This window comes from Camelus ferus, chromosome 15 (assembly GCF_009834535.1).
Source record: "Camelus ferus isolate YT-003-E chromosome 15, BCGSAC_Cfer_1.0, whole genome shotgun sequence".
NCBI lineage: Eukaryota > Metazoa > Chordata > Mammalia > Artiodactyla > Camelidae > Camelus > Camelus ferus.
This window is the reverse complement of record NC_045710.1, coordinates 13,205,340-13,349,518: the sequence shown is the minus strand read 5'-3', so window position 1 is coordinate 13,349,518 and position 144,179 is coordinate 13,205,340. Positions and strand designations below refer to the sequence as shown.

The 144,179-nt window shown below is 39.6% G+C and overlaps 4 protein-coding genes across 10 annotated transcripts; all 4 read left to right on the top strand.

Moving 5' to 3' along the window:
• The first annotated feature begins 17,154 nt into the window (after positions 1–17,154).
• On the top strand, positions 17,155–32,632 carry LAPTM4A (lysosomal protein transmembrane 4 alpha). The gene is made up of 7 exons (XM_032497087.1): positions 17,155–17,439; positions 25,620–25,740; positions 28,804–28,880; positions 28,975–29,097; positions 30,044–30,139; positions 30,667–30,765; positions 32,009–32,632. The coding sequence occupies exons 1-7, from the start codon at positions 17,329–17,331 to the stop codon at positions 32,081–32,083; spliced, it is 702 nt and encodes a 233-aa protein (XP_032352978.1). The 5' UTR covers positions 17,155–17,328; the 3' UTR covers positions 32,084–32,632.
• Positions 32,633–43,343: 10,711 nt separating this feature from the next.
• Positions 43,344–61,552, top strand: MATN3 (matrilin 3). Of its 2 annotated transcripts, XM_032497085.1 has the most exons (9): positions 43,344–43,564; positions 43,888–44,167; positions 48,276–48,842; positions 51,542–51,667; positions 52,447–52,572; positions 53,970–54,095; positions 55,990–56,115; positions 58,797–58,907; positions 60,554–61,552. In XM_032497085.1, exons 2-9 carry the CDS (start codon positions 43,960–43,962, stop codon positions 60,607–60,609), a joined length of 1,446 nt encoding a protein of 481 aa, XP_032352976.1. In that variant the 5' UTR covers positions 43,344–43,564; positions 43,888–43,959; the 3' UTR covers positions 60,610–61,552. The 2 variants fall into 2 exon arrangements, with proteins under 2 accessions (XP_032352976.1, XP_032352975.1); XM_032497084.1 differs by having other exon boundaries at positions 43,344–44,167.
• Positions 61,553–63,889: 2,337 nt separating this feature from the next.
• WDR35 (WD repeat domain 35) lies at positions 63,890–113,071 on the top strand. 2 transcript variants are annotated; one of them, XM_032497082.1, is made up of 27 exons: positions 63,890–63,913; positions 64,587–64,704; positions 70,051–70,122; positions 71,183–71,275; positions 73,006–73,133; positions 74,566–74,700; positions 75,685–75,850; positions 75,977–76,122; positions 79,568–79,693; positions 82,034–82,219; positions 85,231–85,291; positions 90,954–91,098; positions 93,037–93,106; positions 94,089–94,142; positions 96,038–96,147; positions 96,624–96,834; positions 99,267–99,347; positions 102,293–102,429; positions 102,753–102,956; positions 103,793–103,939; positions 104,600–104,732; positions 106,781–106,891; positions 107,784–107,948; positions 108,937–109,077; positions 109,740–109,896; positions 111,537–111,777; positions 112,077–113,071. In XM_032497082.1, the coding sequence occupies exons 1-27, from the start codon at positions 63,890–63,892 to the stop codon at positions 112,225–112,227; spliced, it is 3,513 nt and encodes a 1,170-aa protein (XP_032352973.1). In that variant the 3' UTR covers positions 112,228–113,071. The 2 variants fall into 2 exon arrangements, with proteins under 2 accessions (XP_032352973.1, XP_032352974.1); XM_032497083.1 differs by lacking the exons at positions 63,890–63,913; positions 64,587–64,704; positions 70,051–70,122; positions 71,183–71,275 and having other exon boundaries at positions 73,007–73,135; positions 74,567–74,700; positions 112,077–112,227.
• Positions 113,072–117,126: 4,055 nt separating this feature from the next.
• TTC32 (tetratricopeptide repeat domain 32) lies at positions 117,127–137,794 on the top strand. Of its 5 annotated transcripts, none has more exons than XR_004326165.1 (5): positions 118,294–118,430; positions 132,199–132,306; positions 132,393–132,542; positions 136,773–136,960; positions 137,678–137,794. XR_004326165.1 is itself a non-coding variant. In XM_006191388.3 (3 exons), exons 1-3 carry the CDS (start codon positions 118,279–118,281, stop codon positions 123,509–123,511), a joined length of 447 nt encoding a protein of 148 aa, XP_006191450.1. In that variant the 5' UTR covers positions 117,127–118,278; the 3' UTR covers positions 123,512–125,678. The 5 variants fall into 5 exon arrangements, 1 of the variants encoding a protein (XP_006191450.1); XR_004326164.1 differs by having other exon boundaries at positions 137,119–137,794; XR_004326163.1 differs by adding an exon at positions 126,773–126,899 and having other exon boundaries at positions 118,308–118,430; positions 136,773–137,794.
• The last annotated feature ends 6,385 nt before the right edge of the window (positions 137,795–144,179 follow it).

Genomic DNA, 144,179 nt, shown 5'->3' with positions numbered 1-144,179 from the left:
GCCACTTGTAAAACATATTTTGGTGATAGGACCAACAGTACCTGCTAATGGAGGTGGATGAGGGGCTTGAGTAATCATTTTGCTTAAGCATTTGGTATAAATAACTTCTGGTTTAGAGACTGGGGGCATTGACCATACACCAGGCAAGAATGTATAGCAGACATGTATTTTTGCCTCAAGTGGGATGGTTCTGGCCAGGGCGTGGAATCAGGCTGTCCATCCGAAGAACAACGCTGTCATGTGAGGGTGGTAGTTACATCAAAGCAAAGAAGCTGCCACCAGCACTGTTGTATCTTGGAAGCTCTCAGAAGCCTTGGTTATATTTGGCTTTTGGAATAGGGTGCCGAAAACATGATGCAAGATACTGAAGATACAGGCTGTACTTTTCTCAAAAATCCACCAAATGCACTTAAACCTCTTCAAAGAGTCCAGGAAATAAACAAGCTTTTAATTACACATTACAATGAAAAAAGAAACTTACATTTTTAAGGACAACTAGACCAGTGGGACAAATGCCTTTTTAAGCTTTTTCCTTCTAATTTAGTAGGACATTGCAGTCGGTTCTTCACTGGGTCCTGAGCCATGAAATGTTGGCTTTCTGGGAAAAAGGGAAAGGAAAAAACATCTATTAAAGAATTCCCTTCCCCCTCCCTCCCCAGAGAAATGCCAATAAAACAGTGGAAATACCAAAATTTTGCTTTACAATGTGTCCATGGGTTGGTTAAGTGAGTGGCAGCAGGGCTGGGGTTCTGTTCACTGTTTTGAAAACATCTGACAAAGGATGGGGTGGGGTGGTCAGGGTGAGATAGGGAAGCAGGGAATCAACTCAGCCTAGAGTCCAGGGAAGTCACGGGTTGTGGGAGAAGGGACTAGGGAGAGAGGGACATGGGAAAGAGGGAAGAGAGCTGGAGAAATTTGGAACTTCACAGCATATGACAGCATTGCTGGTAACCACTACCATATGTTGATCATGAAGTTGCAACACATGCTGGTTTTTCTTTTCTTTCTTTCTTTCCTTCTTTCCTTCTTTTCTTTCTTTTCTTTTCTTTTCTTTTCTTTTCTTTTCTTTCTTTCTTTCTTTCTTTCTTTCTTTCTTTCTTTCTTTCTTTCTTTCTTTCTTTCTTTCTTTCTTTCTTTCTTTTCTTTTCCTTTCTTTTCCTTTCCTTTTTTTTTTTAACATTTTTTATTGATTTATAATCATTTTACAATGTTGTGTCAAATTCCAGTGTTCAGTACAATTTTTCAGTCATACATGGACATATACACACTCATTGTCACATTTTTTCTTTCTTTTCTTTCTTTCTTTTTTCCCTCTTTTTCTTTATTTTTCTTTCTTTTTTCTTTTCTATTTTGAGCAAAACCTTATTGTGGAGTCCAAACCTTAAAGAGTTGACAAACAGAGGATTCACCTGTTCACCTCATGCAGGGATTTCCTCTTCGGGCCCCCTGTCCAGACAGGGGTCTCATCACATAGATTTGCAAGGCCAAAATGTCAGGGCAGAGTCTAGTTTAGAAAAAGATTTCTCTGGGTGAGTTTAAAGGCCTATGGGATTTATGTCATCTTTCCCATCTTTGGATGGAGAAGTAAGCAGGCCTGACTTCACTGCAAAGAAAAGGCTTGGCTTAGTGGAGCCATGGTGCTTCTTAATCGACTCAACCTCATCCTGGTTCTCACAGTGCCCTGTGCCACCCCCATTTTCCCAAACTCCAGCCCTGTCTTCCTCAGTCCCTGGCCTGGACTGTCCATCCCACAGCAAACAGGTGAGGCCACGCCACTCTCGAGCATCCTCTGGTTTTCATCCCGGCCCATCCCCCCTTATCATCATTTTTGCTCTAAAGTAGTCACCCCTGTGCCTGCAGCCCTCAAGAAGGAAAGGCTGGGACACATCGCTAATCTATGGAGCTGGCATTTAAAGCAAAGGCTTCGGTACATGCCAAAAAATAGGAAAGATGTAGACCGAAATAAAAAGTTCATCTATTTCTTTTCAATCCCCTAATCACTCAGTTCCTCTTTGTGGAGGCAACCTCCTCCTCCCCCATAATAATGTCTTGTATGTCCGTTGAGATATATACTATGTATCTGCAATCATAACCATGTATATTATTAAAAGTTTTTATAATAGTAGCATATTTTACATAGTGTCTGCAGCTGTTTTTTTTTTTTCCACTTAATAATTTGTCTTGGAGAGATATTATTTTAGTACATATAGAACTGCCTTTCCTTTTTAATGGCTACTTAGCATTCCATTCATACCTTGGTGGTTAATTTTATGTGTCAATTTGGCTGGGCCATGGGGTGTCCAGATATTTGGTCAAACAGTATTCTGGATGTTTCTGTGAGGGTGTTTTTGGATAGGATTTACACTTAAATTGGTGGACTTTAAGTAAGCAGATTGCCTTCCATAATGTGGGTGGGCCTCATCTAATCAGTTGAAGGCCCGAATGGAACAAAAATCTGAGTGCAAGCAGAGTGTTTTTGAACTTGAGCTGCAACATGGGCTTCTTCCATGCTCTCTAACCTGGATGCCTCTGGACTTGAACTGGAACTTTCCTGAGTCTCCAGCCTGCTGGCCTCCTTCAGCAGATTTTAGAGTCACCAAACCTCAACAATCGTATGAGCCAATTTCTTAAAATAAATCTCTTTTTATATATATCCACATCCTATGGTTTCTCTGGAGAACCTGACTGATATAATATATAATCTACTTGACCTGGTCTCTATTAATGGGCACTTAACTTTTTCATTGTCCCGCTATTACAAAGAACACTGCAATGAATATCTTTGTATGTAGGTTATTATGCACATGCCACACCTATGTTTTAAGCACTGTGGTATTTTGCTTCAGTATAAAGGAATGTAGAAAATCCTCTCCCCAAGCAATAGCCAGGCTAGCTGGGGTAATGTCTTCCTACATATCTTATTTTGAATGTCATTAGTCATTAGGGAAGCGCAAATTGCAAGCATAATGAAATACCCCTTTACGCCCACTAGAATGGCTAAAATGATGAAGACTGGCTAGATTAAGTGTTGGTGAGAAGGCAAAGTGCTGGAACTCTCAAACCTTGCTGGTGGGAGTGAAAATATTACAACTGTGTGGTAACAGTATGGCAGTTTCTAAAAAAGGTAAAAATATACTGATGATATGACTCAGACATTTAATTCCTATAAACTTTCTGGAAAGAAATGCAAGCATATATCCACACAAAGACTTATGCACAAATGCTCACAGGAACTTTCTTCATAATAGCCAAACACTGGAAACAATCAAATATGCATCATTGAGTAAATAAATGTATTGTGGGAGATCCATACAATGAAATATTACTCGGCAATACAAAATGGCCTACTGATCTACACAAGGGCAAGGATGAGTCCCAAAATAATTACGCAGAGTGAAAGAGAACAGACAAAACACAAGTAAATATTGTCTGACTCCATGTATGTAAATTTCTAGAAAATGCAAATTAATCTATAGTGACAGAAAGCAAATCGATGCTTACCTGGGAACTGGTAGGGGAGCAAGGAAATTTCAGGGGGGTAATGAATGTATTCGGTATCTTGATTGTGACGACTGTTCCACAGATGTCTACATAGGTAAAAAACTCATCAAATTGTACACTTTGAATATGTAGTTATTGTAATTCAATTATATATTGTTAAAGCTATAAAAATCTTGAGTGTCAAAAGGTAAGTGTTAATGCTTTCTTCCTTTCTGTATTCCTTCTAGCACAATCTTAATCTTTCCTATGTAAATGAATGCTTCAGGAAAATTAGAGAATGTTACATACTCAAAAAGGCAAAAGGGCAAACAAAGCACATTAATATTTTCCCAAAATATCACCCCCAGTTAGCTATAAGTTTATATTGTGAGTAAACCCCCTACCCCATACCCTGCTCATCTCTTATCACATTCAAAAGGCCAGAAGCAACACTATCCTGAACTGTCAGTTCCCCAGACACACCAGCTGTGGTCACTGTGACCTGCAGAGTGGGCAGAGCTGAGACCAGCTACAGCCTCCAGAGCAGGAGCTCACTGCTGGCCTTGAGGGCAGAAGCCTGAGAATGTCCATGGGGCTGATGCCTTTTGTTGCTCCAAGCTGAGCTCTCCCTCCCTGGCTGCAAGCTGTGGGAGGAGAAAGATGAGTCAGAGCCACATTGCAGCCTGCAAGAGACCAGCTGAGAGGCTGGGGCACTCCTCACTGCTGGCAGCCTGTGCAGATGTCCTCCCACCAGGCCCAGACAGGCCTTCAGCAGCTGCCCCAGATATAGGGCTGGATGCTGGATGAGCAATCAGAAGGTCCTGTTCCAAAGCAGCCAATCCCTCTTGGCACAAGACAGAAGCAAGAAGAAAATGGATGCACGGAGTGAAGGAGGAAGGGCAGTCCACTCCAGGTTAGGGCTGAAAGGGTTCGACACTAGTATTCCAGCCTCACTTCATTCTAGAGAGGGGCAGGGGCTTTTTCAAAGTCTCATGCTCACTGCAGATCAACAAACTCTGAACCCTGTGGCTGGGATGGTCTGAGAGTAGAAGATTCTGGGAAACTTTGTCTTCTATGTAATTTTCACTGACATCAGCTGCTGTTGCAGGGGACCCCCTCCCTCCCATCCCAGCCTACTCCCAGCCCCTCAAAACCTCTGACAGAAGGATCTACTGGGCTCATTCTGTTTCCCTTGGACTTCAGAGGACAATATTCTGCATTGTATAAACTGCACAAAAAAGGTCAACCAGTCTTGCCCATCCCCTGCTCACCCAACAGGGACAAACATTAATAGAATCTACATTATTTATTACTTTTAAAAATTATAGTCCAGGTATTTGGCAAGTTTATATTTGCAGAATAAAGAGAGGGATGTTTAAATGCTCAGATCTTGAAAACAAAAAGGCAGAGGACTCTGGGTTCTTTAGTTTCACTTGCCCAAGCCCCCTTTTCAGCCCCCAATTCCAAAGAGGGCTGGTAATTCTCCCAATTTGCAGGATTGTTTAAGCTCACAGACCCTGGATCCTTGTATTTCCTGGAGACTTATGTGCTTGGTTATGCTTGACTATTTGTCTTCATTTCAGATGTTTAAGTGTAGCTGTTAATTGAGTAGTAAGGGTGGTAGAATGTTCCATTCTCAGTAAGATGTATTTGTTTGTTGGTTGGTTGGCTGGTTTTTTGCGGGGGTTTAGTAATTAGGTTTATTTATTCATTTTTTTTTTAACACTTTTTGTATTGAGTTATAGTCAGTTTACAATGTTGTGTCTATTTCCAGTGTAGAGCACAATTTTTCAGTTATACATGAACATACATATATTCACTGTCATATTGTTTTTCACTGTGAGCTACCACAAGATCTTGTATATATTTCCCTGTGCTATACAGTATAATCTTCGTTATCTATTCTACATATGCCTGTCAGTATCTACAAATTTTGATCTCCCAGTCTGTCCCTTCCCACCCTCTTCCCCCTTGGCAACCACAAGTTTGTAGTCTATGTCTATGAGTCTGTTTCTGTTTTGTATTTATGTTTCCCTACTTCAAAAAGACACCTGCACCCCAGTGTTCATAGCAGCACTATTTACAATAGCAAGACATGGAAACAGCCTAAATGTCCATTGACAGATGATTGGATAAAGAAGATGTGGTACATTTATACAATGGAATACTATTCAACCATAAAAATGACAACATAACACCATATGCAGCAACATGGATGTCCCTGGAGAATGTCATTCTGAGTGAAATAAGTCAGAAAGAGAAAGAAAAATACCGTATGAGATTGCTCATATGTAGAATCTATTTATTCATTTTTAATGGAGGTACTGGGGATTGAACCCAGGACCTCATGCATGCTAAGCTTGTACTCTAACCACTTCCCCCTTTCTCAGTAAGATGTATTTAGAAGATCTTGCCATTAAAAGTAACATCAGGTGAACAAAATGTGCAAAGAATCCCAAGATCAAGTAAAAATCAAGTAAATCAAGTAAAAGTACAAGTGAGGGATTGAAAAACCAGCAAAGGCAAAGCATTCAGGAGCCTCATTTTACCTTGGCCAGAATGTGACTGAGAGTCAGGGTAAATTAATTCTGCCTAGGTAGGAAATGCTTGATACACATTATCAAGGTCATGAAGGTCTGGACTAAAAAATTAGGGAGCCCCATTTCATATTTTTCAGAAATAGCCTAGAGGCAACTGGTCAGACCAGAGGTGGCATAGAACAAGCTATTGGTCAGGGTTCAACCAGAGAAACAGAATGGGTAGGAAGTATTTATCAAGAGAATTATTGCACAGAATTGGCTTAGTGACTGTGGGTACCGGCTGGGTAAAGCTGAAATCTGTAAGGAAAGCCATCAAGGAAGGCAGGTGGAATTCAGGGACATGGCTGGAAGCTACTGTCTACAGGTAGAATTCTTCTTCACAGAAGCCTCAGCTCTGCACTTGAAGCTTTCAGCTGATTGAAATAGGCCCACCCAGATTATCTAGGATGATCTATTTTACTTAAAGTCCACTGATTATGGACTTTAATCACATCTATAAAATACTTGCACTGCAACACCTAGATTTATGTTTGATTGAATAAGTGGAGGCTGTTAAGATGACACATAAAAAAAGCCATTGCAACAGATTCTGCCTGTTGACCTCAGCCTAAGACATTTTCACAAAGTCCTCCTGAGAAATCTGGACCAGTCAATGAGGTGGCAGCTGGGACACCTAAGGGATAAGTCCCCCTGTGATGGGTGAATGGAAAGGCCCAGCCCAGATTATCTAGCACTTCCCAGCTGTGTACCAGGTGGGACTTTACCCCATGGCATCCCAGGACAACCAGAGTATCAGAGCTGGGTAAGCCTTTAGACACTCTGAATCAAACTTTCACTGTCTATGGAGAAAAGTGGGGCCCAGATCAGTAGAACAGCCAAGACCAGCCAGAAAAAGAACCAAGATCTCCTGCAAGAATGGGGAAAAGAACTAGAAGACTGAGAGGTTGAGGAAAGAAGGAGGAAAAAGGCCTGATGGAGAAGGAAAGGCAAACAGCCTCAAACCTCAGAGTCAAGAGGGACCCTGGGACTCTTTCAGTCTACCCCTAATTGCACAGTTGGGGAAACTGAGGCCCTAGAGGGGAAAGAAGTTCCTCAATGTCGTTCTGTGAGTTGAGGGTAGAACTGGAACTGAAGCCAGGCCCAGGTCTCCTGAGATGGTGCTGGTCCCCCCACTGCCCTCCCAGGGAGCTGGAGACACTAAAGGCCGCCCCCTCATCCTTGGGCATTTGGAGACTGGCGTTCTTGGAAAAGAAGAATCAATTCATTGATCTCAATAATTAGTTTGGGAATCAGAGATCTGGGGCACTATGCCATGAGAACAATTCCAAACTCAGTCTCTGACCTGAAAAAATGTAACCACCTCTGTCCTGTGACCAAGGTGTCATCCCCACCCCAGTCATCCATGCAAACGGCGCCAGGGAAGGGCTGGGGGGCTCGATGCTGGCCTGTCCCATCCCACCCTCCCAGTTCTCATCTGCAGAGGGGCACAGGGCTCGGGACAGGAGTCCTGTGGGTGGCAGGGCAGGGGCATACTCCTCTTGTTCCATCTTAGAAATAGCAACATGGAGAACAGAGAAATCACCAGCTCAGAGCCATCCAGCGAGCTCCTGACTAAAACTCTAGTCCTCCAATTCTCAATTCAGCATCTTTGTTGTTTTTTTCTTCCCCCTCATTGTTTTCCAATCACTTACAATTGATTCCAGCAGGGCAGCCCAGCGTCCAGGCAGTGCTGTGACAGTGCCTGAAAGTGTTCGTACTGTGCACTCGTTGCCAGATGGAAGGTAGGCAGGCTTGAGAGGGCCCAACAAGGCATCATTTAGCTGCTCAGACTCTTACATTAGAGGAGAAGTATTCAAGTATGGGGCTGAGATCTCATGCTTAAAAAAAAAAATAACAGAGAGAAATACCGCGGGCCTCTGGGAGAAACGTGAGCCTGGGCCTGCTCGGAGGCTGCATAAACATTGGTTATGAGCATGGCTAATCCACAGCCCACTCGGGGCTCTGCAGGGCACGTCAGCTCTGCCTGTGGCTCGTGAAATCCCTGTTCAAAACCGAGCCCCTTTAGGGAGGACACTAGCCAGGCCAGAAAGCCACCATGGGGCAGGTCACACTGCTGCTCGGAGACACCCTGTGTCACGAAAGGTCACATTTCTGAATGACTAATGTTCATACCAGATACCAAAGCTGGGCAGCAGCGGGTTTGCAGAACTCTAAAATAGATGCTCTTCCAAGACTAAACAGTTCTTTTATCTGTGATTCAGGATTGATGACCCCATTTCGGGATGGCCTATTCATCAGCAAATATTTACCAAGCTGGACTCAGCTCTAGGTGCTTTGGTATTTAAAGAGATTTAGAAACTTGCCCTGGCCTGCCAGGAGCTTTCTAGCCGAGGTAGTTAAGACAAGCTCATACACTGATACTGAACAGAACCAGTCTGGGTGTGCACGGGAATGGCGCCCTCTGGAGTTGTGTGTCATGACAGCCCTGGCCACTGTGGTCAAGGCTGGAGAGCTCAGGGGAGGAGAAGATCCCGGTGGGCTGAGCCGGTTGGGGAAGATGGCTGTTCACTGCCTGCACCCCTCCTCTTCCTTTCTCCTGCTGGCAGTCACTGGCTGGGCCTTTTGCCAATGACAGAGGGCAGGACGCTTGGTGACGGGCCTGCTTCTGAAGGAGGAGGGCATCCATGTGGCAGGCAAGCCAGGTTGCATGTTCATGCCAATTTCCTTGGGGTCTTCTGCTGCATCACCACACCACGGCCAGCTGGCCCCTTGGCAACTGTCCATGGCAGGTTTACTGGGGCCAGCTCTCTACCATGCTTACTGAGGCCCCTTGCTACTTCCCATTTCTCTAACCAATTTTGTGATGTCAGGGGCAAAAGTAACCAGCTAGCTTTTCCAAGCATCTCCCCTGATGCTTTTCCAGAGGGGGAGGATTTACCTAAAAAGGCTACTAAAATTTTACCATGATAGATAGCTTAATTTCAATGGAGTTAAGTGGTACCCTCCCCAGTCTCCTTTTCTGAAACACCAATCAGGAGGTGGGAGGACTTAAGTCATTATTACCTTGATGTAGATTGTTTATTCAGCTTTGCTGCATCAACAGAAACCGAGTCTCCAGGAAAGGGCATGTCCTCAGGTCTGCCTGCTCTGGATCCTGCTGGAAAGTGTACCTTCTAAGAGGCCCACTGCCCTACGTCCAGAAGATTGCCAGCAAGTCACCAGCAACTAGGTGAGAGGCATGGAACAGATTCTCCCTCGCAGCCCTCACAAGGAACCAAGCCCTGGCAGGACTTTGGACTTCTGGCCACCAGAGCCATGGGACAAAAAATTTCTGTTGTTTAAGCCATTCAGTTTGTGTTATTTTGTTATGGCAGCTCTAGCGGACTAATGCCTATGGCTTCTCAGTTTAATTATTTGTGTCGACATCTTTCTCCGCTATCCTGAAATAAGTCAGATTCCAGGACTGTGACCTCCAGTCCTGCTCACTCGAGTCCATTGACAAGGGGAGACAAGTACCTTCTCTTCAAGGTGACTCCCTCATCTTAGGAAGCCTATGTTTGCTGATCCTTTCTGGACTCTGCTGCTGCTTGGGCCTCCCGTTGCTTCACCACCTCCTCCATTATGGCTTCTGTCTGATTTCAGCCGCTCTTAGCTGCGCTGATTCATATGTTGAAGGCTGTGGATTTCATCTGCTCCCAGTTTTGCTGAGCATCAGTTTCACTGATTTGGTCATAATTCTTGAAGCTCTTATATAACTTAAAGAAGTAAAAACAGAAAGATGCTAAACCTATGTCACCGTGTTCATCCCAGAAGTCCTGAAGGTTAAAATTTAACCACACAAGCCCAATTAGTGATTATAGCCAAGTGCGTGGAAAAGTCATTTTCCCACGGTGATAATTACGTAGCACTTTTCATGTTCACAGTACTTAGGCAACACTTAACAATTACCCCTCCCAATGCCCTGAAGCAATTAAAAATAAAAATCACACATTTAATTTGGCTAAAGGAGATAATTACCAATATTAGGAGACAAGAAATACTTTGAGGGATTGGAGGTGGATAATTAAATTGTGGTAGAAATATTTCAAGGCCTGATTGCCTTTTGTTTTCATGAGAGTTAAGAAATTAAAGCTTCATTAGGAAGCAAATCTTACTTCCGTTTTACAAGTGAAGAAGCAGATTCAGACAAGAAGTTTCTTCTTTGGGCAAACACTCATTAGCCAATAATCTAAACTGAAATTAATGTGAGAACTGTATAAACCCACAGTATTAAGAATTTTGAAAATCTTAAATCTGCTTTCCTTCCCTGTTAAAAAACTCGGCTGATATCAGCTCTTAGTTCCTCAAAGTCCCCATTTCAAATATCAGTAATCATTGTCCACTGTGCTGGTTAGAAGGCTTAGATTAATGGTTCTCAAACTTTTTGGTCTTAGAACCCTTTGCACCCTTAAAAATTATAGGGGACACCAAAGAGCTTTTGTTTACCTGGGTTATAGGTATTGATAGTTACCATATTAGAAGTTAAAATTGAGAAAAATTTAAAGTATTTATAAATTCATTTAAAAATAACAATAATATGACTGGATAAAGAAGCTATAGTATATATATATGTCTATAAACACACACAATGGAATACTACTCAGCCATAAAAAAGAATGAATGCCATTTTCAGCAACATAGGTGGATCTAGAGATTGTCTTATTAAGTGAAGTAAATCAGACAGAGAAAAACAAATATCATATGATATCACTTATATGTGGAATCTAAAAAAATGATATAAATGAAATTATTTACAAAACAGAGACAATCTCACAGACATAGAAAATAAACTTATGGTTACCAAAGGGGAAGTGGGGGAAGGATGAATTGAGAGTTTGGGATTAGCAGATACAAACTACTATATACAGAATTGATAAACAAAAAGGTCCTACTGTATAGCACAGGGAATTATATTTTAAAAATTTGTAATAACCTATATAGAAAAAGAATATATATAGGTAGAACTGAATCACTATGCTATACACCAGAAACTAACACAACATTGTAAATCAACTATACTTCAATTAAAAAGTGCTAAGTCTATTAGATGTTAACATAGACAAGATAATTTTATGAAAAATAATTACATTTTCCAAAATTTAAAAAATAGCACCAATTTGGGGAGTATTGCCATTTTAGCAATATTGTTTTCCAAGCCACTAACAGGGATGTCTTACCATTTTTGTAGGTTTTCTTTAAACTCTTTCAACAATATTCTCTCTCTCTTTTCTGTCTGTAATTTCTTGCTTTCTACTGGTACCTTCTTGTCAGCATATAATGTAGTTTCTACTGCATTAAAGGAAAATAAGAAAGAAAACAAACCTTCTGGACTCGAATTCCCTCCAACTCTCATCCTTTCTCTTTTATCTCCTTCCTTGACAAACGTCTTGAGAATGCGATCTCTCCTCATCGTCTCCACTTCCTTCCTAATTTCTTCCTCTTCAGTCAGCTGCAGCTTGGCTTTAGTCTTTACCTCAACAGATTGCTCTGGACTAGATACCTAAGTTCTTCTGGTTAATTTCAGCAAGCACTTTTTCAGTCTTCATCTCCCCTGTTACAGCATCTTATATGTTAATTGTTCTTAATGCTAGAAATTCTTTCCTGGTTTCTAATTAACGACATACTCTTGTTTTCTGTGTATTCCCTAGCAGCTCCTCCTCTTTCTGCTCTGCAGTTCTCTCTCCCATTGTCCATCCTGTAAATGTTGCTGTTTCTCAGGGTTCTGTGTCAGGCTCTTTTTTTTTTTCTCATTTAACCTTCTCCCAATTGTCGTTTATTTGCAAGATGCCTCCCCTATAAATATCACCAACTCAGATCTCACTCTTGAGCTTCAAGCCCTCTTATTCTGTTGCTAAGTAGACAAGTCTCTTGAAGAGTCTTTAACTATAACAAATTTAACATGTTCATTCTCTACTTACTCCTCTTCCACTCCCAGACCTAAGATAATATCCATCTAGTCAGTTGCTTAAGCCAGAACTCCATTCTTTTTTTAAAATATATTTTTATTGACATATAGTCAGTTTACAATGATATGTCAATTTCTGGTGTACAGCACAATACTTCAGTCATATAGGAACATACATATATTTGTTTTCATATTCTTTTTCACAATAAATTACTTACTACAAGATATTGAATATGGTTCCCTGTGCTATACAGTATAAACTTGTTGTTTATTTTATATGTATTAGTATCTAAAATCTCGAACTCCCAATTTATCCCTTCCCATGCCCTTCCCCCAACCCCGTAACTATAAATTTGTTTTCTATGTCTGTGAGTTTATTTCTGTTGTGTAAGTTCGTTTTTTTTTTAAGGTTTCACATATAAGTGATATCATGTGGTATTTTTCTTTCTCTTTCTGGCTTACTTCACTTAGAATGACATTATCCAGTTTTATCCATGTTGTTGCAAATGGCATTATTTTATTTTTTATGGCCAAGTAGTATTCCATTGTATAAATATACCACAACTTCTTTATCTAGTCATCTGTAAATGGACATTTAGGTTGTTTCCATGTCTTGGCTATTGTAAATAGTGCAGAAGCCATTCTTGACTTCTTTCTCTGTTCCCCACTCTCATCCCGTCTGTCACCAACTCTGTCAATTACACCTCCTGAATAAAAATATCTCATATCTATACCTCTCCATTCTACTGCCACCATCTTACTTAGTTTATGCCACTATCAATCACACATATATTTCTTTGACAGACTCCTCTCTCCAATATGCCCACTTTAATCCATTCCCCATACTACATCCAGAATAATCTTTCCAAAGTGCAAATCTGATAATGCAACTCCCTTGCTTAAAACCCTTCAATGGTCTCTCATATTTCACATGAAGTCCAAAACAGTTTATGTTAAAGAATATTACTTTAGAAAAATAAAATCATGACTCTCATACAAATATACACTTAACATGTGTCAAAGATTTTATTTATCCCTTTATTTAATGAGAGAACCAGTAGTACGTTACAACCAGTTCAAAATAGAATTCAAAGTACCGCACCTACATAGGTCAATCAGAAATGTTGAAATAATTTACAAATAGATGCAAAACTGGCTTTTCCCATGGGTGCTAGGAAAATGTATGTGCCTCTGTGGATCAGAATTCATCTGCAGGTTTATAGACAAAAGATATCTTGCTATCAGTTATCTATAATTTATAAGCTTTAAATGACTTCAAAGGCAAAGAAAGACACAAAGACCCTAGAATCAGATCATCCAGAAGGGTGACTTAGACAGCATACCCAGTTGGCTTTTTGGTCCATGCCAAAGCCTTTCTCAACTTTCTCCTGCACTTATCAGGTCTTCTTGATCTGGCACAGGCTCTCCTATTTCATCTCAGCTCTTACTCTTCTCTTCCCATTCCTCTCCCCAACCCTCCCCCGACCCCCATTTCTCTAACTGTACTAAATTTCTTTCAGATTGGGATTATGCTAGCTGCTATAATAAATGAACCCCAAAACAGTATTGGTTTAAGCCATTAAAGTTTATTTCTGGGTAGGGAGGGTAAGCTCAGTGGCAGAGCAAGTGCTTAGCACTCACAAGGTCCTGGGTTCAACCCTCAGTACCTCCATTAAAAATAAATAAATAAATAAACCGAATCCTCCCTGCCCCAAGCAAAAAACAAAACAAAACAAAAACCTGTTTGTGTTACCATCCAGTGTCACCCTGTGGCTTTCCACTGTTTGGCGGTCCCATCTTGGGACTCTGCCATGCCTCAGGGCCTCAGAGTTCTCTGCACTCAGCCATCGGAGAATGAAGGAAAAGGAGAGCAAAGACGTTGTGGGGGGAACCACCCCACTCTTATTAAAACCCCTGGCCCAGTTTGACTCAGGTTGTTCCTGCTCACATTCAGTTGGTAATAACTATTCACACAGCCACCTGGACATAAGAGGTGCTGGAGAAGGGATGCTAGGAAATGTAGTCCCTGGCAGGGCCATGACCATTTCTGCTACACAAACATCCCCTACTCTGTCCTCCCTCTCCATTACACTTGTTCCACACTATTGCCTCTGACTTGGCTCAGCCTTTCTCGTTCCCAGCCTAGTTTCCATCTACTATCAGCTTAGATGTCCCCTCCCCTGGGAAACCTATGCTGTAGATTAGATGCTCTTGTTCCATGCTTCCATAACACCCTTGTGACCCTGTGATAGCAGATATTATCTCTCCCATAATGACCATGATGCCTTCCTATCTTTTCCCCTCCAGACTGTAAAAAACTACAGAGGAGACACAGTATCTTGTTCATTCTTATATCCCCATCCCGTGGCATATCCTCAATAAAAATACGCTAAAGTCAGGTGAATAAGATGAAGCCATTATTTAAAAGAGAAAAGTAGGTTAAACTTTGCTATTTGAAGAGCTTCAAACTTGCCCTAATTTCTTTTATTGTGGTTGTTTCTGCATGACTTTCCCCTAGAAATAACACCACCAAAAAGGATAGGCTGTTTGCTAATAGTATCTTAAAATTATTTTCTCCCCCAAGATGGTGTGCATGTTAGATAAAAATTATCCAGACAAAACTTCCATAATCATATTGTTCTCCCTTAATACACAGTTAGTATGCTCTCTAGTGATTGACATTCAGCCACCATCTCATGGTCCATTTCACAGAGTCCTAGCACAGGGAAAGCAGACCTTAAGAGCTGATCTGATGCTATGTTAAATATAATTTATTTGGAATATGGATTGATTTTGGCTTACATAGATGAACCAGATAGCTTTCCCCCGTCTTATCTTTCTATTCTATCTTACTGTTTTTATTTGATTATATGGTATTTATTTTTGTCTGCCACATTTTATATCAAGACAGAATAACATAGTGCTGCACATGAGAATCACCTGGAGAGCTTTTTCTATTTCCAATGCCCAGGTCTGACCCATAACAATTAAATCAGGATGCCTGGGGGTAGTAGCCAGGTAGCAGTGGTTTCTAAAGATCCTCAGGTGATTCTAATGTGCTGCAGAGTTTGGAAACTGGTGTGATAGGTTTTAATCTCAGTTCTGACACATACTGGCTTTGTAACTTTGGACATGGAATTTATCTTCTTTGTGGAGTTAAATAATATAAAAGTATCTTCCTTATAGTGCTGCTGTAAGGATGAAATGATTCAAAATAAACAAGGCCATTGGCTCCGTGCATAGAACACAGGAAGGGCTATGGAACTTTATGTGTGTGGCAGGGGGATGGTATTATTAGTCTACTTCTGGTAAGTGGAGAAATGTCATAATTCATTCTGAGCTAAATTGCTACCATCCCATTCCACCGTTTAGTGTAGCTTGGCTTAACTATAGCCTCTCAGATAGTTTGGAAGTATTATTCAAACTAGGATAATTGTCCGTGAACAACTCCTTCAATGTTGTAGAAGTAAACAAAGTCTCCGCTCTTCTAGAATTTACATTTTTGTGGAGGAGATAAATGATCAACAAATCAACATATAATTTCAGGCAGTGTTCATTGAGGCCATGCCAATGCAATAAACTTTACACTGAATTCAGTGTGGTCTTCAGCTAAGAATGGCAGAGGGGAAGACCTCTCTGTTCCCTGAAAGGAAATGTACTTTCCAAAGAGTAAAACCATTATATTTTCTTAAAAATGTAAAAGTTGTAAGTCTCATACAAATACAGAATGAAGACATGTCAAACATTTTATTGACACATTAATTAATGAGGGGGACACAGAGGTGTCAGAACCTGTTTAAAGGGCAATGTTAAGTGCCCACTTACATTGCTGAAATCAGGAATAGGAAATGAACTTACAAATAGTTGCAAAATGGCTTTTTCCAAGGAGGGGTATTCAATACAAAGTTCAATGGACAAGAATATTTCCTCTTTCTATTAGTTATCTACAATTTAGAGCTGGATAGATGTCAACTGAAAAAATATATATATACAACTTGAAAGTTGAGAATTGTGTTTTATTCAGCAGTTTTACTTAGAACTTAAGCCTGGGAGGAGGAGCCAGGATGTGTAGGAGTTTTGCGCGCGCGCACACACACGTCATAATATCAAGAGTACTGTTAATGAAACAAAACCAGAATCTCATTAATGAAATTAGCACTTTTCTATGTATGGGAAGATGCAAGAATCTGGGCTTATTTAAGTTATTTGTTTGCTATACACTTTAACTATCTAAAGCCAGTAACCTGTTTTCTCCAACTTGACTCCCCTAAGGGTGCCCTTTTGGGAATAGCTGCAGAGGCTGATCCCACAACATCCTTTGCTTACTGAGATGGCAGGTTGACATTCTTTATCCACAGAGAACCCCACAAAGAAAGATGGAGAGCTCTCGTAGATTAAGAATACCCAGAAAGGTGTACCAGACTATGCTTGTTTTTCATTGCAGACACCCAGGAATCGTTTGGCCCATTTCCATGTGTTTCTTAATTTTTCCCTATTAAAAAATCGCTCTATCCGTAAACACTCAGAAGCTATGCAGTTCTGCCACTTTATTTCGCTTTTACTCTCTTCAGTCCTCTTGCTTCTACAGCTGCTTTTGGCAGGGTTGGGTGGTAGTTCTTAGCTTCCACCAAGGAGACGTCAGAGTAAAGGAGATTAGAAACCGAACTCTTTACCCTTTAGGGAGCCCCTAGTTTCCGCCACAGCAGCAGTTGGGAATGCCCGAGAGCGGGACTAGCCCCGCCCCCTCCCCACAGGCACCGCCCCTACCAGCCCATAATCGAGCTACGCGCAAAGATCACGCGAGCAGCTGCGGTTGCCTGACGTCTCTGAAGCAGTACGTGGCAGACGTCACTCAGAATAGTCTTTTGTGCCCGCTTTCTGGCACCACCATCTCGTCTCTCCCTTTTCCCATTAAATGCCTCTCTTCTTGCCGCTCTTGTCTCGGGGATGGTGAGCTATCCGGCTACCTCCCACCCAAACTATCCTAGGCCTACTAGCCGGTCCTCGCCCTCACGTAAGAGGCGGGGATTCCTTAGCGCTAAGGCGAGTTGCCGTTCTGATTGGGCGTGAGGTCTTGTCAGTTTTCAAGCTTTTCCAATCAAGGGCCGCCTCCACCCAGCTTTCCGCTCTTCCATTGGCCTGTGTGTGGGGAAGGTGGAGGAAGGGGTAAACCGAGGTCGCGCGAGAACGGCGCTCGTCACTCAGTGCGCAGGTGCGAAGGATCTGGCTGGGCCCTGGGCCGGGGGCGGGCTTGAAGAAGCGTCGTTTGGTTTTGGAGACAGTGACAGAGCTATCTGGGTTCAGCCGCTGGGCAGAAAGCGTTTGTCGGCGGCCTGGCCAGGAACGAGGCCCGCGAAATTCTCGATGGTGTCCATGACTTTCAAACGGAGCCGCAGCGACCGGTTCTACAGCACTCGGTGCTGCGGCTGTTGCCATGTCCGCACCGGGACGATCATCCTGGGGACCTGGTACATGGTAAGGGCGGGCGAGGCGGGAGGGTAGGGGCCCTGAGGGGAATGCGCCGGAGCGGGAAGTCGGGGAGCCTGGTCGGAAAGGAAGGAAGTGTCCACCAGGAGGGGGTGGGGCGAGAAGGCGTAGGGGAGCTTCTTTTTAGGGGGCTTTAACTTTGAGGGAGGAGACTGTCCCGGAACCGGAGTGGGGGTGAGTGGGAACGGGGAGATGGTTCCTTGGCAAGAATAAGAGAGAAACGGGGTTGGGAAAGGCAGAGGCCTTGCGGGCTGGGAGAAGGGGGCGGGATGAAGGTGCTTGGTTTTGGTGTCTAGGGGTTCTGGAAATTACCAGGTTTCGGGATTTTGTGTGTTTCCGTAATCTGAAAGAACCGACACCCCCCACCCCCGGTCCCCTAGTGGTTCGGGGAATTTTTTTACCCCTAACGAAACTATTAGGAGGGGATCTTTGTAGATGCAGCCTAGTTTTAATATTGTATTTTGCGTAAAGGGAAAGCGGCAGATCCAGTTTTAACGCAGTCGTATGTGGTTCCTGGACATTGTTACGGTGTGTTTGTGATGTAGGCAGAAACGCCTCCGTTGTGAGTCTGGCAATTCGCTTGGAAGTAATACCATTTGCCAGAATTTACACTAGATCTGCCTTTTCCTGATTCATTTCTCTCCCTGCTCATGAGACATTTTTCATATCAGACCCATTCCTTTTTTTTAATGAACTTTATTGAGAGCCTACTCTGTTTTGGCCACATATGCATTCCCTAGGTTCCAGGATTTATGTAATTATATGTCATAACCAAATTGACAGTGTTCTTGATTGGTGGTTCACTAGTAATGCTTTTTGTGATGTCTTACCACTGTCTCCGGTATCCATATACATTGAAGCTAATTTGTGACTTGTAAATATCTGACTCTGTTCAGGTAGTTTTAGATTTTGATGACTTTACAGAAGTTTTGACAAACATATTGTTTCGGCCACTTTCGCTAATTACTTTGTAATTAAAATTTTTTTGATTTAGTTCTGATTAGGGAGGTTGTGGCATTAGTGATACTTCAGTTTCTGTTAACTCCTGCAAACTGCAAAAAAGGAAGAGCTTTATCAAAGACATTCTTTTTGTCGTTCTCTGTTTTCATTACTTCCCAACCCACAGCCTCGAAATTATTACCATTTGACAAGCACCAGACAAGAATCATCTTCAGTTAGGCAGATAGTTTTCATGGCCCACCCTCAGGGGACCTGAACTCCATTATTCCTGGGTACCATGTTGTTGTTGTTTTTACAGTCTTCTTCATTAATGTACATTAAAAATAACAAAACTTGAATGTGTAGGCTTATTTGCTTGTTTCTTTTAATATTTTCTGTACTTTTATATTTAGAAACATCGTTTTATTGCTGTATCACATTTCCCCACAAAGACCCCCCTCCCTTGTGCATTTTAACTGATTTGTAATACTGGACATTGATCAGTTCATGGCAACAGCAGCATTGTATTTCCAACTTTTACTTCTTCTGCATTTTACTAAAGGCCTGGGTTTTCAATTTCTTTTGTTTGTGCTTAGGTCTGCCTTCCACTCCCCTGAATGAATAATTCAAATCTTTAGGGTCCTCAAGCCTGTCACTCAACCCTGCCTCCTTCAACCCTAGAAGATGACCTTCTCTCCTACTTAACTGAGAAATAGAGTCCAGCAGCCTCGGACTCTTGCCTGCCCACTAAATCTTCCTGTTTTCAGATCCTTCCCTCCATTCACAGAACAAAGGATTTCTAACTCCTCCTCTCGAAGAAAATAAGCACCATCTAAATTTCAACCATCTGAATGTAATTGGCTGTATTTCTTTCCAAGGCAGATTTTTTTGATGCTGTGGGCTTGGCTCATAAAAATGAAAGGAATAATAAGGAAAAGTGGGAGTTATAAACAGTGAAACTCAAAATGCAGAGACAACAACTTTCGTAACGGTATTTATTCTCCCAATATGGGAATCAGGGAGTTTTAAATCTGTTCCCCACTGGAAGCACTTGATGTGAAAACATTTCACATTATCTCCCTTTTTCCATGCTTTAGTTTCACAGTTTTAAAAAAGATGGCAAAGCTCTTGTTTCTTTGCATGGATTTTTTCTGATTATTAGAACATTATAAGGTGCTTAAATCAGTGTATCTATTTTAAGAGATTTATTGATCATCTACAGTGTAAATAGCTATGATGCACATACAAAAAGAATAAATCACAGGGACACGTGTTATTCGTCTTTTATGTTCTTATTAATCTGCCACACAGAGGCTCTCAGATGTTTCTTGTCTTGAACATAGTATTTGCCCTTAAGATGTTGATGGTATTACAAAGAACTTTGGGGCACAGATACGAGAATGAAACTTTATGGTACAGTGTCGGGGAAGAGAAGATGATCAGTAATATCAGATTCAAATTGGATTAAGAACTGGAAAAGGCTATTGGTTTTGTTGATTACAATATTGCTAGTGACTTTCGAAGTTGTGGCTTCAGTGTCATAGCAATATAAAGACACAGTTTCTGCCTAGTTGGGGACACATGTAACATTTAGAAAAAACAAGATCACCAAGACATAAAGAGGACTTATCTAAGCAGTGCATTTTTGTTGCCAGAAGCTTCTTTACTAAGGCAAAGAAATAATACGGGAGTGGGTGAAGTAGAATGTCACTTCCCTCTCCAAGTACCTTGTCAGAATAGTCTTCCTCCTCTATTCCAGGTGGGAGACTATTTATGGTTCTTTTTAGATTGCCTCTGTGGGGTTTGGAACCTGAGAGGTGTAGTTCTCACTCCTGGGTGCAGACACTGTATCAATGACTTTGTATCTGACAGTGTCATTGCTTTCTAGCAACTGCTTCTTCTGAGCTAGTGTTAAGGTGATTGCACACTGTATATCAAAGTATTAATTGTATGGTATTAAATAGAGCAGTAGGACACAGAGAAGCCAAAGCCAACTATTATATGCACCAGCCCTGAAGTGTTAGCCTTTGGCATTTAGATTTGAAAGAAACCTTCCTGGCTGAATATGGTTTAAGGCATATGAAATTTCAGTATAAGCTCCAGTTTAAGCTGATAGTTGTAAATTGTTTTCTTTATTGATTATTGAAAAATCTGAAGTCAGATGATTTAGAACAGCAGTTTCTTATGTGGTATAAGTTCAAATGTTTATTGTACAATTGAATGAGCTTAAAAGTCTGCTGCAGGGTTGTCCTCCTTCATGGTAATGCTGTACCAACAAGAAGACATTTCGAGAATTTGTCATAATTTTAGGTCTTGGAAAGATTTCATATGTGGCTGAATTTTTCATGAGTGTCTCAACCATAAACAATCTAAAAGCTAGGTAGCTAGGAAGGAAGCAAAGACAGGCTTCCTCAAGCTGTATGCCTTTCCAGCACTCATCGTGGACTCCTTTAAATAAGTGTACCTTGTTTATATTTCAGAGTTAAGTATCTTTCCTCAAACATGTTTTCTGCCTCAGTGCCTTTGCATTTACTGTTCCTGCTCCCCCAAATTCTCTTCTCTAAGGTCACTTTTTAAAAACTTAATTGAGAAAAATCTCAAATATGCAAAAATAATGAAATGGTATAAAAATCTCTTACTTACTCATTACACAGCTTCAACTAGTAGCAACCATTTTGCCAGTTCCACTTAGTTTTTTTTTTCCACAATTGTTTTCTTGGTGAAGCTTCCTTGCTTCCCAGCCAGAGGGATCTGGTTTCCTCCCTGTGTACCTCGAAAAGTTACTGTGCATACCATTTGTATGTACTTATTCAGTAGCACTAATTACACATTAGTGTGATTATCTTTTTAAACTTTTTCTTCCCCACAAGATACACCTTCCTGTATGAAATGTGTATAGTAGTAACTTATTAGAGCATTTGAAGTATTCAATTAAATACTTGAATTAAATGAATTCTCCAAAAATAGTAGGAATAACTCATTTGTAACTGTACATAATGGTAAACAATATAGATACATATATAGTGTACATTTAGCAAAATTTTAAAGATAGTCAATTTTGGCCTTTATCTGATGAGAGTCTTTGTCTCCTGAGGACTTTATCAGTATGTTCTAAAACATTGCTCTAATTATATAGTCTTAGGAGATACTGAGTTGTGGGAAAATATGCTGTGGGAAAACTAAAGAGTAATGATTAAAAAAAAAAAAAAAAAGCATCCAAAAACAGAAACAAAGACGGATCCTCAATGGATCTTCTGGGAGGGGTGTGGTAATGAAATGAGAAAGCAAAGAGAAATTACTCTCCCAAGACTAAGTGCTTTCAAAGATTTGATACTGTTCCTTTGAAACAAGTGAAATTGAACAGATATGCTTTTTTTGTTGTTTTTTTAGCTTATATAAGGTATGCAAAAGGCTTACAAAAATAACACAAACCATGCTGTTTAATCCACTAAATATAGTACCTTTCCTACACTGGTGTGTCCATTCCCTATGTTGTTAATTTATATGAGTATTTGCTGCATTCTCTACCTTTCCATATTACTGGGTTTAGAAGTGATCATTATTTTAATTATATTCTTACTAATTTTCTTTCCTGAGTGCAGTAAAAGGGAAAAATGAATCAGGAATAAGTGTTCTGGAGTTGTGTGTACCTAGTTGCTCTCTTTAGAGAAATTTTACATTATAAGACCAAAAAGTTAATTTTATGTATGTTTTGGAAAATGCTACATGGAACTTAGAAATATCAACTGTAATCAAAAGTAAATAGGATAGGTGCTCAGTGATGAATCTTTTAAGATCTCAAGGATAGATTTTCCAGATTAGTACTTTAAAATGTAAGTTGGGGTTCTAATGAAATACAATTAATTCAATGAAGATTTGAAAAATTGAGCTTTTAATGAAATAGCACTGAACTTATTTTACCATTTCTTGGTCCTTTTGATTAGACCTATGATTTCTTTAATATTCAGGGGTATGACTCTGAAATGAAATTTGGAGTGTCACTAATACTAGAAGATGTAATAGTGGATGAGTCTGTGACTTACCCATGGAAGAGAAAAGAGATTTTTATAAATTCTACGTATGATAAAAATAAGGGAAAATTAAACTCCTAAACTTTCATTTAGTAATTGAGTTTGCATGTTTTTTTTGTTTTGACATGAGTGTTTTCTGTACAGTGCAGAGCTTTTAAACTGTGACTGTATCATGCTTAGCAGAGAAGAGTTTGCTGAATTGATTTCAAACTGATTTCCATACACAGTATTTTAGTAGATATATCTGATTGTTCAATAATTCACCTAATCATATTAACTCATAAACCACATACACTGTCCAAAATCCATTGCAGTAAAGATGGGCCATTAAAAAAAAAAATCAGCCTTTAACTGTGGAGCCACCTTGCAAATATGATTATCTCTTGTAAGACCTTTCAAGTGTTGAAGGATAAAAGACCTTGCCTTTGAGCAGTGCAGGGAAGAAGGCATGTTACTGAACATGTTTATTTAGAGAGTAAAGTATAAACATTTTATAGCCTTAGAGAATGGTTTCTTTTGGAAAGCTCTCAAAACAAGAATTACTTATGAATGGTTATAAGTAATTATGTAGTGCTAAGAAGCAGGATGTCTTAAAAAGAACCAGATTTGTATGCTAGCTCTGTCCTCTTACAGCTCAGTGAGTGAACTTAACACATGCTATTTCACTTTGCTGAATTATAGTTTCCCCATGTGCAAATGGGCTTAAGTAATATTTAATTTCACAAGGTTATTGTGAGGAATAAGTGAAGTATATATGTAAATATACTTGATTTATAGTAGATCCTCAGAAATATCAGACGATTCTGAATTAGATATCGTGACATTGTTTATCTTATTGAAAGATAAAACTTGGGCTGCTTGTCTAAGAGAATGTGAAATGCCTTCAACTGGTAAATTGTTTTTAATCATTCAGAGTGGACCAGAGAGAGCTGTATAATAGAGATTGTTTAAAATAGTGTTGATAAACCTTAGATATCCCTTGAAAAAATCCTATATTCAGATTTTCACAAAGAGGAGGAAGACAGATTCTGTGAACTTTAGATGGGGGAGCCTCCATCCTAGGCGAGATTTCTGTATCACATCATTAGCAGGGTTGTTTTGAGCACTTAAAGGAAATGGTGCCTCCTGGGTTAACTGGGATTCACTAACTAGAGGCATAAATAATTTCCTTTTTGACTGGATTACACCCTGGTAGACTAGGAAAATTCAGATAGCATGATGGGATTTCAGCAAGGTGTTTGGCAAAATCTCAAGATGTTCTTCTGGACCAGAGAAAGACTTTTGTTCAAAGGTTGTTGACTAATGGGAGGAGAACAGCCTCTGGCAGCTTCGTCCTCAGCGCTGTTCTCTTGCTAGTGACTTAGATGGAGACTCTGATTACATGCTCATCATGTTTTCAAATGCAGGAAGCTGAGAGTCAATTTGAATGGTGTCAGAATCTAGATGGAGAATTTTTTTTTTTTAATTGAAGTTTAGTCAGTTTGCAATGTGTCAATTTCTGTTGTACAGCATATTTCAGTCATACGTATACATACATATATTCTTTTCTATATTCTTTTTCATTATAGGTTACTATAAGATATTGAATATAGTTCCCCATGCTATACAGAAGAAACTTGTTTACCTATTTTATATATAATTGTTAGTATCTGCAAATCTAGAACTCCTAATTTATCCCTTTCCACACCCTCCCTCCCCCTGTAACCATAAGATTGTTTACTATGTCTGTGAGTCTGTTTCTGTTTCATAGATAAGTTCATTAGAGTCTTCCTTTTACTTTTCTTAGATTCCATATATAAGTGATACCATATGGTATTTTTCTTTCTGGCTTTACTTCACTTAGAATGATGATCTCGAGGTCCATCCATGGTGCTGCAAATGGCATTATTTTATTCTTTTTTATGGCTGAGTAGTATTCCATTGTATAAATATACCACAGGCTTCTTAACCCAGTCATCTGTTGATGGACATTTAAGTTCTTTCCATGTCTTGGCTATTGTATATAGTGCTGCTGTGAACATTGGGGTGCATGTATCTTTTCAAATTAGAATTCTCTCCTGATATATGCCCAGGAGTGGGATTGCTGGATCTTATGGTAAGTCTACTTTTAGTTTTTTGAGGAATCTCCTAGATGGAGAAAATCTTGATAGGCAAGAATGTTAGTAAGATGAAATTTGATTGCAGATATATATAAGGGCTCATGCTTGCGCCTCTGAATCCAACTATAGGTACAGGTGGTAGCCTAACAGGATCAAGTATGAAAAAGAATTAAGGGTTTTACGGAGTCACTCATAGGTGACATTCAGAAAACTTAAGTAGCCAGTACAGTTTCAGACTGTATTACTTGAAATTTGTTAAACTAGCATATGGGAACTGAGGTCTGGTGTGTTGTGACTGGACTGATCTTCACTCATTTAAATAGTATGTTGAACAAATTGGAGCATGTGTATAGAGGAGAGCAAGGAGAAACTAGTGAGGTAGCTGGAAACATGTAGTTAGAAAAATGGTTTAAGTACCTGAGTGTTTATTCTAGAAAAGACAGTATTTGGAGGCATGTGTTGGCTGCCCTTAGGTGTTAGGGGAGCACTTACTTGGAAGGGCTAGCAAACTAGCTCAAACGGTAGAATTAAGACCAATAGGTGAAAGTTAAGTGACATGATCAAAATCTTGGAAAGTCTTTTAAGCATTTGAAGGTAGCTTTATAGGAAATAGTTCCCCATCACTAGATAGAAGATAGTGTGGAGGGGCTTTTGGCTGATCTGCTGGATCATTACATACTTAGCCGATGGATATTATGTTTATCTGATAGATAAGTATATTGGACTAACTGTAGCTTCTTTAAACCTGGAAGTTCTGATATTGGGTTATGAATAAATATGTGACTCTGACATGAACAATTTGTGGTGATCTCTCAAATTAAATTGGTATGCCTTTTTATTCTGTGGTAGTAACACAGGATCAAACATCTTTTCTCTGAGACAGTATCAAGTTTATACTTTAATTTTATGAAATACTTATTTTAAATCATTCTTAAAGTGATAGTTGTGTATTACTTTATCTCATAGGTAGTCTCCTTTTTATGTCTTTGTTACTTCAAGTAAAACAATGTTCAGTAGGGGAAGATGTCTAAGGATTATGATTATTCTGAAGATGCTTTCCTGGTTAATAATGTAATTAATAAAATGTTATCTTTCACAGGTGGTCAACCTGTTGATGGCAATTTTGCTGACTGTGGAGGTAACACATCCAAACTCAATGCCAGCTGTCAACATTCAGTATGAAGTCATTGGCAATTACTATTCATCTGAGAGAATGGCTGGTATGTCTTTAGTTGAAACCATCTCCTGCTAATTATGCACACACTTGTGACTTAGGGGAGGATTGATTAAATTATGTTTGTTATTATACTTGCTGAGGCATAAAATGTTTTCCTAGGTTTTTCGAAGATACTCTGAGAATTATAATTGAGTATTTATAGCCAGAAAATGTAATGGACTGCTAGAAGATTTTTGAGAAATATGTATTGTACATTGGTCATTGATTTCTGTGGGGTACTATGGAGAGAGGAAGGAGAGAAGGAATTAACAAAAAGACTAAGCCTTTGGGGGTCAGCTGACTAGTTGAGGATGGGAGATTTGCTTGTGAAGCAAAATTTTACAGTAAAGTATAAAATATGAATTACTTGAATATTTGGTGATAATCTTTTGCTCAGGGTACCAATTCTAAATATATTTTTATTATTTAGATGAACACTTGACATTTGGAGTTAAAAATAGAGTACTCCTAGAACATTCATGGGAATTACCTTTTTAAACCTATTTAATTCCCTGAGAGCAGTATTTTCATTATTTATCTTTCTTTAAAACACAAGTTTAATTTTATATTAAAAATTATGTTAGCAATTTAATATTTGAAGAGAAAATTATCCTTCAGACTTTTAAGTGTGAACAATTTCTTACTCAGAAAAATTTCACTTCAGATAAGTGTTCCCAGTTCACATGTGTTATATTTGTAATATTACAGGATCTTAATTGTAATATTTTTAGATTATCTTTTATCATAAAGTTCTGCAGTTCATTGCATTTTGATCTCTGATCTATTAATGAAGTGTTTTGTTTTGTTTTTTTAATTTGGTTGTTAATTCAAATGATTCATTGTCCACAGGGCTAACCTATTTCTAGGAGCCAGGTAGAGTTTTGTGGCCATCAGTTACATATACTGTAGTGTGATAGCACTAATAGTTGTTCATACTGTGTTTTTAAAGTGTTGTTTTTTTTTTTTTAATGAGTCTCCTAGTTTTCTTTTCAAATACAGTATGATCCTTTGATTTTGTCAAATTGAGAGCAGAAATACCAAGAACATATAGAAACTATTCCTTCTGGTATTTGATTTTTTTTCCTGAGTAATCTATTTTTTTTAACCAAAATAGAACAATAAATAAAATTTTGCTGAAGCTGCTAATGTCAGCATTTTCCCTTGTCGTGTTGGCTTCTCCTCAAGTTGAGGCACAGAAGAAGACTTATGGTCACTGAGATTCTTGGAGGTCTGTACACTGGTTCTTTTGGAGCCACAGGGAAGAGGTCACAGGTTTATTGCCTGTTGCATGAGTGTTATCGCTGCTGCAGAGGAAATCAGATGTATTCATTATCATGTTTTTGTTGATTATAATTCTGTCAAAGCCATGTTACTGAGAGACTATAAAAATACATAGTTCCTGGCCGTACGGTAGTTGGTATTTCCTTGGAAACTGAGTTTCCCACAGACCCAGTGTTACAGAGGTAAGTTAATTTCTGGTCATTGGCCTGACTACTGATTTTTTAAAATGAGGTTCATGATTAGTTATTTTGAATCAGCCAAACAGGAAATGACACTTAGTGTATATGAACTACTTCTGCAGCATATGCAAGCTATTTCTCAAATATGAATGTGTCCTTATTTATAGTCACATTGGAGATAGATGAAGACTTAGGGGCGTCCCAGAGAAGATGCTGAATGTGGTGGTGGGTGGAAACCTGAGGCTCATATCCGGGCATCTAGCCCCTCATATTCTGTTTGCTTTATTGGTTCACAAGTACTGGAGTGTCTCTGGCGCCAGGCATTATATGTATTTCCCACCCACCACCCCATCTCTCCTCTGTTTTGCTATTTGTTGCTCCGATGGAAGACCTTGAACTTCACTTTAACTATTATTTCAGTACTTTAAGAAATGGAAATACATACGTAGTCTTCTGGTAGCAGATTCTAGAAAGCTGATTGTTTGAATTATAAATTTTGCTCTCAAGTTTGATAGTACCTATCCTGTTCAATTTCATATTTTGTTTATATTTGATTTCTTCCCTTTGAGTGCCATTTTGCATGCTGCAGCAGGGAAGTCCTTTAAATCCTTACCATTTAGCTATCCTCTATCCTCTAGGAAAATTTAAAGAGGGCTGTTCTTAGTTTAGTGCCAAACAATGATGCTGTTTGAATTGCCAAGTGACAAGATGATACATGACATTTAACGAGTAGTGTGAACATTAAGCATTGAGTCTACTCATTCGTCATTGTTAGTGCTTGAAAGGTTCTCAATATCCATCCAGAGTCAGTCCATTTTAGATTTGTGCTAAGAAACTCATCAAGAGTGGTTTAGTACTGATTAAGTTACATGGGTGCTTTTTGAGAAAATTAGTGAACATGGATTAATGTAGAGAAAGGGAACAGCCTGAGGAAGAGTTGAGCAAATAGAACATAGACTGTGTGTAGCAGAGAAGCCAGAGTGAAAGGATGCGGAGCCGGGAATCTGGATGTCGGCATGGAGTGGGGTAGGAGGAGGGATTAATGGAGAGCCTGGAATTTCAGATTATTTATTTTATCTAAAGCAAGAGGAGACATCTGTAGCATTCTGTGTTTAATATATCTGTCTTTTAAGCAAATACCAGCCTTTCCCTCTGGCTGAACCCTTCTTATGTCACAAAACCCAACTTGTGTCGTTTCTTTCATATTTTTTCCCAGATTTTACAGGCAAAACTAGTTGTTTCTGCTTCTGTTGTAGCCCTTGCCACATTGGATTATAATTGTCTATTTGCACATCTTCAGACTCTCAGACTGGGCAGAGACCTTCTCCCTAGCAGAGTATCTGGCTCATGTGCCATCCTAAATAAGTGTCAGTGAGTTGTGGCAATTTAACAAGAAAAACAAAGGCGTGAGTTTCTCAAGCTTTATTAGTTAATGCTGAGGCAGATTTTTTTTTTTTTTTATTCTCTTGGCCTTAGATTTTTTTCCATAGCCAATCTTGAAAATACTCAGTTTTTTAAGCTAGCTTTAAAACATTATTTTGTCATAAAGAGTTTACTTTTTTGGTTACATGAGTAGCTTATTTACATTTTTGTTTTTGTTTTCTTAGATAATGCCTGTGTTCTTTTTGCTGTCTCTGTTCTTATGTTTATAATCAGTTCAATGCTGGTACATGGAGCAATTTCTGTAAGTATTCTATGTTTTTAACTTTCAGTATTTGACCTTTTACTGAGTGATATTTAGTAATTTCATGTATGTGGTTGCTGTTTTTTCTCTTCAGTATCAAGTGGGTTGGCTGATTCCGTTCTTCTGTTACCGGCTTTTTGACTTTGTTCTCAGTTGCCTGGTTGCTATCAGTTCTCTCACTTACTTGCCAAGAATCAAGGAATATCTGGATCAATTAGTAAGTGTGTATGCTAATTAAACTCTTTATTTTAAGTAAAATATTTACATAGAAATTTGGAGTCATCTTAGGTACTATTCTTATTAATCTGTCCTCTCTATTTTTTAAAATTATTATTATTATTACTACTCTTACCGACCATGTTGAAACCAGTAAGATGAAAATAGAGTATCTTCTTACCATACGTTTGGATAATCCAGTATAAAAAGTCCCTAAAGATAGATATCGTAGAACTTCAGAAGTAGTTCAGCTTTTGTTTTGAGCATATGAAAAGTATTATAATTCAGCTGCATTTGGCACTCATTGGAGTTTTAGCTTTCTGTCTTTGCAAGCATCTGTAGCAAATATTTGAGTGCTTACCATATCCTTCACTCTATTCTAGGCAAATTGTTGATGAGTGGTTTAGATATAAACAGAAGTTCCTTCTCTTCAAGGAGCAAATCATGTATTTGGGGAGCTAAGACATGAAGATCTTACCTGTGATAATGAATCAGGACTGTCCCATGACAGTAAATGAGGCACATGGATTAATTTGGTATTCTTAAGATGTGTTCTAGGTTATCACAAAGTGCAAAATGGAGGTGCCATGGCTGAATATAAGTGTGTGTATATGTTTAATTAATAAACTAGTTTTTTAGAGCAGTTTTAGGTTCATAGCAAAATTGAACAGAAAGTATAGAGAGTTCCCATATACTCCTTCCCCCACCCTACTAGCCACATCCTAAACCACAGTGGTACGTTTGTTGTAATTGATGAACCTGCATTGATACATCATTATCACCCAAAATCCGTAGTTTACATTCGGGGTCATTTTTGGTATTGTACAGTCTTTAGATTTGGACAGGTGTCAGATGACATTTACTCATCATTGTAGTATCATACAGAATTGTTTCCCTGCTCTAAAAATCCTTTCTGCTTCACCTACTCATTCCCCCCTTTTTTATAGCCTGATTTTCCCTATAAAGATGACCTCCTGGCATTGGACTCCAGCTGTCTCCTGTTCATTGTTCTTGTGTTCTTTGCCTTGTTCATCATTTTTAAGGTGAGTTGCTTACTGAATATTTGGGGATCCATTTGGACTGTGACACTTTCCATCTCAACCTTCTTGTTGGTTATCTCCTTCCAGTTCACAGTGAGTGAGTGTTTATTCTGACATAGTACAAGAGATAGATTTTAGGCAGTGTCCTCCCTCTTACTTCCAGGCAGTGGTTGGAAATGCCAGGATTCTTCCTAAGTGTAACACCATTATGTTTTTGGATGTGGCTCATGATTTGGACTGAAAATCTGTTAAAATTCCCAAGGTCCAGAAACAGAATTTCTTCTGTAGCACAATGATTGTCACACCTGAATTGAAACCCCAACTCTGGTTTCTCTGTAAAACGGTGATAATAAAACTTGTGACATTTAAGTGACAGCAAGTAGGGAAAGCACCTGTGTTAGGTCCAGATGGATGTCACTTCCCTTCTCCATAGAGAAAACATGAGGGAGAGCATTAAAAGTCACCTTAATTTTAGAGCAGGTAATCTGTTGAGTTTCAAGCATATGTAAATTTTGTTTGTATTCTTTTAGGCTTATCTAATCAACTGTGTTTGGAACTGTTACAAATACATCAACAACAGAAACATGCCAGAGATAGCTGTGTACCCTGCCTTTGAAGCACCTCCACAGGTGAATGACCTTTTAATATAGTTAAACTTCACTGACCATTATTGATCATTCCCAGAAGAAGAATCTGGATCTTGACTTTGTCTTTGAAGCCATAACTGTGGTTTTGGGCATGGGTAGCTTAAGTCCACCAGTTTCAGCATCTCCTAGTTGGAATCCTGGGTACGTGGGCTAGAGACACTATGCACTGCTCATCTCATCCTGTTCAGCCGTTAGGTTTGGTTTCTAAGTGGTCTCCAAGAGTTACATTTTTGCGGGGAGATCAGACAGGGAACAGCAGTGTGAGCAATGCGAGGCTCTTGGCTTCTGGCTAAAGTTAGGGTACCATCGGCTGTAGTATATGTTGCTATCAGAAACATTCACATGATGTAGAGGGGAGACTGAATTTCCTGTGGGGAGACGAATGCAGTGGGTACCTCTCGGGGCCCTCTAGTTGCTGCTGGCTGTCTTCCCAGGTTTCCAGCATGTAGATTATACGTGACCCATGTAGGGCCAGCCTGTCACATGGGAGTCACTTAGGTTAAAGTTCCACCCTCCACGTAGATGTGCCTTTTACCCTAGAGCAAATGATACAAGTACCTGATGCTTGGACTACAGATTGTGATGAAATTCAGGATCCAGCCACTTATTGGGGCCTTCATTTAGCATGGTACAGAGGGGCCCTTATCCGAGATCCTCAGTTCCTAACATGTACTTGACATTGCTGCTTTATCAGTCGCACTGGAGCAAGGGGAGGGCGGTGGCACGTACCACCTGTCAGGGTGTCCTGGTGGCATCAGGGTCAGTTCAGAAGCAAAGATTTGTCTGCCCTCACCCCATCCTTCCATCCATGCATCTCTAGTAGTCTTGAATCAGACATGTCACCTGCATGTAAATAAAGTTACAGGTTTTTAGCTTTACTCTCAGGAACTGCAGTTGACCCTTAGGCAACGCGGGTTTGAACTGTGAGTGTCCACTGATATGCATATGCTTATATATGTGATCTACAGTTGGTTGGATCCACAGAGGTGGTACTTCAGACATGGGGGGCTGACTGTAAGTTATATGTGGATTTTTAACTCTGCGGAGGGTCGGCGCCCTCTAACCCCCGCATTGCTCAAGGGTCAACTGTACTTAGCTAACAGTTTCTTCAGCTCTTCTCCATGAGTTTGTATACCCCTGTTTGAGATGTGAAATCTGAAAGCTGAATTATTTCAGATAGGATCTAAAAGGAGAACTAAGTTCAATATAATTTTTTTCTCTCCAGTATGTTTTGCCAACCTACGAAATGGCAGTGAAGATGCCTGAGAAAGAACCACCACCACCCTACATACCTGCCTGAAGAAATTCTGCCTTTGTCAATAAACCCTATACCAGCTTTTTGTCTTGTTTATTTTCAGAATGCTGCAATACAGGGCTCTTCAAACTTGTTTGATATAAAGTACATTTTCCTTTGTTTAAGCATTTATTTTTAAACACTAACAAGCTTTTTGGACATCTATTAGAATTCAGAGTTCGTTGTTGTTGTTGAGTATATTACATTTAAATAGTTTTTGAAGACAATCTAGGTTAAGCAAGAGCAAAGTGCCATTGTTTGCCTTTGATTGGGGGGTGGGGAGGGGATACTCTCTACACGTTTTCTTTTTTAACTCTGCACTTTCTTTATATAATAGTTTGCATTTTGGTTATTTGCTGCCCTAGATACTTTCAGGAAGGATGAATTAAATATTCAGGGTGAGTGAGTTGAGTATAAGATCTGGAGTTTTCAGCTATGAAAACAGGAAAAAATATATAACATTTTAACTTGACTGTGGAAGATGATGGTTGCATGTTTCTAATTTGTATGTTTCCATCTTTGTGATAAGATGCTTTAATAAATCTCTTAAATATTTGTTGGTTTTTTTAATCTATTACCATTTTTTGGTATATGAAACAACATTTTCTATTACAATAAACTCAGACTGCCAGGCTTTTAATTTGAAAATATTTCTTTAATCCAGTAACTGAAATATTATTGAAAGTTATGGCAAAAATGGTACTTGAATCCCTGGATAGAAATTACACTAGCATTGATGGTTTGATAGAAAAATTATATGATTAGTATAGTGAGCTATGTTTTTATGTTGAGATAATTTAGTCAGGGAATGAATTCATCAAGAATAATTCAAGGTAAAATGTATCAGTTGACCTTCAGAGTGTGTTTTACTGAAACCTTTATGGTTTTAGAATATTTTTCAGAATTATGGATGACTTCTCTGGGGTAGGTCTCACTTTGTATAAAACTGTAATGGAAATCTCAAGATCAGGTTTTCTTGATTGTTGCTGTTGGCTTAAATCTATTGTTCTCTGTTGAAGATCATGCTAAGCAGTATTTAGATACTAACCCAGCTGGTACTAGCCTTTTGATACTGGTGCAGTTACATCACAGTGTGAACACATCAGGACCCTGAGCTGGTGGGGCACCTTTTAGTGCTGGGAGTTTGGCCCACAGTCTACACAGCCAGGCTCAGCACATTTTTTTCTCTGTTAGTTACCATAACGTTTTGTGTAAATTTCCATGTGCTATACAGTATAATCTTGTTTATCTATTCTACAATTTTGAAATCCCAGTCTATCCCTTCCCACCCTCCGCCCCCCTGGCAACCACAAGTCTGTATTCTCTGTCTATGAGTCTATTTCTGTCCTGTATTTACGCTTTATTTTTGTTTGTTTGTTTGTTTTTTAGATTCCACATATGAGTGATCTCATATGGTATTTTTCTTTCTCTTTCTGGCTTACTTCGCTTAGAATGACATTCTCCAGGAGCATCCATGTTGCTGCAAATGGCATTATGTTGTCAGTTTTTATGGCTGAGTAGTATTCCATTGTATAAATATACCACATCTTCTTTATCCAGTCACCTGTTGATGGACATTTAGGCTGTTTCCATGTTTTGGCTATTGTAAATAGTGCTGCTATGAACATTGGGGTGCAGGTGTCATCCTGAAGTAGGGTTCCTTCTGGATACAAGCCCAGGAGTGGGATTCCTGGGTCATATGGTAAGTCTATTCCTAGTCTTTTGAGGAGTCTCCACAGTTTTCCATAGTGGCTGCACCAAACTGCATTCCCACCAGCAGTGTAGGAGGGTTCCCCTTTCTCCACAGCCTCTCCAGCATTTGTCATTTGTGGATTTTTGAATGACGGCCATTCTGACTGGTGTGAGGTGATACCTCATTGTAGTTTTGATTTGCATTTCTCTGATAATTAGTGATACTGAGCATTTTTTCATGTGCCTTTTGATCATTTGTATGTCTTTCTTGGAGAACTGCTTGTTTAGGTCTTCTGCCCATTTTTGGATTGGATTGTTTATTTTTTTCTTACTGAGTCATATGAGCTGCTTATATATTCTGGAGATCCAGCCTTTGTCGGTTTCATTTGCAAAAATTTTCTCCCATTCCGTAGGTTGTCTTCTTGGTTTACTTCTGGTTTCCTTTGCTGTGCAGAAGCTTGTAAGTTTAATTAGGTCCCATTTGTTTATTCTTGCTTTTATTTCTACTAGGAGAAAATTTTTGAAATGTATGTCAGATAATGTTTTGCCTATGTTTTCCTTTAGGAGGTTTATTGTATCTTGTCTTATGTTTAAGTCTTTGATCCACTTTGAGTTGATTTTTGTATATGGTGTAAGGGAGTGTTCTAGCTTCATTGTTTTACATGCTGCTGTTCAGTTTTCCCAACACCATTTGCTGAAGAGACTGTCTTTATTCCATTGTATATTCTTGCCTCCTTTGTCGAAGATTAGTTGACCAAAAGTTTGTGGGTTCATTTCTGGGCTCTCTATTCAAGAGACAGAAGATTTAAAGTTAACTGTAAGCTGTATAGTAAGTGATAGAGCTATGGAGGAGAAAAGGAAACAAAGAAAGAGGATGAAGGGTGCAATTTTAAACAGCAGGAAAGGCCACACTTAGAAAGTGACACGTGAGCAAGACCCAAAGCATGAAGGAGGAAGAACATCCCAGGCAGAGGGACTTGGAATATTCAAAGACAGTGAGCTTGGTAAGTGGAGAGGGAGGCGAGTGGGCAGTTGTGGGTGACAAGCTCAGAGAGGTGTTACATTGGCCATTATAGATCATTATGATGACTCTTAGTGGCAGGAAACTACAGGGGGTTTCCAAACAGATGAGAGTCCTGAAATGACTTGTACAATTTCTCTGAGTCTGTTTTCTCACCTGGAAAGGGACTTATAACTCACAGAGTTGTAAATAAATGCTGTAATTCATATGCCTACCCTGGTACAGAGCGTAGTACGTGACCAAAAAAAAAAAAACAGCTGCTATAAAATGGACTGTAGAGAGGAGTTGCTGAGAAATCACATAATGGATTCAGACAAACTTGGTTTTAAACCCCAGTTCTGCCGCTGATTGACCACGTGAGCATGGCCAAGTTACTTAACCTCTGAGCTTTTATTTGCACAGTATCTTCCTAAGATGAAGACAGGGTACAGTGCTTCTTAGCACAAGAGCACACTTATAAGTACTCAAAAGAATATAACATGAAATATTTAAAAATACTTCAGTAAATGGTCAATTCTGTAAATTGGCCATTTCCTCCTTTGATTCCTCCCCTCCTCCACCCCCATCTACAGCACTTAGCACAATGACCTACTCAAATTGGGGTTGTTAGGGGTGTAGTCAATGTTTACTGAATGAAACAATTTGTCTCTACAAAATTTTCACTGCTAATAGATTCTTTTCGGTTAAATTGGATATCATTCAAATGTGAGGCTCACCACATCTACATTTAAAGGGTCTTAAAACATGAAGAGAAGAGACTGTGTTGATAAATTGTACATTTTATTCCTTCTGTTTGGTGGTGTCCTGATCACTCTGTTTCCCCATCTGTGACTAATTTGTTTAGTCATCGTGGAACTTTGTTCTAAGTCTAGTTGTTCCGATGTTCCTTGTAGGCAAATGTTGATGTGCCATTTTCAGGTCTCCTTTTGCTTTCAGAGAAGGAAGGCGTTGTAAATAAGCCCAGGATTTGACTGAATGAAAAAGTTACACCTTTGCTTTTCTGAGGTTGCTTTGTTTTTCTATAAAAGTCATGACTTCAAGTATGAGAAAATAATTTAGAAGCAAGATGAATGTTGCCAAAGAACGTGAAATTCAAACATAGGAGTGAGGCAGAATGGGGCTGTTGGAATGAGCAGTGGATCTGGATAGTTGGAGTTAAATTCCCCATTTCACCAGGCTATTACTCTCTCATCTTGGGAAATTTAACTGGGATGTGAATTTCAGTTCCTGCATCTAAAATCAAGAAGATGCAAATTCCTGACTACGGACTTTACTGGAGGTGTTCTTAGGATCAAGTGAGGTAACAGACATGGGAGGGTTGGCAGCTATAAAGCCCTGTGCAAATATTATGGGTAGGGGTGGGGGGCGGTGAGCAAGGAGTAGCTGGAGGACGTCCTGAAGAGGGAGAAGAAAAGTATTTGACCTAAAAACCAGAAAAAGGGTAACTTTTCTGCCTGTTAGAAAGGAGCTTTGTATCTCTCATCATTCAATTAGGGAGCTCAAAATCTGGATGGGGTATCAGGAAACCTGATTTATATTCCTGGCCCTCCCATCAGTTGAATGACATTAGTAAATAACTCTTTGCAAACAAGTGGCTGACCAGATTCCCTCTTCCTCTGCCCTTCCTTGACTCTTACTTTTGATTAAACAGTTAATTATCTTTTAAAGAGAAAAACTGAAAAACCTACATATACATCCATTTAGATTCTATTTCTGGTACTCTTTTTTTTCTTTTTGTGGCTCCACATTTCCATCTATCATTCTTTGGCTCCCAGAGGACATGTTTTAACATTTTTTTCCAGTGTGGTTGTGCTGCTGCTGAATTCTTTTGGTTTTTGTGTGTCTGAAAATGTCTTTTATTTACTTTTGTTTTCAAAAGATATTTTCCCAGGGTATGGAATCCTAGGTTGTCAGGGTTTTTTTTTTTCATTTGTACTTTAAAGATGTTGCTGCACTGTCTTTTTGCACACACTGTTTCCATTGAGAATTTGTTGCCTTCTTTAACTTTGTTCTTCTGTATGGAAATTCTTTTTTTAAATTATAGTATAGTTAATTTACTATATATATTTTTCATTACAGTTTATTACAAGATATTGAATATAGTCAGACTTTTAGACTTTCCAATTCTAACTCTTCTAGGGGGAAAAATAATAATTCACAACAATTCACAAAAGGAGATTCATTGAAGCACTGTTTATAATTTAAAAACAAGTATAAACCAAATGTCCCACAATAAGAATTGGTTAAGTAAGTGGAATATACAATGGAATACAGTATAACCCTTAAAAGTGATGTATTAGGAAAAGAATTATAACAAAAAATTGTTGACAATTCATTAAGTACAGAATGCAAGGTATAAGACCACAATATACAGTGTGATCTCATTATAAATAAAAAATATGAACATATAAGCAGAGAAAAAGAGGTAACACCACAGCATATCTTTGGGGTGGGTCATATTATGGATGGTTTATTTTCTTATTTTTGCTTACTTAACATTTTCCAAATTCATAGTGACATTACTTTTACAACAAGGAAAAAAATCTTAATTTTAAAAATTAAGGTTATATATAATTTTAAAAAAATATATTTTTTAAAGATGACCTAGAAAAAAGCCTGTGGGTTTCCAGACTGTATAGAGTGTGGAAGGCAGAAAAGGAAAGGGCAAAGGAAACAGACACTGGGTGCAGAATCAGGCTTATACAGCAGCTGTGCGGTGGGCCCCCATCCAGGCCTGCAGCCAAGACCTCTAGAACCAAGACATTGCAGATTCCTTCAGCACAGCAGTTTCCTCCAGCGATTGTTAAATGCAGATTCCTGGGCCCAGTCCCAAAGCATCTGAATCAGAATATCTGGGGTGGGGCCCAGGTCTCTACATTTAAGACCCTCCTGGCAGATTCTTGTGCAAGCACTAGGGCATGTGTACAATTAGGCCTGCTTCTCTAGGTTTCTGGCCCAGAGTTGGAGAGGACTGAACCTGGGAGTTTCTGCAAGTTTCACAGCTGGACATTTTTGTCATAAATCAGTAAAACTAGGATGTGAAGAAAATACCTCTTGGAGTCCAACTAACACCACAGCCTTGCATGTGTCCTGAGGGCTTGGCTCCTGGGAGTGACCTGTTGGATGACGCAGTCACTTTCCAGCAGGCCTGAGCAGAGAGCTGGTGCAGGTCCCCTACTCCTGGGATGTCAGGTGGCAAGAACACAGAGACCAATCCACTGAGGCTCTGTCCTTCAGAAGCTGAAAAGAAAGTGGTTAGATCAGCTAAAGCCAGGGGCCTCTTAACGAGAGACTGATCTGGACTCAGAGATGAAAAAGTTCTTACTGAATCAAGAGAGGAAACCTCAGGAGGGTGCCCATCCATCATATTATGAAAAAGATGAATAAAGAAATTGTGCTAGATCACAGTATGGTTTTTAGCTATCTGCTATACCTCCTGTAAAAGGTTTATATGCCCCCATTAACATCAGGCTTGCCCATGTGACTTGCTTGGGCTTGAAGTTCATTGACTTGGGGGTAACACGTGAGTGAAATGAATGGAAGCAACTTCCTTGCAAAAATGTTAAGATCTGTCATCTGGTTCCACCATCTCTCATTTCTTTCCTTTGCCGCAAGACCAGCATATTCCAGGTTGAGGCAGCCCCTTAAGTCTGGGTATCAGAACGAAGAAGATGTAGATACAGGAAAGACATAACAGAGCAAGAAGTAAATCTTTGTTGCTGAAGGACCTTGAGACTTGGAGTCATTATCAGAGCATAATCTAGCTAGACCTGAATGATAAGGAACCAGTCATTTAGAACTGTAAAAACAAACTAGCAGTGTGAAAGTGAATTTTTACAGAAAGCTACCCATAATATGTGTTCCCTAGCCTAGCCAAATAGTTTTAATTTTTACACATGCCAATGTGCAAATGTGCTGAAACAGACCATGACGCTTCATGTCGCTTCTTCCCCTGAATTTCTTCAGAGAAGGAGCCTGGGGTAGAGGAGGACCAACTCTCCCGCTAGAGGAGGCCAGAGGAAGGGCTGTCTGCGGGCCCATGCCCAGCACAGAGCCGTCTCTTGTCAGTGGAGTGAAACCGAGTGAAGCCATTTCCTCAGCATCATTCAACCCTCGGAAAAAATAATGCCAGGTTATTTCTTTTCCTACAATCTTTCATGCCTGTTGACTATCCTGCCAAGGGAGGGCTAAATATCAGCCCTGTTCTATGATCTTTCATTTCCTGAAGTCCTAGTCCCACGATAAATATTTAACCAGCACACGGTGAGGGAGAATTTATAGGAATTCAGCAGTGAACAACGCAGTCATCAATTCTGCCCTGCCAGAGCCTGCAATCCAGTGGGGTATAGAAATAAATCAATTCAGTATCTGTCAAATAATTACAAACGGAGTAAGTCCCACAAAAGAAACGGTATGCTGTCACGGGTTGGAAAGACAGAGACAGTAGGAAAGAATTTACTTGAAACAGTTTTTCAAACTGCTGACTAGGAAACAGTGAATCATGAACTCTAGATGTTCACAATCAGATCTTTTCAAAAAAATAACATAGAACAGAATGGAGGCGAATAAAACAGAAGGCATTAGAGTGGGTTACATGTGGTAAGGGTAAATGCTCTTTCAGGAAAGCACCGTTTCTGTTGTATTTATGTAGCTCCTGGTTCACAATAAAGAACGTGGTTGCTACAGTGGATAGTGGTAAAAATAAAGTTTGAAAAAACTAAGATATGGCTTCAGGGAAGAGTGCTCTGAAGAAGGAAGACATTCATTGATGGCTAATGAATTGATTGACTTTTTTTTTTATTAAGTAGTGAAATTTAATATTCATGCTTATATATGTACCGTGAAACAATAAAAATTAATGCCAATTTTTACTAAAGGAAGCAAAATTGCTGTGAGTTGCTCTTTTCAAATATTTATTCTATTGTTTTGAATAGAAATAGATCTTGAGTTCTCATCGTTAATTAATAGCAGTAGGTCATTTACAGAGCTCTGCAGAATTACTGGCAATGATACAAACATGCAGCCTATGTTTCAAAAATAGTCCTCTTTTCCAGAGCAGCCAACATTGCCTGCAGCCTCGTCCTATTCCCAAACAACTCTCATGTAGTTAGGAAACTGGTATCCAAAATTACACAGACATAAAAAATTATACAGACATTAGAACATGAAGTTTAGACTTAATTACCACAATTTCTGTTTATTTTCAAAGATTTAATAAAATCATGACTACTCCATTAGTACCATCTTAACCCCTCTGGCAATTAAAAAACAAAGGCAGCAACACATCTGTAAGTCACTGCACACGTTCATTTCTGCACATTTTGCACCTGTTACTCAGGTGGATTTTAGTAGCAGAGAAACTAAAGCTTTTACTATACAGCTTTTACTGTACTATCCTATACTCTACAGAAACACTTCCATTTTGGGCTGGAGGTGTTTTGGGGGAAGAAAAAAAAAAGATTATATTTGTTGTCCAAGGACTTTGTCTTGCCTTTTCTTTACCAGATTTAAGAAGCTTTGGGACATTTTTTGGACAATATTTTTTCCAAGGCATCCACAGAATCTAAGACCTTTTCACCTGGTTCAGAAGTAGCTCTTTTGAACTCTCAGCCTCTGGGTCTAAAGTTAGAAACATATATCTCTTCCAATACAACATTCAGATAGTACGTATATGTCAGTATTTTAAAATACTTATACATACAAGTACGTGGATATTCAAGATATTGGTAACAGTGGGGCCACCACAGTGGGGGTCAGGGGGATAGAGATAGTTCATTTTCACTGAGTATCTGTGGCAGATACCATAGGTTAGCTCTTAACACACATTCCAATCCAGTTTTTCCTTTGCCTTCCTCTCTGTAGACCTAAGAAGCTGAAAACTTACCTTCGAAGACTCCCTGCCACCAGGCGGGGCTGTATGATATATTTCTAGCCAATGAGATGCAGGCAGAAAATCTCTACATTTTGCCTTTGCCCTTGTGTCTTCCCTCTTCCTTTGGCCTTGAACGCTGACATAATACTTGGAGGTCAAGCAGCCTTGGGGACAAAATTCACATACCAAGGGTGGAAGGAGAAGGCTGGCTCCTTGAGTAGCTCCCAAGACTTGCACTACTGCTGGAATCCTAATTATATGAGAAAAAATAACCCGACATGTTCACTCCTTTCTAACTCAGTAGCGATGCAAAGCTGAAAGTAATCTCAGCATTTGATAGTTTTTTTGTTTTTGTTTTTGTTTTGTTTTTGTTTTTCACTGTTTGGACCAAGTATATGCATTACCTATTCGAAAAATAATTAAAAAATTAAAAACAATGCAAAGTATACATAAATCTTTGTTACTTTTTTTCTTTTTTTAAAGTTTTTTTTTTGGGGGGAGAGGTAATTATTTACTTACTTATTTTTAGAAGAGGTATTGGGGATTGAACCCAGGACCTCATATATGCACTCTACCACTTGAGCTATACCCTTCCCCCTCATTTTTTGTCCTTAAAGTTGAAGAAATTTGTATGGACTCCTCACTACCTAAATATTTAAGTTATCTAAAAGTTATTCTAGTCTTTTCCTGAACATGGCTACAACCTAGGCCAGTAGCCAGTAAGTTAGTGACACACCAGAAGCCCCTGGGGCCACCTGGATCTCTTTGCCAGAAGAGCTGCCTTTGTGTTTGTTTTTAGAATTACTGGACCACAGATGTAAGACTGTGAACTCATGGAAAGAATTCTGGAGACACCAATTTATCAGACAATTTTCATTTCATCCAAGATGGTATAATACGCATAGATGTGCATCTGAAATCATCTAAGTTACTGGCAACTAATGTGTCCTGTCATTCACCAAGGAGCTAAGAGATTCTTGATTTATTTTGAGCTCTTTGATAAAATAATGCTCCCTTGTGGTACTTAAAGGTGAAAATTGTAAGATAAAGTTAACAGTCGCAAACAGAACTCACTCCAGCTAGAATAAGCAGAAAAAGGATATATGAAGGGTATTATCAGTCCCACTACTAGTCCAAAATGCATATGAAAAGCCATCCATTCCTCAAGATACCTCATGGCCATTTATTGAAAAGGAATGCCCTCTGTTATAATAAATATGTGGTGACTATGTGTATGAATAGTGCACTATATGCAACCCTGGATATCAAGTGACTTACATAATTCCTGAAAGAGGGTGAGAATCAAGCCTGGAAGCCACACAGTCATGAAACACTCCAAGTTACATTGCAGGTCAGCTCTAGGGGACACCTAGAGCCACTACTGATGGGCACAGACAGCCAAGCTCACTCTGCTTTCCCTGGGCACTGTATCCAGCTCTTCCCTCTCCATAGCTGCTTTGAAAGCTAGCTGTCTTCCCATCCTTGTCAGAATGAAGACGACAAAGTGCTTGCTTCTTCTCACCACTAGATGCTGAAACAAAAAGGCGAATTCATCTTATCAATGAAGTCTGGGTCATTTTGCATATATGCTAGCTGCAAGAGATGCTGGGAATCAAGTTGCTGGCTTCTACTCAGGGAGGTGCTGACTCATAAAGTTGGAATTTGCAAATTGAGTAAGGGTGTTCAAAGGCTTTGAGGATCATCCAAAGAGCATGACGATGAACAAATGACATATGTCCATGAGAGCTGGCAGACATTGTATTGGACAAGAACTTCTCACCTTGGCATTGCTTCTTTCAGTCTTCTTAGTGTCCCTTTCCCATTATAACATTCTAGCTTCTAAGATCCTCTGAAATAGGTGAATTCTCACTGGGAGCTGAGAGACATTTCCCCTTCTTACGACTCTCACTTTGCTAACACTGATGGAGTTGTGTCGATTCTGTGAGGTTTAGTGGGATGAGAAATTGTTTGAGAACCGCTGCTCTGCGGTGATGAGTGGAGAGGGTGTAGTGGGGTGGGGAGAGAAGATGAAGGACGGGAGGTGGGACAACCAGGTGCCAAGGCCACAAGTTGGGAACAAGCTTGGTGTCCTGCAGGACCGAGGAAGGCTAGTGTGGTTGATGTATGGAGGGCAGAGTAAGTTCCAGGTGTGGTCAGTGAGGTAGACCAGGTGGCCATGAAAAGCAGTTCGGATTTTACTGGAAGTGAAGTTGCAAGGTTTAATAAGAGAAGTGATTTTAAGGTTACTATGTGGAGTGTAGATTTCAAAAGGCAATCGTCTGAAAGCAAGAAGACCAGACAGGATCTGTTGGAGCTCGTGTTTATTGTCATGTTTTACCATCCAGCTCAGAGATGACCCCTCTTTTAGAAGGCTTCCTGGTTTTCTCAGGCAAAGCAAGTTTCTCCTTGAATTCAGCATGGTCCCTTAGACAAGTACACTATTGATGCTTCTTTTTCTCCCGGTAGACTGAGTTCCTGGAGGGTCCCCTGGTTGGCCTCCAGCCCTGTGCTGCCACAGTCGCTCTTCTGGAGAGGAAGTGGGATAAAGGGAGAGCCTTTGAAGCCTGTCTGTACAGGCTGTCCTTCCAGCTAACGGGGGCTCTCTGGGGAATGTATGTTTGACTTTCTATTCCCGGTAATATAAGTTCAAATGTTTACGGATGTTTGAAGCTGGGATGAAAGCATTTCTAGTCATGCTGCTAGAATCTGTGAGGCTTTTCTTTTCTTTCTTTCTTTTTTTTTTTTTTTTAACTTGGGTTACTTGGCTGGGGAAAGGAATGTAGTGTGAGGATCAGAGTTAATCCTTGAGGCAGGTAAACCTGGATGGAGCTGGATGGCAGAGTCCCAGCCTCCTAAACTGGGAGCCTGGGACGCTGGCCAGAGGCGCCTGGAGGTCAGGCGGGTGAGTGGAAGGTCGGGCAGTCCCCGGGTGTAGAGGCAAGGCAGAAGTTTCGAGAGAGACAGAACCGGGCCAGAAGGCACCGGGCCGAGCCCACCCAGACAGGGACGGGAGGGGCAGCGGGCCGGGGTCAGGTACCGCGCCGCTGGCCAGCTTGTCCCAGACATTCCGCGTCCGCCGCAGCGGGAATGCGCGGACCAGGCTGCACGCAGCCCCTGGGCGGGTTCGCGGGGCGGGGCGTACGCTCGTGGGGCGTGGCCCAAGGCCACGGGGAGGGGCTCAGGGCCGCGGGACCTTTAAATTAGCCGCCCGCGCGCCGGGCACAGGCCTGCGACTGACCCAGCCAGAGAGTGAGCCACGACCCGCCGACAGACACGGGCAAAAGCACCGAGCCAGTCATGCCGCGCCACCTCCCGGGACTGCTCCTGCTGCTCTGGCCTCTGCTGCTGCTGCTGCTGCTGCTGCTGCCGCCCCCCGCCGCCCCCGGCCCCCAGGCCCGACCGGGCTTCCGGAGGTTGGGGACTCGCGGCCCAGGGGGCAGCCCTGGACGCCGTTCCGCTCTGGCCGCCCCCACCGGCGCGCCGTATGCGGGGGTCGGCGGCGCAGGTATGGCCTGGGAGAGGGCGGGAGAGGGGCCAGGCCGAGAGGGACGCCCAGAGGGCCCCAGGGAGGGAGCCCTGGCAGGAGGGCGGAAGGGAGATCCAGGGCCGGTGCCAGCAGGGTGGATGGGTGGGCAGGGGAATCCAGCGTCGAATGAGGAGGAAAAGCCTCCGTCATCCGACAGGTGTGTTTTCCATCCCAGTCTGCGCCAGACCACGGTGCAGGAGAATGATCCCCTCCCCAACGAACTCTGGAAAACTGAGGTCCAGAGAAGGGAAGGGAGATGCCCAAGGGCACTCATAGCCAGGGCTAGACTTTGAATCTCCAGAAGCTCGAACTCTAGCAACTGCCCCCTGAGATTTGGGCAGGGAGGATGGGGCAACTGTGGGAACACAGGGTATCTCCCAGCTCTCTGCCCATTCCCACCTTTGGTTCAGTTCAATAAACCCTTCCTGAGATTCTGCTTTTAGTTCTCTGATTGACTGGGTCCCAGCCCCAACCTGTACTCTCTTACATTCTCAAACACTCAAGACACTTTGGGTCTTTGGCGAACAATTTCATTTCTCTTTTGGATCAGTAGTTGGTTCCTGTGGCAGAGCAAAGCTCCTAGAGCAGCAGAGCTGGAAGATCATCTGACTGAATCCCTAACAGTACATGTAGGGAAACTGAGGATTGTCAAACCAAAGGGACTCAGCAAATCAGTCTCAGAGCCTGGGGTAAAACTCAGAGCTCAGGTATTCCAAGCATGGGTCTTTCTACTGCTCCAAGCTACCAAGCTCTTAATATGGTTTATATGAGATTTTATCTTCATTACCAAAAAGTCCAGCTTCAGACTTGTTAAAGAGAGGCTGCACCAAACCATTTTCTGGATGTTCAGTCTCATCTGGCCAGTTTCATCTGCCTCAGCCTGATTTGTGTTGTTTACCCCTCCTGCACCTTTCTGGATAATGTTGATGAAAAGCACAAGGGATTCTTCACTGCACCAGCTCCACTGGGCTGGATTTGAAATGGTGAGAGCATTGTCATTGAGACAGGCTGTGCCAGGGTTTACAATGGTTAAATTCAGCTGGTAGCTAGTTGGTTGCTCCAGGCCAGGCAGGAATGGGGGTAGGGGAGAAACCTATCTCCCAGAAGTAAATATTACCTCTGGTCCTGATCCACTTCCCTTGGGGATGGAACTGGGAGAGAGAGGAAGGATTCTGCATTGGGTGGTCATATTTCCCCTAAGCAGCACTTGTCCTTCATTACCTGGGATCCAACTCAATATTGAATGATAATTCTTTAACAAACACCACATTCCACTCTTTTCCAAATTCCCTCCTTTTTGCATCCAGAAATTGCTAAGCTTTGTTATGGGCTTTTATTTCTAGTGGAACTATCAGAAATTGACACTTATTGTGAATAAGGAAACATTTTAGGAAATTCAGATTCTCCATTTTCTTGGTTTCTGAGAATCAAAGTGCTGTTAACTAGTAAAGAGGAATGAGATTCAAAAACAGTGAGGAGAGGGTCCAAATCAGGAAGTAAGCAGATACTCAAAGAATGTCCTGCCATCCGAGTCAGGCCCCCTGTATTTTCTATTCCTGCGGTAATAAATTACCACAAACTTAATGGCTTAATACAACACACATTTATTATCTAGGAATTCTGTAGATCAGAACTCTGACACTAGTCTCACTGGACTAAAATTAAGGTGTCAGCAGGGCTGCGTTCCTTTTGGAAAGATCTTAGGGGAGAATCCGTTTCTTTGCCTTTTCCAGTTTGCAGAGGCTGCTCTCATTCCTTGGTTCATGGCTTTCCCCCTACGTTTTCAAAGCCACCAAAGGCAGTGTGAGTCCTTCTCACATGCCATCTCTCAGATTTCCTCTTCTGCCTCCCTCTGCCGCTTTTATGGGCTTCTGTAATTACATAGGACCCACCAGAATAATCCAGGATAGCCTCCTCATCGCAAGTCTTTAATCACACCTGCAACATCCCCTTTACTACATAAATTAACATACTTACAGATTCTGGGGATTAGGATATGGACATATTCATGAGGTGGGGGGGGATTATTCTGCCCACCTCACCCTCTGTAACCTCCCATAGATGATTCCATCTGAAAAACCAAGTAGAGAAGGAAGGAATCCTACATGTTTACTTATAAGAACATAACCTAGATTTTAGTAAGGGCATCAGTTGGGTGTTAGTGACAGCAGTGTTAGAGACATAGTTTTCCTTTTATTCCAGTTATGCAAAAACATCCAGATCCATCCTCCAGAAAGATTTTCTTCTTCTTTGCTCTTGTTGCATAGCAATCAGGGATGAAATGAAATTCTGGAGTTGTTAAAAAAAATAAAAAAGAATTAATTCTTTTTGACTTAGCTAAATACATGACATACAGCATATTTCAGGCTGGTGGCTCAAAGTCAACATGCAGGATGTTGACTAGGTACATGGGATAATGTTGATTTCTGTGGTGGAAAATGTTGCCTCAGAGAGAGGCAACCATGCAGTGAAAAGTCCCTTTGGGATAGGAGTTAGGAAACCTGGAGTCCAATCCATGTTCTACAGCTTTCAAGCTCTTATACCTCCTTGACACTCAGGTTTCTCACCTGTAAAATGGGTATAAAAACAACCTCTGCATCTCTGACATCATAGGGTTGTGGTGTTGGAATCCTGTGATCGCCAAAATGTTATTGAAAGTAGAATATTATTTATTTTTCTAATTAATACATCTAGGAATCAGGATAAAACCAAGAGGATAGTTTTCAGTTTTTAAAAGAAATCTATATAGATGCATAATTCCTGTTCCAGACAGGGCTTTTTCTGTCATCAACTGCTTAGCCTAGGAATTTATTTTGAACAAATAAATACCTATTTCTTTTCCCCCTACACACGAAGTAAATTGCCTTCTTAGAGTAGCATCAATTTTCAGCCCCCTATTAGGAAAGAAAAGACCCTAATGACACGTCATGCTCAGGTATCTCGTTTCCATTTAGGGCTTGGTGTATATGATGTGTGTGTGCGTGTGTGTGTGGGTATGTGCTGAAACAGAAGGAGGAATGACCTGAAAAAAGCTTCTCTCTTAGCCTGGCCAGACTTTTGGACTTGATTTTGGTGGCTAGGAGAGAGAGGAGAGTAGAATGAGATTGTCAGGGGGGAATGAATAAGACGAGATGAAAACAGAAATGTACTATGTAGCTACAATGTGCCAGGTCCTTTTGGGTGGGAAAGATACAAGTTCCTTGAGGGCAGAGAATCTGGCTGACTTGCTTTAGTAGCCCTTTGGCTTAATACCCAGTAAGCTTTCAAGAAAAAAATTTGGTAAATGAAAAATGAAAGCGGTCACTAAGAGAGTTTGGTGGGGGAAGTAGGATAGAGACCATGTCAAAAATCTCTGCTTCTTAAAACAAGACATGCTCACAAAGATGCAAATGCAATACGCATGGACCAGATTAAGTTCCACTTAATCTGTTTCTTTCCACTTTCAAGCTATAGCTCAGGGCTGGCTGGGCCCCATAGTTCACTAAACAGGAGTGAATGACCAGTTGGAGGGAGAATTTAGGGCCACTCTGGAGTAGTCTTCACCACCTTGGGAGTGGAGGAAAAAAATGAAGCCACCAGGAGAACACGTGTGCCTCAACTCAAGCTGCAGTTGCCTGAGGGGTCTGTGAGGCCTGGGCAGGGGAGTGAGCCATGAGGCTGCCCTGAGTTCACCTGTCACATGGTTCAGGAACACTGTCCCGTTGACTCAGGTGCACAAAGTGCCCAAGAAAGGTCTGGAATCCATTTATTCCTGAGAGTCAAGAGGAAACTTTGAGCAAAACTTTACACAGAGGGATGAGACTCCAAGTGAAATTTCAGGACTCAGCCAGTCTATAGAAGAGATATTTAGGGGAAGTCACACCTTTATGTGAATTCTCACTAGTGAGTTCTGAAAGCCTCAATGCTTTCAACATCCAAACGGAGGGTGGTCTTGGGCAAGTTAGCAGACAGGGGTAATATGGGGTCAGAGGATGCTGTGTTGCCTGGTCTCCAATCCCAGAGCTCTCCAGGTGGGAGAACTGCCGGGTTTCTGACTGTGGTCTGATCATGGCTTGGTCATTTCTGTTCCCCACACCCTTATTTGCAGGTATTTGCAAGAGCAGGCCCTTGGACTTGGTGTTTATCATTGATAGCTCCCGTAGTGTACGGCCCCTGGAGTTCACCAAAGTGAAAACATTTGTCTCGCGGATAATCGACACTCTGGACATCGGGGCTGCGGACACGCGGGTGGCAGTGGTGAACTACGCTAGCACCGTGAAGACTGAGTTTCATCTCAGTACCCACTCAGATAAGCAGTCCCTGAAACGGGCTGTGGCGCGGATCACACCGTTGTCTACAGGCACCATGTCCGGCCTGGCCATCCAGACAGCGATGGACGAAGCCTTTACAGTGGAGGCAGGAGCTCGGGGGCCCACTTCCAACATCCCTAAGGTGGCCATCATCGTGACAGATGGGCGGCCCCAGGACCAGGTGAACGAGGTGGCGGCTCGGGCCCGGGCGACGGGTATTGAGCTCTACGCTGTGGGTGTGGACCGGGCAGACATGGAGTCCCTCAAGCTGATGGCCAGTGAACCCCTGGACGAGCACGTTTTCTACGTGGAGACCTATGGGGTCATTGAGAAACTTTCCTCTAGATTCCAGAAAACCTTCTGTGGTAAGTCTTTGCTTCCAACTAGAAAGGATCTTATAGTCAGACATTGTGCATCCGAAGAAAAAGAGATTTATTCTTTTTTTTTCTTTCTTTTGGTGGAGATTTTAAGGAAAACTTTTATAAATAATGCTTTTTTGTGCTTTTTTTTTTTTTAACGAACTTAAACACACTTTGTTGGTTTAGGAATATAGCTGCCTTATATATATAACTTGGTTTGCTCATAAAATCTTCATGTTTGCATTAGAAATGTGAAGTTCTGGAAATATCCAGGATAAATGATCCTGCTGTTCCCTGACAGGGTCAGGAAAAAAAAATTAAAAACTCAAGACACCTCTTTTCTCCCTTCTGCCCACCACAGTTTTTCCAGATATTTTCTTTAGTTTTACCATCTCTAGGTTTAACAGAACCCTGTTTGTTTTCCTGCAGAAGACGGCGAAGTGTGTCTGTCCACAGAAGAATCAGCTGGCTTATATTTCAGCGTAACTGTCGGAGTGCACACTAGGGAATACGCTAGTGTTCAGATTGGCTCTTTCTCAGATTATTCCTTGTGGATGGGCAGGATTAGGGACCAGGGAGACTGGGATTTAGCTCACTTGTGAGCTAGCAAGAAGCAGGGTATATTTTGTTTTTGTTTTTTTGTTTTTTGATCGTTCTGTTACTGTCTTCCTTTCCTCCTTTAGGATGGAGTTTAAATACGAACGTGCTGATTTAATTAGAATTGTTAGCATGTATCAGCCAAACCCACGAATATGAATCCATTCAAAGCTGATGTTGCTTTTAGTCACTGATCAGGATTGTGAATTTGTGGGACTCAAACTTTTTAATTTTAATTATTTTATTTTTGTTTTTCATCTTAAAATTTCTATTTTTCTCTGTATTCATGCTTTTTTTTTTTTTATCATTTGGAGATAATCTTTCAAAGCCCCCTATGGAATTATCCAGGCAGGTGTGGACAGATTTCCAGTTCAGGTGAATTTTAGCAGTGTTATTATTTTTTTTTTTAGAGGAGGGATATATTTAGTTTATTTATTTTTAGAGAAGGTACTGGGGATTGAACCCAGGACCTCCTGCATACTAAGCACGCACTTTACCACTTGAGCTATACCCCGGCCCTGCCCCGTTCAGGTGAATTTTAAAATGTAGATACCTTTGGCTATATAATCTATTCCACATTTTGTATTATCAATATGCATTTATTGATCACTGATGATACAAAGAGAAAGGTAGTCCCTCTCTACTATCCAGCAACAGTCTGAGGGTGGGAATGAGACAAACAAGTGAATCAATAACTACAATTGTAAATTTCAAGAAGACTTTTTATATAAATGAAGGTGAAACTCAGCAATCAACAATTTGTCAGGAAATGGGAGATGAAGTCTCGGTCAGGACCTAAGCCAGACCTGGCCGGGGCCCCCTTGTCTTTCCTGCCCCAGGACACTGGGCCTTCACAAGCTGTCCTTGGCTTTGGTGGCATCTACTCGGCATTCATTGGTTTCCCAAAAGAAAATGGCTTTCTTTCTCCCAGGAAAACCCCTTGTGCTTGTGGGTGAGAGCTTTTCCAAAAAGATACTAGTCTATGGCAAGACTGGGTCTCAAAGCTAGCACCTGGGGTTGGGGGTTGAAGGACATAAAGTAACAAGTGGTGAGTGGCCATCTTTTCATTCTGGTACAAAAGGCCTGCTTGTTCTGGGGAAAAATGTCCTCTCTGTGGAAAAAAGACTGAGGGGTAGCTTGTTGTAGTCAACGGGCTGGAAAGATTATTCCATGAAAAGGCCCTTCTTGGGAAAATATTAGCCTTGTCCTGTTGCCAAAAAGTGGATGCTGGGTAACCTGCCACAGGGGTGCTGGCCTCCTCCAACAGGCCTCCTTGGTTTCTCAGAAATGACTCCATTCATTGATTCTTCTATCAAAACATGTCACTAGGAAAAAAGTAAAATCCAAAGAGATAGAAATGACTCCAGGAGCAAAAAGATGGAGATGCAGTTTAGCTAACATCATCTTATTTATTGTGTTTTTCCTTTTCTTTTTAATGGTTTGTGTATAGCATATGAGTTTATTCTCCTGGCAGATAGGAGAGCCCCTAAGGTTGCATGCAAATACATTTGAGTTTAGGAACCCATGTTGCATATTCAGAAGACAGTTACCTGCATTACCCTCCACCATTTGCATGTTCAAACACATATTGCTGCCCAAGAGTGAGTGGGTTCCAGGCCAAGAGGAATGTCTGAGTGTGAATTCTGTTTAGACACAAACTATAGAACCCTTGCAAACTGGGTTCTGGCTGCAGTGGGACCACTAGCTCGTAGAACTTCAGGAAGTACTTTATTGTTCTCCCTGTTTCTTGTTGGGAAGCAAAAGTCTTTTTTTCTGGTCAGGTGGATATGCTGAATAAAATATCAAATTGCCTGCCTTCTGTCAATGTTTGGCTAGGGCTCCAAATTCAAAATTCTCTTTCTCCTTTGAGAAGTCAACCTCAAGATCTATGATTTTAAATTAGTAACATTACTAGTTACTAATTTAAACATTACTAAGAGTGGTATTTGTAATAGGCCAGGGACAGAGGAAAAGAGCCAGTTTTTACAGTGAACTAAAGATAGCATTGGAGAGGAACCCAGAGAGCAATGTGTTTTTGACATGGGAGAGAAAGTATCTAAAATGCTTCTTACGTGTCGACGTTGACTGTTATAAATTTCTTTGCACAGCTCCGGACCCGTGCATGCTTGGCACACACCAGTGCCAGCACGTGTGTGTCAGTGACGGGGAAGGCAAGCACCACTGTGAGTGCAGCCAGGGCTATTTGCTGAATGCTGATAAGAAGACGTGTTCAGGTGAGGGCTGCTTAGGGGATGGCGGCTGACTGCGACTGACGCGGGGACTCACTCTCTGGGCTGTAGACTGGCTTTATGCTTTTCTCCTCACTGCCTTTTGGCTGGTTTTCTGTTATCAACTATTTTCCCTGAGAGGGAACAGGAGAAGAAAAGTGAGATAATACATAAAACAGCCTCTGATGGGACTTATTACTAGTTTTAGAGAGAAGGGCCAGTAGGGAAAAGGGCTAGTGTGGAAAGGGGCCCAAACTCTTGGTCCTTTTGAGGATTTGAATTTTTTTCCTGGATTTATTTAATTAAATAATTAATTAAATACAAGCTACTCTGGCCTCTGTGACTGTAGACACTTGTGGAATCTAGAAATGGAAGAAAACTTAGGGAGGTTCTCACACATCAGCCATATGGGTTGTCACATACAGTCAGTGAAGAATGGGAATTAGGTCCATTTTGTAAAAATCCTAGAAAAAAGTTTTTGAGAGGAAGAAAACTTAGAGATTATTTAATTCAACATACTCATTTTATAGGTTGTGAAACTGAGACCTAAGGAAGGGAAAAGAATAATCCTCGTCATGGGGCCTGGTAGTGAAGAAGCCAAGACCAGGGGTCGTCGGTTCCTAACCTCCAGTCCAGTAGTCTCCTTCTTGTGCCAGTCTGTCTTGTTTCATTAGCATTGTGTGTGTGTGTGTGTGTGTGTGTGTGTGTGTGTGTGGTATGGCCCACAATCATTTATTTACCACGCTTCCGGTACGTTGACATTTGTCCTGATCGTCTTTTGATAGCTATTGATAAGTGTGCTCTTAACACTCACGGGTGTGAACACATCTGTGTGAACGACAGAGCGGGCTCCTACCACTGTGAGTGCTACGAGGGTTATACCTTAAATGAAGACAGGAAAACGTGTTCCGGTAAGTGGGGCAGGGGGCTTTACTATTGCTTCCCTGTCTACCTGCCTCCCTAGCCAGCGTTAGGGAGGGGGGTCCATCGATGGGGAACTTGATCTCTTTTCCTCTCTCGCCATCTTGGGCTTTTCCCACCTCTTATTAGAAACGTTAGAAACAGCAGCATGTGTGTATCATGACCCACATGTGTGAGTGTGTTGTTCATTTCCTTCTCTGTACCCAGCCCCCAACAGTCCTTTCCAGATGCTAAAGACACTCCAGTAAATTAAAATCACATAACACTCCACAAGATACTTATTACTTACAAAGGGAAAAACAGTAAGTTCATAGTGGAGAAACCTGGCAGACACCACTTCAGCCAAGTGAGCAAAATTACATCACCAGCAATGACACATAGTGATGTGGATCCCCTGACATGATGTTCTGAGGGCCCAACAGCACATCTGTGGTATTCTTGCTGAAAACTCAGAATCATGAGGAAGCCTCAGACGAACCCAAGTTGAGAGACATTCTACAAAATAATTTTTCAGTAATTTTCAAAAGTGCCACTGTCATGAAAGGCAAAGAAAGGCTGAGGAAATGTCCCAGATTGGAGGAAACTAAGGAGATGTGACAACTTAATGCACTTTGTGATCCTCGACTGGATCCTGGACCAGAAAAAGGACGTTAGTGGTGGAACCATTGGCAAAACTTGAAAAAGGTCTAAAGATTACTTAATAGCATTGTATCAGTGCTAATTTTCTGGTTTGATAATGACACTGTGCTTGTATAGGATGTTAACACTTTGGGGAAATGGGGTGAAGTGCAGGACTTTTTGTACTATTTTTGCAACTTTTTCGTGAGCCTGAAGTGATTTCAAAATGAACAGTTCAAAGATTAAAAAATAGTTTAAAAATATGTCAGTACAGAGAAAAGATCACTGAGTGGCAAGTTGGGTCTTGAGTTCTGATGCTGCTCTGAGTCAGTTGGTCTCCTTTGGACTCAGTTTCCTTATTTTTTACGAGAGAGGGTTGAGCTATGGTTTCTTCAAACTCTAGTTCAATGTCTTTCTGAATCTAGTATAATTAGCCCCACAACTGTTGGAATCCCTCAGATTCAGCATAAATACAACAAACCTACAAGGAATGCTTTACAGAGTATTTATGAGATACTCAGATTTTGAAAACTCAGTAAAAATGATTGTGAACATGAGTTGAGGAAGATAGAAGAATAAGTATTATGTGTGTACGATTTTGTTTTACTCAGCTAATTTCTTGGTAAGAACAAATATGACTGATGACTTTGAATGGTTTCTAATCAGTTTTCTGCTTCTGCATTTCTACCTACAAATAAGATTTCTCTATATGGGTAATAAAAGACTTTTTCACGTTTAATTTCTTTTCTTCTGGACTTTCGTTTGGCAGCTCAAGATCAGTGTGCGCTTGGTACACATGGCTGTCAGCACGTTTGTGTGAATGACAGAGCTGGATCCTACCACTGTGAATGTTATGAGGGCTACACTCTGAATGAAGATAAAAAAACATGTTCAGGTAAAGTCCATTCAATAAACCCTTTCACATGTGGCTCTTTCTACTGTGGTGAAACCAACTTGCAATTTACCAAGAGAAGATTCTTAAAGGTAATGTAAAGAGTCGGGGCCTCAGACATTCTACCATGTTTACAGACCAAGACACAGTGCTCAGAGGGCAATGAGCTCATTAGGTTTTGCAAACACAGCTTACTTCAGAAAATTACTTGGAAATGGGTAGGGAGTAGGGGATATGAGAAAAGCTAATTGAATGCAGGGTCCTTATCCAGGAAAATTTTATAGCTCTGTAAAGCAAATAGGAAACTTTAGAGGAAGTCAGTTGGACAGTAACTATTTGGTGTGATAGGCTGAAGTGATCTTTTTCCAGTTAAAACTTGGCCTGGAACTTTTCTGTAGCGTTAATCTTAAAGCTGGATCGTTTCAGTAAATGAGACTTTGTAAACGACTGAATTAGACCCACACAGATCTTCCAGTAAGTTTGAAGCAAGTCCTTTCCTGACAGTTTCTCTATGATCAATCTTGGGTGAATCTGAGCCTTATGACTTGGTGAGGGAGCCTATGCCAGCACTGCTAATCCTCATTAGTTTGATTTAAACTCACTGGCAGAACAGGGTGGCATTTATAATGTAAAAACACTCCTTAGAGAAGCTCCTAGCTCTCCGAGTGGTGTTTCGTTTTAGCATATTCAATATTTTTTTTAGGTTTTATGTATTTTTTCTTCTCCCTTGAGGAGATATATTATATGACCTTTTCAAGAGAGATTAAAAGAAATGGAATATCACCAAGTCTCCTTTTTTTAAAAAAATGAGATCAGTAAAAGAGTACTGAGCAGCTACTTATTCCCAGGACTGTGCTAAGCACTGTGGGGCTATAAAGTGGAAGCTTCTGCCTCTGGGTGCAAAGAGAACCAGCACCTTAAGGAAGCAGGGACTAAGTAGTCAGGGACTGGTGGTACTAAGAGCGGCAGAGGTAGGATGTCTGGACCAGACACAGAGAGGGTGGGGCTGGAGGTGGGCTTTGGAAGGTAGGGAAGGTTTAGATGGAGAGAGGCAAGGGCAAGGGGCGTGGCTTGTGTTGGTTTGTTCAGGGGCGGACTAAATCACCTGGATGGAGAGGCCTCATGGTCACACATCTCAAACCATCACAAATATTCCCACTTGGTACTTTAAACTGAGGCCTTTAAACAGAAGGCCTGGAAAAAGGAAACAAAAACAAATTTGGATGTAAACTAACAGATATTATGGAATAAAAATGGAACATTTTATTAAAAAAAGAAATCAAAGAAGATTTTCAGTTAATGCAGACAACTCCAGGCAACACTTCCAGGTAACAGGAGCTGTTAGCACCGACTGTGTACCATGTACAGTTCTAGGCATTTTAGATGCTGTCACACATTTACTGCTCACAGAAACTATGAGGAAACTGAGGTACAAACAGATTAAGCAACTTGCCTGTAGTCACTTGATTGCTGAGTAGCAGAGCCAGGATTTGAATCCAGGTACTTGCCCTGGTGGTGACACATTCTCTCAAACACTAAGCCATACCGTCTCATGGTAGAAAGCACAGGAGAGCAAAAGGAGATAGAAGAAAAAGACAAGATGGGGCAAGTTAGTATTTTTCATATTTTAAAGTAATAATGAATGCCATTCTAAAACTGGGGTGCATGACATGGGCCGGATTCCCTGCAATGACCTGCCTTCCCCTTGTTGGGCAGTGGGAAGGCTTGTAAATTAAACGTGGAGCCACAGATCGGGGGCCAGAGGCTGCAGACTTGCATGCTTGTTATTTGCTGTACTTGTTGGGACCAAACCAAAGGTTCTTTTCTCCCAGAAGTCTGGGTTTGGTTTCCTATTGTAATCTGTGAATATTTTATTTCTTGCCCCACTCCCGGTCAGTTCGTAACAAGTGTGCTCTGGGCTCTCACGGTTGCCAGCACATTTGTGTGAATGACGGGGCCACCTCTTACCACTGCGATTGTTACAATGGCTACACCTTGAATGAAGACAAGAAGACATGTTCAGGTAAGATTGTCCCTTTAAGCCTAATTCATACAGCTAGGACAGTCTTCTAGGAGTAAGCTTTCTTGTCTCCAAGTCTGAAGCACAGTTCTGAGTCTTGCTCCTGGTCAGAATCCTCCAGTGGTTCCCAGATATCTTCAGAATGGGATAATTCTACTTTTCCACCCCAGGCATTCTTTCTTCTGTGATCTGACTTCATCATTTCTCTGTTTTTTTTTAAAAATACAAATTTATAAATTAAATAAGCAATGATGGAAAATAACAGAATAGGGGCTGGAGGAAACTATTTCAGGTTGGGGGGCTCTCTCTGAGGAGGTGACATTTGAAATCTGAGAATTGACAGCAGGTAGGTTGAGACTGGAGGCTGGCAGGAGGAGGGGAAGCAATGCTAGGCCCTGTGTGGTGGCTTTAGAGGGGAGAGGAAGTGAAAGGCCACCAGTGTGATGGAAGCATGACCAGCCAGGAGGAATGTGGAGTAAGATAGTTTGGAGAGTTAGGCAGGGGCCAGATTGTGCTGATATTCTGGGGCAAGGGAAATTCTATGAGAAATTCATGGAGAGTTTGAAGCAGAGGAGTGACATAATGCTGTTTATATTACACTCTAGCTGCTGTGTGAAGAGTAGATTGAAGAGGATGGAGAGCAGAGGAAATCCAGTTTGGAGGCTATTGCAGTTGGGCTAGGACAGTGGCATTGATGATAGAAGTAAACTGATTCCAGATATGTTTTGGAGGGAGGATGAATAGGGCTCGGTGATAAACTGGATGTTGGGGATAGAATGAGGGAGGAATAAGGATGGCTTTCGTATTCCACTTGAGCAGCTGGGGGGGGGGATGGGGCATCTTTATTCAGGGAAGACTGAGAGTGAAGCATATTTGGGGAAGAAAACTCAAGGGTTTTGGACTTTTGTTTTTATGCTCCTGTAGATTGTAAGCCCCAGCCCTCAAGGGCAGAATATCTCTGTATTCCTAGCGTCTACCATTATACCTGAGTTACTCAGCAGATATTTCTTCATTTGAAGTCAAGTATGGATCAGTTCTTGGGGATGGTAACAATAAGAAGGAGCAGCTTGCTTCTAGAACTTGAATATGTCTGGGTACTGTCACCTGACCTAAGTGTTTAATCTTCAGAAAAATCGGTCTTGGGCATTTTTTCTTCTCCTGGAAGGTGAGGATTCCAGCATGATTTGTAGTGGTTTAGGCTCTGACCTCACTTGTTTTAGCCATTCACTTATTTATTTGTGCAGCAAGTATTCACGGAACTACTGTCATATATCAAGTACTCTGATAGGTCCTGAGGAAAGACCTGGAGATAGATTAATATTTTGTGGTTCACAGTGTACAAGTATCACACTACTTTTGTTAAATTTATTCCTAAACATTTTATTCTTTTTGATGCTATTGTGAATGGATCCATCTCTCAAATGTCAATTGTGCAACATCCCAATTTTCCATGGGGTGTTTTAGTGAGGATGTTACACTGAGCCCCTTCTCTCACAGAGCTTATAGTTTGTCAGGCAAGATACACTGGAAAAGTGTCATAGGTACCAATTTTATACTTTGTACAGGGATGATGGGCAGGTACTTGATATTCAGTAAATACTTTGGGGTTTACTAATTAACCAATTGAGATGGGGACTTGAGCTGGCTATCCCTGAAAGTTTCAGTAGGATTTGGACTGCTACATAGGTTATATTTAATCAAGTGAATTTGTGGTCCCCCAGCCTGATATCTTCTTTGTAGCATGTGGGAGAAAATGTAGGCGGAAAGGACTACTGCCTGTCCTCAGGCAGTACTACTACTCAGCTGGAAGATTATACGCGTTTTCAGACCTGGGAAGTTACTCTTATTTCTGTTAGGCAACTTTAGGGGCTACAATACTGAGTAGGAATAGCTGCCTCACTGAATTACAGAAAGAAATTGGGGTTAGAATTATCTTTCTCCCAGGTTCTTTGCTTGAGTGTTAATAGAAACCTGAATTTTTAGTTCCAAAGTATTTATGGGTAAGAACTAGAATTCTGAGTTCAAACCATTCAGTGGAATAAGTCTGTACAGGAAATCGGGAATTACCTAGTTTTAATCCTTAAAATATTTTAACCACACAAATAGAGGACTGTTTTCCTCATTTTCGTTTCTTACTGAGGATGCAGGATCACAAGGAGATTGCCTTATCTCTGCATTCTTGGCATCTTCTTTTTTTTTTAAATTAAAAAATGTATTTATTTGGGGAGATAATTAGGTTTAGTTATGATCAGAAGGAGGTACTAGGGATTGAACCCAGGACCTTGTGCATGCTAAGCATGTACTCTACCACTTGAGCTATGCGCTCTACCGCTTGGGCTATACCCTCCCCCTGCACTACATCATCTTCTTAAACACTTACTTTATATCATGGAAAATTTTAGACAATCATAAAAGTATAGAGAACAATATAATGAACTCTCATGTTACCATCCCACAGCTTTGACAGCTGTAAACTTTTCCTCAGTATCTCCTAACTCAATTTCTTCTGTGACACTCAAATTCCACAGTATTTTCTCCTCTTTCTTTGTGCTCTTATATCCTTTTATCTTCTAGAGAAATGTATTTAGGTAAGTCTTAAAAATGGAAGTGCTGAATCATAGATTTCCTGATTTGCTATGATTTCTAATTAGCTGTAACACTTTGTGTACTGTCCTTCCCGTCAGCCATTGAAGAAGCACGAAGACTCATCTCCACAGAAGATGCTTGTGCATGTGAAGCCACACTGGCATTCCAGGATAAAGTCAACTCGTATCTGCAGAGGCTGAACACCAAACATATCCTTTCTGGAAGCTTTTCTGCTTCTGCTTGAAGCAAGCCGAGGTACTAAAATTGGGCCAACATTTTAGGACATTCCACAGGATAAGGAAAAAATTCGTTACATTTTAAGATGAGCAATAGTAGTACATAGCTTTAATTTTTTAAATTTAGAATTGTTTTCAAATGTTTTAATAGATTGTTACGCCCATCTTTACTTATGTGTAAAAGCTGTGTAATTATTTCTTTTCCTAGTGCTTTTCCACAGACGTAGAAACTCCTCACTGAGCTCTGTGTAACAGATGGTGCTATTCTGCTGATTCCTTACTATGGCTTTCGTATTCAGAACGGATCAGCTGATTAACAGGGTGTGACGGCGCAGATGACACAGAGCTGTGCACTCTCTCTGTCCAGCCCAGTGGTGAAAACGCAGACTTCAAAATGGAACATAGTAGCACCTCAGCAACCTTCCAAATCAGCTGTTTAGTCAAAGAAGTCACTCAGGAAAAAGTACTTTTTCTTAGCACAGCTCAAGTGAACTGACAACACCGTTCTAGTGATCCCAGAGGAGTGGTACTTAGACTGAGATGGGGCCAACCTAGGAGTCTGCAGAGACTTTCAAGGGGTGTTGGCGGGGCTGGGGCAGCACAGAAAATGTTAAAGGAATCAGTTTCCAAATCCTTCACTTCCTTACACTGATCTGCCTAAAATGTGACTGGGGGTCATTCTCCTAACTTTATACAAAAAAGGCATACCTCTTACTCAGCCTGCCCTTGACTAAGGTGAATTTCTTGGAAAAGTAAACTCTCCAGAGAACCAAATAAAGGGTAAACTCAACAGATTTTTAATGAAGCCCTTATAGACACGTCCCCCAATGCATTCCCATAAGAGATACATTTCTTAATTAAAACACCTTTTGTTTTAAATGATTTTATGTCAGAATTTGTAATTTGTTTATTGTTTAGATCAACTGCATGCCCATAATAGTTGTAATGATAACTCAACTGAGATAACTTAAAAAATTTAGAGCCGATGGTCAAAGAAAATTAATTTAAAGGTAATTTCAATATAAATGTGTATTTGCTTGTAGTCTGTATAAAGTTTACATCAACGAAGTATAATAGAGTGGTCAAGAACAGATTTCCAAGATTCAAAGTAGAATAAAATTCTGTAGAGAAAGTAGAAAGGAAATACAATTTCAAGGAAATATTTTATTTTAGAATAATAGTAGTATTAATTCAGTATGGTATTAATATTACATGGGATACATTTGAGAGACAGATTTACATTTTATTTTAAAGTCACTATTTATAATATAGCAGAAATTGCATATTTTGTAACTAAACTTAAGAAAATTTTCATGTAAATATGCATATAATTTAAATATGTATATATCCATATAATTTAAATATAAGATATCATTTGTCAAAATTACCTTAGGGGACATCTGAGCAAAAATGTTTGAAGACCACTGCTTTATATCATGCTCTCTATAGAACAGAATATCTGAGTTTTAGATTAAATTAGATTTTTGATGAGAAAACAATTTTACTCTTTTTGTTGAAAATAGAACTGAAATGTTTTTTCTTGTATTGAAGTGTCTGAAAGTGTGGTTGCATTTTCTAAAGTCTAAAAATATGTGGTGTTAGCCTTAACAACTTGCCACTGGATGACATTTTGGAGAAGTTGCAAGCAAATGAATATGGACAAATACATCGTTAACTAGCTCAATTTTGTCACCTGGAAACATGGAGCGCTTGGTGTATTTAATAATTTGGCACACTTCAATGTTCCTGCTAATAATTTGCCATTACAAATGCTTGAATGTTACTGGATAAGTAGTGTGAGGACCTTCTGGAAAGTCAGTTTCATTTTTCTAAGGAAATAAATGTCCATATCCTTATTAAGAGCAAACTTTAGTGTCTCTAAGCTATGACTGTGAAATAGTTGGTAGTAAATAGAATGTAAAGTTTCATATTTCTTTCTTTCTTTACTAATTGAGCCATTTAATTTTTAAATGTTTGTATTAGTAAGATAACCATACATACAATGGGAACTTTTGATCTATTTTTTTTCTTGACAGTATTTATAGTATAAACCAGTCTTATTATTGAGAGTGTAAATTGTACAAAGTATTTACACATAAAAAATTCATATCATTAAATTGAGATGAATATAATTTAGAACTATATCTTCAACACTTTTGGTTTTTGATCATTTTTGCTAAAGTACTGCTGAAACTGTGATCAGGGGATTATAATACACATATCTAAATATAGTTAACACACATCAAATGAACTGTTATATGCCATTTTTAATTCACTGTGATGTGAGAAAGAAACACACAACTAAAGACTTTAGTTGTGAATTAAGAGTATTATAACTTTTTACCAAGGACAAAAAAATCCTAAATTTACTTTATCGTTTTACTTTAGGATCCAATCAATAAAATTATGTATTTATAAATATTACTATAACAAATAACAAAACCTAATGTTTTTAAAATGTTAATGATAAGCCTAACTTTTCTCACTTACATATTTGATACATATAATTTTTTCAGCTTTAAAGCTTATAACTTTTAGAAGAAAACAATTCTTTAAATTGTATACTACTCATTCTTTTTTGACTTATGTTGTCTTTAGTATAATAAAAACATCATTATCTTTATATATTATTGTCATGCTTTTTTTGGGTGACATTATCAACTTTGTCTATTAACACATTTCCTTAAATTAAGCTGAATTAACAACTGTTTCAAATATGAAACAGTTCCTTGTCACAGGACACAATGTTGTGGCTCTTTCTACAATTTAATTTCATGCTCTTAAGATTAAAAATGTAAATTCATGTTAAATAGAAAGGCTTGAATCAAGAATCTCGTGGGAGAGGGAATACAATAAAATTACTTAAATTTAGATAAAACGATGAGGATACATTAATATAGGCACCTGAAAAGCAAATGTAACCTACAAATGTAAACCCAGGAACAGTAAAAGTATCTAAATATAAACTGTAAAGAAATGAAATATGAACACATCACGGCAGTATATATTATATGAAACATATATTGTTATTTCTGAACACTTTTGAAAGGACCTAACACAGAGCAAGTATTATTTTCCAAACTTGTTTGAGCACACAGTTATATTAATATATCACCAAAAAAATGGTGGTATAGGAGGGATAAATGAGAGTGAATGTGCAAGAACTAGGGAAAGGAATTAAAGAGAGATGAATTTTCAAGCATGCAACCATCAGTAGTTTCAACTAATCATGTCTTAAACTTTGACCAGTTGATTGGAATCCCCTGGCTTGGATAACTGCTTTTTCTCTTTGGTCCAGTATAGGGAGTCCATGAGCAGGTGTCAACACATCTTAGGAATGTACTGTTTGGTGCTGAAAAAAGATACTCACACATTTGAAAACAAATAAATAAATTATCTGAATGGGATGGGGGTTAAGTTTGGAAAGAATTACTCAGGGAGACCTGATCTGTGTGTTTGGCTAGGCACAAATGACCAAGAAGGTAGGAACATCAGAGGATATATAAAATGGCTTTGGAAGCAGACAGGCATGGTGGGATGAAAAAAGCAATACTGGCTTATTTAAAGTGGGGCACCAACATAAAGACATTCTAAGATTGAAGGAAGATCTGCTTTTAGCTGGGGTTTAGATTTGATAGGAAAGGAACTAGGACCATTGTCGACTTTTGAGTATTCTAGGTGAGGCAACAGACTCAGGTCAAAGGATTTGAACCTTATTTGCCTGAGATGGGGAAAGCCTCTAGGTGGGGAAATTACCTACTGCTGCATAAAGTACGTCCTAGATTATATACAACAGTGGTAGCTATAAATATGGTAAAAGTGAAAACGAGAGATAAAAAACAGATGAGACCAGAGGGGAGGATATAGCTCAAGTGGTAGAATGCATGCTTAGCACACACACGGTTCTGGGTTCAATTCCCAGTACCTCCTCTAAAAAGAAACAAGTAAGTACACTTATCCCACCCCCCATTAAAACAATACATAAATTAAGAAGAAAAAAACCCAAAAAAACAGGTGAGACTAAATAATTTCATGGGATTTTCTGCCCTGTGTCTAAAACTGTGGTCTGTAACTCTCCAAGCATTCAGAAAGGACAAGGAGAATTGAAGGAAGAAATAAGGCAGAAAAAGAAGAGAAAATAGAACAGTCGATGCCAGGCAAGAAAATACCAAACACCTCAATTACTTAAAAATGGAAGGCTATGCCCAATGTCAATCATACGCTGTAAGAGCCCAAAGCTCACACAGATTCCTGTTTATAAGGACCCTTGGGTTGCAGTAACAGCTTAAACTGTTAAAAATTTCTAAAACAAACAGAACTGACACAATCTCCTACCCTCGGATTGCTCCAGGGAGTTCTCCAACCCCCAAAGGCACAAAGGAAGGTTTGCAACCTGAAAACGCACGTTTGTACCAACATTTGGCCAAAGGTGCCAGCCTGCCAAGCACAGTAAATGACTTTGCCCTTTCGACAACGTTGGGACTTTTCGGCTTACACAATGCCCCACCATCAGGACTTCATCTGAATGGGCGCCTTTACTCCTGAGTTGATACTAACGCCTCGGGCAAGCTCCACCGCGACCGTCCCAGGTGTGGCCGGTCCTCGGAGCCCGCCCGAACGGAGGGCGGCTGAGACGATGAGGCAGAGGGGTGAGGGCCGCTGCTCCGGCCCAGACGCAGGACAGTAAGGCCAAAACGCAAAGCTACCAGGTCCAAGTCCCATTTGGCCCTGCGACAGCGGGTCCAGCAGCCCCGAGACGTCAGCGCAGGCGTACGACGCTCCGCGATGCGAAAGCGACGCCGGAAGTGTCTCTCGGCGCCCCGGATGCTACCGGACGGCGACGGTTGCCAGGGCGACAGGAGCTTCCGAAAGCCGTTGGTACTCTAGATTGGAGACTTAGAAGTTTCTTTGTTGCAGGCTTTAACTGCTGGGCTCGTCCTCTCGGGGTCCCCAGGATGTTCTTTTACCTGAGCAAGAAAGTGAGTTTCCCGGGGTTCGCCCTCGCTCCTCCTCCGATCGCTCGCCCTGCGGGCGATTCCCGCATCCTGCCTTAGAGGCCAGGCGTCGTGATCGCGGCTTCGCCATCCCTCCTCCCACTTTCCTGCCTGGTCCAGCCTCGGACCTCCTGCTGAGCCCGAGATAGTCCCGGTGGAGCCAGCAGCCCTCTCGCACGATTCTTTCCCATTCCCGCCCCGGGTTAGGTCCTTCTGGGGGAGCTGCAGGACCCTGTGTGCTTCCCTATCCTTCCTCCGTCACCTGTTGCTGATGCAGTTGACTTAAATTCTTTGGATTATCACGGGCCGCTGAGCAGGAGAAAAATAATAACAAAAAGGAAGACAAACTGTGTGTGCAAAGAGAATATGGATTGATGGTATAGGTTTATACCTCCATTACCCCCTCTTCCTTTAAAAAAAAATCCATCAGGTCACTCCTCTCTTGGGTTCTTTCCCAGTCACTCACCTTGTCTTGTGTGCAGTTCATTCTCTTTCCCAAATGGCGGGGCCCGGGGCAGTTCAGGGGACTATGCTCATTTTCATAACGGCTCGCACTTCTGCAAGGCTGGCCGTTTTTCGTCTTCAGCCTTCGTCTCGGGTAGACCCATTCCCGACGCCTTCGTGAAGAGTTATGAGAGTGGATCTGGTTGCTTTTCAGATTGCCATTCCCAATAATGTGAAGCTGAAGTGTATATCTTGGAACAAAGACCAAGGATTCATAGCATGCGGTGGTGAAGATGGATTACTGAAAGTTTTGAAATTGGAGACACAGACAGGTAAATGGGAATGCAAATCCAAATGTTTGAACTCCATGGGAAATCATTTGTTCAGTGAGATTTGCTCATGGTATTTGTCAGTATGCAATTCTAATTCTTTCAAAAGGAAAAGAACAAAACCCCAAACATTCTGTGGTGTTTTTCTAGAGTATTTTTGTAATAAAATTCAGAGAATATCACATGTAAATGTTAGATGAATTTGGCTGAAGTTATTGATGGAAAATGAAAAAGAATGAGGAAAGAAAACTGAGTCACTGTGTTGCCCTAGGCAATGTGTGTTATTGTGCTGTGTTATTAGGAGACCAATAAAAATGATGCGAATCAGCATTTCAGTAAGGTTACAAAATCTCACATTTTGGCAGATTATTTACAGGTTTATGTCATCCTTTCTGATTTTCAGATGTGTGAATTAGTATGCACCTAGTTCTCAAGAACAGAAAATTGGATTAATAACATTTTTATTAAGAAGTCTCTTGTGTTTTATTGCTTGATTTCTCTCTTTCTGGTTCTCTGGAATCATAGCAAACTGTTACACATTTTGTTAGGATCTAGTGTTGCTCCAGGTTGGAGAGCTAGACGATCCCTAATCTAAATTGTAGATCTAGATGAGGAGATTGGAGTTGGAACCTCAGCTCTGCCATAAGACTTCTGAATGTCTTTCAGCACATTGCTGAATATCCTTGGGTTTTAGTTCAGTTTTTTGTAAAATAAAGGATTGAGCTGAATTTTTTTGGATTCCTTACAGCATTGCTTCTCAAGCATTATCAGACATTAGGAATCATCTGATGAGGTTGTTAAAATGGATTTCTGGGCTCTAGCCCCAGAGTTGATCTGGAATGGGGTCTGACAATTTGCATTTCTAGTGATACTGACGTTATAGGTTCTCAGACCACACTTTGAGTAGCACTGCTTTACAGCTTTGAAGTGGTATTTAGGAATATTAATTGAGCACTTTCTATGTTTGGGGTGTTTAACCTTCAGTATCTCATTTGACTTCATAATAATCTTGAAAGGTAGGTATTCCAGATGAGAAAACTGAGCAGTTAATAAATGGCCCAAGGTCACATAGAAAATAAGTGACACAGATAAGATTTGAAATAATGGGAATAGAAAAGAGTTTTACTTGAGCCAAACTGAGGACTATAGACGGGAAGCAGCCTCTCAGGTAGTTCTGGGAAACTCTTCCAAAGAAGATGGTTTTATCTCTTGCTGAAACAAACAGCATCAAACATGACAATGGTACATTCCTTCAAGGAATGTATATGCTTCCTACACAACGAGTCAGTCTGGCTTTGTCTTTGGCTCCTGGGAAGAGAGCCTTATCATTGAAGGAGTACCAGCACTGAGCATTTATATTTATCTTTGTGTTCAGAATGGACATTCTTTACTTCTGGACAATGCACACTTTAATGATTAAAACAGATACACAAGATATGTTTGATAGGCTACAAAACAGGCTGTTCTAGTTAGCATAAAGTTTAAGTTAAATAATAAATAAGCCAGAATGACTTCCCCATACTTCAATATGTGAAAATTTCTTCTGTCAGAATTTAGTTTGTCTCACTTTCAAGCCCTCGGCTTTAACCACTACACAGAGGGCTCATGGACAGCCTCAGTAGAGAGAGAATAATTGTTTTGATGTGTTAGATTAATTCTATGAAATAAGAGGCAGATTTGGAAGGTAGATACTTATGTACCAATTAGAGTTTGACCTCTGATGTTTAGCAATTTAATCTCCCAGTGCTTTAGTTTTCTTAACTGTGTTAAGAGAAAATAATTTTTGTCTTTGTTGTTTTTCAAATATATAGGTACATATGTGTATGTATGTATTTTTTGTTTTGCTTAAAACATGTAGGAAGTTTTAGTTACATTAAGAAATGCACTTATGTTGAAGACTTTTCAAGAAAAAAATTACTTCTTTTCCTGTTCTGCACTTTTGATGAAGTATGGTTAGAGTATTCTTTGCAATTAGTGAGCAAGATGGCATATAGATTCTTGAGCGTCTTGAAAGATGGAGTAAATTATTTGTTTTGGAATGTAACGAGTGTAAATCATATTTTAAAGAGATAAATATGAGAACTATTGCTGGAAGATTCTTAAAAGTTCAGTCTATTGTATTTAATAATCATAGTTGTGATACAACAGATCCTCCAGTAACAATTACCAGATATTGCATTCCTAGTACATGTGAAGTACTGTGTTGTACTAAAGATGCAAAGATGTGACTTTGTAAGTACCATTTTGGAGTTTAGCTACAAAATAGCTAAGTTATTATCATTCATCAATATAATGTAACAATCCTCTACATCAGTAAAACACCTTCTATGGCATCATTTTAATGGCTCTTTAGTATTCCATTATGTTGGTATATATGATAGTTTATTTAACCAGTTCTAGTGTTGGACATTTAGATGTCTTCATATAGGTTGTCTCTAACAATATCTTCATATCTAAAGATATTTATTAAAGATATTTCTTTGTGTAAACCTTCAATTACTTGCTAGGATAAATTTCTAGAAGTGGAATCCACTGGATCAAAGGTCATGTACATTTATTTATAAAGCGTCTTCGTATGTTTAGACAACTTATCTCCTAGGAAGTTTGCACTACTTTGCATTCCCTGTGGTGATGTACCCGGTTTTCACTCCCTTGCCTTAGAAGGAAAGGAACTAGAACCAGCATTAGCCTGCAGCTTTTTCCATCAGGTTAAGATAGGCGGGTGACTTTCTTCTCTCACAGGCCAACTTCCATATGTTTTGCTGGAGCCCACCTCCTCCCTCCTTCCATGGACCTCATTACTTTTTTATCCTCTCTCTCCTTTGAGTTTCAGTTTGATTTCTCCCTCTTTTCTCTCCCTCACCAGTGATTTTCATGTTACAAATCCAATGGACAGCTTTTATTTTTGGTTCTTATCAGCATTTGACCTTTCCTTCTGTCTTGAATCATAGTTTTTCAAGACAAAAGGAGGACTGAAGTTTTAAAATTATTGTTGTATTTCTATATATTGCTTTTCCCTCCTTTCTCAATCTCTTTACTAGATTTTCCTCTAACTGTTGGAATTCCTGAGAACTTGGTTCTGGGCTCTCTTCATTTTACATTCTCTTTAGACTTATTCTTTCATTCCCATGGCTTTAAATGCCATCTGTGGGGTGATGATTCCTAAATAAACATCCCCAGCCCAGTCCTGATTTTTCAGACTTAGACATCGCCACAAGAATCTTTCATGGGTTTTAAATGCCTTCTTTTATTGGTGTCTTCTTTCATCATCCAACGGTTATTGGTACATGCTTTTAGAAGAATTCTGTCAGTATTACCCAATTTTTGTTCCCATGCCAGTCTGGTTTGTTTCCTCATTGGTCATGGGGAGTTTAGGAATGTAACTCACTAGAGTCTTGGGATACTGGTGGCTTTGCTCTACCTCTACCTCATTGAAAACTTTTGGCTTTTTTTTTTTTAACATCAGAACTTTCAGATGAATTTTGCAAAATTTTCTGCATGATCAAGTTCTGGAGTTGCTGCCAGCAAAAGACAATGTTTCAATGTGGATTATACTTGTTCAACATGTAAAGTGGAATTCCAAAAAATTATTCTCATCTGTCAGAATATATTTTGTGAAGAGTCCTTTACTTAATAGTTTAACAAAGAGAAAGTATGCCTGCTGTGCAGAATTATGAATTCAGACCATATAAATAAAGGGAAGGATGAAACTATTTCATCACACTTTCAGATATGTTAGGTCCTGTAAACCCTTAGAATCACATATCATTAATTTCACTTGGTTACAGTGACTATCACTATAGGCATTAGAATGGATTTTCAGTGCTATAAGAAACATGTTTCTAGAATACTAGAATAAGGTTTAAGTGTGTAGAACAATTTTTAAGCGATTCAATGAGTGAAAGAACCTTCTGTTAAAAAATAATGATCCACCTAATGTATATCAACAATATTTATTTTGTCTTAATTGTTTGACAGATGATTGTGATGTTATATATGTGCATTCTTGTTAATGTTACCAAGACAGTAACTGGATAATTAGAACTAGTGGTTTTAGAGGAACTTAGGTATTTTTTTTCTGAGATTGTTTTCAGAATAAAGGATATTTTTCATAATATTTTAACATACATGTTATTTGAAAGTAGAATTTTATTCAGCAGCAACTTTTATAATTCCCATTCTCACAAATTCTTAAAAGAGTTTCATAAATTAGTGTTTTTAAGTAGATGTTTTAAATGCTGTATTTTACATGTATTAGTCAGATTTTCTAAGTGAAGATTAATGTACTGAGATGACATATTAATGTATTATTCTCTACAATATGATTAGTAATCAAGGAGAATAAATCACTTTAAATAAAAAAGTCTTTAAAGGCATACATTGCTCTTTGGATAAAATCTAAAAAAAATTTTTTTTATTGTTTCCTGCAAAGACTTCCTAATTTTTCCTGTGCCCATCACTTCTGCCTCCTCTTGGGCCATTCTCCCCCAGTTCAACCACATCGGCCTTTTTTCAGTTTGTCAGAGGCTCTACACTTCTACTCAGGGGCCTTTGCCTCGCTGTTTCCTAGCCCGGAATACTGCCCCCCTTTCCCTGCCTTGCTTGGCTTTTTCCAGTTTCTCCCTCAGTCTCAGCATAAATATCATTTCTTCAGAAATCCTTCCCTGGTTCTCCCTCTGTCCAATCTAAATTAATCCCCTTCTGTTACTGCCTCTTTTTATACCTTTACTTCCCCAGTTTATAATTATATATATATATATATACATAGTTATGTGGGTGTGTGAGGGTGTATTTAATATCTGTCCCCTCAGTAGACTCCAGGCTCTCTGAAGGGAGAGGCCTTAACTATTTTGTTCATCATTTTATATTCAGAACCTTCCACAGTACATAGGGCAGTGTGGCCATTCAATAAATATTTGTTGAATGAATGAATGAATAAATACAAGATTCTGTAAAATCTAGTAAAAACCAGTTTCCAAAATCTTTGCTTTTTGATCAATCTTATGCCTTAGAGTTCTCAATCTGTATCTCATAAATATTTTTATGTGTTATCTTTGGGGAAGGAATAAGTAACAATAATAATGTTATATATTTAGTATACTGAATAAACAACATCCTTTACACATTTTTGCTTTATTTTTCCAGAAAAACATCTTTGCAAGAGGGTACATGTTATTGTTCATGTTTTTGCCATGAGAAAAGCGGATCAGAATGAGGCATACTTAAAAGAAATCTTTCTAATATTATCCGGGAATAGGAACTCCTTTCAAAAAAAGCAAGAAATGTCAAAATTTTATAATCTGCCACTTAGATATTTGCCATAGTATTTTTTTGTTTTTGTTTTTTTAGATGATGGAAAGTTGAGGGGTCTTGCAGCCCCTAGTAACCTTTCTATGAATCAGACTCTTGAAGGGCATAGTGGTGAGTCATGTAAATTTTTAAATCATATTTGAATAGTATTAACTTTAGGAATTTAGAAACTGTCTACTTAATGCAACAATGTCATCCTTTTAAATAATGGTAATATTTTAAGAAATCATTTCTATTTAGCCATAATTAATACAGCCTAGAGTCATTCACCAACTTTCAGATGATTAAATAACATCTTCAACAGATGTGAAAAAAAGTGGCTATTTTATATTTTATATATTAAAAATACTGATATCTGCCTATGGATAGGATATAATCCTTTTTTGGAGTCTATCCTATGGTCCCAGATTAAAGTAGACTAAAGAGGCATCTGAATGCACTACATGAGCCTAGACTGAATCATGAAATGACAAAAACAAGTATCTATAAAGGACATTATTTGGACAGTTGATAAAACTTGAAAGTGGGCTGTGGGTTAGATAATATTGTACCATTACTAAACTTTCTAATTTGTAAAATGGTTTTACAAGAGAAATGCTCCTGTTCTTAGGATAATCACACTAAAATATTTAGGGATTAAAAACTGAAAGAAACCCCATTTGGTCATATAACCCGGAGGTTTAAGATATGCTCAAGAGTTTGTTACTAATAGGATGGAAAACAAGGTTGAGGGGGGGGAGAGAAATAGGGGACACATCAACCACAAACAAATATCCACCCCCTCCCCTGACCAAAAAAAAGTACTTAGTATGGTGTCCTTTGGGCATCATAATCCTTGGGAGTCAGGCAAATTGGGTAGATTTTACTTACATTTGTTTCTGTCGTCAGATATAATGGCAGCTCTTGCAGCTGATCCTACAGGGACTTTAGCTGGCATGGAATAGAAACAAACATGTGAAATAGGGTTATGCGTTCTTGTAGAAATGAGTAATAATAGTAGCTACATCCTGTGAATATCTTTGAGTAATATTAAAGTAATATTAAAAAGTAATATTAGTTGCCCAGGAACAGTATTGATTTTAATCTGCCCTTGGTATTTACTGTAAAAATATAAATTTGAAATTAACTGTGGCTCCCTTTTTGGTTTCTAAACTGTTTTATAATTTTTTAGGTTCTGTTCAAGTTGTCACATGGAATGAACAATACCAGAAGTTGACTACCAGTGATCAAAATGGTCTTATCATTGTTTGGATGTTATATAAAGGTATATTGGGAGAGTTTATTTAATCTTTCACAAAATGGAGTCTGGATTACAGTATCTGAATGGGGAAATAACTTCTTTTAAATAGACCCTTTTTTAACCAGCAACAGGAGGAGTTCACAGGAGTGATATTTCTGAATTTATGGCTGCCTACTCTTCCCTTTAACATTATTTCTTTTGAACTGTGACCTTGCGTTAAGAAGGTGAATTAGATGACTGTTGGTTATCTCCAAACTGAACTTAGGACTCTTAGCATTATAGTTTCTGCTTGAGATAGCCTTTTTTTTCTTTTTCTTTTTTCAGTTTTCCAGTAAAAATTGGTTTCTCTGTGGTTGGTGGCTAGAGTTAGTTCAGTAGATAAGAACATATTTATGAAGAAGTCAAAGGCAATAATTCATTTCCTTTAATGAGTCAGGTAGCTTCCTTTTCTTCCACAGATACAGATTTTATCTCAGCTCTGACTAACTGGCTCACAAGTTGTGCCTTTTGCCCACAAGAGAGAGAGAAGGATTAATTTAGGTGCATCACCGTTACCAGAAAAATAACTTAATAATACACATTCTCTTGAGGCCTGCAGCCATCATCTTTAAATGAAAAGGGCCCCTTAGTTCATATGTGTTGTTTTGAAAACGTTTAGGGTATGCCTTTTAAATATTCTCAATTAAAATATGCTGTAGTACATGAATTCATTTATTTATTTTTAGAGTTTATGTCTGTGTGTATGTGTGTAGGTAGTAGAATGTGAAAGTACAGGAGATTAAACTTTGTCTGTTTCCAAAGTAGGTCTTCTCTGAGCCTCAGTCTTGACTTGATGATACCCTGCTCTGACTAGTTAATCCACATTGCATGATTATTTGCCTGGCTTCAAGCCAGAGTTCCCTGTACCAGAATGTAGCAAAGCCTTTTAAAAACAAAAACAAAACAAAATGGCCTTGTGATTTATCTCACATTTGGTTATACCTTGAGTCAGGTCACATCTCACTCCAGCCCCTTGTACAAGAACGTTTTTGTCACTCAGCATTAGTGATGTGGTATCACCAGTGTGATATGAACAGCTTAAAATTTTTTTCAAGTAGGCTTAGAGTTTTTACATAATATGCTGATATTTAATACGCCTATAGTCAATCATTGGAGAGTTTATGCATACGTATAAAGGTATTGTAGTTATTCTGGTTTTTTCCTTGTTATGTGAGATGCACTCAAGTGGGAAAAGTTGGGCTTTGAGGAAAATCAATTGTTTTGGTTCTTCCAAAGCAAATGAAGTTTTATTTTTCAATTGACAGAAAAAAAGAAAGAGAAAAAGATTATGAAAATGAATATATGTACGTATATGCATGACTGGGACATTGTGCTGTACACCAGAGGCTGATACATTATAATTAACTGTACTTTAATTAAAAAAAATTCATTCTGAACAAAAAAATTGAAATAAATCAGTGGGAAAATGTAAAAACAAAAAAAGAGAGAGAAAGAAAGCAAGAAAGAGGAAAAAAAAAGATGGGCATTTATTGTGTTTTCTGTGATAACCTTTGAAGCAATTATTAGTTAAGACCTAAGTTAATTTTGCATCTTGTTCTGTTGGATTTGAAGATTTTATAGTTTGATGTGTCAAGTTGTAGAAAACTTTGCAGTTATTTATCCCACTGTGTATTTTATGGCATGTTTTCAACTCTGAAGTACCATTTGTTAGATGGGAGTTTTGACTTGTAATTTGTTTTTATTTGTGAAAACAGGCTCATGGTATGAAGAGATGATCAACAATAGGAACAAATCAGTGGTTCGAAGTATGAGCTGGAATGCCGACGGACAGAAGATCTGCATCGTGTACGAAGATGGGGCTGTGATAGTTGGTTCTGTGGACTGGTAATGCATTTTTGCACCTAGAGCTAAGATCAAGATTTAGCTGACATTTTTGATCTTTAGAGGTTTAAATTAATTGTCATATGTTAGCATTCTGACAGGGAAATGAACATGAAAAGGGAAAATAGTTGCCTTACAATTTGATGACATTCAAGAATCATTTATTTTCAAGTATAGTCAGGTAAAAAAAAAACAATTTAAAAGTTTCGTACAGTAGCACTGGAAAAAAATGAATTTTTCAGAATTATTTTAAATATATCTACCTAATTATATGACTTATCTTTACATTTGTTAGACTGTATTATAAATATGTAAATATTTCAAAAAGTATGTAGAGGTCTAACGATCACTTTTTAAACATTGAGATGAAAATGATATATAACAGTTTCAGGAGTATAGCATAATGATTCAGTATTTTTATATATTATGAAATGATCATCTGGTCATTTTTTAATAGAACTGAGCATGTCATTGCTGTGTTTTGTAGGCTAAAAACCTATATCTTTAAAATTCTAGTTCATCCATAACACTAGGGCTTCTAAGAGTTTGGACTTTTGTTTTAGTGTGAAGTTCTGTCCATTAGAGAAATAATTTACTAAAAAAATTTTTTTGTACAGAAAATAGTAAATTTTCTGAGAGCCTTCAAAATGACAGCTGTAGTTCTAGGCACTAGGTACAACAAAAAAAATTTCAGATCTGGATCAGGAGAGATGGGTAAGTAACCAGGCAATTACAATGCCTCGTGATAGGTGCTAAGGGAGGGAAGATACAGCAACACATGGAAGAAGTATGCAACCCAGAATCAGAGGGATCAGGGAAGGCATCCTGGAGGAAGTGATGTCTATGCTGAGGCATTAGCTACAAGGAAGGTTGGTGTGTACAATATCCTAGACCTAAGAAACAGCATTTGAGGAGGTCCAGAGGAGTTGAACTTACCCATGTTTAGGGTATTGAAACAATTTTGAGAATCAGTGTAGTATAAAACGAAAGGGGAGAAGAGTTGTATGTGATGAAATTAGGATATTAGCCTAGATTAGTGTCTGACTGGGGACATACCTCTTTCTGTGTATTAGGGGGCAAAGCAGAAAGGATAAGTGGCTTCAGTTCTGTTCCGAATGTTTGAAAGTGGGAATGGGGGATATCTTTTTTGAAAGCTTTTATTTTCTTCCCAAAGTGGAAGTGAGTAGGAGTGAGGTTCTGAGTCAGAGTTTAGAAGAGAAGGAGGAAAGTTGGAAACAGCTGCTATTTCAGATGCTTAGTAGGGTGTTTGACACATAGTAGGTGCTCAGTATTGACTGAATAAATTGAACAAATGCATGAATGCTGTGAAGAGTGTGAGAGCTTTTTCAGGAAACAAAGATTTTTAGAGAGGTTATTGGAGAATCATGACCTTGAACTTTTAATGAAATGATTATGTTTTATGTTTTGTTTTAGGGAATCGCATTTGGGGAAAAGACCTGAAGGGTATACAGTTATGCCATGTAGCCTGGTCCGCAGATAGCAAAATCTTACTTTTTGGAATGGCAAATGGAGAAATACACATTTATGATAATCAGGGGAATTTTATAGTAAGTATATATATTCTTTACTTTTATTTATAGTTTTATATGATTATTTTCTATATCATTCACATATGTATACACATTTATTTATTATGATAGTTTATGTAATCAAGAAAGTCTTCAATTCAGGTTTTCCTCCAATCATCTAAAATTGTTTAATTAAAAAAACTTCTGCGTTGCTTTAAGGTAAATTAATGCTCTTAATTCTGATTTTCTGGTAGCTGGAAAGGACAAGACCTCAGTGTATTGAAGCTGAGGGATAATGAGTAGGATGATGTGTGGTTTAATCTTTGTGTCTTCTAATACCTGAAGCCAAAGTTTCCATGAGATACCAAAGATATTTTTGTAGCAAGCTACTAAAGATTGTAAAAAGGATGGAAGACTTAAACATCAGGTCCTGAAAAGAAGACAAAATAGAATAGGCTGAGGAAGCATAGTATCAAGAAAAACCTTGTCTTTGTGAGATCTGGCTGTGATGGATCTCTGACCTTACTTCTGGGGCAGTTTTTTTGAGGGGGGAGGGTAGGTAATTAGGTTTTTGTTTATTTATTTATTTTAATGGAGGTACTAGGGATTGAACCCAGGACCTCGTGCCTGCTAAGCATGCACTGTACCTCTGAGCTCCACCCTCCCCCTACTTTTGTTTTTACTGAGGATTAAGATGTTACATAAATCCACTCATTTGTGAAAGTGATAATAACCAACCAACTTTTACATGACACTTTGCTATTTTCAAATCACTTTTGTATACCTCGTGTCATTGAGTCTCATAAAAACTCTAGGCATTTTTTTTTTTTATCTTCATTTTACAAATGGGGAAAACTGAAACTCAGGTAAAGTGATTTGTCCACGATTGGTAAACCAATAAGTGATGGAGCTTGCATCCCAAACCAGATTTTTAAATTTTTTCAGTGTTCTTTATATAACACTCTGATTCATACTGACTCCTGTTTTAAAATATAAAATACTAACCTAACTGATTTTATTTAGATGAAAATGAAACTCAATTGTTTAGTGAATGTCACTGGAGCAATCAGTATTGCTGGAATTCATTGGTACCATGGCACAGAAGGCTATGTGGAGCCAGATTGCCCTTGCCTTGCTATTTGCTTTGACAATGGGAGATGCCAAATAATGAGACATGAAAATGACCAAAGTATGTAATTTTTCTTTTTTTTTAATGTGGAGAATTAAAAAAATATTTTAAAATTGTCTTTAAGATGATAAAATTCTCTAGGCTAAGTTTTTCACTATAATTGCTTCATTTTTTCTTTTTGACTAGATCCTGTTTTAATTGATACTGGCATGTATGTAGTCAGCATCCAGTGGAACCACATTGGCAGCGTGCTAGCTGTGGCAGGCTCCCAGAAGGCCATCACTCAGGATAAAGATGTAAACATTGTACAGTTTTACACTCCATTTGGTGAGGTAAGTGTATTAAAGGTTTTGTCTTCTTTCTATTTAAATATGCACTGAGTAAGGGGGGAAACTGAATGGAGGGAGGGATATGAATTTGTCACATTTTTTAAAAGGGACATTTCAAGTAAAAATGATGAACCATCAGGTGAATGTCTTTGAATGTTATCCCCATATTATAAGTCTTCATGGTTGTATTTTATCATGGAATTTATTTGATAATCTGTACATTTAGAAAACCAGATGTTTCACATCAGAAATCACTAGGGAGTAGCTGAGAATATTTTCTGTGATCTGAATATGCATCTCCTTTTACAGCTGGTTTTTGAGTTATTTTTAGTATAATTTAGTTGTTCGAGGTTAATTTTGGGGGGTTTTAATATGATATATTAAATATGCAAAGATATTAAATATACATATCTGTGTGTCCTTTTCCCAAACTTCTAGTAGTTTTAATTTGTTGTGGAATAAATAATTATTTTAAGAAAATCTATCTTAATAATTAATCTTAGGTGATGCTACATTAAAATATAAGTGTTGTTTTCATAAATACATGTGCTATCTTCCTCAATAGTATTATTAATAAATTTAATTTTTGAAGAGAATTTTATTTAAGCAGCAGTAGAAAAGATCAAGTAAGAGGATTCATATATTGTACATTTTAAAGTATTTAGAAAATGAGAACTTAGTAGTAAGTAAACTTAATACATTTTTGCCTATTTTATTTTCTAACTTTAGACTATATTCAGTCTCTTTTGGACATCCTGTTGATTTTTATAAATTCATCATAGACTTCAATAATACATATTTTTGGCTACACAAAAGCCTATACCAGTTGCTCTACTATTTTAATATTAATATTTTTATGTATTTTCATAATTTTTCTAAGGGTAAGAAATGGTGTCAGCTGATGCTGAAAGTTACCCAGTACAGTGTGCTCTCAAGAGCAGGTACTCTCTGTACGTTGTCAGCTAATAATATTTCTGGTAGATGTAAAAGCTAAGGAAAAACAAAAGCATAGTTCTCAAGGTTCCTAAATAATTAAAAATCTGAGTTCTAGTTATCTCAATGTTGATAGCCTCCTTTTTATTTATTTTTTTATTTTTTTAAAATTTTTTATTGATTTATAATCATTTTACAATATTGTGTCAAATTCCAGTGTTCAGCACAATTTTTCAGTTATTCATGGACATATACACACTCATTGTCACATTTTTTTCTCTGTGAGTTACCATAACATTTTGTGTATATTTCCCTGTGCTATACAGTGTGATAGCCTCCTTTTTAATTCGTGTTCTTTATTGGTTATTTTTGTTTGTTGTCATTGTCTGATTTATCATTATATTATTTTACCAGCTTATTCTTGTTAGTTCGGTCTTCTCTAAGTATAAAAAATTGCATTCAAAGGTCTTCTTGCTTTGTCTTGCAAATCAACGTGTTATGTGTTAAACTGAAAACTGTAAGTAGTTTTCAGTATAGTTATAATTAAAAGTATCTAACATAGTTCCTTGAGGTATTTAGTCACTTAATATTTTTTATTTTGTTGTGTTTTGAATGAGTGAATATATGAGGGATTTGTTTTTGGATCTGTGTTATTAAGATAGAGAAAGTAACTTGGAAGGAGATTACCTAAAGATTTAAACTTAAGGAAAGCCTCAGAGAAGTATTTGCTTTTGATTCTGACGGCTAGGGTCTTCTGGTTTTCACAGTGTGGTCTTAGCCATGGGAGGGGTAACAGAGCATGTGGTTTGTAGTCAGGTTGACCTGGCTTTGGCTTTGAATTCCCTTTCTACAGTGTAGTTTCACTTAGAGAAGTCATTTAACTTCTAAGACTCAGTTTACTTATTTCCTGAAATAAAGGTAACACCTCATGACATTGTTGTAAAAATTAAAGGAGATGACAATGGGAAAATGTCTACCGCGGTGCTCAATGAATGTTTACTAACCGTTGGTTTCTCCCCTGCTGCTGCCACCGCCTGGCGTGTTTGCGGCGTTGGGAGATGGCCTTGCTCTCGCAATGTGGGTTGTCAGTACCAAGAGTGATGTTGTGAGAGCCTGCTTATTCCCTCTGGCTTCATACAGGCAGCAGGACAGATAGAGTGGACCCTCCTAGGTTAAACCTTTTTTCCCCCATTGATTTCCCTGGCAAAATAGAGTTTAATATATTTGATTTTAGAGCATACTTACTTAAGAACAATGGCTACCAGGGTGATCTATTAAAATTCTAGGGATTATACTCTTGTGTCAAATAAGCAAAGATTAAAAATGTTTTCTTTCTATGGCCACATTAAAAAAGTCTTTGTATTTGTTTATTCATTTGTAAATTTAGCCATAAAATAGAATGTGTTAGTATATGAAGAAATTAATTTGACTGCATTAATTTACATAATAGGTATTTTTTGAATACTTGTTTACCAAGGAATCTATTAAGGGATAGGGAAATAAATGTGGATATGATAAAGTTAGTGCTCTCAAGTAGCTCACTGTCTGAATTCTCTGGAACTCTAGAGGGAGGGAAGAAGGCAGGAAGTAATATTTAAGTTGTATCTGTTTAAGATGCCTAGGAGAACTCCAGGAGGATGAGGAACAGGATAGGGGAGGCGTAAGGGAAAGGGAAGGATGATTTCAGGTGGAAGAGATACTATATGGGCCAAAGGCATGGAGGCACGGGCGTTCCCTCCTGTGTGAGAACACAGTCATTATGGCTAACTAGTAGGGTGCTGAACCAAAGAGTTTTGGGCAAAGGGGAAAGGCACTGTATACTATGCTAAAGAATGTGATGGTGAGCTATTGATTTTTTAAAATTATTAAACATTTTTTAAAGCAGAGTAGGATATGATTGGATTTGTGTTCCTGAATGATAACTGTGGCATCGGAGTGGAGACTGAATTTGAAGGGTGGGAATGATAAAGAGGCAAAAGGTAAAAATTGCAGTTAGGAGGCTATTACCATAGTTCAGCCAAGAAAGGAGGCAGCTGTAGTGGAGGACAGAAAGGGGTGAAAGCAATAGGGCTTGCTGACTGCTTGGCTGTTGTGGGTGGGGTGGAGATGAACGGGATGCAAGACTTAAGGATTGAGTTTACTACTCCAATATTTCACTTGATTCTACAAAGCACAGTTTTTTACAACTCTAAAATTGGGATGCATCTTATAATCGAAGTTGTCCTATTTTAATTAGCAGTGTAATTTTCTTTCCTTAGTTGTACATAAAAATAAAGATGCATATTTAAATCTCTGCAATCTTAGGTTTGATGAAATTTGATACTGAATTCTTCGGCTCTGGTTTGTAAACTTCTATCATAATACTTGTTTTTCATTATAAAAATTGAAGGAAAATGATTTGAAGTATGTAGCAATCTTTCACAAAATATTTTTTGTACCACTTTTGATCTCTGTGAAGTGATTTTATTTATTTAATTGTGATAATTTAGGTTAAATATAATAATTTTTTTTTCAGCATCTGGGTACTTTGAAAGTTCCTGGAAAGCAGATGTCTGCACTATCCTGGGAAGGAGGTGGACTGAAAATTGCTCTAGCTGTTGATTCTTTTATATATTTTGCAAATATTCGACCTGATTATAAGGTAAGTATCATGAGCAGTTATAAAAAAAGATATTTTTTACTAAATAATTTTGTAATAGCTGGAAGTATAATGTCTGTTTCTTGCTTATATTCATAGCCATTTTGTTTAGAAGCCAGTTGAAAGGAGGCTTTTTCAGTGTGAAGACCTTAGAACTAGTAAGCTTTTCTAGGATACTGTATATAATTAGTAAAATTATTCCTGCAGTCAGGGTCTCAGCAGGAAACAGAGGAGTAATTGAAGAGAGATTCCTGAAGGGTTTATTACAGCAGTATGGACAGGGCTAAGGGGACCAGTAAGGAATGACAAAGCCAGCACCCAGGGACTAGCAGCAGTGGGCAAGAGAAGGAGTATTGTTCCTGGAACCCACTAGTGTGGTCGCTGTGCAAGAGGGGCTGCCCTGTGGGAGCACAGCCACCGCTAGCCGGCTGGGCAGAGACAGCTTGGGGGAATAAATACTTTCACCCAGTTATCTACCTGCTGGTGCCTTCTGTTGGCCAAACCCAGCTGGAAAGCAGAAGGCAAGGTAGCTCAGGTGATGGAGTTCACAGAAGTCATCCTCCAGGGCAGAGAGCAGGGTAGAGAAGGGCAAAGTGGACCAGGAGAAAATAAGAATAAGCAGTGTAATAACTAACCAGTATTTTACCTTAAAGTTAACATTTGAGTCATAACAAGATCTGAAGTATGGGATTGATCTGGTAAACTACTAAGAATATTTGTTGTGAAAAGACTTACATATTTAATTTTTAAAGATCAAGCACCTTGGAGAAATGGCTGATTCTAGAACTAGGGTGGGGAAAGTGAAAGATGAGCCTGGAGCATCTTATAGTGCCAGGAAGTAAGGAAGTGCTCAAAACAGAAAGGTGGGAGTGTGCCAAAGGGACAGAGGAGCCATCTTGAAAGAGCTCAAGGCTGGAACAATCTCAGCAACGAAATAAATGACGTAACATTGGATTTTCACCCAGATTATAAAATAAATGTCCATGAGTACAAACCAATGTCAATAAATTATTAAATAAATGGGGGAGAAGAAACAAATCTTACAGAAGTATTCTAACTTACTCAGACACCACCCTCCAGGAGGTGGAGTGTAGTCCCTCCCGTTCCCCCAACTTGGACTGCATTTAGTGGCTCACTTCCAAAGAGCAGGGTATGGAAAGGGGGAAAAAGAAAGTGACTTGCAGCGGAGAAACCTGGCAAGCACTACCTTGTCCAGGCGAGCGAGGCCAGCGTCATCGGTGATGTCACATGGAGCTCACATACCCCTGCTGTGACATGATGGGCGGAGCTCTTCACTTGTGGGGTGGTCTCCCCAAAAACCAATGATCCCCTTCTAAGCCTGAGAAAAGCAGCAGACAAACCTGAATTGAGGGACATTCTACATTAATACCTGACTAGTACTCCTCAACACTGTCAAGGTCATCAGAAACCAGGGAAGACTGAGAAACCATTACAGCCCAGAGGAGCCTCAGGAGACATGATGACTAAATGTGGTGTATTCCAATTGGGATTCTGGATTAGAAAAAGGATATTAGGGAAAAACAAATAAAATCTAAATTAAGTTTGGAGTCCAGTAAGTAGTAATGTATCAGTGTTGGTTTCAGTTGAGACAGATGTACTGCGGTAATGTAAGATGTTAACAGTAGGGGAAAATAAGTAAAGAGTATAGGGAACTTTGTAGTATTTTTGCAAATTTTTTTGAGTTGAAATAACTTTAATTGGTTTATTTTTAATCACATTTTTCACCTTAGTACAAGTCCCTTTATTTTTATTTTTTATTAATTTTTTTAATTGAAGTGTTGTCAGTTTACTATGTGTTAATTTCTGATGTATAGCATAGTGATTGTTATACTATTTTTGCAGTTTTTATATAAATCTAAAATTTTTTTAAGGATGGGATAAAAAAGGCAGAGGACCTATCTCTGAATTTTGGTTTGGGGACTCAGAATTGAACTCTGGCAGGGGTCGCTCCTTCTGTTGCCCCCAAGCAGCTGTTGTTGACTGCTGAAAAATCTGAAATTTTCACCACTGAAGCTTAAATCTTACAAATTAAATTAAGGAAAGTTAAACTAAGTTTATTTTGAAGCATATTTTTAAACTGTCTTTATTACTCTTAGATTTTTTTGTTATTTTAGTGAGAAAAGGTCTTAAGCTGAATATTCAGCCCTTAACGCTTCCATTTCTAAAGAATGGATTTTGTCACCACTGATAAACCACATATCTGCAATATTTCTAGAAGGAAATGTAATAATATGACTTTCCCAATGGTAATTTCTTTCTCCCTTTCTCTCTTGTCCCTCCTATCTTCCCTCCTTCTGTTCCCTCCCTTCCCTCCTCCCACAGTGGGGTTATTGCTCAAACACTGTAGTTTATGCGTATACCAGACCTGATCGTCCAGAGTACTGCGTTATCTTTTGGGATACAAAAAACAATGAGAAATATGTTAAATATGTCAAGAGTCTCATTTCTATTACTACCTGTGGGGATTTCTGCATTTTGGCTACAAAAGCTGATGAAAATCATCCTCAGGTAGGTGTTCCTTGATGTCTTAAAACTTAGGTGGGTTAACTGCTTGGCAGAATTGGGCTATGGTTATCCATCTTCTCAAGCATGGCCTCTATACTGGCAGATACAGCAAAGTATTGGGTCTTTTGGCCAGGTCTGTCTAGACCTCTGCTTGGAAAACTATGTGACTCCATTGGTTCTGTGTTCCCTGATTTTTTCTCCAATCAGTTAATCCATTGGCAGTTCATACTGACCAGTACTGAAGCTTTTTGTCTCTGGAATATATTTAAAATACCACAGTTCTTTTCCAATTTAAAATTCCATAAGCAAAAATGAATAACCAGATGTCTAGTACAAATGCTCAAGAAATTATGTAACAGTGACCATTTATAACAATTTGGGTAGCTTTGACATTCAGAAATGTACTTTTATGTGGAGTTATATTACTTTAAAAATCAATGTCTCATAAAATAAATAATATAAATAATGCCCTTTTAAAAATATGCTATAAATGTAAATATTTCCAGAAATATGCAAATTTTTCAAAAAAGGACTCCTTTATCTTTGTCTGTGTTATAAATTATTTTATCACATTAAAAAGTATAGAATTTTTAGTTTAGGGTGGCCATTTGAACAGCCACATTTGGCTCTCTTCTCTCCTGAAACTCATTAAAACAACAGGAAAAGTATTTTTAAAAAAGCCATACGCCCATAGGGACCAGAAAGGGAGAGGAAACGGCATCATAATTTCGGGGGTTAGAAAGTAGGTGGGTTAGTGGTAATTACCTTAGCAGACCCAGGAAAAATGGGATCCTCAGCCATTAGTAGAGAAAGCAAAGAAGCAGCTAGTTTTTATCATAGAATCCCAAAGAGACGCAGGACTTGATGGCACCTCACAGCAGAAAGAAACAAACAGAAAAGCAATTTGAAAGTACCAGAGATTATGCAGGCAGGAGAAAACTTTGGGGAAAAAAGAGGGGCATCTAAAGAAGCAGATTTCTAGATCCCCTTCCCACTACTGAGCTCATAGGGAGCTGCCCTTCTACCTCCAGGGGAGACTGGTTTGCCCCCAGAGAGGGTACATAGTCTGCACTGCAGGGCACCATGCATCAGGAAGGGTCAAGGAATTTGCTGAGAACAGGGCAGTTAAATAATGCTACCCTAGGCTTCTTTTCCCACTTGGTTCCCAGGACAGATTTCACCAGATCAGGTGTCATAATGGCATTCGACTTGTCAACCTCAATACTTTGGAGAATTGCTTTCAAATTTCTGAGGGAAAATGACTTCCCATCTTGAATTCCACACCTTAAGCTAATTATTAATGAAATATGAGGGTGGAATTCAGACATTTTTAGATATACAAGATCACCAAAAATATACCTTCCAAGCTTCCTTATCTTAGGAAGTTACTTCAGGAAATGGTTCACCAAAATGAAGAATAAACAGAAAGACGAAGAAACAGGGTCACCTGACAACAGTGGTAAAGAGTGGTACCCGCTGACAGTTATGCACATGCCGAGGCAGTCGTCAAATGAGAACAGGCCACGTGGCTCCAAAAGAAATTCAAGATGAAATTAATAGAATACTTACTTAAATTAATGTGGTTTAACTCTTGAGGGGAGACATACAAACTGGGGGATAACTGGACTTGAGTTAGTAGTAAATACCAAGAAAACTAAGCACAGAAAAAAAAAAAGAATTACCCACTACAAGGAAAGCAAAATACGCTTGAAAGGAAAATAAATCATGTTATACCTGACTCAGCTGTGGGCCAAAATAGTCAAAATGCTATTCTCAACTGGATTTTTTTTAACATTAAACATTTTTGAAAACTGAAGTATAGTGAAGATTTTAAAAACGAAATCCTGATTTAACAAAATTATAATGGAACGATGGAGGGATGGGTGTGTGCTGCTGTGTGATGGGAGCCTGGGAAAGAGGGGTGAAGGAGGGCTCAACACGTAGCTGTCCTGGTGGGTAGTGGTTATGTAATGCGCCAGACTGAAACACAAGTAGCGTTGTAAGCATGTTACTTAGATTTGTGGAGGTAAATATCAAAAGGATGACATACAGGAGCTGGACGTACTTAATCTAGGGAGCAAGCAACGGGAAGTTGTGGGGATGGGCGGGACTTCCTTTTTTAATAAGAAAGTCTTATTTGATCATGTGAATGATGAATATATAAAACATTTGTATTTTGTGACAGTAAATAAGCTTATTTTAGGTAGTGAAAGAATAAATTATGATATTTTAGTATAATCCTTATTTAGTTTACATGTATGAAATTAAACAAGTTTTATGTGAGGTACTGAGAAAAGAAAAAGTCTACATGCATTGAAAGTTGGCTTATTTGAAGTTATTATTCTAATCAGGAAAATGTCTATGTAAAATAATATTCTTAGTACTGGATATAGAGAAGGTGACTAATGGCAAAAAAAGAGAGAAATTATTATTAGAATGTAAAGTGTGTATTGTGCTTGATTATTTTTCCTAATACTAATTATTGATAATTATTTGTGTGTGTGTGTGTGAATCACTGGGCATTTTAAGTTATTTTCATTAGGTTAGATTTTGTTTTTTCTGAATTAACTGACTTTTTTTTTTGAATTTCTATCATTTATATATTGCTTCAAAGGAGGAGAACGATATGGAAACATTTGGTGCAACGGTAACAAATTAAGTTAGCTCTTATATAGCTGGATATAGGATAAAAATGAGTTTTGAGGTTGTAGCTGATCAGGAATTTTAAAGGTACAAATGGTGAAAAGTAGCCAGTGTACTTGTGTTTCTTAACTGATCTCTTAATAACCAATGTTCCATTAAATCGAGAAATCAGCCTTGGTTTAATTTTAATTCATATTTCTTTATTTTTGATGCTGTAGATTATCTTTGCTATTCTTTGCACTTAATTTTATCAATTACTTCCATGGTAGTGATACTTGAAAAAGAGATAAGCATGTTCTGTTAAACATTATTTCTTTTATTGAAAGTACATAAACAAGAGGTTTGATATTTTCTATTTTATTTGTTCACAGTTTGTGCTAGTTCTTTGTAATTCTATTGGCACACCCCTGGATCCCAAATACATTGATATTGGTAAGGAGATGTTAATATTTATTTCCTCTTTAATCAAATTTTATTTGTGAAACTAATTTAAAAGTGCAACAATGGCATTATTAATTAGAATGGTATTCTCTAAAGCAAGGATGAGCGTACTTCCTGGCTTGCCAGGCTCAGTACCAGTGTATGCCTGTTGTGGTAGAATTATTAATAACTCCCCCATTTCACTCTCAGAAGAATCCTGCTTAATACAGTAAATTATAAGGTTATTAAATTGACAACATTCTCACAACTTCCATACTGTCATCATTTGCTTTAAATGGGAAGTATAACTTAGAGGAATCGGTATCTAACCTAATGATTCGTATGTAATAAACTGAGGATTATAGAAAGAATTTTCCATGGAAGCACTTATTATTAATAAACTGCTTGTAAATACTTCTCTTCCATAAAAAACACTTTAGCTGCTTGTGAAAGTGAGTTTGTCCTTTCCAGATTTTTCTAATGAAATCAGTCTGTTAATAGGGACAGCTTAAAAAAATTCCTGACTTCTTGTTTTCAGAAGGCATTGTTACTGTGGATTTACCATTCCCTCTATCCGATAGCTATGAAAGTAACCATTAAAAAATTACAAATCTTGTTCTAAGGATTTTGTCAAAAATCGTTACCAATATTTTGTTGCCATTTCACTATATTTCCAAAATAATGTTTTTCTTTTACAGTGTATGGTAGTTTATTGGACAAGGAATTAGAAAAAATAGTTGGTTTCAAAAATTGAAAACTCATTGAATTCTCTGAATCTGAGAACTAGTCCTTTTTTTTTTTTTTTTTTTTTTTTAAGATTTCACACTCAGCCTTAACAATCAAATGTTAAAGTCTGCCTTCTAAATGTTTGTATTTTGTTAAGGTCTTTGGGTGATACAAGCAAATGTGAAAAATACTTACTGACCTCAAAGATTTTATACTGTTGTGTGTAGGGTCTTGATAACTCATCTTTATACGTTGAAACTTTTCAACTTCATGTCTTATATTCACTGTTACATATGTATGTTTATATGTTTCTCTCTCTATATTTATATATATATATACACACATAAATGTTAGTGTTCTTTGTTAATGTTAGTGTTCCTTAGCTTAAAATTATTACAGACTCTTATCACATAAATATATTCTATTTATTAGAAATATAACAGTCCTAAATCTTAAGGGATGAATTCTGACAGACTTCAGATTATATGCTTTTTCTTTTAATGTCAAAAATTTTAACATAGAATCATAATGATGACAGGGTTAGCCTCAAAGTAATTTTAATCACAGGCAGTCTATTTTTTTAATAAAGACAGATGTAAATCCTTTACCTTCATAAAATGGCAAATGCTTGAGGGCATGATTATTTGTATTTTTGAGACTTGAAACTTTTTTTTACAGTCTCGCTGGCTGAAATTTTAACAAACAGTCCTTTCATTGGTCTGCAGTAAACTCAGCCAAAGACTCAACATTTTTGTTTCATACGTATCCTGTAAAATTCCTTTTTAAAGTTTCTGTGCCAAATTTTCATGAGGACTGGAGGCTAAAGCAGAAAAAGTATGTAACTGTTATCGTTCTAGGAAGTGTAATTTTTGTCACCTACTCTTCCTGAAAATCTTTATAGAAACTTTAAACAAGAACTTTATGCATTATTACAGAAGTTTAGTTTGTGGGGCTCTGTTATACTGCACATATAGGAGTTAGGTTTTTGGGGGCCTCTTCCTTTGAGCCCTCAGAATATTCGGTGTGCTTCTATCTGAAGTACTTACTCTGCACTGTGATTATTGATTTTCTTGCCTATCCTCCCCACAGGATTTTTAGCTTCTTAAAGATCTATCTACATTTATTCATTTTTGTATCCCCACTGCCTAACACTGTACAAATAACAAGTGTTTATTGACTGTATGAAAGTATTTTAAAATAGAATCCATCTATTTAGCAAGCCATCAATGAGTATATACTGTTTCAGGTACTGTACTGGGTATTCTGACATTTCCTCTAGGATGTCTAAACAAATAAAATGTAGTTAATCTATTGAACAATGACTGTTGCTCCTCTGTTGTGTGCTAGGTACTGTGCTAGGTGCCGGATAAGTGGATGTCAGTGCGTAAGAATGTCAGGGACATTCTTTTCTACTTGGAGAAGGTTTCATTTGAGCTGAGTTTTGAAGGATCAATATTTCTTCAGGTGACATTTTAAGGAGAGGAAACAGCATTTGCAGAGGAATGAAAGCATGAAAAGTGCCTGAAAAGTACCAGGTGCCGGTGCTGCGGCCATTTTGGTGGGAGCTTGTATGACCTTTCTAATGACGGCCTGTAGCACACGCACTAGGTCTTCCATGTGTTCCAGAGAGACGTCATTTGATCTGAACATTTCAGTGCAGTTTCAGTTCACCAGCTCTTTAAACGGCTAAGAAATGAGTAAGTAGGAAAGTGGGGGAACATTACAGATGTAGACATTTATTTCGGGCCTCAGCATTAAAATATTACAAGCAGGTTTTACTTATAAGTGAATTCCTAGATTGCTTTAAATTATTTTACATCCTCGCTTGGCTAGTAACTACTACCTATTAGTGTTACAATTAATGGAAGCATAATTACTTTCTTTAAAAATTTTTCCTAATAATCTTTCTAGATATTTTGAATTTTTTCTTTCCAGGTATTGAATAGTTGAAAAGGACATGGAGTACTTTTATCCTGGTTGTGTTTTTTTTTTTTTCCTAAAATATTCTGTTAAAATTTGGTCTTCTAACTTTAATTCTAGGAAGCTAAGAACTAAATCCACCTGGATGGAATGGTTAATAAATAAAGATTTAGCATAATTTATGTAGGTAGAATTATCTCCATATGAATTTGCTGAAGCTACTCCCATACTGATTGAAAACAAAGAACATATTTTATATATATTTGGATTTGTTTTTTGTATTGACTCGTGAATTTGTATATGGTTTTATTATTAAAAATAAAAAGTAATAGCAACCATGCCTAACAGTTATTAACCCTTAATGAGAAGCAATGGTTAAGAGCACAGAGTCTAGAACCAGAATGTCTGGTTTTGTGTCCCAGCTTTTACCACTGTCTAGCTGTGCAATTTCAGCAAGTTATTAACCATTCCATCCTTCAGTTTCTTCATCTGCTAAATGGAGATAATAATAATGCCTACCTTATAGGGTGGGTGTGAGTTAATATATGTAATGTATTAATTATATATTATAACAATATAATTATATTAAATGCTTGACATATAATTTTTAAAAATTCAATAAATACTAGCTTTTAAAATGATTAAGTATTTCTTCTATGCTAGACACTGTTCTGTGCTTTAGAGTTTTTATCTCTTTTAATCCTTAAAGTATCTCTGTAAGGTTGGTAATATTATTATTATTATCATCTTCAATTTATAGTAAGCAAACTGAGGTTCAGAGAGTAAGTAATTTACTTAAGGCCACAGAGTTAGCAAGTGCCTGTGTTTGAATCCAAGAAATCTGACTTGCTTTGAAGCACTGACATTTTAATTTTGAATTAATTAGGCTAATGATAAACTTGTGCTTATTTGGGATGTATCAAAAAGAAAGGAACATGAGTATAATTTATAACTGTAGTTAAACATCAGTTAGGAAAATGCTCTTCTAACGCTTAGGAAAAACTGTATTTTATTAGAAAGCAGTTACGGTTTGTGAACTAACTTCAAATCACACATAATAGTTACCAACATCATAATATCTGTGGTAGAATTTACTGAATGGTTTAGCAGTTATCTTATGATTTAGAGCAGATGAGGTCAGTAAAAGCTGAGCAAAGCTTGGGCCTGACATCCCCAGGGGCCCTGCTGCCATTCTCAGGAGTGCCTTCCCACCAGCTGTTCCCCAGAGGAAGGCTTGTAGCTCCCTCTAGAGTTTGGTAGTGGTATACATTTTGAATAGAGAAATCTTGGCAATTGTAATAAAAAAATTTTTAAAAATATGATTCAACTATACTGAGTTATTTAGCATATAAAATTGTTGAATTTGAATCTAAACTTATTAATCTATTCAATTAACACCATACCATCAGTCTAGTTTCTAGTTCCTTGTTCAGTTTCTAAGTCTCCTACTGCCTTAAATGTCCTTTATTTGGACTGTGGCAAGAACTGTGTAAATGGTAGCTGCTAACACCATTTCTTTATTCTGACCATATTAATGATTACTTTGTAAGTATTTGTAAATAGAAAAATATGTTTTGTACCATTTAAATTGTGAATTTAGAAACTAGGTACTAAAATGATCTTTTATAAAAGTTTTTGTTTTTCCATATTTTGTGTGAATGTGTGTGTCTAATTTTATATTGTTTAGTTTGTTACCTTGGACAAGTTATTTTACTTCCTTAATCCTCTATTTCTTTATATGTAAGATGGATTTGATGGGACTATTTCATCAAAGGATACACAGTAGGGATTTACTTAAATGTTCTCTAAGAAATGGAACAGATGAAAAAATGTTTAAGAGAATATATTCCTAAACTAGGAAGGAACTTTGGAGAATTTTCTTTTCTAAATTAATGAGGAAATATAAGACATATGAGATCAGAGGGAAGGATAAAGGCCTGAACCAGCCAGTGATGGTAGTGGAGATGGGAGGAAGGAGTGGGAGTTTTTAAATCCACCTGTCAGTTAGTGGACATATGGGCTATTTCCATTTTGTTGGCTGTTATGAATGCTGTTATGCACATTTGTGTATGAGTTTTTGTGTGGGCATATGTTTTCATTTCTCTTGGGTATATACCTAGGAGTGGAATTGCTGGGGCATATGGTAATTCTATACTTAACATTTCAAAGAACAACCAAGCTGTTTTTCAAAGTGAATGTGCCTACCATTTCTCTGTCATATTTTTGCAAATACTTGTTACTGTCTGATTTCTTGATTCTAGCCATCTTGTGGGTGCAAAGTGGTATCTCACTGTAATTTTGACTTGTGTTTGCCTGGTGGCTAATGATGTTGAGCATCTTTTCATTGACCTAGTGGCCATTTGTATATCTTCATTGGAGAAACGTCTATTTAGATCCTATTTGTCTTTTTATTATTGAGTTCTTTACATATTCTAGATACAATTCCTTATCGTGTATATGATTTTCAAATACTACTTCCATTTGGGTGTTGTATTTTCACTTTTTTTGGTTTTCTTTGCGGGGGGGGGGAGTTAGTTGTGTTTATTTATTTATTAATTTATTTATTTTTAATGGAGGTACTGGGGATTGAACCCAGGACTCTGTGCATGCTAAGCACACACACTACCACTGAGCTATACCCTCCCCCCATCTTTTCACTTTTTTGATGGTGTCCTTTGGAGCACAGATATTTTTAATTTTGATAAAGTCCAGTTTATCTACTTTTTCTTTTGCTGCTTGCGCTTTTGGTGTCATGTTTAAGAAACCATTGTCTAACCCAAGGTCACAAAGATTTGTACCTAAGTTACCTTCTCAGTTCTATAGTTAGGTCTTTGACCCATTTTGAGTTGATATTTTTGTATAGTCCTACAAGCTTTTGACTCAGAATTTCTGATGCCCCAGACTGTGTGGAGTATATTGTCTGTAAAATGAGGGATTGGACTCAGTGATCACTGAAGTCTTTTGAAGCACAAACGTTTTGTGATTCTGTCTAACTGTAACCTAATTGTCTTTATGTTCTTTTTAATAGTACCATTATTTGTTACAATGACCAAAACCCATGTGATAGCAGCTTCGAAAGAAGCGTTTTATACCTGGCAATATCGTGTGGCAAAGAAGCTCACAGCGTTGGAAATTAATCAGATCACACGGTCTCGAAAAGAAGGCAGAGAAAGGTATATCTTTTGATGCATATTTTTTAGTAACTCAACCATACCACATTTAAATCAGACATAGCTATTATAAACTGTCATGCGTGAGAACTATAATTAGCAGTCATCTTCCTTCACACATACTTGAGATCTTACTGCAGTCTTCCCTTTCCTTTAAGACTCACTCATGTACTAAGATAAGAGTTATAACCCCAGTTTAAAAAAAAAATTGGATATGTGAATTCATGTGGAAGCAGAAAAAAAAAAGTTGAAAAATACTGTATCTTGTGTTCTCGGTAGTTCTGAACAACTCAATGGGAAGGGCCTTTGGCCTCTTTTGGGGGAGAAAGTGGATCTTGGGAAAAGTTGGGGCAGAAAATTCTAGCGTCTTCACTGAGTGAGCGTCCTCCATTAACCAGCTAAAGAGATTCTGGGTTTTGTTTAAATAAAGAAGGTATCATTTCCTTTTTCCTTATATTTCTGTCTGGGATGTACTTACTAGTTTTAATGACTTTGAGTCCGTTCCCTCTGGACCTCAGTTTCCCTGTCTGTAAAATACAGTTGACGATGGTGATCAGAGCCAACACTGACTGAGTACTTCTTATGTGCCAGACTCTGGTAAGTCTAGTTAGGACTCTTATTATTCCTGTTTCACAGAGAGGAAACTGAGACAAAGAGACTTAAATGACTTGCCAGAGGTTACCAGCTGATAAGGAGGGATGGGACATGGAGCCACTCTGCCCCGATTGGCCTTCCTTGTGGTTTCCTGCTTGTTTTAAGGAAAGGATGTCGGTCACACGATCTTTTGAGAGACCTCCTATTTTAACCTTCGACTTTTATTTTGTGATAACTAAGTAGAAATATTATGTTTGTACTTAATAGATATGTATTAGAAAGCAGAAACTTGGTACTTCTAAAATGATATACCTCTCTGTATTTGATACATTTCTATTACATTTATTTGACATTTGATCTCCCTATTACATTGCTGAAAGTACGAATGTGGCATCAATTTAACAATGACAAAATTTCATATTTTAAAGATAGAAAATGACTTGATTTTTCCTGTGGTTATATTGCAACTATAATTTCTTAAACTCCCTTTAGATATCAAGCTCTGTGCATGTGTGCTTTACAAACATTTTATTTATGCTTCTCAAAAACTCTGCAAAGGGGAAATTGTTAACCTTATTTTACAGATGGAGAAATTGCAGCTCAGAGAAGTTAAATAACTTGCCCAGGGCCTCATAGCATTCCTATGATATTTCTTCTCTATTCACCTCCATTCATTTTAGTATTTTTTTCATCAGACATTATAGAGCCCCTGACACTGTGTGGCAGGGACTGGAGATGCAGTCTTTGCCTCCAGGAAAACCACCATCTAGTGGGAGAGACAAGGACACTAGCAGTGATACTGCGATGTGAGTAAGCAGTACCACACAGGTGCCCGAGAGATGGTGCACAAGGTGGGGCAGCTTCATAACCGGTAAGCACAGGGGAGGATTCTTTACTTCAGAACAAAAATTCCATTCATTAGAGCTTCCCAAGTACACTTCAGTTCTACCTTTAGTGAGCACAGTGACAGGAGGGAAGTTATGGAGAAGCAACAGAGTAACTTAGTGCATTGGAAGTTACTGCTAACTGGTGTTCATTTGGAGACTAAGGGAAGCTATCTCTTGGGGCTTACTGCAGTTCACTGGAAATACGTGATTCAGCATCCAGATATATTTTTAGCACAGCCTTTAGGAACATGGCACTCACATAACTAGTAAACACCTTGTAGATAGTTTCTGCCTTTATAAGACTGAGCTGGGCCAAGAACTCTTTAAAATAATCAAGATATTTATATTAAATAACAATATTCATTGGTGTCATCCAATCCTTTAATTGTCCTAGAGATCATGAAATAGTAAAAATCTTCCTTATACTGTCATTGAAATTTGAATTTTTTTTTTTTTTCAGAATTTATCATGTTGATGATACTCCTTCTGGGTCAGTGGATGGGGTGCTTGATTATAGTAAAGCCATTCAAGTAGGTGATTTTATTATTGCCAGCAAATGTTAATATCCGTAGATTTAGAAATACTGTAGTTTTATTTTGAGACCAGAAAAAAAATTATTTCCAGTGAATAGCATATTATTCTAGTAATTCTTTTAAAAATTTCTATTCTGAAAAACTTTTTCTGAATCTGCTGCTTTTTCTCTTCTTTTGGTTTTAAAGAAAAATTTTTATTTTGACATAATCATAGGCTCACAAGAAGTTGCAAAAATAGCGCATAGAACCCCTTTACCCAGATTCTCAGTGGTGACATGTAATAGTAGGATAACATCAAAGTCAGGAAGTCGACATTGGTAATGATGCTGTTAACTAGACTATGACCCAGTTCCTTACTCAGTTTTCACTAGTTCTTACATGTAGGTTTATGTAACTTTATCACCATAAAGGAACTTGCCTCATGCTACTTCATTTCCACACCCTCTCCACCCCCATCCCTGTCCCCTGGCAGTCACTAATCTGTTTCCGTCTCTATAGTTTTGTCACTCTGAGAATGTTTTATGAATGGAACCATATAGCATGTAACCTTTTGAGATTGGCTTTTTTCCCCAAAAAACCCAAACCCAAAACCAAAAAAATGCTAAAGACCCATCCAGGTTGTACAGTGCCGTGCCGTTTGCCCCTTCCTCATTCTGGCATGTGCTGGTCCTTCTGCCGAATGTTCATCTTCTACAGCTAAGCTCAGGTTTTTGGCTCTCTTCACATTTTGTTGTAAGTTTACGCTCCTCCCTCTGTGCTCTCACAACTCCTGAGTTTACCTCTCCTCTTACCATACTGCGCTGTCATTAGGTGTCAGTCCACTGTCTTCCCCAGTAGACTTTTGAGTAATCCCTGAGGGCAGAGATTTCTATACTTAGATGCTATAGTGAAGTATTCTTCTTCGTGAATTTCATACTACCTTATACCAGATTAGTCATTCAATAAATATTTGTTAAAGAGTAACATTGATTTATTTTAGGGAACAAGGGATCCAATTTGTGCCATAACTGCATCTGACAAGACATTGATTGTGGTAAGTTCTTAAAAAATTTTTTCTATGAATGAGAATTGTTTAAATTGTAAAAATAGAATAAAGCAGTATGTTTTGGATTTGAATTTCATCTTTGGGCCCCTCCAGTTTTACTACGTCCAACGTAAGAAATAAGAACGTTTTAAAGATTGCCTCACAAATTATTAATCATTTGCAGAAATAGCAGTTTATAAAAGCAGTAGAACAGTGGCCAGCTGGGGAGAGTCTGACACGGGGTTGAATGAGCCCTGTAAAGGGTTGGCAGATGTGGAGAGGACTGGATGGTGGTAGTGGGTCTTGGAAAGTTGCCTCCTTTATGTGGCCTGTTATTTTGTACCAGAGAAGGTGCTTTGGCTCAGTCAGTTTCACGAGACTTAGAATGAGGAGGTAGTGTGTTTGCTAGCCAGTGAAGTAAAGTCTGTGGTAAATTTTTGTTGAATTTTTCAAACAAAATCAGTGTATCAATGTTACAGTGTCTTTTCTTGAGCTCTGATATTTGAAAATATTAATTTTAGAAATAAATGTTTAATGTAGTAATGCTGGTGGAGTCACTGAATTTGAATTATGTAAACAGATCCTTGATAGTGTGTATTTCCAGTTCTACTTACATTCTTTAGACATTAGCTAAGTTTATGGGAGGAAAAATCTTAAGAACATAGTGTTCATTATTCCTCATCTAATGATGTTGTTGTATGTTTTAAGCAGTTTATCTTACAGTCAGATCTGAGGAATCTCTTGTTTTCTTTTTAGATTCTTTGATATACAGGTTTTTTTGTTTTTTTTTTTTGGCTGTGTTAGTTGTGTTTCTGACATTTGCAGGAAAAATCAAAAAACATGCAAGTCAAATCAGTCACAAAAATTGACTTGATTCCTAGATGACAGGGTGTACCTATGAGCAACACACTCAAATAGTTTTAATACCAGCCAAAAATTTTAATGGAAAAGATATCTTCTGCATTTAAGTTTCCACTGTAGAAATTCAAATGGTTTTTAGAACCATTACTTTTTCAACGTTTTTAGACCACAGAACCCCCTTTTTCAAAAACAAAATCTTATTGTGTACCTCAGCATATTAACTCTTTTAAAGACTATACCTCCCTTTTATACATTAAAAACATCCCCGCTCCTGACCACCCCGCTCTCCCCAGCCTTTCTGATAGGCCCTCTGCAGGCGCTGCAAGAGCAGTGATGCTCGGATTAGGGGTGGGGGGGATGGCGGGGAGGGATGGCTGAGTGCAGCCTTGCACTTTTTCCCATTGCCGTGGCCTGAGGCACGGCAGGGTTTGGAAATCATAGCTCTCTCCTGTCTGTTGCTCTAACTCTTGGTCTGTCAACCTTGAGGCTTGTACAGAGTTGCACAGAAACTTACACTCTGTTTTATTTTTAAGCACATTTAGACTAATACTCATTGTATCACTGTTTTCTGATTATCTCCCTTTGCCACAAACTAGTATCACATAGATGGCATAGGAGAAAAATGTAGACTTTCAGTAACAACTGTTTCCTGTAATGATCTTATATTGATATTTCATATAAGTACTTTATATTTTAGCTTTTAATGTACCCTGAATATTAACCAAGACAACTGTAAATAATCCTAGATATTTCTTCCTTGTGATAGAAATCTTTGTGTATTATCAAAGAATAGGTTTCTGATTTCTTTCTTGAATGTTACATTTAAAAAATTAGATCACCTTCAGCCACTTTAAAAAGGTTTTAATTAAATTAGGAGGTAAACATGTACTCAGAACATATTTCTGAGTATGGAATTGGGAATTCACTATGACACCATCACTTTGGCTTTGAAACAGTTGTATGAACATATAGGGAGACCTGTAGTTGTAATATATTATTATGATGTTTAAATATGCTTTCATAATCAAACATATTTTCCATAGAGTCGTGAATCTGGCACCATTCAGAGATACAGTCTTCCTAATGTTGGTTTGATTCAAAAATATTCCCTTAATTGTCGAGCCTACCAGTTATCCTTGAATTGCAACTCCAGGTAAGTCTGAAAACTTTCCTCACTTAGATGTTGGACTTAGAAGTTATTCGTTGGGATTGTTGCACTTATGTAATAAATGCAAAGATATGTGTTTGTTTTCTACTTAATAAAGCTCAGTGTGACTACTATACTGTATTTGTATTTAAACACTGTATTTACTATACTGTGTTTAGATATCTTTCTCTAACTGGGCAAAATATAGAAATTCTAGTGTAATATTTTAACTTATTTACACACCAATTGCTTTAGTCCCTTTGGATATTTTTTTCTCACACGGAAGCAAAATGGAAAGCAGCCCACATCGTCTAACAAATTTATAAACATGTGTTTAAAGCCAGTTATTTATTTAAAGCCATTTCTCCCTGATTCTCAGGTTCTGATGAACTAATTTTGAAGAATGGTGGTAGGTAATTATATTCATGATCGCTGGTGGCACTTTCACAATTTTTCCCCTCTTTCAATTTCACCGTTTGTAGTCGTCTTGCAATCATAGACATCGCAGGAGTTCTAACCTTCTTTGACTTGGATGCTCGGGTAACAGACAGCACAGGACAGCAAGTCACCGGCGAGTTGTTAAAATTGGAGCGAAAAGATGTCTGGGATATGAAGTGGGCCAAAGATAATCCTGATCTGTTTGCAATGATGGAGAAGACAAGGATGTATGTTTTCAGAAACTTGGATCCTGAGGTAAAAACAAGAAATGAGCATTAACAGTGCATAAATAATGAGCCAAATATCAAAACCTGGACATTTCCCCTTTGTTTCTTCAAGAGGTTTATTAGTGTTGGCTCCATGAATTTCTGAAAATAAACAGAAACATTTCTGTGGAATTTAAAAATATTTGGTCTTAAGTGGGAATAATATTTACTCCTTTAAAGATTCTCTACTTTCTCTGAAAGACGCTTCTAAGTATTTCTCTCCTTTTTAAAAGATGGAACCATGGTCACCAACTGTATAGCCTTTGTTTTTTCCTTTGTTAAAGTAAAAAAAAAAAAAAAGAAAGAAAATAGTGTTATTTACTGAAATTGCTTAAAACAGCCTAAACAAAAAATGTGGTTTTGAAACTGCCTTATCTTTTCATACTTTTGCCTTTCTGTCCACCTTCTGTGCTTACCTTGTCTTATTTGTGTTTACATGAAGTCCGTCACCCACTAATCCATGTTCTTCCTCACCCTGATGGTCTTACTGTGCCTCGCCTACGTTCTCTGAGCTATCAGGGAGCCCCTTTCTCACTGATTTTCAAGTTACAGTTTTATTTTCTACTTGTGGCTCTCATCAGCTAATTTTTAGCCTCTGAATTTTCCTGTCACTTAGTCTGCTCTGTATCAGCTGTAGATGTGTTTAGGAAATTCAGAATCATTTGAGCAGTAGCCTAATCAAAACATCGTTAAGAAAGTAAATCTTTTAAACAATTTTTGAATTATTAGTGGATTTTCACATTGGAAGTTTCGGTACTCCTGCTATATTCCACTACTGTGCATAATAAGAGATGACTTGATAAATGCTTTGTGTCATTAATTGATGTTTCTTTGGACCTATAGTTTCCTTCTTGGGAAGAAATTGCTCGCTTGAGCCTCTGAGCTACTGAAGATCTTCTGTAATGATTTATTTAGTGGTAAACTCTTTGCCTCTTTAATATCCTAAATTATTTTCACATTTCCCCGTTTGAGCCCTACTCAGAATCTTTGGGTTAGTAAATGACCTGATGTAAATTGCTCTCAAAGGTTTTTGTTGAAGTTTTTAGGAGTCTTAAGGATTTTTGTAACTGGGAATGGCTCAAAAGAAAGGTGTTCAGGGCTGCTGCATTTGACCTGTATGCATAGGCTGCTTTCAAGGATCCGAGGGAAATTTGACCCTTGCTACAAAACAAGTATGAAAATTATCCCATGGGATCACCTTGAGGATGGAAGTAAAATACTTTCTGAATGTTAGGGTCCTTTTTCCATCCTTGGCTCTACTTATAGTAATTCTGAAATCATATGCCTAGAAAAGGGAGAGGATTATGCCCAGCTGTCCATAATGTGTGTGTAGCACACATAGTTAATCTAGTACCAGGGGAAATCTTAGGCTGGTGGAAAGCATTCCTTGAGTAGTTTAACAAAACAGCCTTTTATTTATTTATTTTTGGAGTTTGTTGTCTGGCCCGTTAAGTTCTTCAGTTTCTATTAGATTTAGAACTAGGTGAATTTCTTATAACCTTACCACTGACTGAATTTCTTTATAAATCATGCTGTGCTGTTCTTTTCATTCATGAGAACGCTGTCTGGCTGTGGTCCCTGCTTGGTTAGTTACTCTGCTATTTATTCCTCCAGCTGCTTACTGACTGAGCATGTGAAGACATACTCTTCAAAACAGAGCTTACTAGAACTCCTTCAGGACACAGTGTTCTTTATTATTATTCAGGAGATAAGCTATTATTTGATGGTTAATGTTGAATACATTTTTATCCATTTGAGTATTAACTATGAATTCTAGAGTCATACCTTTCCTTAAGTTGTAAACCTTTCTTCAGATTATGTGTGAGAAAAGGGTGCCATTTGTGTACAAAGTTCTAGTTCATTGATAAAGTACATTTTCTTTGAAAATTAAAAAATAACTGTTTAATGTTGATATTCCCTGCTTGATCCTTTTCATCTCGTCACCCTCTCAAGATACTGATTCAGCTTTTTTATTCTTTGTCTTGGATCTTCCCTCTCTTTGGTGCTATTATTTTATATTCATAGTCCTTTCATATCTCACATTTTCATCAGTTTCGTATTTTTGTACTTTTGTACATTTTCCAAACAAGGGTTTTCTAAAGTTTTGAATCCGTACCCATCATAGATGTATACTTACTTATTTAGAAGAGAACATCCTTCTCTTTTAAAGGTATGTGCTGAAATAGGGGTGAAATGTCATGATGTCTCTAAATTTACTTTGAAATACTTTAGCCAAAAAAATTGACTGAAGCGTATTTAGCAAAATGTTAATTATTTAGATGATGGCTATATGGGTGTTAATGACATTCTCTTTACTTTTTTGTTGTTTTGAAAATTTTGATAATAAAATTTAAAATCATGATATGTTAAAGAAGGGAAATTTTGTACAATTAAACTTAACATTTGTTTTTGTCTTTAAAGGAGCCCATTCAGACTTCTGGATATATTTGTAACTTTGAGGACTTAGAAATCAAATCTGTTCTTTTGGATGAGATATTAAAGGTAATTCTTGTTAAGAAACAATTATATTTTTGTTGCTGGCTTAACTAGGATTCATTTTTGCACCGGGCAGTGTAGTGTCCTGGTTAGGAGTGTGGGTTGAAGAGGTCCAGCCTTGCTCTGTCACTTGTACAACCTTTAGGCTGGTTCCTTCATCTTTTCAACTTCATTTTCCTTCCCTGTTTATAAGCCTCAGTGTTTACCTCTATAAAATGTGGATGGTAATAGCACCTATCTTATATGATTGTTATCTTACAAGATAATTTATGAAAAGCACTTAGCACAGCGGGAGGAACTGAAAACTGGTAGATAATTGTTGTCATCATTATTTTAATATTAATAATAGAGATACTGAAGAAATATTTGATAATTTTCTTTAGTCTTTATCTTGTTCAGGGATATTTGAGTAACTTTTGTTTGGAGGTCCACTATCCTCCCATCTTGTTTTTAGGTTTTCATAAAATACTCTATTTCCAGATAATAGAATTCAGATAATTTTTGAATCTCTACTTTGGCCTTCATTGAACATTCTTTGAGAATTGTTTACTTTAAGAATATATTGAAAATTTACCTTCACTTTATCTAAATATTTACTTTGTCTATGTACTGTGTATGTCTTTTGGAATTGGGATAGATTTTAAATTTCCAGATGTTAGCTGCATTTTATAGCATGTTTTCATATTTTGGTTTATATGTAAATCGCAGCTCTTTTATTGTGAACCAGTTTGTTGCTAATGATGCTTGCTCTGCAGCAGCAGGATGGGCCTCCACCCTAAACTTGGTTCGCATGTCAAGAGTGATGACACTACAGACATACCAAAAGGGTGCAAGAAGATATTACCTTCATAATGGGGTTTTTAAGGGAGAAAGGACAGGCTTCCCAAGCTGGTCCAAAGATGGTTTGAGAGCAGAGAAAGGAGACTGGCTTGGTTTTTTTGGGACGTGGCGGAGTTAGAGGGTGGGGTTAGGGTGAGGGTTTCCATGTGTACGTAGATGTTTGTGAGTTTTGAAACTCCTGTGGCGCCAAAGGATGGACCACTTGTTCTTTCTCATCACCTTGCCCAGATGTGAGGCGGAAGGAGAAGGGGGAGGGATGAGGCTTAAAAGTTGTCAGCTGTCAAACATCAGAAAGGAATGTCTGAGGTTTTATTGCAATCTAGATGTTTTAATGATTAACATTAGGTAAACACCAGAACATTATTCTAGAAAGCTGTAACCCGTATGTAGAAAGATACATTTGATAGACTAGAAAAATAAATGGAAATAATTTTATAAGAATGGCATCACTGTACAATCTACTTTTTAGTGTTAAATTTAATTTTAATTTAATAATGTGACAGTATTTGAAGGAATTGTAGAACATTAGGTAATTTTTTCTCACCACAAACAATACATTTTTCTGGGTAAGAAAAAACTATGAAAAACTAAGTTTATTGGTTTTAAACTACATTTTCATTGTTAATAGTATTGATTGTCCACTCTAAAAGATGATGCTCTTACATTTTCTCCCTCTTTCCTTCTTTTTTTTCAGACATACTATTTTTATGTTGTCGAGATTTAGAACTTTACACTTTGTTGTGTAACCCTAATTTTCAGTTACTTAGTCTCACATTAAGAGACAGCTATTACCAGTTTTTTCTGCATTTTCTTTGTACATGAATTATTAATTTTGATTAATCTTTCAGTTGGCTGGATTTCATGACTGTAGTTTTTAAGAAAGGCTCATAGTTGCTGATTGCTTTAAGATCTAGAATGCTTAAAAATGCCTGTGATATTGTTGGCCTGATAATTATATTTTTATGAAGAATTTTTAAAAATGCATATTTAAATTGTTAGATGTACTTTAAAATTCTTGATACACTGGACACATTTTTTGCATATCTAATTCTAGAATAAAGAATATCTATAGTACTGTTGCCCAGTTTATTGGCAGGGCTGGTTAAACTGTAAGGGAAACCAAGTTCTCTGTGACAATTTTGTTATCTGACTTACTATGTGCCAACCCATAAAGAAAAGAATATTGTCATACTTCAGTTCCCACTGAGGCCTTGTCGACCCGGGAATTGTTTAGGTAAACTGTGGATTCCTTCAGACATACAGTTTTCAGAAATAACATGAGTGTTATACACCTAAAACTAATACAATGTTGTATGCCAATTATATCTCAGTAAAATAGGGGAAAAAGAGAAATAACATGAGAACTTTCTTGGAAGACTAGAGAAGAAGGAATGCAAAAAGGAAAGGAAGGGAATTAACATTTACTGACGTTCCTTCGTATGAGGTGTTCATTTGTCTTTGCATATTTATGTTTATTTGTCATTACAACTGTACTTGGTAGATATTACACAGACCTCATTTGTAGATGAGGAAGGCTCTTAGTGGGTAAGATATTTAACCAAAGTTCATCTATTCGTTGACTCAGCAAATATTTATTGAGATCTAGTAAGACAGTTTCTGGCCTCAAGTGGAGGATCTGGGGAGATGGACAAGACATTCAGCCACCGGAAGAGGGTTGGGATGCTGTGGTTCAGTTGGTAGGTGTATCTCTTCTAAGATTTGAAGCAAGAGAGCATGAGTTCAGTTCTGAGACTGCGAATAATGTGAGTAGTGCAGCTAGGCACTGTGCTAAATGTTTGATGTGTTTTCTCAGTTAATCCTCACAATGCTTGGAAGTAAGTTTGATTATTCCATTTGTCCAAAGGAAGAATCTGAACAAGTCTGCGTAATTGTGAGGGACCCCCCCTTCCACCACTGTCCCCTTTTAACCTCAGGAGGGACTTGTGGGTTGGGGGTGTTTTCCAGATAACTCAAAAGATTCATATATGGGAATTCTTTTCTTCCTGGTTTTGCTCATAATATGATGCAGTTCCTTGTTTGCTTTTTACTGTAAAAAAGAAATACATATTCTACAGGGAACTATTTTTTTTCCTTTTCATCTTTACTTTCAGAATCCAGAACATCCAAACAAAGATTATATCATTAACTTCGAGATTCGGTCCCTGCGAGATAGCCGAGCACTGATTGAGAAGGTTGGAATTGAAGATGCATCTCAATTCATAGAGGACAATCCACACCCCCGACTTTGGTATTTAAAAAATTCAACAACAAAAAAACCTCCCCACATGTCAGGTGTAAGCCTTACAGTCTCAGCTCTGTCTTCCTCTGCACTCATCCTAGCCTCCTGATGGGAGTAGACTTCCGTTCTTGTTCTTTTAAAAATACAGAAATTCAGTTTCGATTTGGAAGTACTCAACACAAGCATAAAATGATATGAACGTGGATAAATGTGTTAAAATAATCACTTCCCACCATGGTTCACTAGAAACAACAGGTGTAATAATTGAATTCTGATTCGAAACTTGTTTATCAGTAACTTGCCATATGCTTTCCTGTTCTTTTGTACTAAAGGCGCCTGCTGGCTGAAGCAGCTCTTCAGAAGCTGGATTTGCACACTGCGGAGCAGGCGTTCGTGCGCTGTAAGGATTACCAAGGCATTAAGTTTGTGAAGCGCCTGGGCAACCTACAGAGCGAGTCCATGAAGCAGGCGGAGGTGGTCGCCTACTTCGGCAGGTTCGAGGAAGCAGAGAGAATGTACCTCGATATGGACAGAAGGTCAGTGATGAAGGTGCCGGCACCCGGAGTACTTCCAGAAATTGTAACTTTTTTTTTTCTCAAGTAGGGATTGTAAAACCATGTGTTTTAGAAAATAAATTCAGTTTGGATTACAACCTGGATATTCTGCATGACCTTCATGAATTTATGCTTTGTAATTTGGGGGCAGCTTTCTTCCCTTTTTATACATGTAGTAAGGGCTGGCCATGGGTTAGTTTTTTCATTTGGTAGGAGAAAAAAGTCATATATGGCTGCAGAAACTGGAAGCTTTAGCATTTATTTACTAAGCTGATTGTTTGGGTTCTCTTTTTTGATTTAGGCCTTTTGTCAAGGAGCATGAAATAACAATCAAAGGTATTAGGGGACTGAGTTTTATTCTTCATATTTCATTTGATTTGTAGAAAATAATTATGAACTTCATTTCAGCTGTGAACATTTTATCTAATTTTTATTATTTGTAGTTCTGAGAGATTGCTAATACAACTTGGGCCCTCACAAGAAGTATAAAACCAAACATGTAAACATGAAATAAGCCTGATCATGTCTTAAAAAACTGATGAAAAGAAGTGACTGTTTTTTAAATCATTATTTTGCCAAGTAACTTGAAAGTCTAGGAAAATAAGAGGCAGGAAATTGTTTCCCTTTTCTTATTCCAGGTTCTCCCTATTGCCTTTTACCTAATGGGGCTAAATTTTAAAATGTTTGTAGAGTTACCTCATTTGTCCATTCATTGCTGTGTATTCTCAGTGCCCTAGAATTGAACCTAGCATGGAGTAGGCACTTGATAAATATTTGTTGAATGAGTGAATGAATGAATGAATGTCATTTTTTTGTAGAGATCTTGCTATTGGCCTCCGGCAGAAATTGGGAGATTGGTTTAGAGTACTTCAACTCCTGAAAACTGGATCTGGTGATGCAGATGACAGTCTCCTTGAACAAGCCCACAATGCCATCGGAGACTACTTTGCTGATCGACAAAAGTGGTAGGTAACCTATCTGGACCCCCTCATCCATTCACCCAGCACTTAAAATTGTAGCTGCCTGAGTACTCCCCTATGACATAATGCTAGGGCTGCCTGAGTACTCCCCTATGACATAATGCTAGGGCTGCCTGAGTACTCCCCTATGACATAATGCTAGGGCTGCCTGAGTACTCCCCTATGACATAATGCTAGGTAAATGAAGGCCATCTTCCCGGGGCCTAAATTCATGTAGTTCTAGATTCACATTGAGGAGCAAGAGCTCCTTCAAGCTGTCATGTAAGCATCATAAGCCTTCAGAGTTTCAAAACTCACAAAACTTACATTTTAGTCCCAGATAACTTTCTGCTGTTTGAGGATATAGTTTATATTTGCTTGTTTTGTTATTACAGATTTTTTCCCAGAAATCATTGGCTTTGTTCTTAAGTTATCATTTTGATCAGTATGCTTATTTATTTATGTCAGTGTTAGGAAATACAACAGTATATCAGATTAAAACAGTATTTCTTAAGAATATTCAAAGACATTCTGTAATGAAGATGATGACTAGGGTAATACTAGTACTGGAATCCTAATGAAAGAACATTTTTGTGAAAGTGCTTATTTATCAGGACATTCATACTAGTTTCATTAGTTTTAAAAGTTTTTTTTTTCTTTCCCTAGGTTGAATGCTGTACAGTATTATGTACAAGGCCGGAACCAGGAGCGCTTAGCTGAATGTTATTATATGTTAGAAGATTATGAAGGATTGGAGAATCTTGCCAATTCACTTCCAGAAAACCACAAGTTGCTTCCAGTAGGTATTAAAAATTTTAGTTTTTGGAGCCGTTAGGTTACTTTATAAGGTTTTTACGTTATAGTCAGGAAATGTCCTCTATAATACATAAAATTAAAAATTACTACAGCTTTACAGTTTCTTAGACATAGAATGATGCTTTAGTTATTAAAGAAATTTGTCAGTATGCTTGAAAATGGAGAGAAAAATGTCAGTCATATTCCTACTGTTTTAACATGATCATACTCTTGCGTAGGGTTGTCAGTTTTGTAAAATTGTTTTAAAGAGTTAGCTGAAAATGTGAAATACTTACAGATGAAATGATATGTTGTCAGAATTTCACTTCAGAATAATCTGAGGTGGGTCTGAGGAGTGGTGTGTGTGTATGTATGCTTGAAATTTGCTATGAGAAAAGTTTAAAAAGATAGCTTGACCTTTATTAGGTTACATTAACAATAAGGGGTTTAATGTTAAAAAAAAGAGAAACTGAAAGCAGAGTTCTCTTTAATTTTGTTCTATTTTCTCTTTTTAAGCCTCGTTAAATTAATTGTTGAATAATGTAAATGAGCTTGTATTTTATTTGTTTTATCTGAAATATAAATCACTGAGCTATATGATACCTAGAGAGGTAAGAGCTCTCAACTACAGGATCTGGACATATATCAGTTGTAGGTTCTCCCACAATGTTTTGTCTACTAATAGATGAGTAAAGAATTCTGATAATTCAGGTTTTTTTCTTCATTGTGAATCAGAGCAATTATCCCTGTAATAATGGCATTTTCACATACCCTTATTCTCAATCTTATGTGTTTACTTAAGTAGAAAAGAAACTGAAATTACTTACAACATAACCCTGGATATAGGGACAGTGAATTTGATATTACTGTCATCTGTTAGGTGTGTCTGATGGTGCAGAAAAAAATGTTGCTGTAGGGTATCCAGAATAGTAATATTATTGAGTAAATACTAATTATAGCTATAATAATAATAGTAATTAAATAATTAAAGTATAGTTTAATTTTTAAAATTGTAGTACAGTCAGTTACAATGTGTCAGTCTCTGGTGTACAGCACAATGTCTCAGTCTTGCATATACATACATATATTCGTTTTCATAAAGTATATTTTAATTTAAACTGCAAATTTTAAATCAAGTTTTGAAGGATTTTTTAATAATTGGGAAAATGAACAAAATATTTAAGTGGGGAATACAGTATACAAAACTGTATATACTATGATTATGAAACATACATACACACACATACACATATAGTCATAGGACACAGATGTTAGGACATTCCATCAGAATATGGAGAGAGGTTTCTTATGGGTAATAAGAATTATGAGTAGCTTTACTTTTTCATATTTTCTAATTTTTTTTACTGTAAGAATTACTTTATAATCAGAAAAATATAACCATCACTTAAAAAAAGATAGTTGGGTACAAAATGTACTTTTATGATATTTCCCAAAATCTTTTAGGAGTGGGGATGCAGAGAGAAAAACTAACCAATTAGATAATAAGAAAGGAAAAAAAACCTGATATTCTGAAAATGTTGAGTACAGCCCACTGGGTATGACTGGGTTTTGTTGTGGTTCTCCCTCTTCTGTTTTTGGTCTAGCTTCCTGAACTGATGAGTGGTCAACTTGTCTGGGGCATTTTTTATAGAGGTATTTGAGAGCTCTGTGAGTGTGAGGTTTTCCTTAAGCCTCTAATGATTAACATTGAGTGTAACATCAATTGCCTTAAAGGTTTTTTTTACCCACTAGTGTGGGGTTTGTTTTGGAACTTGGCATTTCTGTAAAATAGCTACTGAACTGAGAGAAGATACAAGTGCAATATCATTAGAACCTGGTTAAAAACCAGATCCTTGGTGTGAGTCACTGATTTTACAAAACATGATGCCTTAGCATCCTTTCTGGTTTGTAGCCTCTACCTCTGTGTCTGTTTAAAAGGAGAATTGGTAGACACCAGTGAAGTTAATATTCATGTCCCTATGGAGTTTCGTAAGTTAAAATATAAGTGATTTCCTTGTTCTGTGAAATCTGATAGTATTGTTTTGTCCACAGGAAATAGCACAAATGTTTGTGAGAGTTGGAATGTGTGAACAAGCAGTGACTGCGTTTTTGAAATGTTATCAACCAAAGGCAGCAGTGGATACCTGTGTACATCTCAACCAAGTAAGGAACTGAAATCAAAGTCACCGTAGTGATGCTTTAAAGACTGTTGCCAATGTAAGGGTTGGAGAGCTTGAGATGGATTTTGTGAAAGGAGTCAGATTGTCTCTTACTTAGTTGAGGACTAAGAAAATGTTAGAATGTGCACTTACCTCTTGAAGTGCTACCATTAAGGGTGACCCACTTGTAACTAATTCAATATGGGAACATGAACAAAACTGCTTTTAGTCTGGCAAATTTTTGTCTGGAAGTAATTTCATAATTTTCTGCATTTTATTATGATTGGGTTTTGTTTCCAAAGGAGGAACAGTTAACGGTCATTGCAAGAGGAAGGAATTGAATTGCTTTATCAATATTTATTTTGGCAAATCTATTTTCCTTTCCCTATATAGAAACCATATATTTGATATTTTTAAGAGCTGGAATTTAACTATAATTAAAGTACAGAATTATTGAAATTATTGACTATCAATGTATTCTTTTCAGTATTTTTTTAAAGTATTTTATAAAGCTTCATTTGCTTTATAAAAATAACTTCAGATGTTAAATCTGATAGGACGTTTTCTTAACTGAAATTGCATATTTTGTATTACTTTTATAGTAACAAATAGAGAATGAGAATTATAAGATTAATGTGATTATAAACTTTGAAGTTTTCTTTTTCAGATATACTTCGTAAGCATATCTTAGGTCATTGGATTATTTTGACACATGTTTGAGTCATAACATTTATAGTTGCTCTGATTTTAAGTGATTTTTAAAAATTGATACCAGTTTTTACGTTTTGATATAGTCTCATGTATTCTTATAAACTTAAAGCTTTATTGTGTGTATTTTAAGACATATCTGACTGTAAATGCTTGGGTAACTGTATGTTATATATATTTTTATCCAGTGGAACAAAGCTGTTGAATTGGCTAAAAGTCATAGTATGAAGGAAATTGGTTCCCTGATAGCGAGGTATGCATCTCATTTATTGGAAAAGAATAAAAGTTTTGATGCCATAGAACTCTACCGGAAAGCCAGTTACTTTTATGATGCTGCTAAACTGATGTTTAAGGTAATGTAATAATCTTTGTGAGTATTTGGTTTCTTCTAGTTACCAATTTTTTTTCTATACTGAAGAGTACCTTTTCCATTTTCTTTGGAAACAAATATTTGTTATAGCAAAATCCCTCTCATTCCATTGCTATTGTAACTATATGTTATCTTAGTATTATTACCTTTTACTAAAAAGGCTATTTATTAATTTTAGCACTTTAATGATACCTAAGCAATTGTATATTTACTTAATATCAAAGTTAACAAAGAATTATAGACTTTTCAGGGACCATAAAGTACAAATTCCCTTAAGTGGAAATTAAATACCCCTGACAGCAGAATTTTGAGTCCTTTAAAAGGACTCAATTTAAAATGTTGAAATTTTAAAGACTTTACATTTTTAATAGTATGCATTTGGAGGGAAGATGACCAGTACAGTATTAATGTATACAAATTTTACATTCTTTTCTGTTCTTTTCCCATTTGATTTAATGAAAAAGGAAAATTTTCCCTCCAAATCATTTAAATAAACTTAAATTTCTGAAGGATGTACCATGTTAAAGCCATCTTATTTCTGGGTACTTGGAACATTACTCTAAAAATCTCCTTGTTATGGAAAATACTACCCATTCCATGAAAGTTTTCTTCATTCTGATTTAGTTTTTTAGCAGCATCTATTACTGTCTAAGATGGTTATGAGCTCTAACTCCAATAGCTAAACACTAAGGAAAAAACTAAATACTTATCAGTACTAAGGAAAAGAAAAAAAATTTTTTAATGGAGATACAGGGGATTGAACCCAGGACCTCGCCCATGCTTAAGCACATGCTCTACCACTGAGCTATACCCCCAAGAAATGGGTTTTAAAATACTTATCATAAATGAGTAGTATTTATATCCCATCATACTGACTTTCCTCCTTTTTGTTAGAGAATCATATTTCAGAAATGATAAGTGTACAAATATAGTTTAAGAAATACCTTCCATAACTCTTTAAATGTTTAAAGATTGCAGATGAAGAGGCAAAGAAAAGAACTAAACCATTACGTGTTAAGAAGCTCTATGTACTATCAGCTTTACTTATAGAGCAGTACCATGAACAAATGAAAAATGCCCAACGAGGAAAAGTTAAAGGAAAGAACTCAGAGGTAAGGTAGATTATTTAGTAACATTAAATCATCTGAAGTGTTTAAGGAAAAAAGAACTACCAAAATTCTCTTTATGGACAGGACATTTAACTTGTTTGTTTGCATTTATTTTCTTAAATGGTATGAGGAAAATGAATGAATGATTTGGAATTGGTACTCAAATTTTAGACATTGCAACTTGCAAATACTGCAAATTATTTTTTTACAAGACTAATCTGTAATCTTTGTTTAAATTCCTTACTTGGAAAATCCTTTCTAACAATGAGTTTTAAAAGCTTTCCTAGAATATGTACATTCTTTTAATGTGTGATGGAACCTTACATTAATTTAAAGGCTAGTTAATTCTATTTTAAAATTTGATCATACCATGGGGAGAACCTTCTCACGATGTATACATACATCAAATCAGCATGATGTACACTTTAAAAATCTCGTAATTTTTAAAATCAATTATACCTCAATAAAACTGAAGACAAAATTTAATCACACCTGTTTAACAAAATATGAATTATAATGGAGAAACTAAGTCTGGAATGAGTTTTGTAATGATAAAATCTGCGAATTTAGGTATTTTAATGTATAACAATTTCAGAAGTCATCTTCATTGGAAGACCATTGTTATGGTGGTGCTGACAGAAAATGTGGGTCTGCTTTACTTCTAGGCCACTTCTGCTTTGGCTGGTTTGCTGGAAGAAGAAGCTCTGTCCACAACTAGTCGTTTCACAGATAATGCGTGGAGGGGGGCTGAGGCTTACCACTTCTTCATCTTGGCACAGAGGCAGCTCTACGAGGGCAGTGCTGACAGTGCACTGAAGACAGGTGGGCCTGTTAACCTAGTCTATGTAACATGCCTAAAAAATTATAAATTGAGTATGAAGGGCCAGCTCCTTCACTTTGCCCCTATATTAGTTTCAGTAACACTTTTTGTCTGGATTTATTTTCATATGTTCAAGATTTGCTATCTATGATTTGTTTTGTACATTTTCTTTTTGAAGTTCTTTTTATTTTTTAATACATGGAAAGCAATATATACATGGTTAATAGAATAAGCAGAAGTTTGAGGTAAGGAAAAAGAACATTTATAAAGCATTCACTATCACTATTTTATTTATGCAAAGTTAAACACTTAATAGCCCAGTCCATATCCTTGTGTGTGTTTGTGTGTGTATATATATATATATATAATATAAATCTTTACATATTTAATATGTAAGAATCAATGTATATTATATAAAATAAATATATGTAAATAGAAATAAAATAAGTATATATATATTTAAAAATAATTTTTTTTTACAATGCTGGGAGTATAACAGACCATACTTGTGTGAATTTTTAAGACAATGATCTGTTATCAAGTACTTCCATATTAGTAGATAGATTTCTATAGCATTTAACTTTTTAAATAAAAATGATACTTATGTAACAGTTTCAACTAAAATATGAAAAAATGCAAAGACAAGAGTAAAATAATCTAATAACTTATAAAATAATCTTAAAACTCCAGGATAAGCATTGTTAACATTTGAGTGAACCTCCTTTTAGACATTTCTCCACGCCTATAAAATTGTATACAGTTTTACTTAAAATCATATCATACTGTAAATTATTGCCTATGAACCTATGAAATTAGAGGATATTCTTTATTTTAATTCAGTGAATTTCCTTTTTGTAAATTTCTTCCAATGAGCTTTGTTGTAAACACTTGACCCCAACACCAGTGTATAAGAATCTATTGTAAAATACATGAATATGTTGCTTTGAATTGTTTTATGAAGTTTCCAGTATTATACTCTAACAAGATATTTTTGAGATTGCCAGGTCTAGAGAATAAAAAGATACAATTTGGTTGCTAATCTGTTATTAATTCTCCAGTGCATTTTAAAGAAAGAGATTATATCTGCAGTGTAGAAATACTGAAAATAAGACACGGTAGCTGTCAAAATAAATTGTCTGAACTAACAACTTAGAGTCTCATTTTCATTCTTTTTTCTCAAAGTTCTATTGTTTCAATAAGACAAACAGAAAAGCAATAATCTGTTCAAAGAAACACAAAGAGAAAACATATGATTTCATACTTTGCTTTTTTAGCAAAAAGAAACAGGATGTATTATTTTGAGAATCCACAGAAATATCTGACACACTTATATGGAACAAAAGATGTGTGTTTTGACACCTTTTTTTTTTTTGAGTCTGTGTGTATATTTCTAAATGGCACAACCATGTGCATCATTTGGTGGTGGTTGTTTTCATAGGCCCTGAGTTGTTAGCTGGGTTTGCAGAATGTGGAGATCATGTAGCCTCCATCCTCCTACTGGTTCTTCAGTCACCATTGTTTTCTTTAAGTTTGCTTAAGTTCATGTAGGTTAAACTGAAACAGCTTAACATAGATTCTTTCCTATGCATGTTCATGATATCATGATTGCTTTTAAAAATCCAAATTGTCTTCTCTTTCCTAGCTCTTCACCTGAGAGACTATGAAGACATTATCCCTGCCGTTGAGATCTACTCTCTGTTGGCCCTCTGTGCATGTGCCAGTAGAGCTTTTGGTACCTGTTCAAAAGCTTTTATTAAACTTGAATCTTTAGAGACCCTCAATTCAGAACGGAAACAGCAATATGAAGATCTTGCTCTAGAAATCTTCACCAAACATACTCCAAAAGATAACAGAAAATCTGAACTGGACAGCCTTCTTGAAGGGTAGGCTAACTGTAATTAGTAGATGTCAGTCTACCTTATTAGAAGCTTGGATTTTTATACCTAAATAGTGTCACGCAATAATAGAAGCACTAAATTTTGAAGTACTCTACCTTAACAGTATACCCTACTTTATTTACTCTTGAAAGTGTATTAATGCTTTATTTTCTCATTGTAAGAAGTTTTTATTTGAAATTTACCTTGAAATGTTTTTCATTCTTCAGTTTTTTTAAGTGTAATAAATAAAGTTTTAAGTAATTAGAAGTTTTATAGTATAATTGCTTTTCCTCTTATTTTTACAGAGGGGAAGGGAAACTGCCAACGTGTGTTGCCACAGGAAGCCCAATCACTGAGTATCAATTCTGGATGTGCAGCGTGTGCAAGCACTGTGTTCTGGCTCAGGAAATCAGTAACTACAACTTTTGCCCCTTATGTCATAGTCCAGTGGGATGAAGGAGTGACAAACTATGTATAATTGGAGTGTTTATTGTAATAAAGTTGACTCTGAACATCTTATATGAAAATCAGCATTATTATTTCATAGTTGTATTTTATAAAAAATTCAGTAGATAACATACATGATATATACACACATATATAAATTATGTATAATTTTGTGTAAAAATATAACTGTTAAATAATGATGCTAATTTTCATAGAAAGTGTATGGAAATCCATCGTATTGTCTGTCTGTTTATCTATCTTGTGGTTGTTTATATGATACTATGGAAATATTCCAAACAAGAAATTTTTTTTCTCACAGTGTCAGGGTTACTAATTCATTAAAAAGCTTGGTGCAGGGGAGGAGGGAATCATGGGAATGGGGCAAAGTTGAATTTAGGGAATTGCCATAACCTGTAAGAGAAGGAGGTTTAACAGCTGTAATACTGAAATGAGCACTATCTGTAGCTGCATTTAATTAAATAAGTTTCTTGAATGTCTTCTCTTTTATTTTTAGCAGTGAGGAGAAGGCATTTTAAGACTTTTTACAATTTGAATTATTTGTAATAGCTTATTTTTTATAGAGATTTTCCTTTTTTATCTACCCTTTTAGTTTCATCTAAGAGATGGCATTTGGCATGTAATCTTCATATTATTGTGCCAAACACTTGGCTCTGTTTAGAATGATATAAATTTATACAAAGATATCCAGTTTATAGTTATAGATTCATTTGAAACATTGTTGCTAAGCTGGACCTTTCATTTAAACAACTCTTGGACTATGGGGAGTGATTCTCACTATGCATGTTTTGAGTCACTGTCATTTAAATTAAAAAGAAAAAATTGTAATCAGTAATAGGTAATTTCTCACCTGTTTTATATAACTAATAATGTTCTCCATTTATTTCTCATGAATTTACATCCTCTCATTTTGTGGCTGCAGACCAGACGTTAGCACTATTTTATCAAGATTATATGCAGAATTTGGGCTGATTTTAGTAGAGGCAATACAGAGAAATATGCAACATTGTTATTGCAGCTTCAGTGCTTAGGTTAGTTCTCTCAATGTGATATGTTTTTGGTTCTGTAGAGACAAGTTAAGCCTGTTGCAGATTGAGAATAGTGGGCTACGAGAAGAGGTTTAGAACCCAGATGAGTTCATGATGGATAGTGGGCTCCTGTGCCTAAGTAAAATGAGGCCAGAAGTCTTAGAAGTCTTGACTACATTCACGTGCCTTGTGGGAATTTACCTTGATTTAATGATAGCCTCCAAATACACTACCAGGCAAGCCATTCCAGAAGTCACGGAACAGAAAAGGTTACAAACCACATGAGATGCTCAAATCACATGCTTTATTGAATCAGCTTGAAATACACAGCGAAGAACAGGGAGAAAGTGATGGGATAGATTAACACTATTAGTGTAGGATGCCAGTCAGGTAGAAAGATTACGGTTCCTGATTCCTGAGTTATGTATTGTTCTTATGTCCTGGCTCCTACTCTGCCTTGTCAGCTTCCCCCTGAGTTGAGATTTGAGCCAGGGGCCCCAATCAAATGGAATGTGCTTGAGGCCAGTGAGGCACACTTGCTCTATAGAAGAGGCAGTTTCACCTGGTCACAACTGTAGGTGCCAGTGAGCCCGCTGAGCAGTCATGGATTCTGTTTTATTTCTTGGGCAGAGGACAGGCCAGAAGTGTCACCAATGGGCAACTGAATCAAGACCTCACACACATGGAGAACTTTGTATGTCTCATGTATATCTAGTGTGTCATGAATACTTAGTGCCTTGGTTGCCTTTTGTATTTTTAGTGCCTCATCAAATACTAGGCAGAGTCACATACATACACTCTATTTACTATGTCTAATGAATCTCATAAGTTACTAACTTATGTAAGTTTAACACAATGAATTTAATCTAATTGGTTTTCTCCTATGACAGAATAGAATATTCCCCCAAATCTAACGATGAGATCAGCCCTAGGGAATATATCTCCTGCTGAACTTAGTTCCTTCTTGCCACAAGACTGTTTTCACGAATTGAACTATTCTCTGCTTCATTGATAAAAGAGAAATTTTCAGGGATGTAGGCTTAAGGATTCCTGCAGGACTGCATGTTCAGTGTTGTGATTCTTGGTCCGTGGTCTAATGCCCGAATATCTCTTCCTTCCCTTTCCCTTTCTCATCCCAGGAATCAGCTGAGAACTCAAAGTTAGATTGCCATTCCTCTAGCCCGCACTGTGACTTGTTGGTTACACTCCCAGTTGCCTCAGTTCCACAGTCAGCTGTTGACTCCTCAAGTTTTTCCTGGCATATCTTTTGGGAACTTTCTTTTGGAGCCTTCTCATTTGCCACTAATTCTTTGATTCTTGAGCCCTAGAATTTTTCCTCCAACTAATTATTTCAGAAAGATCTCGAGTTGTTGCCATTACTTCTTGTTCAGTTTAATCCAGAAACAAAAATCTCTAAAAAACAACCTCTCATGCCTTGTAGACCTAATTATCACATATGTATATGTCTGTATGTATATTTGCTTATACACATACATACACCCACATGCATATACACGTACATATACATACAGACATATCTTCTCTACTATTACAAAAGCTTAGGACTGTTTGAGATTTAGATCTGTGGACATTTTAGTGATCTGCCATAATGTCTTGGGGATGGGCTTTGTCCTGCTTGAAAATGGTGCTGGAGAAGGATCCACAGTATGAATTGACCCAGTTGATTTTATTCAACATGAATGAAATTTCAGGATGACAACACCCACAAACCCTCCCCTGATGAAAGGGGCAAACAGAAGCAAAATTGTCTATATATAACAAATACTTAGAGAGAATTTGGTTAGACAGAAAGAAACAGTATGTTCAAGATAGTACAATGAAGGTTGTTCTCTTCTTGTAATAAACATGGACTGACTCCCTTTAAGTAATGCTGAGTTGTTCTTTATCACAAAATTTGGCCTCAATTATGTCAAGTTTCAAGGCAGCATGCTAGGCCAAAGTATTGGGATGATGGGACTGACTGATAAAGCTATACAAATAAGCAGTGGGCTAACAAGCAGCATAGCATTGTTGACCTGCTGTCATGCACACATGCTAATTTTATTTTATATGAATATATGAGATCTTAGGTTTTACATGAAATCAAGTGAAAAAAAAAAAGACTTGAAGTAAAAAATTTCCTGTTTCCTTTATCTGTAACTTTTGATAACATGGTATTTGTTTTGTTTTGATTTAAATATTTGTGTAGGGGTTGGGTAGGAAGGTGTTGGGTTTCAGAATGGGTAAGGGAAGAGAGGGACAGGAGGTATAACAGATGTGCAGTATCACTTTTGCTACCAACAGGAAAACAACAACTTATAAAAAGCTAGTCAAATGTCTGATGACTGGAGGTTGCCGAGAATTACTCCTTAGAGGTTACATAGTTTCTCCTTCAGAAATGGAGGAAAAACTATTAACAGACTTTTAATGGAAGATCAAAAGTGCTTACTTAATTTGATGATATTATAGCTCCAAAATAGTGCTACTGTTTCTAAAGTGAAAATAGCAATATTGAGTTGCCCCCTACTGTCTATTCTTATTATTTTCTCAACTTTTTTTTTTTTTTTGAAGAAATTTAACACTTACTGTTTTGAGCATAAAAGTAATGTATGTTCATGGTAGAAAGTTTTAAAATGAATAGAGTATAGATGAGAAAAACAATCTTAGTAACATTTTTAAAAATATAAGACAATTTATATTTTGAATTTAGGAGAAAACTGAAGTGAAACTGAAGAAATTGTCATTCTGCAAGTTTTCTTCATAATAAGAGCTCTTTGTTTTTAAGAGATTTCTCTAAAATGAAAAGAAAAAGTAGACATTAAGAGGCTGAGAGTTACTGTTTTACTAAACTACTCATTTCTTATTTGGCATGGTTTAAATTTCTAGTTAGTAAAATTGAGAGGAATTTAGACAAAAATGAGATACATCTACACACCCACTATAAAAGCTAGAATTGAAACTGACAAATGATAAAGATATGGAGCAATTGAGACCCTCGTACATTGCTGGTGGAAATGTAAAGTAGTACACTTGTTCTGGAAAATCTGACTTCTAGAAGTTCTCTGTATATTCTGGAAAAATATATGTATTAATGTGTGTGTGTGTACACATAATTTAAAGTTTTTTAAATTAATTACTTTTCCTGTCCCAGTCAACAACAGGGAAACGTTACAGCCATGAAGCTCAGGCAGGAGGCTGACCTGCAGGGGAAGGAGGAGCCTGCGGAGGAGTCTTACTTGATTTTGTTTGTGGGGCACAGGTTGTTGTGGCCATACTTCTTGAGGCAGATACAGCTTGGGGCTGTGGGCGAGCATGACACTTTAGGTAGATCATCTTGTAGCTGTATTTCTAGGTGAGCTGGCTGAGGGAAGGCTTGATGATGCCACCCCGCAGGCAAAGCACCAAGTGCAAGTGGACTGTGTGGAAAATGGGCCAGAGAGTTGGGGAGAGGCAGCCCCAGCACTTCAGTTGCAGGGCAGGGCCCTCCCCTTATCAGATATATGATTTGCAGGTATAGTCTTTCATTCTGTGGGTTATTTACTCTGTTGATAGTCTTCTGATGCACAAAAGTTTTAATTTTCATAAAGTTGTCTATTTTTTTCTTATGTTGCCTGTCCCTTTGGTGTCATATCCAGGAAATCACCACCAAATCCAATGTCATGAAGCTTTTGATTTATGTTTTCTTCTAAGAATATTTTATTTTTAGCTCTTACATTTAGGTCTTTAATTAATTTTGAGCTAATTTTTAAAATATGGTATTTAGCCCCAACTTCATTCTTTTGCATGTAGATATAGTTTTCCCAGCACCATTTATCGAAAATACTGCCCTTATGCCAATACCACACTGTTTTGATTTCTGTAGCTTTAGTAAGTTTTGAATCAGGAAGTGTGAGTCCTCCAACTTTGTTCTTTTTCAAGATTACTTTGGCTATTTGGGATCCCTTGTAATTCCTACGACTTTTAGGAAGTTTTTTTTGTTTGTTTGTTTTTTTTGTTTTTTTTTTTTTAGGGAGAATTTTTATATTTCTGTAAAAACATCATTGAGATTTTGATAGGGATTTCACTGAATTTGTTGATTGCTTTAGCATAACATGGGGTGTCTGTGGCTTTAATTTCTTTCATCAGTGTTTTGTAGTTTTCATTATACAAGCCTTTCACCTCCTTGGTTAAGTTATTTCCTAAGTATTTTATTCTTTTTGATGCTATTTTAAGTGGAATTGTTTTTTAATCTCTATGGAGTGTTCATTTTACATAATTTTTACTTGAATTAAACATATTGTACTTAACAAATTACTGCATGGGTTTCCCTTTGGTATAAAGGGCCAGGGAAGTAAACTAACATTGTCACCCACAGACTATCAACACAAAATACTTTTCAGTTGATCCTTACACTATTCTAGAGGTTCGAAAAGGTTGAGAAGTTTGCAGTCTAGAATCTTGGAGTTTTGAAATAAGACTCAGGACCACAGGACAACTAAGCTCACGAGATTTAGACACAAAGTGTCTCAGTGTAACCTATAGCCTACTGAAGCCAGCCTCTAGGGAGTGGACGCAGGAATCGGAAAAGCGCTACGATAAATCCGGGGGGCATTTAGCCATTCATAAAGCAAACCAAGGTCTTTCCGCTTCCGGGAGTCAGCCGCCGCACCCCCGCCATTCGTGTAACAAAGGGCAAGCTCCTTGCAACATCTGCCCGCGGACCTGGTAACCAGTGTGGAAGTATCGATCTACTGCTTTTCTGGAAACGAGCCAGGCGAGACCAGCAGTAACGAGAACTCCATTTCACAAGGATCTGTCTGCCCAAGCTTTCCGGGAGCGCCCAAGTTCTCCGCCGGCACTGTCGCTGATCTCGCGAGTCGACGGGTCCTCAGAAAACACAAACTTCCCCCTTTGCTAGCGCCGAGGTTTTGCCGTCAAGTTAAATTCCGGAGTGCGGAAGTGGCTTTGTGGTCCCGCCTCTAATCGCTCAGAGATCAACCCCATTTCTACACGGAAAGCAAGGCCTCCGAACGCTATGGAGGGGCAGCAAGGACAAGAAAGCCACGCAACCCTAGCCATTGCCCAGGCTCACTTCGAGAAGGGAGAATACGCGGAGGCCGAGGAGCTGTACTCCGCTTACATTCACCAGTGCGCCTGTGCAGCCTCCGTGGGAGCGGCGCCCGGGAGGTAACTATCGCGAGAACTGGGGACAGCGGGGTCTGGGCAAGGTGGGAGGCAGGGCTTGTTCAGTCCGGTTTCTCGGCCGCATGACCTCACCGGCGGCAAGGACGTAGCGGCCAGATATTTGACATTCCAGAAAGGCAGCGAAGGGGCGGTCCTGCGGTGTCAGGCCCCCGCGGCCCCCGCTGCCTTTCACTTCGAGTGTCCCTCTTCCACGTTACTGTGATCCAGAGCCTTAGAGCCGATAGGACTTTTCTTTGTCATTTTAAAAGGAGAGGTAGCCAGGACCTGGTGAGGGCCGGCGAGTGCTACCATAGCCACAGCCACAGCGTCACAGCAGGTGTTTTCTTTTTCACTTGTGAAAAGAACCTTAAATATATGGAAATAATAGAATGAACCTCCAGGTAACCATCCCTGGGCTTAAGCATCATCAGGGCATCGTAGTATTTATCCCATGGATGTTTCAGAATCCATTTTTAGATACTAAGGATTCTTAAAAAGACCTAAACACAATATCATTATCACATAATTCCTAATGTCAAATATCCAGTTTTGGAGTTTTCTTATTGAGCAATAATGGTGGTTTTGTTTGGTTTGTTTTTAGCAGTTGGTTCACGTCGGGATGCACATCAAGGCTCAATATATGTAAGGCCCTCCATTTTTTTTCCCCTTGCAGTTTATTTGGTGAGGCAACCGAGTCATGTGTCCTGAGAGTTTCCCATATTTTGATTTGTTGAATTCATCCCCCTGATTTTTAATATCTTCTACATTGCTTGTGCTTTGGTAGTTAAACCTTGAGGTTTGATCCAATTCAGATCCAGAATTAAGGTGAAAATACTATTAAAGGTGGTAATGTGTACTTCCATCAGAGAGTGTGTAATGTCTTTTCCTGGTGTTAGCAACCTCACCTGCTAATACCTGCTCTCCCAAAGCATCTTGGACTTATGCCCGAATGTGTACCATTTGTTGTACTCGAAGTTTTGACTTTGTTCTTGGTGGTGTTGAGTGGTCCAGGATGAGAAGATAAAGAACAGAAAACAGTTGAATGACCAGCTGTTTTTTGGTAACAGTTTTGAGTTGTTTACCTGCCTCCTCTCCTGTCAAGGACTTGCTTTTTCTTGGCAGGATGCCAGCTTGTTTTATTTGTATGAAACTTGAGATTCTTCTCCTGTTTGTTAAACTCAGTTGTAATTAAATCAGAAAAACTAAATGGCTTTCTCATTTCAGCAATATACCAGAATAATAGTTAATAGAAGTTTTGGAACAAGCAATAAGGTGATACCACCAACCCTCCAAACGTTAGGAAACATAGAAAATGCAGTTTTCTATCCTTGTTTCAAGCTCTGAGAATAGATTTATCTAGTAGGTTTTTAAAAATTTGTAAAATTTTTTATTGATGTATAGTTGCATGTACATTATTATATGTTACAGGTGTACAATATAGTGATTCACAATTTTTAAAGGTTATACTCCATTTATAGTTATTATAAAATATTGACTATCTTCCCCATGTTGTACAGTATATCCTTGTAGCTTATTTTATACCTAATACTTTGTACTTCTTTACCCTCTACCTCTGTACTCTCCCTCCCTCCTTCCCTCTCCCTACTGGTAACCACTAGTTTGTTTTTTATTTTTGTTGAGTCTGCCTCTTTTTTGTTAAATTTGCTAGTTTGTTGTAATTTTTAGACTTAACTAGCAAGTTTCAAAAAGTGTTTATCACCAACAGATCTATTGATGCCATCTAGTCTTTTTTTTTCCTTTTTTTTTGGGAGGGGGGAAGGGTGATCCCATCTAGTCTTGTTCCTTTGTACATCTCAGCCTAAAATCACAAATTTGTTGCTTGCCAAATATAATTCTGCTCCTTAACAGCGTAGGAAAGAAAATCTGCTGTGGTTTAGTAGAAGGTTGCTCAGCATGGCTGTATGAACCTTCTAATTTTCTTACAGTTCTGAAATTCTTCTAGGAGCTCATGGATTTAAACTGAATTCTGTTATTTCAACTTTCTTCCTTACATATATCTTTTAGAGTTTAAGTTTATTTTTAAAATAATGGATCATTGAATTATTTTGAAACAGTGTCTGGAATATTTGCATGCCTGCTGCTCTGAATGGTCTATAACATTTTCTTTTAATATCCAAAATTGCAGTCTTAGCCATAAACCTAATTTCCAAATATTTTCTTCTTTGCTAAAATTAGCAAGTGCAAAAAAAAAAATCTATGCTTGGATCAGTTAACTTGGTTACATTCCATGAAAATAAATATACCGTTGCAAAAATTTCAGAATTAAAAAATTACGCTTTAACTCTTAGCCCACATCTTTAAACTACGAAACAATTTCCATAAGGAGAGTAGGCTTTTAGAATTTGTTATAATGAGATCTAATTCTCAATCAAACATTCGATGATCCTCTGATAATAAGATATTTATAACAAAGTTTTGAAGCTTAGAAATTTAATGGCTAAAACCTTATTAGGTCCCGAGGCTGCATTTTTCTTTGTTAGATACTTTATTTTATTTTATTTATTTATTTTTAACATTTTTTATTGATTTATAATCATTTTACAATGTTGTGTCAAATTCCAGTGTTCAGCACAATTTTTCAGTCATTCATGGACATATACACACTCATTGTCACATTTTTTACTCTGTGAGTTATCATAACATTTTGTGTATATTTCCCTGTGCTTTACAGTGTAATCTTGTTTATCTATTCTACAATTTTGAAATCCCAGTCTATCCCTTCCCACCCTCCACCCCCTGCATTTTTCTTAAAGACACTTTACTGGGCAGCAGTTCAGCTAATATCATAGCAGAGATAGATGACGGAGTGTTTCCTCTTGATTTTTAGGTTTTAACGGTGGTGCTAGTGGCAACCAGAAGTGTCCATGTACCCCCTCTCCCAGTCCTAGTGCACAGAAAGAGAAATTCTCTGAAGTTGCAGTGGTTCCTCTCCATTGTTTGGAAAATTAGGTTTGAAGGAGACCCCCTAGGCTGTGAGTTCCCCTTCTGGCAGCAATAGTAACAAGTCTCTGTCTGAGAGCCCAAGGATCAAGATGTTAAGAGGAGTAACATTTAATAACACTGATGGCTGTCACAAATATTTTCTAAGAACTAGACTTCATGCTCTGGAGCATAACAAAGAATGACAGAGAAGCTTAGCCTGCATCTTCTCTGTTTGGTTCAAATTTGAGAATCCCTTTGGAAAAAAAAGAAAAGAAAACAGAACCATCTCTGACATGGAGCAGAGACCATTGATGTTCTTTGTGCAGATGATTTGTCCAGCAGGGGTTGGCTGGTGTGTGTGGGAGTGTGTGTGTGTGTGTGTGTCCGTGTCCTGTTGAGCTGGTGGCTGGTCAGAGCTGCCTGAGTATCTGACTCCTCCCAGGAAAGTTGCTCACCCAAAGCTCTGCAGCCCTCAGATGGAGAGCCGGTTCTACACACAGGACCCCCAGAGTGGACCGGAGCCTTAATACTCTACAGCAGGAAGCCAGTCTGGCCTTGGGGAGAATACTTGTTAAGGCTGGAGGGAGGGCACTCCCTGGGGATTGGCGTGTTGAGTTTTCACCTACAGTTAACCTCCGTTTCTTCACTGGTGGAAATGACTTCAAATCTCATTGTTTTCACTTAAAAATTTGAGAATAAAATTGACGATTCATCTTGAGACAGACTTGAACTGTGGGCTGGCTTTCCCTCCTTGCTCTGTTTAATTCTGATTTGTCTTCTTTGCCCCACTGGCATGTGCTTAGAAAATAAACGATCATTTTAATATTGCATTCAGCAAAACAAGTTGACAATGAACGAGGGCTTTGAACACATGATAAAATGAGTGTGCTTTTCAGATAAACGTTGTGGTGCTGTAACCCTGCAAAAGCAGATTGCGGAATTAAACAAAAATTGATTCCACTGCTTTATTTCTTTGCACCTTGTTTCTTCCGCTTGGTTTTTTAGTGTAGATCTGCATGTTATAGGCTATGAAGTTTGACAAGACCCCAAAGAGAATGAAAGTGGAAACGAGGAATGTGGTAACACGTTTTTAATGTGAACTTTTTGTTTAAAGCAAATGCCGCCCTGAGGATTTGGCTACTGCATATAACAACAGGGGGCAAATCAAGTACTTGAGGGTTGATTTTTATGAAGCCATGGATGACTACACATCTGCCATAGACGTCCAACCCAGTTTTGAAGTTCCCTATTACAACAGAGGGTTGATCTTATATAGGCTGGGTAAGAAACTTTTTCCCCCTTTTGTCCTTGACTATATTCTGTGAATTGAGAACTCTCAAATGTTGTAAAACTAAAGTAGTAATCACTGAGTGTGAAAGTTATGTGAAATTCAGGTTTAGAGCCTGGAACAAAGGAAGCGTACCTGAATGTTTTTAGTCATTGGATAGATGTTACAGACCACAGTGGAGCACTGGGGTGGGAATTGGCGCCGGAGTGAGAATGACCCCATTGCTTTGTGTCTGTGTATTCCCAGCTGCAACATGAGGGTAATGCCGATGATCCCCTGTGAAACTTTTCTGAGTTAAAATCTTCGAAGGCACAGGAGGCAATATAAAGCCAAGGGATTTTTAGATCCTCGGATTAAAGGGACAGTTGGGGCTGTTTCTCATTTAAAGTGTTAAAAAGAATATTGCTTTCCTGTTTCTTAATTTTACTGTAATTATATCAAATAGGTGATACAATTTTGTTGAAATTTTGTGATGACTTAAGGTATTTACCTGTTAAATCCCAGGATGTAAACCTATAACTAATTTTAATTCTGTAAGAGTATGCGAAATTACTTTGATCCACACATTCTTATATCTTTATTAAGAAGAAAAAATTCCTTTAGTAAGAGTGGTTGAAGGCCTGTGAATGTAAAAGCAGAAGTATGTGTACCCAAACTTTGCTGTGAATAATATATAGAAATACTCAGGTTTTTTTCTCTTTTCCATTTTTTGGGTTCTGGTACAGGATACTTTGATGATGCTTTGGAAGATTTCAAGAAAGTATTAGACTTAAATCCTGGATTTCAAGATGCTGTTTTGAGCTTAAAACAGACTATTCTAGACAAAGAAGAAAAGCAAAGAAGAAATTATTGAAAAATATTGAAAAAATTTTAACTTAATTGGAATAATAATTCATGATCCCTACACCTGGCATCTCATTGTCTGTAGTTTCACATTGGTGTTAAGCTATTTTGATTCATATTTAAGATAAAGACATTCCTGCATCAGCACTGAAAGTTAAATAATGTACGTAAGGTAGTTACTTTCAAGTTGAGTAACTATTGAGCAGGTATGCTTTTTATAAAGTGTAAACGAGTAATAACAATGTATAATTGTATATTATTACGGTAAAATATTTAAAGAAATGTGTGGTGTTCTCTTCAGTAAAACTATTTTTTTGCTATTTTTTATTCCCAACTTTTTATTTAAATATTTTTACCTCTACAGAAAATTGGAAGTATAATACAGTAAACACTTAAAAACACACTTAGATTCATCAGTTGTTAACATTGTATCATATTTGCTTTTTCTCTAAATTTGAATATATAACTTTTTGCTGAACTGTTTGGAAGTAAGTTGCAGATATCACAATACTTTACACCTAAATATTTCAGCCTGCATTTTCTAAGGATAGAGACAGCCTTCTTTATAGCCACACCATTATAATATCTAGTAAAATTAATAATTCTGTAATATCACCCATACCCCTCCCATATTCAAATTCCCCAATTGTTTCCAAAATGTGTAGATTTTTATTTCTGGATCTGGAGACAGTCAAGTTACATGGCATTTTGTTTTTATTTGTTTGGAGTGGGAGAGGTAATTAGGTTTACCTAGTTATTTATTTTTAGAGGTAGTACTGGGGATTGAACCCAGAACCCTGTGCATGCTCAGTATGCACTCTACCACTTGAGCTATACCATCCCTAGGCATTTTATTAAGTCTCTTGGAGTTCTTTTAATCTGCAGTAGTCCCCTGCCCATTTTCTCCCCATGGCATCCACTTTGAGAGCAAACCTATTTTGTATAGCTAAGCTAGAGAGATGTAACATTTGGTCTTAAAAATAAATATATGTCTTACTTGAGAGCAGTTAGAAATAATTCAACTTCCAGTTGCTTTTCTCTAGTAACCACTGATAGGGTAGGTTAAGGTTTAAATGTGGAACATAGTTTTCTGTCTCTGGATACTGACAATAACGACTGCTATCCTCAGCATTAACTGATTACTCACTGTAAGCCAAGCACCGTTCAAACGCTCTATAACATTTTGCAAGTGGGATGGGGCTGCTTAGTGAGGTTAGGAACTGACAAAAAGCACTTAGTAAATATAAGGCTTAAAAAAATCTGTTTTATTTGGGTGCTGCCAACGAATGATAAGGCTGTGATGAAGCTTTCAAGAACTGGGAAGAATTTGAAGGGAAAACAAGCCAGAGCCGGCTGTGTCTCATCTAGAATTTTTTTGTATGTATGTGTTTTTATTGTTGATGTTTGGCTTGATAAGATACAGATCCTGCATCTTGGGATCTCCCAAACTGGTGTATAATTGCGGTGGAAAAACTGTTCTGGGGTGGAAATTGCCCTCATCAGGAGAAAAGAGCGTGTTTGCCCAGTGTCTCCAGAGGAGAGCTCAGAGTAACCACTGTGGTCCCAGATGCATTCACCATGTTTTTGTTTTTGTCTCGAGTTTAAGTGACCTCATAAAGCAGAGGAAGTAATTGCCTCGTTTGTAGTTCATAACTAATATCTGGCAAAATGCATGGAGAATTTGGGCTGCAGGTGAATGAATATTAAAAGAAAGTCAAGTTTGAAAGGAAACTAAAAGTCTCTGTATTTCTGGAATGATTCACATTTTCCAGATGACTTATCTTTCTATGTGTTGGAAATGTCTTTAAAAGAATTTATAAAGCTGCATTAAAATGTAGAAAAATCCTTCTTAAGAAAACTTAAAAAAAAAAAAAATTAAAGCAAAGTCTGTAGACTTTGGGAGAGCTTAAGCCAATCTACCCAGAAAATCAAATCCTTAAAAAATGCTTCAATAACTTTATTTCCTCTTGGCTCATATTCTCTTTTCTTTACACTTGATTGGGATAAGATGTAATATGAAAAAAAAAAAAAACCTTGTTAAAAATGTTGATTTATGGGATTTTATTATTCAATATTTCTTCATTAGAAAAACAAAGACACTGAAGGGCAAGAACCAGCACTTACTGATTTGGAGCCCAGGTGCTTCTCAAGTTACTGGAAATAAATAAAGTATAATATGTTGTCCTCATTTTTCTTCAAAACTTTAGCCATTACACATTCAGATTCTAAACTTCTGGTTGGTTAATAATACCTTTGCTACGTGCCTTTTAAAAAAGACATTACTTGCTGTTTGCTAGTGTTCATATTTCCCACATTTCAGTATTTGTAGAACTCTTCTGCTAGAAGAGTGCCCAAACTATATTGCTTTCCAGTTTTTCTCTGTGCAAACAAGGCAAAAAATTGTGGTTTGTTACAAAGTTTGTCTTTTATAAAGTAAGGTAAGAGAGAATAAATGGATATAAATTACTTTTGAGCTTAGAAAATGACTTTGAGCTCTGAAGCATGGAGCTATTTGGTTTTTTTCTGAAATCTGGAACTGAGTCAGCATGTGGACCTTCTTTATGATCGCGAACTACGGTAGATGGCAAATGAGATTTCCAGGTCAGCTTTTAGTCCTTATCTGTTTGCCCTTTTCTAGGTTTTTCCTGGCTTTTCCATCTCTCACTGGCCTCTCGACCCTCCCAACGCTGTATATACATGGTCTCAGCCTTCTGCCGTTTTTCCAGTTTTAGTCTTTCTCGATGGGGATGATATAGCTTAACCTTGCCACCCGGCCCAAATCAGTTCAGCATTTACACTGCTACTCATCTCAGTATCTTCATCTCTGCCGAGTCTAGTCCCCCTTCAACATTTAACTCTAAGTTTCACATAATTAAATCTTGCTTAACAACTTTAATTTGTTCTTGAATGCCTCAGCTAAGTGAAAAGCCATGGAAATGAAAAAAAAAATTCTACCATTTTGAAGCCCATTTTAGCCGAGACCCAAATACTTTTCACAGATAGAAAAATATATCAATTGGGTGATAAGAACAAGTTTATAATAAGTAATAACTTGAAATTACAACAGTTACATATACTGTAACGACATTAATGCTTCCTTTCTCTCTTTTTTTTTCTTTCTGTGCCATAAGAAAACAGCTTCATTGGTATACAAAGTGTACAATTCAATGGTTTTAAAGTATATTCAGAGTTTCTGTACTAGTCTTAAAACCAGTTTTTTAAGCTTTGTGGGTCTCCTGCTCTTTTTGCACGCACACTGCACTTAATGAAGTTATAACAGAAAAACACACCCTGGCAAATTTAAGGCGAAATGTGAGCGTGTTTCAGAACACCTAACAGCACACGCACAGCACAGATGGAAGAGTCCTGAGAACTGCCGCCTCTTTGGTTCCATCCAAGTAAGTAGCATGATTCCAATTTGGCCAATGTGATCTTCTCTGACTAGAAACTTGTGTGGAGTAAACAGGAGGTACGTGTCTGCCCTGCAGCTGTGAAGTGGAACTTTCACGTACAGCACGCTTATTAAATGTGTTTGAGTAAACAGATTGTTATCTTAAAAAAACTAATTATTGACAAACATATGGTAAATAATGTTCCAAGAGCCTGGTTAATGAAACTGCTGGGACATGAGCTAAGTGTGTAATTTTAACAGCTGCTAAAGAAATGCACGTTGTGGTGTTTCTTACATTCCTCAAAAATGTGACACTAAGTGATGGAAAAGGGATTCCAGTTAAACATGGTGTTTGGTGAGAGAGAAGGGAGACTGAGAGAGACTGAGGCTTGTAGAATTTCACCTCTAATGTTAAAGGGACTTCAAAAACACCATTTCATTCTTTAGGAAAGAAAGATGAAAAATATAATTAAAACCCCCTTTTTTTGAAAAACAAAGCAATTGATAAGATTAAAAACTGTAATTTTACTTGTTAAAATCACAAGAAGATAGAAGGACACATCCACATAGCAAAAAACATGATAAAAAGAAGAAACCTACAAGGAAGCCCCTAAAAGCAGCAGTTATGACCTATGAATATGCATTTAACAGCACGGATCAGAGCCCAGCAGGTCCTCCCAGCTCTGTGTGTCAGCAAACGTGCAGCACTGACGTGATGAAGGTCTTATTTTTCAGAGGAGGAAACAGGCTAAGAAATTCAGTAACATGCCCAAAGTTACATCCAAAATACATATAAACGTTCACAACTGCAATTAGTGTCAATTGATTTTTTTGTTGCTGGCATCAACTCAAAACAGAAAAATAGATTTTTTTTTGTGTGTCCTGATACAAAATTTAAATTGCTCATAAAATGTTTTAGTGCTCATCAAAGTAAGTACCAAAACAATATAAAAATATTTTTAGTTTTTATAATGGAACATTTATTATAATTCTGGAATTGCTTGTTGGTAATCTTCCTGCCTGATTGAAAACAGACACAAAAGATGGTGAAAAGCAGATTAATACTGAGAGCAAACTCCATTTGGAAAATTGAAAGCCACGGCTGCCAATATGTAAATTTGTATCTTATGTTAAGAAAAAGTGTCCAACATTTATAAAGAAGGCAAAAGGGGGATTGCATATCCTTTCAATCTTGTGCTGAGCACAGCCTGACAGACCCACCCACGACTTTCAGTTCTTCAGGACTGCATCTTTCTTTGATTTCCTAATTACTCTCTTTGTGGGGGGAAGGAAGGGTTAGCATTTTTTTCTTTATTTAAAAAAAATTTTATTTCTTACTGAAATGTAGTTGATTTACAATGTTAGTTTCAGGTGTACAGCAAAGCATTTCAGTTACATATATACACATACATATATGTATTTTCCAGATTTTTTTCCATTATATGTTATTATAAGAAATTGAATATAATTCCCTGTGCTATGTGTATCTTTTAATCCCAAACTGCTAATTTATCCCTCCCCCACCTTTTCCCTTTTGGTAACTATAGTTTGTTTTTTATGTTCATGAGTCTTTTTTTGGTTTGTAAATAAAATCTGTATCATTTTTTTTTTTTTAGATTCCACATGTAAGTGATATCATATGATATTTGTCTTTAGGGCCCAGACTCTGTGAAATTGAAGATTTCTTGAATTTCACGTTAACTTGCAGATTTTTCTCCAGGGAAGATGCAGATGATTGTGGTAGAAACGATAACCCCAAAGGTTCTGGTTTTATTGCCCTGGAGGACATTAACCAGTTTTGGTTTTAACCTAGTGACTTTAGTCCCAAACTCCTTCCTCCTTGACCACAACTACTCAGTTCCTCAAAGGCTCTCTTCCCATCCTGGTGGTTCTTGAGTTAAACACACACTTGTGCCGGGAGGGTTTGAAAGCACACAGTGGCAGTGGGACATCAGTCCGTGAGAAGCAGAGTTCTCACAAAAGCTCCCGTTGAGGAGCTTTGTACCTGCTGCTTCCTCTGTCACCCCAAGGCTGAGCCCTCCTGTCCTTCAGGCCTTTGCTGGTCTGTTACCTCCTTGTGGCTCTTCTCTGACCATCTCGTTTAAAATGCAAATCCAAATCTGACTCCTCCTCTCCCTGATTTCCTCTCTCCATCCATATCACATTTTAATTTTGTCTGCCTGTCTTCTCCTCCCGGGGAGGTAAGCTGTCCCACGGCGGAGGTTTCTGCCTCTCTTGTTTCCTCCTGTATCGTTAGCATCTAGAACAGTGTCTGGCAGACAGAAGGGCCTCGACTCTGTCCAATGGGTACATGAATTAGTTACCATAATCTGCTAATTAACTTGCTGTGTGGATCTTGCAGATTCAGTCCTGGCTGTTAGTTGTGAGGCGGACAATTGTTTGTCCCCTTGTTTCTCTGCTGATTTTGAGGAAGGGCCTGAATTATAGTTGTTTTCATTTTATTGACAATAGGTCACAGTTCTAGTTTAATTTAGAGGAAGAAAGCTGTCTAAAAGACAAGCTCAGATTCCACAAGGACTTCATGTTTTAATATGACTTTGTAACAGGTGCCTGTCATGGGGTCATGTGTTGAATTGTGTACCTCCCCGCCAAAGATATGCTGAAGTCTTAAGCACCAGTAGCTTAGAACGTGACCCTATTTGGGGTTATAAAGACATAATTAGCTCAGGCGAGGTTATGCTGGAGTGGGGTGGGCCCTTAAGCCAATATGACTGGTGTCCTTATAAGAAGAGAATTTGGATACAGATGCAGAGGAGGAAGCCATGTGACGATGGAGGCAGAGATGGAGTGATGCTGCCATTAGCCTGGGGCTCCTGGAACTGAAAGAGGCAAGGAAGGAGCCCCTGGCAGGAGCAGAGCCCTGCTGACATCTTGATTTCAGACTTCTAGTGTCCGGAGCTGTGAGAGATTAGCTTCTTTTCTTAGAAGCCACCCGGTTTGTGGTACTTTTATGGCAGCCCCGGGAAACTAGGTACCCAGGAAATGTTAGTTCAGTTTCCGAATGACAAGCCTTTTACACAGACGCCTTCGTGTTCTGGCACCCACAAAATGCAGCTCTGTGGGAAAAGGGGTGAACATTTTGTGAGGACAAGCCTATAGACAAAAGATTTCCAGAGGAGGGGAGGAAAGAGAGGGCTCTACTTTCCTTCTTTGTTCACGACCCTGACTGAACTAGGAGAAGGGCAGTGACTAAGCTCCCTGCAAAACATGCCCTGGCCTCCTGCTGAGAAGTTCATTGCCTCCCCATGTGCCTTTGAGATACTCGGCTCTTGGAGGACAGAGGCTCCTCTGGCTTGAGAATGGAAAAGAAAAGTGGGAGGCCCTTCAGGCTGCCAAACAACAAGCCAGGTGAGACGCCATCCAAGTTGGCTGAGCCAGCAGGATTGGGAGCTGTCGGTGGGTCCAGCAGAACGATAATCATTTCCATTATGAACAGCAGCTGCCCGTAGACTTAATGGAATAGGAGCAGCCTCTTGGATCGGAGGGTGGGGTGAAGGGTGAATGGAATGGGGCGCCTGCATATGGAACCCCAAGCCTCCGTCTCACTGGTGCCAGCGCGTGACAATGGCCAGGGGCCACTGCTCTTCCCTGTTATTCTCACTCCCACCTCCCTGCCTCTGCTCTCCTGTTCTCTCCCCAGTGTTCTCTCCCAGAATACGCTCTTTCCTTCGTTGATTTAAACCCTACCATTCATCAAGTCTCAACAACTACCATTAACCCTTCCCTGCCAAGATCAGCCCAAACTCATCTTGTTCTCCATTTTCCATTATGATCTAGACAGAGCACCTTTGCCACTGAATATGGTCCACTGGCCAGTAGCACTGGCATCACCTGGGAGCTCATTAGATGTGCAGACCCTAAGTTCTAAGCCAGACCTACTGAATCAGAATTTACATTTTCATGAGCTCCCCTTGTGCTTCATCTGCACACAAAGGTGTGGGAAGCACGGGTCCGTATGAAGCATGGGTCCGTATTGCTGGTTCTTGGAGTGTGGTTTCTAGAGCACCAGCACCAGCATCACCTAGGAACTTGTCAGAATGCAACCTGTGAGCCCCACACCAGACCTACTGAACTGAGTCCCTGGGGGTGGGGTGGGGGACCCTGCCTTCTCCCGGAGACTCTGAAGCACACTCAGATTTGAGAACCACTTGTCTACGTCACTCCGTCCATCATCTAATGATGCTCTTTCATTTCCTGGCTGTTTGTCTTTCCCTTCAAGTTGGGGACGCTGAGACCAGGAACAGTGTTTGTGTGTGTCTGTGCGGCTGAGGTCTCTGCATGGGGGGATGACTGATGTCCAGAGTAACTGTCCAGTGTTCAAGCACGTGGGGGCTGGAGAGAAGGGAGAGGATGAAAGGGAGGGTCCTGGGAGATTTCCCTTTGTTCTCTGAGTCTCTCAGGGGTTTAAGGTTTCTTGGGGTAGAGGGGAAGGTGTTATGCTTCTTCTCTCAAATCAGAGACCACATGGGTAGGTACCATGTAGTTTTCATAATGGGTTAATATCGCGTCAGGGCCTTACCTGATCCAGAACTCGGTCTCCAACCGTTTTACGTGGCTTTTCCTCTGTGGAAAAAGCCATTATTGCCATTGAGCAAAGAAAGCAGTGCTGGCTCATTGTTCCTTTTCCTGGATCAACAAGTCCTTCATCCGGGCAAGTGGCAGTGCCTAGCTCTCTGGCTTACCAGCGAGAGGGATTCTCAGACATGACTAGCATATAGCCTCCTCCTCATGAGCTCTCATGAAACACTGCTGTGTTCCTTCACCATCCACTAACTCCGCGGCCAGCAGTCTTGGGCTGGGGAGCAGAATGTCCCAGAATGTTGCCTTAAGTGCTCTTCCTCCTCAGGCTGGCTGCTAGCTTTCAAATTTCTAGACATAATTCCTTTTGAATTGCTTAATGGGCATATAATTTTAATCAGAGTCATATGACACTTGAGCTGGAAGAAATCATCTACTCTTCTATTTTTATTTATTTATTAGGCTTTCAACAAAAAACAAAACTGAGGAGTTACAGAGATTATCTGTATACTGTCGACCCTCACACATGCATAGCCTGCCCGTTATCAGTATCGCTGCCCAGAATGGTCCTTTTTTTTTTTTTAACCAAGGATGATATATCATAATCATCCAAAGTCCAGAGTTTATCTTAGGGTTCACTCTTGGTTGTGTACCTCCAGTGGGTTTGGACAAATGTGTGGTGACATGTATCCACCATTATAATATGATACAGAATATTTTCACTGCCCTAAAAATTCCTTTGTGCTCTGCCTATTCATTTATTGTAGACAAACGGGAGAAGGTTCTGGAGTAAATGTCATGCAGCTGGTAAACCAGAGAACTAGGACTGGATCAGCCCTTCCGAACCTTCCGTTTAAGAATAAGAGTGACCTCCGGTTAGTGACTCACCTCAGTTTATACTTATTTGCATGAATCCTGACCCGAAACCCAGACCTGCTTCAAGATCCAATTCTTTGCCCAGGACTGTTTTCCAGAACGGGAGCCCCACAGGCCCAGTCCTGGGATGAACTGTGCGAAGGCCTGGAAACCAGAGAACAGAGAACAGAGAAGCGTTATGTATAAAGGCACCCAAGTCACACCCTAGAGGCAGAGAGGATGCCCCAAGGCGCAGGTAAGTTGTGTGGCTGTAGCTGAGGGGCTGCAGGGAAGGCACTGGCACAAAGAACTCTGGGAGAGGAGAGAAGGGGCTGGTAGATGCAACAGTGTTTCCACCCCCTTTGGTGCTGTTATAATTTGACTTGCAAGTATGGGAAGAAGCAGCTTAATTCCCACAAATCTGAAGCAACCTGCTGGGAGGAGGGGCAGGGACTAGGGACTGGTTAGAGAACCTTCTCCTTAGGCAAATGCCTGCTGTTCTCCCTGAATTCTCATGATATCTCTTCAAGCCTCATGATAGCCCATCAAAATTGGCATTTATTTCTATTTCACCAAAAGGGATGAGTCCTGACTTAAATTAGGCTGGAGTCAAAGCTCCTAGAGAGTCCAGGTCTTTCCTTGCCCTCACACCTGAGCTCCCTATAGGGTGACCAGCTTGCCCTGGTTTGCCCAGGACTTTCTTGGCTTTGAGACCAGAAGTCTAGCATCCCAGGAAACCCCTCAGTCTGGGGTAAACCTGGCTCTCCCTCTTTTTGCTCCCTAGACCACAGGCATCTTGACAGGAGCCACTCTGGCCCCACAGGGCCTGAGTCAGGCCGGTCTTGCTCAGCTGATGGGCCCCTGGCACCAGGGCAGCAGGCTGGCTCCTGCTTCTGGACTGGAGGGTCCACAGCCCCAGCCTGCTGCTGCTCCACCAGCTCCTGTCCTGCTGCGTTGTACTGTGGAGCACTGGCCAACAGGAGGCGCTGTCTGCCTGGCTGTACATCAGCTCAGACAGAGGTGGACAAACAACAGGAAGACAAATGGCTCAGCCATTGGGGAAGCCAATCCCTGCTGTTTTCACCTTGGGACAAATGTAGGTGTGAGGATCAAAAACTCATTCAGAATCAACTTCAGTCAAAAGGGACTTTATTTTAGGGATACAAGTTCATAGGATGCAAGAATGAGCCTGAGGCGCAGGCTTGGGGAGGGGGAGAGTGTGGGAGCCGCCTCTCCCTGCTGGCTCTCCCCAGCTCAGACTTGCTGGAGTCTTGAGGGGCCCAGCAAACAGCACTGGGGTTTGGACCAACTGGCAGTGCAGACAGGCCCGTTTGGAGGGAATGCTGGGCTTCTTTGGGAGAAGAACTGGGTTGGAGGATGTCACTTACAGAGAGCGGAACACTTTTCCAACAGTGATGACTTAGAATGAGAGCAGTTTATCTATTCCCCGCTGCACTGCCACGTGATGGGGAGGATAGGGGTTGCTGCTGCTGCCCCCTCTCCCCCCGGAATACTTATGGCCAGGAGGAAAGAAGAGAAACAGAGACTCGGGAACTTAGGCTCCTCCCAGGAGAGGAAGGAAAGGGAGGAGCTTGGTTCCTCATCCACTAATCTGGGGAGTCACTCTACCTGAGGTCAGGGAGGGAGAGAGGGAGGGATGGGTGAGGGAGGAGAGCCGTTGGGTGTCACTGCCCACACAGAAGGGGCACCAGCAGTGGGGGGGATAAGCTTTTCCTCTCCCTCCCAATAGTCCGACTGGAATAGCCCTGTCTCATAGCCACCGTGGGCACCACGGGCACGTTACCCCCACTGCTCTTCAAGCTTAGAGCCCCTTCCCATCAAGAAGGCTCTGGATTGCTGCTTCCTTCCTGAAGCCTTTCTCACTCTCCTCAGGGCTGTCATCCCTTCTCTGAACACTTAGGCCCGTCAGTTTATACCCACTACTTAGGGCCTTTTGCTTTTCAAAGCAGTTCAAGTTTTAGTCAGTGCTTTCATGCAAAACCTGGAGGCTTAGGGCCCTTTAAGGGTCTCCTTGATGTCAGCCAATCCTTGCACTTAAACTCTGTTCTTCCTTTTCTTTGGTGCTCTTGGTGTTTCTAAAAGCCTGATAATGAACTGGGGGCCTCAGTGGGGAGAAGCCAGCAACTTGAAGCCTTTGTGGTCCAGCTGGGGTCCGGCCCCCGCAGGGACTCTGCGGCCAGGGCTCTTTACCACCAAGGCCAAGAGCGACACTCCACTCGGCCCTCCTCAGCCCTTACGGCTAACCAACCCATGATGTTCAGCTAGGTTAACAGGAGGGACCACCCATTTTTATAGTGAGAAACATTGCTCTTCTGAGACCATTACGTGGGCCAGGAAGGAGAGAACAGGCTGAGTTGAGAGCCCTGTCCATTACAGCACAATCTGGAAAGGAGACAAGCTCTGTAGTTGGGCCCCAAGGAGACATTCTTACCGCCCTCCTCAGAGACTGTTGCGGGACTGGCCAAGGCCGGGCCCACGACCAGAGGCCTGCATCTAAGGCCGTTAGATCACACGTGGAGGAAGACAGAGTTGCGCCAAAGATTTTCTCCAAGGTCAGACTGCGCTCTGTGAACTCCCACAGCTGAGTTCATGTTGGTCCCTGGGGGTGAAGATGGTCAAGTCGTCATCACTGGAAAACATTACGTGGGGAAGTGGGCAGCTGGGCTTCGCGGGTTCTGCCACGGAGGCCGCGACTGCTCCTAACAGGTTAGGCAGACACGTGAGAAAGTGGCGACAAAACAACCGGAGCTGTTGAAAAGTGCTTCCGGAGAACGTCGTTTCTAGCAGCTTTCTCCTCCCCTAAAGGACTTTGGACTTTAGTGACAACTGCTCTTGTCCCTAACATTTCTTCTTTGCTGACAGGAAACCAGACAATAGGGCTGAGGTCATTCATCTCATGTTGTAAAACAAATTCTAAGGCAACAAGCTTGGAGGGCCTCCGAAGTAGAGCGCTGAGCATTCTCCCTTGTTGAAGGAAGGGGCTGATACCTGAAGATCCCTGAACGGGAACCCTACTGACAGGACACTGGGGCTGATGTGTGCTTAGTTAAAGCTGTTTATTACATGTGGATCCGCTATGGATCCATAGAATGACTTACAGGTCATCCTGGGTAATGCCAGCACAATGGCCACCGTTGTGACAAGAAAGCAGCTGGCCAGGACTATGGCCAGGACCTTTGGGTGCTGCCCTCTGAGGAAGAAGGCAGGCTCTTAGGGTTAGCAGGTGACATGAGTTCTGAAGTTCCCTCTCAGATCTTGACTTTCTGGCTAACAGGCACATAGTCCCCAGAGGCACTGAACCCAGGCCATATGGTTAAAGCAGACTTTCCTGGCCCGAGTTCAAGGCGCATGTGGGGCTGAGCTGTCACTGAGGCAGGAAGACTAAGCTCTCTCGGCTCATGTGGACTTTCTTCCAGGACCTCCTTCTTCTACAAGGATAACCAGACTTGTTAAATGTCTCATAAAATGCTTGGCAATTAGCATAGCCAGACACTAGACAAGCTTGGTGGGTGAGAGCCAGGGGGTTTTGGCCAGAGTCCTTAGAACTCACCCAGATCTGCATGCAAGCCCTCTTCAAGGGAGAGTTCCTTGGGCTGAGAGAACAAAATGGGCCCAGCTGAGAGGTTGCCGTGGGATGCACAGTGCTGTTCAGAGAGCTCTGCAGAAAGGTGAGTTCACGGGTTGGTCAGGGCTTCAGGCAGCTCTCAGAAGGTTAGGCTCCTTTGGAGCAATGGAGGGGAAAGTTGAAGATGTTCATGGGCAGCACTTCTCAGTGTCATCACTAGACAGCACAGTAGGAGGCATCTCATCTCGTCTTCTCTCCTCCAAAGGGCACTGGCCTGGACAGGGCCTTCTAGGGTCCTAGTGTAGGTGCACAGGGGTCAGGCAGTGTAGACACATGAGAACAGAAGTGGAGGACAGTGGAGACTCCCTAATAGGAAGTCTATGAATTAGATACTTTACTACCACTTTGAAAGTCTTCAATGACCTGAAGGAGGTTCAGGTCCTCATTCTGCAGGAGAAAGTAGGAAATGGGAAATGACTGGTGCAGGTCACACAGCTAATAGCTGGCTAAGCAGAGGATCAGGCAGAGGTCCAGCTGATGCCAGGCTGCCTCCGACCACACTTAATCTGAGTTACTAGTTACCACTGGTGGGACTTGCCCTCTGGACGCCGATGCCAAGTCACCAAGCAGTATGTGTGAGCCCAGTCTCTTCAAAGAAACTGATGAGGTCCTCAGGGCCTGGGACTCCCAGGGGCTTTGCTCATTGTCCATCAACCATCCCTGTAACCGGGAGCCTAGATCCCTGTTTGGCCCTTTCTGGTTCACTGAGAGGTCACCTCTTCGGGGGCAGAGGCCACATGTTTCCCCACCAGCCTCTTGACCAGTGGCGGCTACAGGACTCCTTCGCTCTGGGAAATAGGGTAAAAGTCTCCCTCCAACAGGTTAGTTTCTTTTCTGCAGCTGCCAGAGGGATGTGGAGACAAGCAAGCTGTGAGGCACTCCGGAGAAACCTCGCGTCACCAGCATCTGCCTTCACCCATCCTGGCCCACTGTTACCCACAAGGAAGCCTGCACGGCGGTGGAGGGAACTGCTGGGAAGTCAGGGGAAGATCCCGACTGAGAAACGGCACAGAAGGCTGGTAGCTCAGGTGACATGACGGTCCCCTGGGAGACTGGGTCCCTGACTTTAGGGGTCTTGCTCTGGCACATGAGGTGTCCTTATAGAATCTTGGGCCAGTACCTCTGGTTGGATTGGGGTTCTGGTTCTGCCCTCTTAGTGTCTAGCTGAGGTCCTTGCCATCTGCAGTGATGTTCCACTGTGGGCTGCCATCAAATTCTGGTGACACTGCCATCCAGCGCTTGTCCGGGAGGAATTCTGCTGTGGCGCCTGCAGCGCTTATCAGCTCCCACCTGAAGAACACCGCCCCCGACGGCTGACTCAGCGGCCATTTCCCCACTGCAGAGCTCAGTGAGGGGCTCATTTCGGGGAGGGAAGCAGCTGATGTTCTCATGGGGGGTTTTCTTCTCTGCCCTCCTTCCCCCAGAAACCCCCCAGAATACCCTTACCTTTCGGTCCCCTTGTCTGCATCTCGGGGCTCTTCCTGGAAGCCCCCCTAGGCCCAGCTGAGTGAGGGTGCTACTCAAGGAAAGTTCTCCCTCAGTCCCCCAACTACTCACCGCCCTCTAACCTGGGCCTGTGACACCTCCGAGCCATCTCCTGGTGGCAGAACAGCTTTCTTGCTTGGCCCGTCCCCAGGCCTGCCCACTGTGGGTGGTGTTTCTTCACCTGAGTGGTTGCAGCAAAGCTTTAACCTCGGACAAGAGTGGACAAAATCAGAATTTACTCATTTTCACATACATTTTAGGAGTTGAATGCCAAGCCTGAATACCACCAGCGGCAAAGATCGTGGGCCCTGCCTTCAAGGAAATCCATTTAGAGGGGAAAATAAGGATACGTAATAAAGGACAAATTACCAGTCCAAGCTCGAATGTGGTTACGACTCTGATTACAAGAGTTTAAAGGAAGGAGGGTTGGGGGAGAGGGAAGGAGGAAGCAGAAAGGCTTGTGGGGGAGGTAGTAATTGAAATGGGCTCTGAAGCCTGAGAAGTCACACAGGAAGAGACGGGATCACTTCCATGAAGAAGATATGGAGGTGATATGGGGTGAGCTGGAGCCATGACCATCTCATTTGTCTTCCACAGAGGAATAGAGAAACTGGCAAGTCTGGAAAGGGATTCCACCGAGTGTCCACAGATGCTCAAGGCCTTTGATACTTGGGTCAGAAGCAGATGCAATGGCTTTAGAGTAGAGCCAGCAGGAGGCCTAAGGCAGGGCTGGAGGGTGGAATGAGGCAGTGCAGAGAGCAGGACACAAGGGTTGAACAGGACACAAGGCTGTTGGAGGCCAAGGAACCCCCTGGAAGCACCCAGCAGGAGACCCCGTGGGTGCAGACAGAAGCCTGTCCACCCACTAATGAAGTCACACCCTCCATGTGTGAGAAGGTTTCTAGACTCTTTAATGTGTCCATCTTCTTCAGAGTCACCTCAAAGGGGGCTCGTATTCTCTGGAGGGAAAGATCCCGTCCCTGTCTACTCTCCAAGCTGGGTTCAGCTTCCTCACCAGAAGCTCAGGCCTGGCAGTCCTCACCACAAAAGGCAAATGTAGCAACTGACGCCTGATGGGCCCGGGCTGCTAAGAGTTTCCTGCTTGCCTGCGGGCCCGGGATCTGGAAGCCATTTGTTCCCAGGTCTAAGGGTTAGCAGGCCAGGCACCAAAATGCAGGCCATTCCTCATGAACTCTGCTGCTGGCTCGCCTTGGAGACCCGGGACCTTCTCTCCATGAGAGCACCAGGAGAGAGATGGCTCAAGCCTGTGTCCTGCTGCTGAGAAGCAGCCTTCAGATTGTGGCCACTTCTTGGGTCCGATATGACAACACACTCCTTTGTGACTGGTGGCCCCTGAGCAGCGCCTGCCCAACTCCTCCTCACCCTTCTCAGCCCCCAACTTGACCACTCTCAGGACCCACCTCATAGAGCACCCCTGGGGAAAAGAGTTTTGCGGCCAGTAGCAGACGGGGCGGCTTACCTGTGTGGAAGATTCCACCAAGGGGTCCTGGCCCAGGGCTCAGGCACTGGTGTCCCATGTAGAGCTCCCAACTAGAAAACAAGCCAGTCACTGGCATGGCTGAGAACAGCTCAGCAGGCCTCACCACCCTGGATGGAGCGGAGGAGAAGCCCGGCAGAAGAGGCCTGTGTGGGGGAGCTCGTGCTGGGAGCCTAAGTGGGAGGCTCCCAAGTGGGGGGAAACTGAAAAAGGCAGGGGGCCTCCCAGGTGGGCAAGGTAAGGTAGTGCCACTCCTGTCTCCAGGATCTCAATGGACCACAGGGGAGGGGGAAGGCTGTGATGTGGTTCACAGCTGGGTTTTGAACCTGTCTTCTGAAGTCAGCCATCTATATACTGTATAGGAAAGAGGTGGGCAGATTAAACCAGGCTGGTCAAGGATTACTGGGTAATGCTGGGTCCTACCTCTAGGAGGGCCCCCAGCCAGCGCTCCCACATCCACTGCCCAGGGGCCTGGCTTTCAGATACCATGGGCAGGTTGCTTTTCAAGGATACCTGGCACCTGTTGTAGGTACACACAAGGGGGAGCGAGGCTCAGAGAGGTTCCCCTGGCTCTGCATCTCCTGGGGCCTCCTCGCCCCCAGTCAGGTGTCACCTCCACTGCAGGGGCTATGTGGTTTACACACATTCCCAGGACTTGGCCCAGCCAATACCCACATCCATTATGTCTTCCGGAGCAGGGAATCTGCCCAAGGTGACGGATCCCTCATAGGAAATGCCTTTCTTGTTGGGAGCAAGATTCTCCTGAGGCATCTGAAGGGCTGAGGTCCTGGCTGGGGCAGGGGCTTTGAAACCACCTTTGTGCCCCACGGAACAGCAGGGTGCCACCTGGCGGTAGCAACTATGTACAGCGTACCAACCTCCAGGCCTGTGTTCCTGGTGATCCTGGAAAATACTTGATTTTCTTCCCTCTAACCTCATCAAATCTTGCTTACAGAAAGGGATATAGTTCGTGGCTGATTAGGCTTAAATACTAAGAGACTGTTCCATGTAAATACTGAGTTTGGCTCACATTCACGGGGTGAGGAATGAATGAAAGAGGAACAGAATGTGGAGTAGCTGTCCATGGTCTCTCCACTGGGCTCATGAGCTGGGACACCTCGATGTTCACACTGAGGCGAAACCACTTATCAGCCAATAAGAAGAGCAAGAAAGTTCTCAAGTCCCAGGGAAGACTTGGAAAGAGCTTATCAGAGAGGCCTGGCCAAGTCCTGCATGACTTGGTGGGACTGAGGTCCAACCTCGTCAGTAGACAGACAGGTGGAGGTGTGTGGGGATGAGCAGTCGGACAGAACAGAGCAGGCAGAAGCATAGAGGAGGCTCAGGATTTAGAGCTCTGATGTCTCATCTCACCTGTTCTGTTCAAGAGCTCAGGTCAGCTCCCTGTATCCTCAAAACCCCAAACCCCGCATGCAGGTTGTGCAGGGGCTCCAAGCTGGTCGCCCACCAACTTGCACTGTAGCTAGGACAACAGCTTCGTTATGCCCCCCAGGGTCCCTACCTGATGGCTCCCACCTGGAACAGCCTCAGTCCACCCCAAGCCTCACCTGCGCAAAGTCTGGCCTCCCACCAATCGTCCAGCAGAAGCGGTGCAGGAGGATGAACCAGGAGTGAGGCAAATTGTTCTAGCTCTGGTCTTGTTTCCTTAGCCGTGTAAGCTGCAGCCATAGTAAGTGGGACTTGGCTTTTCTGTTCACTCTGCAAAGTTGCTCTATGCATTAAGGCTTTGCAGGTCAACCCTGGCAGGGTGAAGATGGAACCATGTGCAGTCTCTGCTCTCACAACACAAGCCGACTCTCAGCTGGGACAAGAGTCTGTGCCAAGTTGAGGCAGAGCAAAGTCCAGGAGGGAAGGGATTCCCCAAGCATCTCAGCCACAAGGGCAGGGCCTGGTGGTCCTTCCCACTGGTACGCGGTGTTTGCCTTGGCTATTGTTTGTGATTAGGATGTCAGCTCTTGTTTCTCAGGGCAGCTGAGTGGGTCCTCACAGAATCCACCTCACCTGGTTGACCCTGTTACAGCACAGTACAGAGGTTCCCAGCACAGTGTTTATTGAAACATCTTCAGACTGTACAGAATTACAGCCGGAGGCCAGCTGGGCATCCAGGGGAAGGCAGCACCCCCAGAAGGGTCTGAAGTGGAAGTAAGGACACCTTCCAGCCTGGAGGAGCAGGTCGCCCTCAGCGTCCCTGGCACCAGGATCACTTGCGGGAATGCTCAAGGTTGATCCCAGGGGAGCAGACCCAGGGCTTCCTCATGGGGGGCGGGCAGGAGACACAGATGGAAGGGCAGGCATTGCCCCGCTGCCTGGCAGGCTGTGCTGAGAGGCCTCTCAATTCACTGTCTCCACTGCCCCCAGCCAGGCCAGCTAACTTACCTGGTTGGTCAGCGTGGCTGGTGGGGGACAGGAGGTTGAGGCCATCAGAACCTGCAAGAGCCCTTCCCCTCTCATCAGCAAGTTCTAGGCAAAAGGCTTTGTTCAGAAAGCTCAGGGCAGCCTCATCCAGAAAATCTTGGGGAGGCAGCTGCTCTCCCCAACCTTGGGAAGACCTGGGGGAGGGTCAGTTAGAAAGGGCGGGCCCGTCCCTGCTGCCCCTCTGGGAGCCCCTCGAGGACTCCTCTATCGTCCTTCATAGACCCGGGGGCAGCAAGAGGATATAGTTTGGGCGCCCCCAGGCCAGAGCCACGGGGAGAAGGACCCGAACAGCAAGGACAGCCTTGGGCAGAGAAGCGGGCGGATGGGGAGGAGAAAGAGGCAGGGGTACTGCGAACGCGGTGACCTGAGCCTGCAGGCGCGTTAGCAGCAGCGCCCCCTCCAGGCGCCGAAGTTGGGGCTGGCCGCGCGGGGGCGATCGCGGGGCGAGGGGTAGGGGGCGTCCCCGAGGGGTAGGTGTGCGCCGCCTGCCGCCCGCCCTGCAGCTCCGTGCGGCCGCCCCCGGGGGTGTTGCGGCGGGGAAGGCGCATCAGTTTTCCCTTATTTAACATCACTGAGTCGAAAGACCTTCAAGCTGCAGGAGCTCTGAGGCTGGAGGGCTGATGATGACTTTTGGTGCGACTGGGCCTATGCGCAGGGTCGAAGCCCCCAGCACAACAGGAGTGCCCTTCCCCCCACCCGCAGCAGATGGAAGTTCCCGGATGGAATGCTGGGCGGGGTCAAGTGTGGACGTGACCCTGAGGCAGTCAGTGAGCAGCGTCTGGCAGCTTGAGCTGGGTCCGTGGGTGAGAGGCCCTGTGAACCCGCAGAGGAAGTGTACGCCTTCTCTGAGCGCCCATCATTACTTGATTCCATCCTAAGCTGTCTTCCACGCGTGCAGTGAGCTGAGGCTAAAATAAGAACCCTTATTTTAAGTAGTAACTGAGCACCTGTTCCGGGAAAGGTACAGTGTGCCATGCTTTCCATTCACTGTTGTCATGGAATCTTCTTGGGAACCCTGCGAGGTAAGTTCTTTCAAAAGCCTATTGTAGATAAGAGGAAATGGGCTTATGGGAGTTAAGTGAATTGCCCAAGACCACAGAGCCGGTTAAAGGCAGAGGCAGGATTTGAACCCAGCACTGCCTGACGCCAAGGCTTGAAAGTAAGTTGTTCACGTCATCGTGAACAGAGGGCATCTGAGCTGCGCGTGGCCTCAGAGGTGTTGTCTATAACCCCGTTGCCCACCCCTCCCCCCTCCCGCCACTTCAGGGGTGGGGCCTGTGACTCCAGGCAGGGGTGCGGGCTTATCCCAGTCCAGGTGCAGAGACAGGCCTGGAGCCCAGGTCGCTGCTGAGTTCCCTCTACTCCCTGCTCCAGGCCTTCTGGGAAGCGCCTGGGACCTGAGTTCCTCCCTGCTCCGAGCCTTCTGGAAGGCGCCTGGGAGCCCTGCTGCGTGTGTCCCTAGGGGGACAGAACTCGTTGGAGGGTCAGGGTGACTGTCCACAGCCGTTGTGAGTGGTCTGAATGGGAGGGCTCAGCTGCTCCACTCTCGCACATGGTTTTGTTATTTTAAATATCTGTGCAGCTGGTCAGATGGCCCTGCAAAGGTAAAGGAGGCCTTGCTGTCCCTCCTAGGACCTGGTGTCTTGTATTGGAGTCCAGAGGATGTGGGATGCAAATCTGACACCGCCACTTAATGTAAACCTGTGTGGGGCGGCTTCCCTCTCCTGTCCAGTTCCTGGGCCTGAGAGTGCCATTTTCCCAAATGACCACTGGGTGTCACTCTCGCTCCACAAGTGGGCCTTCCCGCCGTCTAAGGGTCGTTGCCAGTTTACCTGCGCGGACCTGTGATGGGTGCCAGGGAGGTGTGTCCCCTTGTCTGCCTCTGTTCTGAAGGCAGTGGGTCTGACTTGTCCGGAGATAGTCTGTTGCTCCCTGAGAACACAAGCTGTTTGTAGACAACATCAGGAATCTACTGAAATTGTTCACAGAACGCTTTTCTGTGGTCCCTGAGTGTACCCTGCTCTCCAGCGCCCTTGGTGTCGGGCTGTGTTTTTGCACATGCAGTGTCCCAGTCTCAGCCCCTGGGGCTTGGGAGTGTATGTAGCTAGACCCGTGACCTTATTTGAGGAATGGAAGGGCCTCGAAATCTAGTCAGGCGAGGCGCTGCTGAGACCTTGACACTGCCCTGGTGCTCACAGAACGCAGGCCTGCCTGTCCTCGGTCCCTCTCAACATGCTGGGGGGCAGGTGGGAAGGACCCGCCCTCCCCGTGCCACAGACTGAGGGTCAGAGTGGGGAGGGCCTTGTTCAGTATCGCTCAGCTGGTCAGGGCTGAGTTCCCTCTACTGCAGTTCCGTCCCAGAAGAGGTGCCTGTGATAGGTTGAATCGTGTCCTCCCAAGTTCATGTGTTGAATCCCAACCCCCAGGACCTCAAAATATGACCTTATTTAGAGATACGCTGTTGCAGGCTAATCACTTAAGATGAAGTCATGCTAGACTAGGGTGAGCCCTAATCCAGTGCGACAGTGTCCTTATGAAAGGGGACATGTGGACACAGACAGCGTGCAGGGAGAGGGCCGTGTGAAGGTGAGGGTGGGGGTCAGGGGGATGCTTCTAGATGCCAACGACGCCCAAGATGGCCAGCAAACCACCAGAAGATAACAGACTCTCCCCGACAGCCCTCAGAAGGAACCCACCTTGCCTGCACCATGATCTCGGACTTCTGGCCTCCAGAACCGGGAGGCAATGAACTTCTGTCATTTAAGCCCCCAAGGTTGTGGTCCTTTGTCACAGACGCCCTAACAGAGCAGTACAGTGTCCGCGTCTGAGAG

Bases quoted from the DNA above. Each gene is read 5' to 3' on its own strand.
- LAPTM4A (XM_032497087.1), top strand. From the start codon at position 17,329: ATGGTGTCCATGACTTTCAAACGGAGCCGCAGCGACCGGTTCTACAGC. The intron at 25,741-28,803 runs GTATGTCTTTAG...TTGTTTTCTTAG, and splicing joins TTCATCTGAGAGAATGGCTG to ATAATGCCTGTGTTCTTTTT. The intron at 28,881-28,974 runs GTAAGTATTCTA...TTTTCTCTTCAG, and splicing joins TGGTACATGGAGCAATTTCT to TATCAAGTGGGTTGGCTGAT.
- MATN3 (XM_032497085.1), top strand. From the start codon at position 43,960: ATGCCGCGCCACCTCCCGGGACTGCTCCTGCTGCTCTGGCCTCTGCTG. The intron at 52,573-53,969 runs GTAAGTGGGGCA...TTCGTTTGGCAG, and splicing joins AGACAGGAAAACGTGTTCCG to CTCAAGATCAGTGTGCGCTT. The intron at 56,116-58,796 runs GTAAGATTGTCC...CCTTCCCGTCAG, and splicing joins AGACAAGAAGACATGTTCAG to CCATTGAAGAAGCACGAAGA.
- WDR35 (XM_032497082.1), top strand. From the start codon at position 63,890: ATGTTCTTTTACCTGAGCAAGAAA. The intron at 70,123-71,182 runs GTGAGTCATGTA...ATAATTTTTTAG, and splicing joins GACTCTTGAAGGGCATAGTG to GTTCTGTTCAAGTTGTCACA. The intron at 109,897-111,536 runs GTGGGCCTGTTA...TCTCTTTCCTAG, and splicing joins TGACAGTGCACTGAAGACAG to CTCTTCACCTGAGAGACTAT.
- TTC32 (XM_006191388.3), top strand. From the start codon at position 118,279: ATGGAGGGGCAGCAAGGACAAGAAAGCCACGCAACCCTAGCCATTGCC. The intron at 118,431-122,484 runs GTAACTATCGCG...TTTTGTTTAAAG, and splicing joins GTGGGAGCGGCGCCCGGGAG to CAAATGCCGCCCTGAGGATT. The intron at 122,652-123,383 runs GTAAGAAACTTT...GTTCTGGTACAG, and splicing joins GTTGATCTTATATAGGCTGG to GATACTTTGATGATGCTTTG.